At 42.9% G+C, this 144,179-nt stretch overlaps 1 pseudogene; it reads right to left on the bottom strand.

Moving 5' to 3' along the window:
- Positions 1 to 53,330: 53,330 nt before the first annotated feature.
- LOC145409679 (sialin-like) lies at positions 53,331 to 126,207 on the bottom strand (annotated as a pseudogene).
- Positions 126,208 to 144,179: the final 17,972 nt, after the last annotated feature.

Raw genomic sequence — 144,179 nt, 5'->3', positions numbered from 1 at the left:
ACATTCAGAACTCATAAGGATAATGTAATGGCAAATAAACAGGTTAAATATATGGTTAACTGCAATAGCCTCTATTAACACGAAATTAGCAAGAGTAAATTTATCTAAGTCAGCCCTGATAAAATGAGATACCAGATAATACTCAGTGAATGCCAGATAAATAATTACAGATACAAACTATTATCAAAAATGACTGACATAAAACTCCACGTCAATCACAAAGACCCCACCAGGCCTAAGAATCAACCATATGCTACACAATACAAGAAAAAATACAACAACAGTTATACTCAAATTACACACAGTTGCTAGATGTTTGGAGATTTCTTGAGCACTCACAATATTAATATCTGTACAGGGGAGGACAGAGATGTGAACAAAATGAGGAGCAGATCTAAGTGGCAATGATGCAGAGACTGAGCTCATTATATAGGGGCCAGCAGAGCCTGATACAACTTGTAAGCAGGACGCGCAAATGAAGCGATGGGGACAAACGGTCGACAATCCCGCACTGAATAACAGAAAGGACGACTTACTCTACTATAACGGTAGAAGGGGGGGACTGAGGCAGAACACGCTCGTGATCAAACATGCAGCATACTGAGCGTTAAAATTACACAAAGGATGATGAAATCATAGGCTATGTAACACCTCCCCACAAAGAAAAAGAAATTTACAAAGGAAATTTCTTATTACTCTAAAACAATCTGTCTAAAGTCTAGATAAGCAATCTGCAATAACATTTTCTTTCCCCTTGACATGTTGTATGTCTAATGAATACTCCTGAAGAAGTAGACTCCATCTTGTCAATCTCTGATTTTTATCTTTAAACTTACTAAGGAATTTCAGTGGGTTATGATCGGTATAAATGACTATAGGGTCAAAACCAGAACACAAATAAAATGAAAAATGCTGTAAAACCCAAAATCAAGGCCAAAAGCTCTTTCTCAATAGTGGAGTAGTTCTTTTGAGGTGGAGTGAACTTCTTACTGTAGTAAGATACAGGGTGTTCAATACCCTGATCATCCTCTTGCAGCAAAACAGCCCCAGCTCCTGTATCACTTGCATCAACAGCCATCTTAAAAGGCTTAGCAAAATTTGGAGTAGCGAGCACTGGCTGACTTAATAGAATAGCTTTAAGTTTGTTGAAAGAGGATTCACAGTTATCGGTCCAGACAAATTTAACTCCCTTTTTTCAGTAGGTCTGTAAGTGGTGATACAAGAATAGAAAAGTTAAGAACAAATCTCCTGTAATAACCTACCATTCCCAAAAATCTTTGTAGCTCTTTCCTACTTTTAGGTCTGGGAAGATCACTTATAACCTGAACCTTAGCTCCTGGTGGTGCAACATGTCCATCACCAATTACATACCCAAGGTACTGAACTTTAGCTTGACCAAACTCACACTTTGATAAATTAGCTACAAGATTAGCAAGAACTAAACGGTCAAGAAAATTACTGACATAGCATAGGTGATCTTTCCAGTTGTCACTGAAGATTAATACATCATCAATATAAACAACACACCCTGCCAAACCCTCTGTTACAACATTCATGAGCTTCTGAAATGTGGCTGGTGCATTCTTCATACCATACGGCATTACAGAACATGCAAAAACCTTTCCTAGTGTTACAAAACATGAAATCTCCCTAGCACGTTCAGTCATAGGTACTTGCCAGTATCCCTTTAACAAATCAAACTTACTTATGTACCTAGCCTTTCCGATCTTGTCTATGCAATCTTCCACACGAGGGAGAGGGTAAGTGTCTGTTTTAATTATCTGATTAACACGTCTGTAGTCAATGCAAAGCCTCTGTGACCCACCTGGCTTAGGGACCAGAGTGACAGGAGAACTCCACTCGCTCTGACAGGGCTCAATCATCTTGTGGTCCAACAGGTAGCCAAGCTCCTTCTGGATGAGAGGAACTTTCACTGGGTTCACACGGTAAGGAGGCAATTTAATTGGCTTTGCGTCTCCAACATCGACATCATGCATCAACACAGTGGTTCTTCCTGGAGTAGCACGGAACACTTGCGGGTACTCCTGCAGTAATGCCGAAAACTCCTGCCTTTCCTTAGGAGGTAGATGAGAAAGCTTAGTCTGGAGATCATTCATGATATCAGGATTCTTCCCCAAACTATCACTCAGGCACATGCTGCATGGGAGAACTTCACTTGCAGACTCGGGTGGAACAGCTACAGTGCAGACTGGATTATTTTCGTCCCGCCTGTGATATAACTTTAGCATGTTGATGTGACATAGTTGCTTGCTCTTTCTACGATCTGGCGTGGCGATGACATAGTTGACATCACTGAGTTTCTTCTCCACGAAATAGGGGCCACTAAACTTGGCTTGAAGAGGTTGCCCATGAACTGGTAGCAGAATCAAAACCTGATCTCCTGGCTGAAAGTGGCGTAACCTGGACTTCTTATCATACCAAGTCTTCATCTTCTCCTGAGCAGCTCCTAAATTCTCTCTCGCCAGCTGTAAAGCAGTGGACAGCCGTTCTTTGAACTTCATCACATACTCCAGCAGGTTGACGTCATCTTCCTCCGACAGCCAGCATTCCTTGAGTAGCTTAAGGGGTCCTCTTACTTCATGGCCAAACAGTAGTTCAAAAGGTGAGAAGCCCAGTGATTCATTTGGAGATTCTCTTGCAGCAAACACAACGAATGGAAGACCTTTATCCCAGTCTTTCTGATGTTCCAAACAGTATTTCTTGAGCATCGATTTGAGTGTTTGATGATATCTCTCCAACGCTCCTTGGGTCTGGGGATGGTAAGCTGAAGACGTGATCTGGGAGATGCCCAACTCTTTCAGAGACTGCTTGAAAACATTTGACATGAAATTACTTCCTCGGTCTGACTGTACCTCCTTGGGCAGACCAAACTTTGTGAAGAACCCTAGCATTTCCTTAACCACGTTCTTTGCTGAGATATTTCTAATGGAATGGCTTCAGGATAACGAGTAGCCATATCAATCATGGTCAACACATAAGAAAATCCTGAAGAAGTCTTAGGAAGAGGGCCCACAATATCCACCAACACACGGGTGAAAGGCGCCTCAAAAGGAGGAATGGGAACTAGAGGTGCAACCTTTTCAGTCTGATTACACTTCCCCACAACTTGACAGGTGTGACAAGACTTACAATACCAGGAAACATCCCTGAAGATACCTGGCCAGTAGAAGTGTTTCAAAATGCGTGCCACAGTCTTCCTCACTCCAAGGTGTCCTGCCAAACTGGAATCATGAGCCACTCTAATGATATCCTGCCTACAAACACGAGGGATGACAACTTGATGTACAACCTCCCATTCACAGTCGGCTGATGCTGTTGGGGGTCTCCACTTCCTCATAAGTACTCCTGACTTTACATAATAACAAGTAGAAGCACCGGCTGACTCTTCTTCACTGTAAGCAGAGTTAGCTAGACCTTTCAACTCAGGGTCAGCAACCTGCAACTCAACCAACTCTTGACGAGACAAATTATCAACACTACGGGGTACTGCCTCATCTGGTGAGTGGTCCAAATTAGCAAGAAAAGTGTCAGCTAGGATAACATCATCATCATCATTATCCTCTAAATCACCAGTAACTTTAGACTTAGCCCTAGTGACAGCACATGCAGGGAACACATCAGGGACATCACAATCCTGGGACGCAGCCACTGGCTCACTAGACAACTGAGGAGCTGGACACACTTGACTTCCACCAATATCATTTCCAAGTAAGAAAGTTACACCTGACATTGGGAGTGTCTCAACCAACCCAACCATAACAGAACCATTAACAAAACGAAACTCTAAATTCACTCTGCACAGAGGAACAGAGAAGTAATTATTTCCTACACCTTGTAAGATTACAGTTTCATCAGAGGAATTAACATTAGAGCCTAGAACACTGGTCAGCATAAGGGATTGGCAAGCACCTGTATCACGATATATTTGAACTGATTTCCTGTCATTACTGTCCAGAGGACTGACAAAACCATCAAACAGGAAATTAGCACATGAACTCTTGAGAGTGTCACCCACGTTACTGCTCAAAAGAGGAGCTCCATCATGAGAATTTAAGTTACCCCTCAAAGCAGGTTCAGTTAACTCAGTTAAAGAATTCTGGGAACTCTCAAGAGTGGACACTAGACCAATTGACTGAATATTTAAAGACTTCTTTTTGTTCACATCACGCTGTCTCCTGAAACATCTCTCCGTAGTATGACCAAGCTTACTACAATAAGTACATTTACTTTTCTGAAATCTAGAGGTGAAGCTGGTATTTACTTCCTGAGAAACATCATCCTTATTCTCTTTCCTGTTACCTGTACTCTGAGTAGAGGCAACGTACTTACTCTCAGCTTTCCCTTTTTCTCTAGAATATCTCTTGTGAGTGAGAACATACTCATCAGCTAAAACTGCAGCATCAGACAAATTATCTATTCTTTTCTCATCAAGATATAGGCTTACATCTTTATAAATACACCTTTTGAAATCCTCCAGCAAAATCATCTGCTTAAATTTACCAAAATCAGAATCCACATTCTTAGAATTTAACCACTGCTCCAACAAATCTTCTTTGATTTTTGCATACTCAACATGGGATTGCTTATCTTGCTTGTAAGTTGTCCTAAATTTTACTCTATAGGCTTCAGGAACAAGCTCATAGGCCTTAAGAATCAAGCTCTTAACTACATCATAATTATCAGATTGATCCTGAGGCAAAGATGCATAAGTTACTTGAGCTTTACTGAGAACAGTTTGAAGGAGTACTGGCCAATACTCCTTAGGCCAATTAAAACCTGTAGCTACCCTCTCAAACAACTGAAAATACTTTGTTAAATCAGATTCATTAAAAGGAGGGACAAGTTTAACATTTTTAGCCACATCAAAATCATCAGAGCAAGATGAACCAGTTCCACCTTGTTTCATGCGATACTCATGGTCTGCCTGAATCCTGGCAAGCTCAATTTGTGCCTGAGCCCGTACCTCTGCCTCTTGAATACGAGCATTTGCCTCCTTAACATCAGCCTCCTTAGCACGTGCTTGAAATTCAGCTTCCTTCACACGAGCCTCCTGCAGGGCTAGCTGTAACTTAGCTAATTCAATCTGCGTTTGCTCATTTGGAGGAGTTACATTAAACAAGCTTTTATTAATCATGCCAACAATTTGATCTTTAGAATGATGAGAGTGAACTGCAATTCCCAATTGTTGAGCAACAAGCTTAAGTTCATTCTTTGTTCTGTTTTCTATATCACACACTGTTTGCACATTTGACAAAAAATCTTTGGCTTCATCAAGTGTAGAAATAGTAGCCATCATGAATATATCACAGTCACAAAATATCAGACAATATCCTTATGATAATATCCTGAATATCCTGATATGAGGTCGCCAAATTTATGTTACGGAACAGAGAAAGATAACGTACACTTTAAGTGAGAATACGAAGAGTCACTACTGTCCCGTAAAGTTCCAGGTTCAAAACAAAAGAGTTAGGTAAAATTACAAGTTAAAGTTTAATGCACAAACTAACAACAAAACATTCAGAACTCATAAGGATAATGTAATGGCAAATAAACAGGTTAAATATATGGTTAACTGCAATAGCCTCTATTAACACGAAATTAGCAAGAGTAAATTTATCTAAGTCAGCCCTGATAAAATGAGATACCAGATAATACTCAGTGAATGCCAGATAAATAATTACAGATACAAACTATTATCAAAAATGACTGACATAAAACTCCACGTCAATCACAAAGACCCCACCAGGCCTAAGAATCAACCATATGCTACACAATACAAGAAAAAATACAACAACAGTTATACTCAAATTACACACAGCTGCTAGATGTTTGGAGATTTCTTGAGCACTCACAATAATAATATCTGTACAGGGGAGGACAGAGATGTGAACAAAATGAGGAGCAGATCTAAGTGGCAATGATGCAGAGACTGAGCTCATTATATAGGGGCCAGCAGAGCCTGATACAACTTGTAAGCAGGACGCGCAAATGAAGCGATGGGGACAAACGGTCGACAATCCCGCACTGAATAACAGAAAGGACGACTTACTCTACTATAACGGTAGAAGGGGGGGACTGAGGCAGAACACGCTCGTGATCAAACATGCAGCATACTGAGCGTTAAAATTACACAAAGGATGATGAAATCATAGGCTATGTAACAATATATATAAAAGACTCCGCTTTCCAAGCAACAAGGCTGTGGCTGATATATATATATATATATATATATATATATATATATATATATATCACACGGATATGTACGGATATTTTTTATAGTACTGTTTTGAATAGATTTTTTTTTTCTCTCTTGGAATGTATAGACCAGTTCAACAGCATGCTATTTTTGTATTATTATTTTAACTCACCAGTTTTGGGGGCGGGGGATTGGAAGACACTTCTTTAAGCAACCCCCCCCCCCTCCACCCACGGTATTGGTATTAGTGTGTAGTTAGGGAGACATCTGATATATTCAGAATTACTTAATCAAAGTTTTGGGGTAAAAGCAAAACACCATTTATCGTTAAAGTAGTATTGTTGTCAATGTACGTGGTCTTGGTTAGGAAAGTGATTTCATCTGCTTTGAGGGAATGGAGCTGGAAACATTCGACATACCCTGTGCCTGCACGATCTTGCCTGACGATAAATAGCATCAGTGAAGTGTAAAGGGACGACGGGTTACATCCATTGCAAGAGGTAGAATATCCTACAAAGACCTTTGCGAATCAGTACAGTGCAAGATGCTGTAAGTAGTGTTGGGGGGGGGGGGGAGTGGTATATAAAGTACCCAACAATGCAGGGACAGAAAGTCTGTGTATGATGTCAGGTATAAACCTTATGCAGCTCACAAATGTGATGGTAAGGCAGGAGACTAATAATTTTTTTAGAGCATTATAATACCATGCTTAGAGTAAGAAGTACTGATCTGAGGGTTCTGCATCAGATCTAATACCCTCAGCTGGAAAGTACTTGTGTTTGAGAATATTGATCATAAGTAAGCCTAGTCATATATCACTCACAGTTTTATTCCCACTAGTGCTATTACCAATCACACTGCTTAACCCGTCACGTCCCGAGCTATTTCGCACCTCCGACACCCCCCAATCCTGAGCTATTTTGGAAAAATTTGTTTTTGGCTAAAACTTCCGCTTTTGTTGAGAAACAAAGGAAAATTACCAAGAAAGGGCTTACCGTGGTCAATAAGTGGTCGGAACAAGTGAGGTCCCCTGCACCAGGTATCGTATTCTATCACTGACGTGTGAGTCGCTCACGGTTTCTATGGTAGGTAAATCTGGGAGAAACCACAAACAACACTTCTACATTTATTGAATTTAAACTAATAAACAATAAGAATAACAATATAATGGTTTTCAATGACATATGTATGAAAAATAAGCATTGTACCTTCGCGCAAGAATAGCGAGTTGGATCAGAGTGGTAACATGCTATGTGCTAAGTTTCTTGTTTCAGTCAACATATCAGTTTTTCTACTTGTATAGTACTGTTTCAATGCAATTTTACCATTTTGTCTATCTATCTATTGCCAGATGCCTCAATCCCGTTTGGGGTGGCCACAAACAAATCGCCTCCACGTCATCCTGTCCCCCACCATTTCACTGCCTTGCTCCCAACTCACACCCCCCTCTCTCATATACCATTTTGTACTGTATGTAAATGTTTTCAGCTGTTTTCATTCATTATGATGACATGTAGCATAACTATAACGCACATCTGCTTACTCAGCGCACTCGCTATGACTCGTATCACAACATACCATATTGTTTTATCACTTTCATAATATTATTTTCTTTACATACAACCTTTCCTCTACCACTGTAAATCTTTTCAATTATCTACATTCATTAAGAGGGCATTTAGTGAAATGATAGTCATATTCACGTAGCAAACACAATCTCTGCGACTCGTGTTTCAACATCTACTTTCTTTTTTCACTCCCAATATACTTTCCCACTTACATTACATCCGTTTAAACCCTATACTGCACTGTACATATTTACTGGCATTTATTCAACTGAGCGTCAGAATATCGCACCAAAATACCCTCGCGATGAATGTTTCGACTAAGATAATACTCACACACTTACATACTAATTTTTCACATGTATTATACCCGTTTCCACTTGTAGACTCCTATTTACGTATTTACAGGCCTTATTTATTCCACTGAGCTTCAGGAAATCGCATCTATAAACACTTGCTAGGAATATTTTGACTTAGAATAAATTGCAGCACTTACAAAACTTTCAACTTATATATATTACACCCGTTTGCATTTTCCATATAAATATTTACATACTTAAGGGCCTTCTTTATTCCACTGAGCGTCAGAATATCGCATCAAAATACCCTCGCTAGGTATGTTTCCGCTTAGATCATATTTATACACTTACATACTAATTTTCCACTTATATTACACCCGTTTCCACTTTATACAACTATTTATAGATCTACGGGCCTTATAATTACACTGAGCTTCTATTTGCCGCATTTATTTCTGAGTATCAGCGTCCTATCGCATTCACACCGTATCAAAAGTGCATCAAGGTGTGATGCTCGTTGAAACATGGGTGAATACAGAGACCCACGTCACACTCCACGCACTCATAGCGGGTCTTTCCTCTGAGTGGTGGGTCTCACCCGGGAATTGCTACACATGTGACACCTGTGTTGGGGCCTAGGTCTATTTGGCTGGGGAGGGATAGGAGTGGGGAAATGGCCGGCGGATATTCTCAGGGGAGTTTGGGTGACAGAGGCAGTGTGGGTGCGGTGTTGGGGCCTTTCAATTGCATACCGGGAAAAAATCTCTCTTGTTAGCTCCCTCACAAACCCTTCAAAGGTTTCCTGAACTCCTGTTGTCATGGCGTGCAGGTGGTGGCAATTCAGAGCAGTTATATCTAGCAAGTGAAAGAAAAGCTTCTTATACCACTTCATCGTGGTCCTGGCACACTCGACCGTGGATATCATGGATTCTGACTGGTCCACCAGGTGCATGTTGATGTTATAATCTAGGACACACTCAGGTTTCCATATGTGGCGCCTGTTCTCTCTCCGGTAATCCACGGAATCAGTACGGTGCATCAAGGGGCGGTGAACCATGGACAACAGGCTTACTTCTCTATTATGGTTCCACACAGTTGCAAGAATGTTGTTTGCCTGGAAGAAGATAACCTCATTTCTGTCAAGTTTCTGCCCCACCTTGACCATGTGACGCCAGTTCACCTTGACGGTACCACAGATTCCCGTGTCATGCCTGTGTAGATAATGAGCGAGAAGAGGGCTAGTGTACCAATTGTCCAGGTAAAGGACGTGACCATGATGAAGGTAGTCTTCTATCATTGTCTTTACCACTGATCCCGACAGTCCAATACTCTGATCTTCTATTATGTCTGTCTGTGCACCGGTGTACAAGACTATGTCTTGCACATAACCAGTCCTACAATCACACATAACAAAGATCTTGAACCCAAAACGGTGCCTTTTGCTGGGTATGTACTGCCGAAATGAAATATTGGCTCTCTGCAACATGAGACTCTCGTCTATGACGAGGTCTCTATAGGGATAAAATGAGTTTTCCTCAGGTGATCAAAGACCAACCTAATTCGCCTCATCTTACCTGTGTCATTCGCATTTGCAGGATCATCAGCATCGTAAAAGTGGAGGTGACTTAGAATTTGTTGAAAGCGATTACAGCTCATGACATGGCCAAATATTGATGTCAGCATAACAGGGTCCCTTGTCCAGTATGCCGGAATTCTGTTCTTTCATATAATACCCATCAAAAGGACCGGGGCAAAAAATAAAAACATTTCTGAAAGGGAGACAGGGTAATCATATATGATAGAATGCCTGCTCCTTGTGCCCAATCTTTCACTCTCACAGTGCTGGCTGCTAGCAAAACGGTTTGTTTGGTCAACTATCTGCTCCACATAACCCTCACTGAAAAAAAGGTGGAAAAAAATCCAACCTGATGGAATTAGGGTGAATTCCAGGAGTAATGCAACCAGCGTGCCCCTGCTCAGTGAAGGGGTGAATGATGGGAGAAAAATCACTCCCATTCTCCCAATTCCATGAAACAAATCCCTCGTCCCCATCGTCCCCATCATCGCCTTCGTCTGGGTGGGGAGGAGATGCTGGTGGGGGAGATTGGGGAGGAGGAGTGCGAAAGGCTTCCCCACTCGCACTCCTCTTCCCTCGGCCTTTACCCTTTCCCTTTCCCTTACCCTTACGGCCTTGTGGAACATTAGGGGGCTGTGGGGATGAAGTCTGGGAATATTGGGAAGCATAAGACGTTCTGGGGAGTGGTTCCTCCCCACCTTCCCCCTGCATCACAACACCATGTGATTCGTCACGCACCCTCAGTCGCCTACATGTTAGGGAATATTGGGGAGCATAAGACGTGCTGGGGAGTGGCTCCTCCCCACCTTCCCCCTCCATCACAGCCCCACGTCATTCAGGACGCACCCTCACTCACCCACGTGATACACCCCGCCGCCTCACACCACCAAGGGAGAGCGATGACTCACTCCTGCCACTCTCACTTTCAATACTCCTCCCTGCACTTTCCCTTTCACTCCCCACTCCCTCCACGGCACTTCCTACCTCCCCACACAAAAGACTAGGCCCATACCTGCTCGTATGACGTGGTGTGCGCTCGGGGCCACAATGAGTGATAACTTCTCGGCCGTACCACATGGCAGCACGTCCCACGGCTCTGTCCTCCTCCTTGTCATCAAAATCGGGCTCCACATCTTGTTGGGGCTGGCTAGAGGATGTTGTACATTGTTTTTGTGCCTGCTGCCCCTCTCTAGCAGCGCGATAAGTCACTTACTGCTGCTTCCTGGGGGACGGGACCTCCTCATCACTGCTGGTGGTTTCCTTCTCTCTGGCTGGACATTATCAACAACCTTGTCATCCACTGGGGAATCACTGTCGCCTGTAAAGGCGTCCAGGGCAGCTTGGATTTCCTCCTCAGAGAGACCTCCATGCACCATGTCTGAGCAGGACCATTGCTAACAGGTAACTGACTGAGCCACCGGTGAGCGTGGGTCACTCGGGGTCGCCGAGTGTCCCCACCTGGTGGCAGGTAGGGGAAGGTCGAGCTACCATACGTACCGAAAATCGAGCACGAAATTTGAAAATTGTGCAAATTATGCACCTTGCAATTGCGCGACGTACCAGTACGTCGTCGGGACTGGCAATTGCAAAATGTTGCAACGTATCCATACGTCGACGGGACGCCTCGGGTTAACCTTGGCAACATACCCAGACACCACCCAGCAACAGGGAAGGCAACATCCTTTACGGGGTGACTCAAAAACGGAACACCATCTCCGCAGATGTCATGCTTGCATTACACCCTCTTCCTAGCTTAAAGTTTGCAAAAGTAATCACAAATTGATCACAAGTTAGTAACAAATGAGTTAATACTTTAGACAAAACTCTTTTTTACAAGACCAACATGCTAATCAATTTACATAAAAGAGCCGCATTGTTTGTTTGTTTATCCTTCAATCACAACCAAGGGCCAGAGACCCCCAGACCCATATGTATTTTGAATCAGGGTGACACAAGGATGGTTTTGGGGGGTCAAAATTCAGATCTGGGTCATTTGAGATCATTGGTAGTATTCACCTTTTTGGTCCGGGCAACAACGGGTACCCTGCAGCCCAATTTTTGGCATGGAGACTCACATGACCTCCAGCTCGAACACAGGGTATATGAAGTTGATCTCCGAGGTCATTTGAGGTCACTGGTTGGAGGTAATTTGAGGTCACCAGTAATACAAGCTCGAACGACTGGACCCAGAAGTCCAATTTTTGGCATGGAGCCTCATATGACCTCAAGTTCGGACATAGGCTATATAAGGTTGACCTCCGAGGTCATTTGTGGTCACCACTCGGAGGTCATTTAATAATAAATGAGTGCGCACAAATACTGTGTGTTAGTCTGTGAAAGCTGAAATAGACAGTTCCTGGACCACTTATAATCACTCTTCAAAAGCATAAGAGGTACATGTGTCAGGACTCCATACTATAAATACAAATCATAATAGATAGCACGATGGATAGATAGATAGATAGAGCACCAGACAAGGTGTGGGAATGGGAAATGAATGCTGGACGTGCACCGGAACCTGTACATACACACAGATATACAGTGGTCTAGAAGCTTTACTACAGTATAGCCCATGTGACATGACCCCTGCTAAATGAGAATGTAGGAATCAGAACTCAGAAAGAGGCTGGCCATAGAACCGGCAGAGGGGTCCAACTAGACTTAGTATATTAAGTCCCTGTGTAATACACACGCTGCTCAACTTAGACTTTCCTTGAAGATAATAAATCAAGATCAACTCCCTGTATTCATCTTTAACTCCTGCTCTTCAATTACCAAAATAACTTTAACCAAAACTCAGGACTTAAATATTACAAGACTAAGAGTTACATATACATAAATGGTGGCAGTAACGATCGACTCTACGCCTACGAACCATCATTTCTACAAAAGCAAGCGAAACTGTAACCAAGATTAGCTCCAGTTCTGCAGCTGATTCTACATTATCAAGAAACTACAATTCTACGATCAAGTAACCACATGCGAGTATACAATAAAAAGAACGAGTCTACGAGCCTACGAGTCTAGGAACATACAGTAGCAACGACGAGTTACGAGTGAGGATCAACAAGCTCTAAAATTAACTACAAATAGCAAGTCTACAAGACAACTCTATAATATTCTTCAAGCAACTTTAAGCAGCAGCAAGAAGAATAAAAAACAAAACAAGTAAACAAAAAGCAAGAACAAAGCAACAAGCACTAGATCTCCAACGCGCTCTCCTACCACCCCCCTACCTCCACCGCTGACGCAGAGGTCAAGACGAAGTGGCAAAACATCAGAGCCACATTTATAACGCATCTTATTCACTTTTCCTCACTCAGGTTACTCATTGCTACTCAGTTACCCCTGCTACCAGTGTGGGAAGCCGACGTCACCATGTGTATCTGCTGAGACAAAGTCACCATGCGTGTTTGCTGAGACAACGCCACACCAATCAATGTGTGACTGACACCAGGCACTTCTCACCCACTGCTAGTTACTCATTCACACAGCTCCTACTCATACTCATTTATTTCTACAGTATTGAATGGGAATTTGACGTTCTATGGTGAGGTTCGCCTGTGAGTACAGCTGTTAACCACTACATTCATCAGGGCATGGAATTTCCTGAGTAATATCGTCCATCAACACAGCCCTAGAATTATCGAGAGGAGATCATTCAACTCTGCATTTATCTTCTGAGATGGACAGCTGCTTTCGACACGCCTCTTCAAGTGACCATCTGTATCAAGTGGGTGTAATTATACTTACTCATTTCTTCTCAGTGCTTTAAATTGGGTACTTATTTTTATATATACACTTATACACTCACTATCTATCATTCATTACAACTCATTTACTCATCTATTCAGTTAGGACATAAACAAAAGACGTATTTCATAACACCATACCTTAGCAACATGAATTCTTTTTAGCTGAGTGATATGACAGGAATATTATCACCTCCACCAGTGTTAGTACCAGATGATACACAATTAGTGCCCACTGCTGATACACAATTAGGAGCGCACCAGGGCAACACACCCACCCTACAAAATTCACTGCAAACTAAAGATAAAGAACCAAATACCTCAATTGAGGCGCCCCATGCTGAAGTGATGCAAGTGACACCTCGGTCGAAGTTTAGTTTTCACTTGCATCGAGTAGTACGATAATAGCTCTATGTGAGGTAAGTTTCCCAAAGTGATTCAGGGAAGTGGTGTGGTCATTAGGTCCATAATCCTACACAAAACCGCGAATTTTTGGAGGAAATTCTACACGACTTTACTTTCCGATTTGTAGTAAGGCAAGAGCCCGGGAGAGGCGCCCAACCAATTAGCACACTAACATCATGGTGCCCGCCAGCCAGTGGGAGCACAGCAGGGCCGCCAGTCATGGCTCCCGCCTTGTATCAACTGGTTTACGTTTTTTTTCTTTCTTTTTTGTGTGTGGTTTTCTGACCTGTACAATTCGTTGTGTTAAGCTAGTGTTAAGAAAAAAAAAAGCAAGTAATATTATTATGAAAGAAAAGTCATATTTTGGTAACAATCATGTTGTGTGTACTTGTCTACACAAAAGAAAAATATTATTTTGAGAAGTCCTTACGAGTGTTACATTACCTATTTTTTTTTTTTACAAGAAAATATTATTCAGCATTGACCCCTTGTGCCAAAGGGGGTTCTACAGCTGTAATTAAGTGAAGTACCCAAAAGAAAGCCTTAGTGTGAAGGTAGTGTTAAGAAAAAATAATAATGTTAAGAAAGAAAAGTTTTTTTTTTTTTTTTTTTTATAGTAAAAAGCAAGTTGTGTGTACAGTTGCGAGCAAATGACTCGAGGCCACCAACTACACCAGCATGGTCGTGTTGTATCTGGTGACAGTGGCAGCTATGAACTTATCAAATTTTAGTCGTCTGCTCGAGCGAAACAAACCAAGTGATGATTTGTCACTATTCAGTTCTAACTTTCCCCTAATCAATATCATGCATGTAAACGTATTATACTGATAATGATTAACGTGTCATACCCATTATAGATATATTAAAACCACATTATTATTACATAGATACCAAAATGATGATGCATTCATGCATGTGAGACACACAGGTAGCGGAAGTGATACAGCATTTTGTTCAGTTGTTCAGTTGTCGTCGTGAACCAAATATCCTTTACCAGTTTTCCAAAAATATGTCGTAGGGTTATCAGGTTCCCCGCAACGTAGCATTATTATTATTACAGATAACCGTTATGCCAGTCATTCCCCACCTTTCGTCGATATCTAAATCTGAAGCAGGTGGGAGTGATAAAGGCTCACTCACAGTAGGCGGTATAGGGGGAGGAGGTTGTGGGAGTTAAAAGGAGGCTGCCTACGTCACAACCGAGGTGTTGATGAAGGTGCACGCTCGAGAAGGAGGCAGTTCCACAAGCCGAGATCTTGCCAGGAGCAATCATGAACCACCAGCAACAACACTTAACCCTCAGAGGACGAATTATTGGTCACCTAGAGTCTGGATGTTCCTCGAGGGACATGGTGAATCGCCTTGGAATTTCAAGATCAACAGTTCAGCGATGGGTTCAGAGGTGGCACAAAAGTGGTGATTTGAGAGATCGTCCACGAGGAAGGCCACCACGTGTAACTACCCCGGAAGTCGATCAACGTATATGACAAGCTGCTGAGGACGATCCCATCAACAACAATGCTGTCCAAATTCGTGACATGTTGAATTTAGACGTGTCCGTGCACACTGTGAGACGGCGCCTTCATGCCCAAGGGATACATCACCGAACACCTGCCCAAAAGCAGGTGCTGACCGAGGAGCACCGCGCCAACCAGCTACTATTCGTGGAGGAGCATGTGGAGAAAGATCTGCAGTTCTGGGGACGCGGGATCTTTACGGACGAAAAAACCTTTTGCTCCACATCACATGGCAAGAATCATTGCTGGAGGAGGAATAACACAAGGTAAGACAACCTTACACAACTGTTGATAGTCGTGCATATACAGTAGACTGTAGCATCCATGTAGAAAGAAATTTTTTGACATTAATATAAGGGGTCAGGCAGAATAAAAATCTGATCCAAAATGAACCATCGCAAAAATCACCCTAAAAATAATTATGTAAAGTAAAACAGTCACTGTGCTTTTTGCATTGACTAATAGGGAACTGATTTGCAAAGTTGGACTGAATGTGATCATTGGGGTCTGCTCAATACCCCATTAGATTAGGTTTATAATATATAAAGAACAAAATTATTCTGCCTCTACCAAAATTTGGGGCATTTTGATCCTTGCATCAAGTCTGTATGATTTTCAGTATAATTTTCAAAAGTATGCCTTGGGTAGTTTGACTTCCAACCTTCTCAAATTCCTTGAACATAACCAATACTCTGTAAGTGAATGAATCAGGTGTTGTATTAAACCTCAGAAGTTTGAGCACATTGGTTCACCATTGACGTTTCATAATGTAATCGGTATGCAGTATGTTGACGCTGCATGTGTATATGGTAGAAAGCATGCCTCTTGTCTAGGTCAAAGGATCGAATTCCTCCCGGGCTGAGTTTTTACACACACACACACACACACACACACACACACACACACACACATATATATATATATATATATAAAATGCGTGGCTTGAAAGACAGTGCTCCCGAAGAACACCATAGTACCCCTGACGACAGGGCAAGCCAAGAACAACGTAGTGTGCCCACAGATAAGCCGACACCCCCACACGGACCCCACAGGGTGGCCGCCACCAGCCACCACCACTCCGGGCAACAGCGACACATGTCAGCCCGGGCCATGCGCCCCTGTGACATGCAGCCACCATGCTGCCGCCACCGTAGGAGAAGGACACTACCTTCGCGTAGTGGAATTGCTGAGCCAGCTAGCGGTGGAGTTAGAAACCATACTCCAGACGGCGCCCCTCTAGTAGAGACGATCTATGGTCGCTCCCAAAGTGTTCCGGTAGAGACGATCTATGGTCGCTCCCAAGGTGTTCAGGTAGAGATGATCTATGGTCGCTCCCAAGGTGTTCCGGTAGAGATGATCAATGGTCGCTCCCAAGGTGTTCAGGTAGAGACGATCAATGGTCACTCCCAGGGTGTTCAGGTAGACGATCTATGGTCGCTCCCAAGGTGTTCCAGTAGAGATCTATCTATGGTCGCTTCCAAGGTGTTCTGGTAGAGACGATCAATGGTGGCTCCCAAGGTGTTCAGGTAGAGACGATCTATGGTGGCTCCCAAGGTGTTCAGGTAGAGACGATCAATGGTCGCTCCCAAGGTGTTCCGGTAGAGACGATCTATGGTCGCTCCCAAGGTGTTCAGGTAGAGACGATCTATGGTCGCTCCCAAGGTGTTCCGGTAGAGACGATCAATGGTCGCTCCCAAGGTGTTCCGGTAGAGACGATCTATGGTCGCTCCCAAGGTGCTCCGGTAGAGATGATCAATGGTTGCTCCCATCCTCGTGAGACGATCTATGGTCGCTCCGAGAGTGTCATGGTAGAGACGACCTATTGTTGCTCCCTCCCTCGTGAGACGATCTACCGTCGCTCCAAGGGCGTGCAGAGTAGAGACACGTCCCCACGGCAGGAGACTGGAGCCCAGGCTTCCTGTCCCAGAGTGACCCAGACAGGCCTCGCAGCCTCCCCTGGTCTCTGTTCCCTACGCCTGGCTCTAGAGCAGACACACCTGACGGACCCCAGTGGAAGTCGCTGCCGCAGCTCTCCCCTGTCGGCGCCCCTAGACGCTGGAGACTGCAGCCCACAGTCTCTCTCAGCTCTCCCCAGGACACCCGGGCGTGATCTCTCTACGCCCCCACGACGCCAGGACCAATCACAGAGGTTCCTGGAGCTATTCGGCCCCAGTCCCGAGGGCCACACGCCGGAGCCAAGTCCGGAAGCCACGGGAAGTCCAGGACGAGAGAGGACGCCCTTACGAGTTATCCCGTGCCCTCTCGGCACGCCTCGCATTGACGGTGCCCCTAGCCCAGCATGATCACCGATGACATGTTCCTGCCTATCCCCCTGATGAATACATGTGATATTGTAACATGAGTGATTTAGGTTAAGTGTGATTTCCCCTAATGTAAGTATTGTGCAGTGATTTCATTTAGTGAATATCGGGGTAGATCAGATCACAGTGAGAATTTAAAGGATGAGAGTGTGAAACAAGATCTGATTGACTATACGTGTGAGTGACATCTCTGTTATACAATTAATAAGCCTGTGCCTATAAAGACATACCCCCATCACTGTGAAGGAATATTGTGAAAGGAAGTATTAATGGTATTCTCTCCTTCCCCCACGTTACCCATGAATCTTGTTTACCACCCGCTCTCACTCCCATATCTCAAGTAAGTGTAAATCAAGGATAAAATCAATTACCAAAGTATTTTGGCTAGTGGAAACCATATAAACTTCACGGCTAATATCTGCCGCCTTCCAGTATTACCATAACTTTCCCCTAGCCGTCACAAGTCACTCCCCGCACCTCCCCTATCTCCTCCTAGTGAGACTCAACCCCCTCCCGCGCTCTCACGGGCGCCTATATTTACTGCACTCCTGATACATTAGGATTGTTTGTGTTGGCATTAGTATCAGAGAAGCAAGTATCCTGCGAGATACTCATATCCTAGATAAGGTTTTATATTGCTATATATTGTGCTGTAATATCTGCTGATTTGTCCTGTGTCTGATTGTGGTAATATATGTGTAAGGGTTGTTGCCTAGAGTTTTTGTGTCCTGCCTCTCTTTATTGCACTAGCTCCGGTCTCAAAAGAGGACCCCGCTCCACGTTAGGCGAAATAGGAACGAGAAGTCGAGCCTAATTTCACCTAGCATTACACTGGTGGCCAGCGGTGGTTCTAGACCCAGGCCTAAGAGAGAGGTAATCAGGAAATATTTGGCAAAATGGCAACTAAACCGCACGTTCAGTTACCCAAGTTTGACCCCGACCAGTATGATATACACACATATCTGGCAATAATTAAACCCTTACTGGATATTGGCTTTGAAAATGACCAACAAAAAATTGCAGTCACACTACCACTATTGGGTAAAGCGGCGGCGAACATAGCGCCGAAAATCGTCCCAGAACTCACCTGGCAGAACTTTACCAAGTTCACTGTACAAGCCATCACCCCATCATTAGGGAAAGTAGTGGCTCTATCCAAATTGGATAGTTTTGCATTCGATGGGGATTTAGATAATACCCTGTTACAGGCAAGACGCCTGGTTACTGCTGCCTACCCGGAGGCAGATGAGGAAACCCGGGATCACCATACATTTAATACTCTGCTCAGAGTACTCCCAAGTGTTGTGAAGCAACACTTTACTATCCATGACCCAACAGGAGACATGGATAGAGATATACAGCTGATACGGCGCCTCCTGACCGCCTGCCCTTCTCCACAACAAATTAACGTTGTTAAGAAATTCCCCACCCGACCCCCGGCTCCCCCAGCCACACCGCGTCCACCTCTGCCTCACACCAGCCCAACCCTGAAGCCTAGCCTACCCAGGGCACACCCCTCCTGTTGGCGCCCCGCCCCACAAGAAAACCCGAACCTAGTTCTTATCAACCCATGGGAGTTCACAGCCTGCAGCTCCCGCTGCCCCCTTCATGACATACGGGACCAGCTGAAAGCTGCTCGCCGCAGAATCACAGCCCCGGGTTCGCGTAAAGTGTCCGCCTTAGAAGGCGAGGCCCTAGGGGACGAGCTGACACCTGTGGACAAACCCCCTCCAGGAGAACTAGAGCAGGAACAGGAGAATGAGAGCCCTAGTCAGCTGGATTTTTAGGCCCGCCCCCGCACCAACCCACGGTGGCGGGGGCCATCACCCCTAAGTATTGCCCCCCAGTATACCACAAGATGAAAATAAATGGCGTGAAGGCCAGACTACTAGTCGATACGGAAGCGGCCAGGTCCTGCCTTTACAGCCACTATTTCTCCCGCTACAAATCGCGGTTTGGCCCACTCCACCCTACTACCACTTACCTTGTGGACGCGGGGGATGGCCCCCTGCCCATCCGTGGGGAAACTCGGGCCCTATGGGTCGACACCCACCAGCCAGTGTCCGCCCAACACCCATTCATCATTTTTTATTCCTCCTGCCGGAGTTATGACTGGTATTTAGGGCTAGACTTACTTCAAAAACTCAGAGCCACGATCGACTGTCGCCACCGACAACTCTAGTTCCGCCCCCCACCCCGTTCCACCCCAGCCGTTTGCACATGCACGCCGCGGCCCCGGCTGGAGGATTCGCCCTCTTCCTCCCCCCAGTGCCCCCCTTCTTCCCTCCCTTTTCCACCTCCCTCCCCCCCCTCCCGTGCCTTTCCACCCCACTCCTGCCCCCTCTTTCCCTGCCACCATCTCTGCCGCTGTTACCATCCCCTCCCACCATGAGGCATGGGTGCCCCTTAACAGGCCCTCAGGTCCATCCGTTTTGTTCTCCCCCCTCCTCCCCTCCGGACCCCTTTCTGCCTGCCTTGTGTCCCCCACCTTCCTCCCACCCCACCACGCCGCCATCTGCATAGCGAATCTCGCCCCGTCCCCTCTCACCCTCCCCAAAGGTCTTATCATCGGAGAGATGGAAGAGGCCGAGCCCTGTGCCCCATCCTCCTCCCACCACCCCACCCTTCTACCCCCCATCCCTGACCATCTCTCCAACCAGCAGTCAGACACCTTACACCGCCTCCTCCTGGATTTCCAGGATTTGTTTGCGACAGGACCAGCAGATATAGGGCGTACTATGTACCTGTCGCACGAAATCCATACGACAGGCCCACCTATGCGATAACCTTCCCAACGTAAGAACCCCCGACAGAGAGAAGAGGAGGACCGCCAGGTGCGCAAAATGGAAGAGGCAGGTGTTATCTCCCCCTCCACCAGCCCGTGGTCCTCCCCCGTCGTTCTAGTAAAAAAGAAAGACGGCACGATGCGGTTTTGCATCGACTACCGCCGTGTGAACGACGTCACAATTAAAGATGCCACCCCCCTCCCCCGCATTGATGATTCCCTAGTCTCCCTCTATGGGGTGTCTTGGTTTTCTACCCTCGACCTCCAGTCTGGATACTGGCAGGTCCCCATCCACCCGGACCACTGAGGCAAGACGGCCTTTTCCACCAGTAATGGCAACATTACGAATTTAATGTCCTGCCATTCGGCCTCTGCAATGCCCCTGCCACTTTCTCCAGACTAATGGAATCTGTCTTGAGCGGCCTCACTTGGGAAATATGTTTAGCCTATCTTGACGACGTCATTGTTTTTAGCCAGACCTGGGCCGACCACTTGCATCGCCTCCGTCGAGTTTTCACCAGAATTCGCCAGGCAGGCCTCAAGCTACATCCTTCTAAATGTGTCCTGGCCGCAAAGACTGTCTCGTTCCTAGGACATACTATTTCCCAAGCAGGAATTTCCCCAGATCCCGACAAGCTCCGTGCCATAGCGGACACACCACCTCCGCAGGATGTCCACGGCGTCCGCGCTTTCCTGGGACTCATGTCCTACTACCGTCGCTCCGTGAAGGGATTCGCGCAGATCGCTAAGCCGCTTCACGACTTGACACGAAAAGGGGAACCTTTCCTCTGGACCGAGGATCGGCAAGCTGCTTTTCAACAGCTAAAAGACAAACTTGTCTCGGCCCCCATCATGGCCTTCCCTGACTATGCCCTCCCTTTTCGCCTCAACACGGATGTATCCCTTACCGTGATAGGCGTCGTCCTAGCCCAGGTACAGGCCGGCCGGGAGTACATCATCGCCTGCACCAGCCGCACTCTGAACCCAGCCAAAAAAAATTATGCCGCCACCAAGCGAGAATGCCTCGGCATAATCTGAGCCCTCCAATATTTTAGGGCTTATCTTTCTGGGACCCAAGTCACGATAATCACCGACCACCAATCACTCCAGTGGCTGCGCCAATCAGACTCCCATAACGCCCAACTCGTCCGGTGGCATGACACCCTAGAGGAGTTTCAGTACGAGATTTCATACAGACCTGGAAAGCTCCACACCAGTGCAGATGCCCTCTCCCGCCTTCCCATCCACGCGGTACAACCGACCCCGACCTACTACAACTCTGGCACCACAGGGAACGGCCCCCCTGGATCCCTGCTCACCTATTCCTCAAGCTGTGCCGACAGGGCGACCACCTTCTAACCCCGTCCGGACACATCCTCTTGACCCCCGATGTGGCACGTGACACCCTACGCCACCTACATGCTCACAACGGCATCCACTTAGGCACCAAAAAATTACTACAGGTGTTCAATGATATTTACTGGGCCCCGAATCCCCCCACCCTCGCCAAGGAAATTATCCAGACTTGCCGCGCCTGCACGCTTGGGAAAGATATCACCCGGACCACCGGGCCATCTGGCCATATCACCGCCCACAATCCCTGGCAACTCCTGGCAATCGACGTAGTAGGCCCTCTTCCCCCTAAATCTGGATATAAATATGTGATCACTTTTGTAGACACGTACTCCAAATTCGTAGTAGCCTGCCCAGCTAAGGAACATCATGCCGTTGCTGTCGCCGATGCCCTGCTCCAACACGTGTTCCCTTACTTTGGCATTCCCCAAGCCCCGTCTTCTCAGGGGCACGAATTCATGCCCCACTGGACAATTTTTACATATGCTGGCCAATCGTCATCTTTTGTAGCCTCGATTCTGGTGCGTAGCTGATTGATAAGGGTACGATGGCTACGTTCACATACCGCGTTCCCTTGTGGCCAGTATGGTGAGGAGTGGGAGATCTTGTACCCGAAAATCCTGACCAGTTCTTCCCAGACTTTTCCGGAGAACTCGGAAGTAGTTTCAGCATGGAAGTGAAAAATTTACTGCATGACAGTATTGTGATACCAACTCTAACATATGAAAGTGAAGCTTGGACGTTGTTGGAAGGGCACAAGTCAAGAGTGAGAGCAGTGGAAATGAGTTATTTAAGAGGAGCCTGTGGAGTCACATGGAGAGACAGGCTGACAAATGAGGATATAAAGGAGCTTTGTGGTGTGGATGTGGATGTGATAGGAAGCATTAGGAGGAATACACTGAGGTGGTTTGGCCATGTGGAGAGGATGGAGGGTGAAAAACTGACGAAGAGAGTGTATGTGAGTGAGGTGGAGGGGGGAATAGGGAGGGGGAGGCTGAGGATGAGATGGAGGGATGGGGTGGAGAGGTATATGAGAGAGGGGGGTGTGAGTTGGGAGCAGGGCAGTGAAATGGCGGGGGACAGGGCGACGTGGAGGCGATTTGTTTGTGGCCACCCCGAACTGGATTGAGGCGTCTAGCAATAGATAGATAGATAGATAGAGGATCGCAAATCCAACACCTGCAGAGGTTTTTGAACCATCAGTGTATATAGGCACTGCAAAGGAATGGTGGGAGAGATGGTCAGAAAACCAGGAACGGAAAACGAAGGAAGGAGAATTTGACTTGGAATAAGGGAAAATGGAAGGGGAAACATGGGGTCGCGGAAGTAGCCACGGAGGAAAAGAACATGTACGGAAAGAGAAGACATTACTAACAGTAAAGGAGGAGTGTGAGAGGGGAGTACGAGCTCGAACTGCAAAAGGTGGCTCGGTCCCAGTCAGGACTGGGAGGAAGTAGAGAAGGGGTAGGTATGAGGAAAACAGTGCAACTTAGCATAGGCACGAAGAGAAAGTAGAGCACGACGGCGGAAGAGTGATGGAACTCCTAATTCAGCATACAGACTCTCAACTGGGGAGGACTTAAAGGCGCCAAGAGCCAGACACAAACCGTTATGATGCTCAGAATCAAATTGTTGGAGGACGGTGTTTGAAGCGGAAGAATAAACTTGGCAAGCATAGTCAAGTCTGGAGAGAACGAGAACAATGTGGAGATGAAGGAGAGTAGTCCGATCAGCACCCCACGACACGTGAGACAAAGTCTATAAGAGATGGAGGCGTTGCAAGGCTGAGATTTTCAAGGAGGCAATATGATCCTTCCAAGAAAGATGGGAGTCGAAAAAAAAGGCCAAGAAAGGAAGTGAAGCTTTTGTATGGGAGAGGGGAGCCATAGAGAAAAAGAAGTGGTTGAGAAATAAGATGATACCGAGTAAAAGTAATAGCATGAGACTTAAGAGGAGAGAACCGAAAGCCATGAGAAGTAGCCCATTCTGAGGCAGCAGAAACTGCAAGTTGAATAAGATCAACAAGGGCAGAGATATCAGAATTTGAAGCATATATTGCAAAATCATCTACATATAAAGAAGAGCAAACACCTACTGGGAGACAAGAAACAATCCTATTAATTTCCGGTAAAAGAGTAGGGCTAAGAGCACTGCCTTGGGGAACACCTTCGTATTGTGGGAATGGATCTGAATAAGTATGCTGAACACAGACTCTAAAGAAACGAGCTGATAAAAAATTCTTTAGGAAAACACCAAGGTTACCATCAATACCACAAGAACGAACTGTGTGTAAAATATGGTAGCACCAGGCTTTGTCATAAGTCTTCTCAAGGTCAAAGAACACTGCGACAACAGATTTTCCAGCGGTGAAGACTGAACGAATATAAGTCTCTAGATTTAGGAGGGGAGTTAAGGTGCTGTGAGCTTTTCGAAAACCAAACTGTGAAGAGGACAAAAGCTGCTTGGATTCTAGGAGCCACATAAGACTATGATTTATCATGCGCTCGAACAATTTGCAGAGATAGCTAGTAAGAGCAATGGGGCGATAATCTTGAGGGGCATGGCCTTGCTTTCCCTGTTTAAGAAATAGGAGAATGACAGCATTATGAAAAAAGAGAGGAAAAACACCCTCTGTCCAGATACGATTATAAATAGATAATAATAAGGCCAGGGCCTGGGGGGAAAGGTGACGGAGCATATTATAGTGTATGCCATCAGGACCCTCGCAAGTGTTCTTACAAAGACGGAGGGCAGAGGTCAATTCATGGAGCGTGAATGGCGCATTATATGACTGACTAGACGACAGCTTGAAGACAACAGGTGTACATAAAGCAGCAGCTTTAAGGGCATGGAATTCAGTGAGAGATGAGAGCCGCTACTAACATAACTAAAATGAAGACCTAAACCATTAGCAATTAGATGAGCATGTGCAACTGACTCCCCATCTAAATGGAGGACAGGTGAAGACATGGGAAGATTCTTACCGGCTATTTTGCGTATACGTTTCCAGACGGAAGCGATGGGTATATTGGTAGTAATGGTGGAAACATATAATCTCCAGCTACGGCGTTTAGCCCATTAAACAATCCTACGAAGAAGAGCACGAGCCTTTTTAAACAGTAGAAATGCACTCTGTTCATCCAGGGTATTGCGTTTGGGTAGGCAACTCTTCCAACGTGCAAATTTAACACGGAGTGCCACAGTACAATCCGAATTCCACCAAGGCAAACACTTTGAAGTAAAAGGACGGGACGACCTAGGAATCGCAGTCATATCTGCACTCAGAACTAACACATTAAAATAAATGAACATATCTAAAACAGTAGAGAAGGAAGAAGGAGGTATAGAAGGAACACTTAAAGAAGTAAATGGTGTCCAGTCAGCTTTCGGAAAACTCCATCGAGGGGGTCTGAGTATGGAACAGTATGTAGTAAGAGTAAGTTTGACAGGAAAGTGATCACTATATACAACGTCTTGAAAAAACAGACAAATGGAAATCTAAAGAAAGAGAAGGGGAGCACAAAGAGAGATCCAGACAGGAGAAAGTACGAGTTTTAGCGTCAATATGCACTGAAGTTCTTGTATTCAATAGGGATAAATCATTATTAAAAATAAAAGACTCAAGGCTGTGGCCGCGGGAATTAGTAATGGCATCACCCCATAAAGCATGACGACAGTTAAAATCTCCCAACAATACAATTGGGGTGGGCAACTGGGATAATAAAAGAGATAAGGCAGAGAAATCAAATGGCAGGGAGGGAGAGAAATAAATAGAAACTACCTTAAGCCAACGGCCGAGAAAAACACAAAGAAAATGACATGGAACAGTAGTGTTAATTGACAGATGTTCAAGAGAAACTGTATGCTGGACTAGGATAGCTGAAACAGAAAGAGTAGCAGGACAGAACAAGAAACAATTGTCGGGGATAGGTACTGGAGGGGAAGACAAACGGGGTTCTTGTAAACAAACTAAGGACGGACATTGAACTGAAAGAAGATAGCGAAGGTCATTGCAATGGGCCATAAAACTACGCATGTTCCACTGTAAAATAGACATATTAAAACCTTAAAACACCAAATAAAAGTAACACCTAACAGAAAAATACAATCTGGGAATGATACAAGGAAATTAATACTAAAGATAAGACATAATACAGGAAGTAAAATATAATACACAAGAAGTAAAATATAATACACAGGAAGTAAAAATAATATAATACATAGGACGTAAAATATAGTACACAAGAAGTAAAATATAATATAGAATAGTAACATATATTACCAAGTCGTTACGATAGTAGGAATAGGGGCAGAAGGTGGGATTGGTGGACGAGCGGGACGGTCACCATAGCCTGGAGGCATGGGGAGATATAGAGGGGAAGGAGTACTGGAAGAAGTGGAAAAGGGGTGGGGCAAAGAGGAGAAGGGAGCAGAAGGTGAAGAAGGGGGAGATGAAGGAGGGAGAGGAGTGGGAGGAAGGTCAGGTGGCACAGGGTGAATTTCCACAGAGAGGGTGGAAGGAGAGGGTATAGCATAGTCTACTGAGTCTGGTGTGGAGGTTAATGTATAATCCATTATCTTGGGGATGGTTTCACTGTTGTCTTCGGCACAGGGTTTTGTGTCACAAGAAGCCAGCAGTAGGGTGGGGGGACGTGACTGAGGAGACTGCTTAGATGTGGGTTTCGATAAGGTAGAGTGTATCGATTTGGCGGGGCGTGTATTTATTGCACAGACTTTACAAGCCAGAGAAGCTGGAGGATGGGCAGAAGAGGTCTTAGAGTACGATGCGATGGGCAGTCTGCGCTTACCACTAGAGGAGGATGGGGATCGACTATTATGTTGGGCCAGAGGCGCAAAACGGCTGGTATGTAACACAGAAATGGAGGAGTGAGATGAAGGACGAGGTTGGAAATGGGGGGAAGGACGAGAAGAAGTAACGGATAAGGAGGGGGATGGAGAGGAGGTATGGGTAGAGGAGTCTAAAACAGAGAAAGAATTAGTGACAGGAACAAGAGCAGTCTGTAAGGAGAGGGCTGAACTAGAGGAGGGTTTAGGTAGAGAGGAGGGGGAGGTGGAAATAGGAGTATTGGGGAGAATGGAAGAGGGGACAACAGTCACTGGGGTAAGGACAGAGTTAGGGGTGGAAAGACGAGAAATGGGAAGAGAAGAGGGGATAACAGATACAGAGACAGGTGCAGAAGGGTTAGAAGAAATAATACTGGTGTTAGAAGCTGATGGAACAACAGGAACAGAAGGGGAGGTAGATACAGATGGAAGCGAGGAAGAAGGTTGTGAAAGAGAGGAACGAAGGCAGCTGGCATAAGAGGCGGTACTTTGAAAACCCCGACGAAGAGCACAAGTACGTGCCTCACAAAGAGACAGCTCCTTATAGTAATGAACTCGAGCAACTTCTAATTCAAATTTATAGGTCGGACAGTTGCTATGAGAGGCAGCATGGGCTTCTCCACAATCTGGGCAGCAATAGACAACAGAAGGGCATTCAGGTTGGGAGTGACCAGGTTGTACACAGAGGACAGCGTTGGGAGGAACAGCAATACTTTGCGGGATAGCCAATAATCCAACATGAAGTACACCGATGGGGGAAGGGAATAAACTCCGTCACTGGAAGTCGTGTACCTCCAATGATAACAGTGTCAGGGAGGGTGCGAGCATCATAGGTAATCTTGGCTATACTGGTAGAACATTGACGGTTACGTCGCGGAGGGACAGAATAACATGTCACAGTCTGGACTGGACAACCTTGTTCGGTGAGTATATCAAAGAATATTGGGGAACACTCTAGGAGAGACCTGTTTCCAAGTTTAACCCGTCACGCCCCGACCGATTTCGCACCTCTGACACACCCAATCCCAAGCTATTTTGGAAAAAAAATTTTTTGGCTAAAACCTCCGCTTATGTTGAGAAGCTAAGGAAAATCACCAAGAAAGGGCTTACCGGGGTCCATAAATGGTCGGAACAGGTGAGGTACCCTGTGCCAGGTATCATATTCTGTCAATGACGTGTGAGGCCTTTACGTTTTCTATGGTAGGTAATTTTGGGAGAAACAACAAAGAACACATCTACATTAATTGATTTTGAACTAATAAACAATCACAACAACAATATAATGGTTTTCAATGATATATATAAGAAAAATAAGCATTGTTCCATCGCATGAGCATAGCGAGTTTTGTCATATTGGTCACACGCTAGTTGCTAAGTTTCTTGTTTCAGTAAACATATCATTTTTTTCTACTTGCATAATACTGCTTCAGTGCCATTTTACTGTTTTTTACTGTATGTAAATGTTTCCAGCTGTTTTCAGTCATTACGATGACATTTAGCATAACTATTGCGCACGTCTGCTTACTCAGTGCACTCGCTATGACTCTTCTCTCAACATAAATTATCATTTTTCCACTTTCATAGTATTGTTTTTTTTACATTGAACGTTTTCTCAACCAATGTAAATGTTTTCAGTTATTTACATTCCTTACGAGGGTATTTAGCGAAATGCTGGCGCATATTCACGGAGCAATCACACTCGCTACCACTCGTGTTTCAACTTCTACTTTATTTCTTCACTCCCAGTATACTTCCCCACTTACATTACACCCGTTTCCACTATATACTATTATTTACATATTTACGGGTCTTATTTATTCCACTGAGCATCAGAATATTGCATCAAAATTCCCTCGCTAGGAATGATTTGACTTGGAAAATATTTATTCACTTACATAATAACTTTCCACTTATATTACACCCGTTTCCACTTCCCTACTATTATTTACATATCTACGGGCCTTATAATTACACTGAGCATTTGTATGTCGCATTTATTCCTGAGTATGAGCGTCATATCGCATTCACACCTGATCAGAACTGCATCAAGGTGTGATACTCACTAACACAAGGGTAAATGCAGAGACCCACGTCACACTCTACACACTCATAGCGTGTGTCTTTTCTCTGAGTGGTGGGTCTCACACGGGAATTACTACACACATGACACCTGCGTTTGGGGCCTAGGTCTATTTGGCTGGGGAGGTACAGGAGTGGGGAAATGGCGGGCGGATATTCTCAGGGGAGTTTGGGTGGCAGGGGCAGTGCATGTGCATTGCTGGGGCCTCTCGACTGCATACCTTGCAAAAATCTCGCGTGTAAGCTCCCTCACAAACCCTTCAAAGGTTTCCTGCACTCCTGTTGTCATGGCGTGCAGGTGGTGGCAATTGAGGGTAGTTATATCTAGCAGGTGAAAGAAGAGCTTCTTGTATCACTTCATCGTGGTCCTGGCACACTCGCCATTGGATATCATGGAGTCTGACTGGTTCACCAGGCGCATGTTGATGTTATAATCAAGGACACACTCAGGTTTCCAGATGAGGCGCCTCCCCTCACTGTGGTAATCCACAGACTCGTATGGTGCATCTAGGGGCGGTGAACCGTGGACAAGAAGCTGACTTCTCTGTTGTGGTTCCACACTGTAGCTAGGATATTGTTAGCCTGGAAGAAGACCACCTCATTTTTTCTAGTTTCTGCCCCACCTTGACCATGTGATGCCGGTTCACTTTGATGGTACCACAGATTCCCGTGTCATGCCTGTGTAGATAATGAGCGAGAAGAGGGCTAGTGAACCAGTTGTCCAGGTAAAGGACGTGACCACGATGAAGGTAGTCTTCTATCATTGTCTTTACCACTGCTCCAGACAGTCCAATACTCCGATCCTCTATTATGTCTGTCTGTGCACCGGTGCACAAGACTATGTCTTGCACATAACCAGTCCTACAGTCACACATAACAAAGATCTTGAACTCAAAACGGTGCCTTTTGCTGGGTATGCACTGCTGAAAGAAAATATTGCCCCTCCACAACACGAGACTCTCGTCTATGACAAGGTCTCTATAGGGATAAAGTGAGGAACGTAATGTTTGCCATAGGTGATCAAAAACCAACCTAATTCGCCTCATCTTATCTTCGTCATTTGTATTTGCAGGATCATCGACATAGTAAAAGTGGAGGCAGCTTAGAATTTGCTGAATCCGATTACGGCTCATAATTTTGCCCAAAATTGGTGTCTGCATGATAGTATGTAAGCACATAACACACAGGAAGTGGATGAAATAGTGAAGTTAGCGAAATGGAAGATAGAATAGGCGAAGTGAACTATGCTCATCATGATCCAAGATATCCCATCTTATAAAACGGAGGTATTGAGCAACACGAACGACATTACACGTACTCGCCAAAAGCGCGGTTTGTTTGACCTGGGTGGTGCAGTTCTTGGGAACATCTTTGGATTGGCTACAGAGGAAGACCTTCAAGAAATAAACTATCTATCTATCTATTGCCAGGCGCCTCAATCCCGTTCGGGGTGGCCACAAACAAATTGCCTCCACGTCGCCCTGTCCCCCGCCATATCACTGCCCCGCTTCCAACTCACACCCCCCTCTCTCATATACCTCTCCACCCCATCCCTCCATCTCATCCTCGGGCTCCCCCTCCCCCTTCCCCCCTCCATCTCATCCTCGGGCTCCCCCTCCCCCTTCCCCCCTCCATCTCATCCTCGGGCTCCCCCTCCCCCTTCCCCCCTCCATCTCATCCTCGGGCTCCCCCTCCCCCTTCCCCCCTCCATCTCATCCTCGGGCTCCCCCTCCCCCTTCCCCCCTCCATCTCATCCTCGGGCTCCCCCTCCCCCTTCCCCCCTCCATCTCATCCTTGGGCTCCCCTTCCCCCTTCCCCCCTCCATCTCATCCTCGGGCTCCCCCTCCCCCTTCCCCCCTCCATCTCATCCTCGGGCTCCCCCTCCCCCTTCCCCCCTCCATCTCATCCTCAGGCTCCCCTTCCCCCTTCCCCCCTCCATCTCATCCTCGGGCTCCTCCTCCCCCTTCCCCCCTCTATCTCATCCTCGGGCTCCCCCTCCCCCTTCCCCCCTCCACCTCACTCACATACACTCTCATCGTCAGTCTTTCACCCTCCATCCTCTCCACATGGCCAAACCACCTCAGTGTATTCCTCCTAACGCTTCCTATCACATCCACATCCACACCACAACAAATAAACAACAAATTTAATAAAAAAGCTCAGGTACTAACATATCAAGATAAATTCATCACAGGACATAACTCAGCAATGAAGACAATACTGAGAAATCTGAAAAAGGTGGAAACATAGCTCTCGAAAGTGTAGATAAAACAAATGACATGGAAGGTAACATAACACTTTTCCAACACTTCTCCATCAACACGGAACACGTTGACACAATTCTACTCCAATTAGACAACACTAGAGTTCGTTACAGGGCACTTATGCAAGGAATTTCGAATGCCGGTAATGGCAGGATCACAATTGACTTATTTCCAGTTCATGAGCTACGTCAGATAATTAGTCAAGGCATACATAAACATAAATTGAAGAATTTGTTCCGAAGTAGGGATTTCATGCAATATTATCCATATTTAGAAGCAACACTAACACCAACATCAGTAGTAGTTCACGTACCATTCATAACTGAAGACCTGTTCACAGTATACGAAATACACCCCTTCCCTTCTAAGAATAATAACACTTTGGTCATCATCAACATCAACACAGACACCGAACTCATCATGGTCTCCAAGAGACGGAACATTGTCACTTTCGCAAGTGAATCAACGATTGAACGAAAGTGCCGCACATCCTTACATGCTGTTCACCTTTGTCCTGCGTACATTTTCACGTTTCAGCCTACTGATACAGTCCCTTGTGAAATGGCTATTATCAGAAATAACAATATTCATAATCACTGCAACTTCACTTTTGCTCCAGATAAGCTTGTACACCATCAACGCATTGGACACTCACAGTTTTTTATATTTCACTCATAGCACATCAGTTTACATAGTCTGTCCAGATATACCACCATCTCATACTTCAGCATCAGGATTATCCATAGCACCAGACTACTGTGCGGTATTTACACCATCCATGTCCACTTTATCCACCATCAATCACTACGCCATCCTCAATCATACACACAAACATTTCCTCCCACTACCTAATATGGACGTAAACATGAACACATGTATTAAGTTGACTTCACCTAAATTTGAAACTATGCAACTGATCAATGAAACAATGAAACCCTGGGAAGATTTCAGTTTATGTTCAGCCCATATTATGTGTATAGCCCAGCACCTACTGTCTTTATAATCTTCTGCATTGTATTTGCAGTACTGCTGTTCGCAATGCACGGAATGCATGCAAGAATTGCAAATTTGGAGTCAGTATTTAGTGGGGGTAGAGTAAGTATTCAAGTTAACCCCCCTTGAACGAAGTGTACATATTTTGTGTATAGTATTAATTATATATATTGTTACGGAACAGAGAAAGATAATGTACACTTTAAGTGAGAATGCTAAAAATCACTACTGTCCCGTAAAGTTCCAGGTTCAAAACAAAAGAGTTAGGTAAAATTACAAGTTAAAGTTTAATGCACAAACTAACAACAAAACATTCAGAACTCATAAGGATAATGTAATGGCAAAAACAGGTTAAATATATGGTTAACTGCAATAGCCTCTATTAACACGAAATTAGCAAGAGTAAATTTTATCTAAGTCAGCCCTGATAAAATGAGATACCAGATAATACTCAGTGAATGCCAGATAAATAATTACAGATACAAACTATTATCAAAAATGACTGACATAAAGAACCCCACACGAATTACAAAAACTTCACTAGGCCTACAAATTAAACTTATGCTATACAGTACAAGAAAAAATGCAACAACAGTTATACTCAAATTACACACAGCTGCTAGATGGTTGGAGACTTCTTGAGCACTCACAATAATAATATCTGTACAGGGGAGGACAGAGATGTGAACAAAATGAGGAGCAGATCTAAGTGGCAATGATGCAGAGACTGAGCTCATTATATAGGGGCCAGGAGAGCCCGATACAACTTGTAATAAGGACGCGCAAATGAAGCCATGGGGACATAGAGTTGACAATCCCGCTCTGGACAACAGAGAGAACGACTTACTCTACTATAACGGTAGAAGGGGGGGACTGAGGCAGAACACGCTCGTGATCAAACATGCAGCATACTGTGCGTTAAAAATTACACAAAGGATGATGAAATCATAGGCTATGTAACACCTCCCCACAAAGAAAAAAGAAATTTACAAAGGAAATTTCTTATTACTCTAAAACAATCTGTCTAAAGTCTGGATAAGCAATCTGCAATAACATTTTCTTTCCCCTTGACATGTTGTATGTCTAATGAATACTCCTGAAGAAGTAGACTCCATCTTGTCAATCTCTGATTTTTATCTTTAAACTTACTAAGGAATTTCAGTGGGTTATGATCGGTATAAATGACTATGGGGTCAAAACCAGAACACAAATAAAATGAAAAATGCTGTAAACCCAAAATCAAGGCCAAAAGCTCTTTCTCAATAGTTGAGTAGTTCTTTTGAGGTGGAGTGAACTTCTTACTGTAGTAAGATACAGGGTGTTCAATACCCTGATCATCCTCTTGCAGCAAAACAGCCCCAGCTCCTGTATCACTTGCATCAACAGCCATCTTAAAAGGCTTAGCAAAATTTGGAGTAGCGAGCACTGGCTGACTTAATAGAATAGCTTTAAGTTTGTTGAAAGAGGATTCACAGTTATCGGTCCAGACAAATTCAACTCCCTTTTTCAGTAGGTCTGTAAGTGGTGATACAAGAATAGAAAAGTTAAGAACAAATCTCCTGTAATAACCTACCATTCCCAAAAATCTTTGTAGCTCTTTCCTACTTTTAGGTCTGGGAAGATCACTTATAACCTGAACCTTAGCTCCTGGTGGTGCAACATGTCCATCACCAATTACATACCCAAGGTACTGAACTTTAGCTTGACCAAACTCACACTTTGATAAATTAGCTACAAGATTAGCATGAACTAAACGGTCAAGAAATTTACTGACATGGCATAGGTGATCTTTCCAGTTGTCACTGAAGATTAATACATCATCAATATAAACAACACACCCTGCCAAACCCTCTGTTACAACATTCATGAGCTTCTGAAATGTGGCTGGTGCATTCTTCATACCATACGGCATTACTGAACATGCAAAAGCCTTTCCTAATGTTACAAAACATGAGATCTCCCTAGCACGTTCAGTCATAGGTACTTGCCAGTATCCCTTTAACAAATCAAACTTACTTATGTACCTAGCCTTTCCGATCTTGTCTATGCAATCTTCCACACGAGGGAGAGGGTAAGTGTCTGTTTTGGTTATCTGATTAACACGTCTGTAGTCGATGCAAAGCCTCTGTGACCCACCTGGCTTAGGGACTGGAGTGACAGGAGAACTCCACTCGCTCTGACAGGGCTCAATCATCTTGTGGTCCAACAGGTAGCCAAGCTCCTTCTGGATGAGAGGAACTTTCACTGGGTTCACACGGTAAGGAGGCAATTTAATTGGCTTTGCGTCTCCAACATCGACATCATGCATCAACACAGTGGTTCTTCCTGGAGTGGCACGGAACACTTGCAGGTACTCCTGCAGTAATGCCGAAAACTCTTGCCTTTCCTTGGGTGGTAGATGAGAAAGCTTAGTCTGGAGATCATTCATGATATCAGGATTCTTCCCCAAACTATCACTCAGGCTCATACTGCATGGGAGAGCTTCACTTGCAGACTTGGGTGGAACAGCTACAGTGCAGACTGGATTATTTTCGTCCCGCCTGTGATATAACTTTAGCATGTTGATGTGACATAGTTGCTTGCTCTTTCTACGATCTGGTGTGGCGATGACATAGTTGACATCACTGAGTTTCTTCTCCACGAAATAAGGGCCACTAAACTTGGCTTGAAGAGGTTGCCCATGAACTGGTAGCAGAATCAAAACCTGATCTCCTGGCTGAAAGTGGCGTAACCTGGACTTCTTATCATACCAAGTCTTCATCTTCTCCTGAGCAGCTCCTAAATTCTCTCTCGCCAGCTGTAAAGCAGTGGACAGCCGTTCTTTGAAATTCATCACATACTCCAGCAGGTTGACGTCATCTTCCTCCGACAGCCAGCATTCCTTGAGTAGCTTAAGGGGTCCTCTTACTTCATGGCCAAACAGTAGTTCAAAAGGTGAGAAGCCCAGTGATTCATTTGGAGATTCTCTTGCAGCAAACACAACGAATGGAAGACCTTTATCCCAGTCTTTCTGATGTTCCAAACAGTATTTCTTGAGCATCGATTTGAGTGTTTGATGGTATCTCTCCAACGCTCCTTGGGTCTGGGGATGGTAAGCTGAAGACGTGATCTGGGAGATGCCCAACTCTTTCAGAGACTGCTTGAAAACATTTGACATGAAATTACTTCCCAGGTCGGACTGTACCTCCTTGGGCAGACCAAACTTTTTGAAGAACCCTAGCATTTCCTTAACCACGTTCTTTGCTGAGATGTTTCTAAGTGGAATGGCTTCAGGATAACGAGTAGCCATATCAATCATGGTCAACACATAAGAAAATCCTGAAGAAGTCTTAGGAAGAGGGCCCACAATATCCACCAACACACGGGTGAAAGGCGCCTCAAAAAGGAGGAATGGGAACTAGAGGTGCAACCTTTTCGGTCTGATTACACTTTCCCACAACTTGACAGGTGTGACAAGACTTACAATACCAGGAAACATCCCTGAAGATACCTGGCCAGTAGAAGTGTTTCAAAATGCGTGCCACAGTCTTCCTCACTCCAAGGTGTCCTGCCAAACTGGAATCATGAGCCACTCGAATGATATCCTGCCTACAAACACGAGGGATGACAACTTGATGTACAACCTCCCATTCACAGTCGGCTGATGCTGTTGGGGGTCTCCACTTCCTCATAAGTACTCCTGACTTTACATAATAACAAGTAGAAGCACCGGCTGACTCTTCTTCACTGTAAGCAGAGTTAGCTAGACCTTTCAACTCAGGGTCAGCAACCTGCAACTCAACCAACTCTTGACGAGACAAATTATCAACACTACGGGGTACTGCCTCATCTGGTGAGTGGTCCAAATTAGCAAGAAAAGTGTCAGCTAGGATAACATCATCATCATCATTATCCTCTAAATCACCAGTAACTTTAGACTTAGCCCTAGTGACAGCACATGCAGGGAACACATCAGGGACATCACAATCCTGGGACGCAGCCACTGGCTCACTAGACAACTGAGGAGCTGGACACACTTGACTTCCACCAATATCATTTCCAAGTAAGAAAGTTACACCTGACATTGGGAGTGTCTCAACCAACCCAACCATAACAGAACCATTAACAAAACCAGACTCTAAATTCACTCTGCACAGAGGAACAGAGAAGTAATTATTCCCTACACCTTGTAAGATTACAGTTTCATCAGAGGAATTAAAATTAGAGCCTAGAACACTGGTCAGCATAAGGGATTGGCAAGCACCTGTATCACGATATATTTGAACTGATTTCCTGTCATTACTGTCCAGAGGACTGACAAAACCATCAGACAGGAAATTAGCACATGAACTCTTGAGAGTGTCACCCACGTTACTGCTCAAAGAGGAGCTCCATCATGAGAATTTAAGTTACCCCTCAAAGCAGGTTCAGTTAACTCAGTTAAAGAATTCTGGGAACTCTCAAGAGTGGACACTAGACCAATTGACTGAATATTTAAAAACTCCTTTTTGTTCACATCACGCTGTCTCCTGAAACATCTCTCCGTAGTATGACCAAGCTTACTACAATAAGTACATTTACTTTTCTGAAATCTAGAGGTGAAGCTGGTATTTACTTCCTGAGAAACATCATCTTTATTTTCTTTCCTGTTACCTGTACTCTGAGTAGAGGCAACGTACTGACTCTCAGCTTTCCTTTTTCCTCTAAAATATCTCTTGTGAGTGAGAACATACTCATCAGCTAAAACTGCAGCATCAGACAAATTATCTGTTCTTTTCTCATCAAGATATAGGCTTACATCTTTATAAATACACCTTTTGAAATCCTCCAGCAAAATCATCTGCTTAAATTTACCAAAATCAGAATCCACATTCTTAGAATTTAACCACTGCTCTAACAAATCTTCTTTGATTTTTGCATACTCAACATGGGATTGCTTATCTTGCTTGTAAGTTGTCCTAAATTTTACTCTATAGGCTTCAGGAACAAGCTCATAGGCCTTAAGAATCAAGCTCTTAACTACATCATAATTATCAGACTGATCCTGAGGCAAAGATGCATAAGTTACTTGAGCTTTACCGGTGAGAACAGTTTGAAGGAGTACTGGCCAATACTCCTTAGGCCAATTAAAACCTGTAGCTACCCTCTCAAACAACTGAAAATACTTTGTTAAATCAGATTCATTAAAAGGAGGGACAAGTTTAACATTTTTAGCCACATCAAAATCATCAGAGCTAGATGATCCAGTTCCACCTTGTTTCATGCGATACTCATGGTCTGCCTGAATCCTGGCAAGTTCAATTTGTGCCTGAGCCTGTACCTGTGCCTCTTCAATACGAGCATTTGCTTCCTTAACACGAGACTCCGCCTCCTTAGCCTTAGCCTCCTGCAGAGCTAGCTGTAACTTAGCTAATTCAATCTGCTTTTGCTCATTTGGAGGAGTTACATTAAACAAGCTTTTATTAATCATGCCAACAATTTGATCTTTAGAATGATGAGAGTGAACTGCAATTCCCAATTGTTGAGCAACAAGCTTAAGTTCATTCTTTGTTCTGTTTTCTATATCACACACTGTTTGCACATTTGACAAAAAATCTTTGGCTTCATCAAGTGTAGAAATAGTAGCCATCATGAATATATCACAGTCACAAAATATCAAACAATATCCTTATGATAATATCCTGAATATCCTGATATGAGGTCGCCAAATTTATGTTACGGAACAGAGAAAGATAATGTACACTTTAAGTGAGAATGCTAAAAATCACTACTGTCCCGTAAAGTTCCAGGTTCAAAACAAAAGAGTTAGGTAAAATTACAAGTTAAAGTTTAACCCGTGCCGTCCCGAGGACGTACTTCCACGTCCTCACGTTTTGTCACAGCTAATCCCGAGGACGTACTTCAACGTCCTGCAATTGCAAGGTTCATAATTTCCACAATTTTCAAAATTCGCGGGAGATTTTCGTTTCGCCCAGGTACCCAAGCCTCCCCTACCTGCCACCAGGCGGGCAGCGTCCTAGACCCCACGTGACCCGCGCTCGCCCTTGTCTCGGTCACTCACCTGCCAGCAGTGACCCAGATCAGACATGGCGAGGAAAGGTCTCTCAGACGAGGAAATCGCATCCGTCCTGGAAGCCTTCACTGGAGACAGTGATTCTCCACTCGATGATGATGTGGTGGATCGCGATTACGTCCAGCCAGAGGGAGAAATAAGTAGCAGTGATGAGGAGGTCCCTTCGCCCCGAAAAACGCGGTATGTGACATACCGTAAGGCAAGGGAAGGCCAGCCTGCTCCCCAGCCACGTGCACAGCTATCTCTCCATCACGATTCTGATCAGGACGAGGATGAGGACGATGAGGATGACGGAGGCCTAGGACGTGATATCGCCGCGTGGTTGGGAAAGGAGAAAATATCACCACGTGGATCAGAAGGTGGGGCGAGACGACACCTAAGGTATGGTCAAAGTACTTTGTCTGGGGAAGTGGCAAGTGGTGTGGTGGGATTGCTGGGAGAAAGGGAAAGTGTTGTGGCAGCAGCGCGGGGTGAAAGTGAGAGTGGTGTGGGGGTAGTGCGGGGTGAAGGGGCCAGTGGTGTGAGGGAGGCAGCACGAGCACGTGGTGCTCGTAGGCCTAGGGGAGAGGAGGTTGAGTCACTCCCCAGCACTTCTTTTGCCCCTGAATATTCACAAACTTCCTCCCCACAGCCCCAGGATGTGGGGAAAGGAAAGAAAGGGAAGGGAAAGGGTAAAGGAAAAGGGAGAGGGAAGAGAAGTGCGAGTGATGAGAGGCGCCGCTCTCCACCTCCCCAACCTCCCGCACCACCCTCACCTCCCCACCCTGACGAAGGGGATGATGGTGACGTGGCTGGAGACGGTGGTGTCACGTGGAACTGGGAGGATGGGAGTAATTTTACTCCCATCATTCACCCTTTCACTGAGGAGTGGCGGTCAGGTTGCACGGCTCCAGGTGTAAATGCTGGGTCGTCACGGTTAGATTTTTTTCAACTTGTTCTTTGGTGAGGCGTTTGTTGGGCGCATAGTAGAACAAACCAATATTTTTTCACAATCCCAGCACCTTGAAAGTGAACGCTTAGGAACCACAAGCAAGCATGCAGAACAGTATGACTATCCCGTGACTATTTCAGAGATGTTCCTATTTTTGCCCTGGTAATCTTGATGGGTGTGGTGAGGAAAAATCAAATTCCTGCCTACTGGACAACGGACCCAATCATCCTCACACCTTTCTTTGGAAAGGTGATGGGTCGTAACAGATTTCAGTTTATTCTCGGCCGCCTCCACTTTTTTGATGCAGATGATCCAGCCAATGCAAATAACACCAATAAAATGAGGAGAATTAGGCTGGTATATGATCATTTACGGGAAATGTTCCGCTCCTCATTTTATCCCTACAGAGACCTCGTCATAGACGAGAGTCTTGTGTTGTGGAGAGGCAATATTTCCTTTAGGCAGTACATACCCAGCAAGAGACACCGTTTCAGGTTCAAGATCTTTGTTATGTGTGACTGTAAGACTGGTTATGTGCAAGACATAGTCTTGTACACGGGCGCACAGGCAGATATAATAGAAGATCGGAGTATAGGACTCTCTGGGGCCGTGGGGAAGACAATGATAGAAGAGTACCTTCATCGTGGTCATGTGTTGTACCTGGACAACTGGTACACTAGCCCTCTTCTCGCTAGGTTCCTCCACCAACACGACACCGGAGTCTGTGGTACAGTCAAGAGAAACCATCGCCATATGGTCAAGATAGGGAGGAAACTTGACAAGAATGAGGTGGTTTTCTTCCAGGCCAGTAACATCCTTGCAACCCTGTGGAACCACAACAGGGAAGTTTGCCTCCTATCAACTGTTCACAGCCCCCTGATGCACTGCACAGACTCCGTGGATCACCGTAGCGAGAGGAGGCGCAACGTATGGAAACCAGAGTCTGTACTTGCCTATAATCTGAACATGAGGCAAGTTGATCAGTCAGACTCGATGATTTCAAGTGTTGACTGTGCCAGGACCACGATGAAGTGGTACAAGAAACTCTTTTTCCACTTGCTCGACATCACGGTCCTGAACGCCCACTACCTGCACGCAATGACCACCGGAGTATCCGAGACCTTTGAGGGGTTTGTGAGGGAGCTGGCACGTGAAATAATCGCCAAGCATGCCCAGGACAGACCCCCACACCGCCCCCGCGCCCCCCATGCTGCTCAGACTCCCCTACGTCTTGCAGGCCGCCACTACCCCAGCGCAATCCCTTCCGAACCAAACCGTCGTAAACCCCAGCGTCGCTGCCATGTATGTAAGCACTCGACAGTCAGACCATCCACGCAGAGAAAAGACACAAGATACGAGTGTGTCGAGTGCAATGTTGCGTTGTGCCTTCAGCCTTGTTTCAAGGAATATCATAATTTCCTACACTTCTGAAACTGTGTGGGAAGGCGAAATGACGCTCATGATAATGGTAAGACCAGTCAGTAGGTGCTAAGTCAAATATAAAGTTGAAACGGGTGTTATTTTTTCAGAAAAGTAATGTATAAGATGAGAATTAGTGTAAGTGGAAAGAATTGTTACCAAAACTACACCCACTGTGTAAATCTGGTCAGTAAATATGTGATAGCAAGGAAATAAAGTGGAAACGGGTGTAATGTTAGCATGAATAAAACGTATAAGTTGAACATTACTGTAAGTTGTCATAATTGATGCCACGAGTACACCCACATTATGGTCAGTAAGTATGTGATAGGAATTATATACAGTGGAAGATGTTGTAATGTTAGTAGTAAGGTATTTTATAAGTTGATTACTAGTGTAAGATGAAACAAATGATATCGCGATAACACTCCCTGTGTAAGTACGCGCAAATATGACGCTAAGTTCCATCGTACGTTCAGAAATGATGTGATATCAATTATATCAAGTGTTTACATGTGCAATGTTAGTGTAGAATTATTATATAGGGACAAAAATAGGTTGTAAGTTGAATTAGTTGTCATAGCGACTTCACCGTGTGTGTTATTATGCGCTATTATTACGCTATATATTTACGTAAGGCCTGAAATAATCTCAAAACAGTTCTATAAAGTTGAAAAGTGTATAATAATATTAGAAAAGTATTATGTAAGTAGAAAAAGCACAATACGAGTTGAAACAACAGTCACAGCGAGTTCACTCACTATGTAAATAAGCGCTAACATTACGCTAAATGTTATCAAAAGGCCTGTGAATACGTAAAAACAGTTCAATAAAATGTAAAATGGTATAATGTTATTGTAGAAGTATTATGTAAGTAAAAAAAATTATATGTATCATGATTTTAGAATGTTAGCAATTCATTGTGACCAAGTTGGCCGATTTTGCTCATTTCTCACGATGGTACAATACTTATTTCTGCTCTATTTTCTTATAAAATCCAATATACTCTTTTATCACATGTTTTTATGTTTGTAATAAATTCATTTCTACTTACTTTCATTGGTTTCCCAAACTTATAATACCATAGAAAACGTTTGAGGCTCACACCGCCTAGGGAGAACACGGGGCCAGGTGGGACCAAGGCATACCTGGTTAAGCTAATTAGGGACCCCGGGGACCACTTTCTTTGCCACCGGCCATTGTTTCTGACCAAAAGCGAAAGTTTAAGCAAAAAAAAAAAAGGTCGAAAAATGCCCGGGATTGGGAGGTACCAGTGGTCGAAAAGTGGCCGGGACGGGGCGGGTTAATGCACAAACTAACAACAAAACATTCAGAACTCATAAGGATAATGTAATGGCAAAAACAGGTTAAATATATGGTTAACTGCAATAGCCTCTATTAACACGAAATTAGCAAGAGTAAATTTTATCTAAGTCAGCCCTGATAAAATGAGATACCAGATAATACTCAGTGAATGCCAGATAAATAATTACAGATACAAACTATTATCAAAAATGACTGACATAAAGAACCCCACACGAATTACAAAAACTTCACTAGGCCTACAAATTAAACTTATGCTATACAGTACAAGAAAAAATGCAACAACAGTTATACTCAAATTACACACAGCTGCTAGATGGTTGGAGACTTCTTGAGCACTCACAATAATAATATCTGTACAGGGGAGGACAGAGATGTGAACAAAATGAGGAGCAGATCTAAGTGGCAATGATGCAGAGACTGAGCTCATTATATAGGAGCCAGGAGAGCCCGATACAACTTGTAATAAGGACGCGCAAATGAAGCCATGGGGACACAGAGTTGACAATCCCGCTCTGGACAACAGAGAGAACGACTTACTCCACTCTAACGGTAGAAGGGGGGACCTGAGGCAGAACACGCTCGTGATCAAACATGCAGCATACTGTGCGTTAAAATTACACAAAGGATGATGAAATCATAGGCTATGTAACAATATATATATATATATATATATATATATATATATATATATATATATATATATATCAATCAATCAATCAATCATTTCCTGTGGCACCCTCGGGGATGCATAGGGCCTCGATGAACTCACACCACCCCATCCTATCTTGTGCTAACTCCTCAAGATCTCCCCAACACTCATCTCCAGCTTCCCGTCTCATTGTCCTCACCCACGTCTCTTTTGGCCTTCCTCTACCTCTCCTACCAGGTGCCACCCACCCTGGTGTACCTCGTACTATTCCCTGTCTCCTATACACATGTCCTAGCCACTTCCATCGTGAGAATCTAACATATTCATCGATCGGCTGCACTCCCGTTATTTCTCTAATTCTACTATTTGGTATCCTTTCCCACCACTTAACTCCTAATATTCTTCTAAGTGCTTTATTTTCAAACACCAAGAATTTATTTTCCATAGTCACTGTGCTGTACCAAGACTCGTGTCCATAAATTAAGATACTCCTAACCATTACCTTATAAAGTTTGATTTTTGTATGCACAGAGAAATTGTTATTATTCCAAATATTTTTAAGCATTCCCATTGCCTGATTAGCCTTCTTTAACCTTTCCTCGAATTCAAAGTTCAAAGAACCATCCTTGGCTAAATAAGTACCTAAATATTTAAACTTATCAACTTGCTTTACAACCATACCTCCAATTACACATTCCTGCGCATTTTCCATATTCATATTGATTATTTCAGTTTTTCCACAATTATTAACCAAACCCACCTTGCGACCTTCACTCACCAAACAGTCCAACACTCTCTGCATCTCTTCTGGCCCATCACAAATCAAAACTATATCATCTGCATAATCTAAATCCAAAAGTTTCCTGTTCTCTCCCCAAAGTATACCTGCACCGGTTTCTGTTCCAACACGTTTCATAATGTAATCAATGACCAATATAAATAGTAAAGGCGATAGAACACCACCTTGAATTACTCCGGACTTGACTTCAAACGAATCACTCAGACAACCATCAACCATCACTTTACAAAATGTGTCCTCATGCATGTTCATAATGACCCTCACAAACTCCTCTGGTATTCCATAATGTCTCATGATCTTCCCCATAGACTCTCTCGAAACACTATCAAAAGCCTTTTCAAAATCAACAAAACAAAGCCTTAACGGTACTCTCATTTCATTAACTTGCTGCATCAAATGCCTAACTATAAAGATCTGATCATTGCAACCACGTCCCTTTCTAAAACCAGCCTGTTCATCCCTCAGAATACCCTCAACCACCGGCTCCAACCTATTTAACAACACTCTACTGAAAACTTTCAAAGCTATCGGTGACAAAGAGATTCCCCTCCAATTACCACATTCACTCAGGTCTCCTTTCTTCGGAACTTTAACAATTACACCATTCTTCCAAACTGATGGTAGTAACCCCGTCACCCATATCTTATTGAATAGCTTGGTCAAAATCATTATTAATCTATCCCCCTCCACTTTAAACATTTCCGGAAATAAACCATCCTCCCCTGGTGCCTTATTATTCTTTAACTGTTTTACTGCTTTCTCCACTTCTGCAAGCCTCAACTCTCCTGTTTCTATATTTAAATCTTCCTGAGCAGACGGTATATCCTCTTCTGGTGGTATTGGTCTATTAAGAACTGTCTCAAAATGCTCTTTCCATCTATTTTTAATATCTCCATCTTTGGTCAATAAATTTCCTTCCCTGTCTCTAATTGGTATTTCCTTGCGTTTACCTGCATTACCACTCAGTTCTCTAATCGATTCATATGCTATTCTTTGACTCTGTCCATCATTTTTGTTTATTAGGATTTCAGTCTCTGCAACCTTTTCATCCACACATCTTCTTTTATCTCTCCTAGCTAACCTTCTTACTTCTGAATTCAAACTCCAGTACGCAGCTCTTGCTAATTCAATCTCTCGTTCATCAACGCATTGCATCTCACTCCTCAATTTAGCCTCACCTCTCTTTTTTTTTATCATATCCCACGTTTCCTCTGATATCCATTTCTTTCTCCTGAATCTATGTCTCCTTCCAATCATACATTCAGCAGTCTCATGCAAAACTTTGTTCACATCCTCCCACATCTCATCTACACTTCTCTCCCCCTCTTCCAACGTTTCCAACACCAAAAACCTATTTCTGCATTCTAATCTGAATTCCTCCTTTTCTTCTCCTTCTCTTCTAAGCTTAACAATATCGTATCTACCAACACCAGATTTTTCCTTCTTCTGATTTTTAAGTTTAAACCTTATTTTTTCCAATGCTGAGTTGATGGTCACTACCAATATCCGCTCCCCGTTTAACATGAACATCTAGCAGAGAACTTCTATGCCTCCTACTGATAGCAATGTGATCAATCTGATTTTTATATTTTCCACACGGCGACACCCAAGTTGTCTTGTGTATATTGCAATGCTGAAAGAGTGTGCCCCCGATGACTAAGTCATTTGCTAGACAGAAGCTTCCAAACCTCACTCCGTTTTCACTCATCCTACTACCAACTCCCATCTTACCCATACATGCCTCAAATCCCTCATTTGAACAGCCCATTACTGCATTAAAGTCTCCAACGCAGATCAAAACATCATGTCTAGGTACCCTTCCTACTCCTTCTTGCAACTTTTCATAAAATGTGTCTTTCCTTTCATCGAGTGCATCATTAGTAGGTGCATAACACACAAACAGACTGATGTTGCCATGATTTGATTTAAACCGTGCGTATAGCAATCGCTCATCTATAGGATCCCACTCACATAAAGCCTTATTTGCTTTACAACCCAGCAACAATCCTACTCCCTGATAATGCATTCCGTCCTGTCGGCCAGATATCAATAAACCTATACCATCCTCCAAATCCAACTTATCGACTCCAGTTAATCTAGTTTCTGTCAGAGCACAAATATCAAGTCCGTAATTTTGAAAAACCTTTACTAACTCATCGATTTTACCGTCATGATTTAGCGTTCTCACATTCCAGTTACCAATTTTAATTGTATTTTTTGCATTGACAAAGGAATTAGATTGTAACTGAGGCAACCGTGAGATTCTTAGCACCCCCTGCCCATTTAAGGGCTGCACGGGACTGGGGGCCATTATTGTTCTTTCAGAGTCCATCAAGGTTTCTTTGGCTAACTTCCTGAACACCTCGCCATTGTGTTGCAGTCGCAGTAGGCAGCTAACTTGCCTGATTGCCCACACCCGAAAGACCCAGCTATGCTGTAGCCAGTCACGTGCCGGCATGCTTCCCAGCCATTTCACTCTCAAGGAGTTCCTCTGCCTGAGAAAGCAACCACACATGATATGGAAGTATACCAGTAACATTATCTCAATATAAAGTATTAATAGCTCTTACCATAATCTTAACTTTGAACTATTTTTTTTTTTTTTTGCAAAAATGCATTTTACTGTTATACATACACATCTTACAAAATGTCATACAATAACCAATTTAACCATATTGGATTTGTTCAATTATGTTTACAACTGTTTTAAAATGTAATATTACTGGATCATTGCAATATTAACACGATTATTATATCTATACAGTATTATAATCAGTGTTATGTATTAATAGATTAGCATATGTCAATGATGATTGCTGTCGGAGGACCGCCGCGTGACCGAGCGATGTCAGGACTCCACATTATAAATACATATCATAATAAATAGCATGATGGAGAGATAGATAGATAGATAGATAGAGCACCAGACAAGGTGTGGGAACGGGAAATGAGCTTGCAACTCTTAAGTGAAGGAATGCTGGACGTGCACCGGAAGCTGTACATATGCACAGACATACAGTGTTCTGGAAGCTTCACAACAGAATAGCCCTTGTGACACGACCCCTGCTAAACGAGAATGTAGGAATCAGAGCTCAGAAAGAGGCTGGCCATAGAACTGGCAGGTAGTGGAGAGATCAAATAAGAAGAGGGGTCCAACTAGACTCAGTATATTAATTCCTTGTGTAATACATACGCAGCTCAACTTAGACTTTCTTTGAAAATAATAAATCAGGATCAACTCCCTGTATGCATCTTTAACTCCTCCTGCTCTTCGATTACCAAGATAACTTTAACCAAAACTCAAGACTTAAATATTACAAGACTAAAGGGTTACATATATAAAAATGGTGGCTACGAAGTTTCTACACATGGTCTTTGCGGGGTAGTATGAAAGATTGAACTAAAACAAATAAGACTTGGGTGTTTGCCTTTTTGGCCCGGGTAATGCCGTATAACCCTCCTAGTTGTAAATATAAATCTACCCTTTCTCATCACTGACACAAAGAGTAATTCCCTTCCCCAGTAATGTGATTACTGTCCTGTACCCAGCACGTGAGGATATATGCCTATCCTTGCATTTTTTATGATGGATTATTTTTCCATTCTCTCGCAGTTGTGGACATTTTACCTGATTCCACACACAGAGGAAAAAACACTCATGTGCAGGAAAATGCGTGATTTATGAATATTTAGCTTCTCTCTCAGTAGGAATAATATAAATATTCACAGCATTCTAGAGTGTCCATGCTCACAAGGCTTACATTTTTTAAGAGTTTATATATATATATATATATATATATATATATATATATATATATATATATATATATATATATATATATATATATATATATATATATATATATATATATATATATATATATATATATATATATATATATATATATATATATATATATATATATTTTTGAGGTGCTACCCCAAAGTTACAGTAATTTGAATATTGCAGGAAAATAAGTTACCTTACCTCCTAGTTCTCACTGTCGCCATCGAAGTAGTCCCCTTGGGCATGTATACAGTGGTCCCAGCCTTTTTTCCACGAGTCCATGCATCCCTGGAAGGCTTCAGTTGTGATGGTCTTGAGCATCTCCTGCTATTCTGTCTGGATCTCCTCAATCGAGTCATATTGGCTCCCTTTCAGTCGTAATTTTAGCTTGGGACACAGGAAAGTCATAGGGGGAAAGGTCAGGCAAAAAGAATGGGTAGGGAATGACTACCGTGTTAGTGGAAGCCAGGAACTGCCGGACAGCAATTGATGTATGGGCAAGGGCATTGTCATGATGCAGGACCCAGTCCTTGTTCTTCCATTGTTCTGGATGTTTATGGCAGCTGTTCTCCCTCAAATGCTGCAAAACTTCACAGTAAAACTTTCCGCTGACAGATTGACCAGGAGGGACTAATTCCTTGTGAATAATCCCTTGGATATCGAAGAAAATGATCAACATTGCTTTGACATTGCTGATCCATTGCAAAACCGCCAAACTGCCTACACACCACATTACAGTAGTAAGTTTAGCTCAACAACACGTCCGCTCACAGACACGGCCGGGACCACACTGACACAGAAAGGGTGCTGCTGACTCCTACTAGCGGCAAAAGGCATAACTCTAAACGGTTGGCTCCCTATGTTCAAATTACTGAAAGTTTTGGGTAGCACCTCGTGTATATCTATTTATCTATATACCTAGGCTGCTTCCCCCAAGGAAAGGGAGGTAGCCGAGACAGGATGACACACTCCCAATTTACTCATCCACTCGAACACATTCATTCGCATCTTAGCTCCAAAGGGGAGAAGGGACAGATCCTCACCACACCACACTGCACAAGGGTCAACTGCGCAGTGCAATCAGTGACATCCGCAGCAGGGCCCGACAACAGAGCTGGTTTACCCCTGCCACATCATAATATACACATCCCCTTACCCGCACCTGATCTGATCAGCTGATCAGACCAAATGCGGGAGAGTATCCCCTCAGGGCTGCATCATCATTTAATCATTCACAATTTCTCTCCATGTATTTCTGTCATGCACAGCCACTCTTCCTTGCTCAACATCCATCCATCTTGCATCCAACGCTCTCTTCACACTGTCCATCCATCCTATTCGTGGTCTCCCTCTCAGCCTTACACCTCTCACATCAGATCTAGTTATCATTTTCACCAATCGCTCATTATCCATTCTCTCCATATGCCCAAACCATCGCAACACCCTCTGCTCAACTCGAACAGCCATCTCCCGAACAATTCCAGTTCTCCATCGCACTTCATCATTCCTCACTCGATCCACACGCGTCACTCCACACATACTCCTCAGACACCTCATCTCCATTACATTCAAACTTTTCCTCTCTACTACACCCGTCTTCCATGTTTCAGCCCCATATAATGCACTCAGTACCACGACACCCTCATACAGACCTCTCTTTACATCCATTCTAAGCAAACGACATCTAAACACTTTTTTCATTCCTCCCAGCACCTTTCCTACTTTATACATTCTAAACTTTACTTCTGCATCTATTCTTCCATCCACAGCAACATGTGACCCTAAATACTTAAAACACTCTACTTTCTCAAGTAACTCACCATTCAAAACTATATTCATCCTTCTCCCATCTAACAACTTCGTACACGTCATCACTTTACTCTTATTCTCGTTTACTTTCAGTTTCCTCCTTTCACACACCCTTCCAAACTCTTCTACCAACTGTCTCAATCTCTCTGAATCTGCCACCAGTGCAGTATCATCTGCAAACAGCAGCTGCTTCATATTCCACTCTACCATCAACATTCACAAGACTCAGACCTCCACCTAAAACTCTTGCATTCACCTCTCTTACAACAGCATCCATATAAATATTAAACAATCAAGGTGACAACACACATCCCTGCCGCAGCCCCACTCTCACGGGAAACCAATCACTCATAGTATTTCTCATTCTTACACATGCTCTACTACTTACATAAAAACTTTTCACCCCTTTTAGTAACCTACCATCAAGTCCATACAGTCTTAAAACAGTCCACAAAGCCTCTCTATCAATTCTGTCATACACTTTCTCTAAATTCATGAACGCCCAAAACACATCCTTGCCTTTCGCTAAAAACTTTTCACACACTTGTCTCACAGCAAACACCTGGTCCACACATCCCCTCCCGCTCCTAAAGCCACACTGCTCATCACCAATCACTCCCTCTGTACCCTGTCTAACTCTCCTAATTAACACTCTACCATACACCTTACCTACAACACTCAACGGACTTATACCCCTAAAACTAGTACATTCATTCTTATCACCCTTGCCTTAATACAACGGGACCACACAAGCACTTGCCCAGTCAATTGTCACCATACCTTCCACAAAGCACACATTCAACAATCTTACTAACCAGTTAATAGTAGTTGTTCCACCACCCTTCAGGCATTCCACGGCACACCCATCCATACCTGTAGCTTTCCGTGTTTTTATCTCCTTTACTGCCTCCTGCACTTCCTCCTTCGTGATCAAAGGATCATTCAACTCCCCAAGCACATTTATTCCTTGCACCCTTCCATCCGCCACAATCTCAGCCTCCCTTTCCTCCTCTACATTTAACAATCTTTCAAAATACTCTGCCCATCTCTTCCTTACTGCATCCATCTCAGTTAACATCCTTCCATCCTCTGCTTTTACGTGCTTTTCCTTCCCAGCCCCTCACTTTCGCACTCTTTTCACCTCCTTCCAAAACATTTTCTTATTCTGTTGAAGATTCTCAGTCAATCACCTACCCCACCTCTCATCTGCTGCCACTTTAGCATCACGCACAGCCCTTCTGGCCCTATTCCTCTTTTCCTTATACCTCTCATATGATACCTTATCCTTCCTCTGCAGCCACACTTCATATGCATGTCTCCTGTCAGCCACAGCCATACTTCCTCGCACCACCATTCACTTCCTTTCCTTATACCACCACCAATATGAATATACATACATACATACATACATACATATATATATATATATATATATATATATATATATATATATATATATATATATATATATATATACATATATATATATATATATATATATATATATATATATATATATACATATATATATATATATATATATATATATATATATATATATATATATATATATATATATATATATATATATATATATATATATATATATATATATATATATATATATATATATATATATATATATATATATATATATATATATATATATATATATATATATTTTTCCTTCAGAGACTCCCCCCTTGATCAGACCCCCTCCACAACTTCTTCCCCACATACATTACAAAATACTCCAACAGACACCCCACCTCTAAGACCCAGTTATATTCACGCCTCCACTTTAACCCCCACCCACACAGTGATTCTTCATGCTGCCATTAGTACTAGCAAAGGATCCACCCAACTCAGATTTAGTGGGTACATCCCACCAGTGCATTCGTTCCCTGACACACGCAAAAGCAATTTCCCTCCGACCGGGACGACCGGGACTGAATGTATACATTCCCCCGTCACACAGATTATGTACAGAACAGCCTGCTGCAACTAGGGGAGTTTATTACCCCACCTCAGGACTGGGGGAAAATACTAGAGAGGAAAATAGAAGAAGAGGAGGTTGTACAGGATGAAGATAATAATACTGTGAGTCCACATATTCTTGACATAGTAAAAGCATAATAACAGAAGTTAAATAGCCATATTGTTTTCTGTTCCTAAACATGAGAATCCAAACCCTGTCGTGTACATATGCCATCATTTTGATGATTTTTCGAAATTCTGACTAACCTGTATGAGCTGCAATTGGGAAAGTATAGTCTTTGATTGTGGGGAGCCATGGCTCCGATTCTAGTAAAACAGAATGATGATCAGAATTTCCAAACAGAATGCTTCTACCTCATCATTCTGAGCATCAATGTGACTGTAGTTGAACGAGAAGTAGTACATACCACTTCACCACCTCCTTGATTATCTCAACGAAAGACTCAAATTCGAGTTACAATTTCTGAAGGGGGAGGATGTATCCTAGACAGCACTGAATATTTTAGTCATTATATGCATTATTGGAAAAGCGAGGGCTTGAGTCCTATCTGTCTTAACCCCCTGAGGGTGCATAGAAAAGAGTGGATCTTCAGCCCCTCAGATGAAGACAACTGCTGCGTACTACAGTGCCTCGCTGCCTATCAGTGTCATAAAATCAGTCCCAATGAATGATGAAGTCATACCAAGAGGATGGTGAACAACATAGCATCTTCCAGAATACAGCATTGCTTGGGGACTTGAGCTTTCCCATAACATTTGAGAAGATCCATATTTTGGAGAGGTTAAATCACCTCTCCAATTGCGAGATGGAATCTAACAGACATCACAGACTGTACTTGGCACTCAGAGGGACCATCAAATATGAGAAATCGGTTTATCTGCTTTTAATTGGGATACCCATCTCATGCTTACCAAAGATTTCCACCAGTGGGTTAGATGCTTCAAATGAAACCGACATCCCTCTACTGCTGGTCTGCTTATATGGATGTGATAGTTTGGAAGATCTTGCAGGACATGAGCAGGGATGCACAGCTGATAAACACTCATCTTCCAGGAAGAGGGAGCGAAGAAGAGGTTCTTCAACTACGCACACACCTACCCCCCCCCCCCCTTACCTGGCTTTCTTCGATTTCGAGTCTCAAATGCCTGCAAACACTGATGATGAGTGTGATCCATTGGATCTGTCCCCCACTGTACCTTCCCTACTCAAGATGGTCACATATGCCTATCTCATTATTGATAACAAAGGGAATGCAGTGGACAGTCACACCTACTGTGGGGAAGATGCAACCACCCATTTCATCAACACAATATCTGCTTCCTGGGATAATATTTAGATGAGGACACCCAACTGGCCAATGCACTGTAATGAAGAGGACTCGTTTCACGAACCAAGATAGGTGTGGCTTGTTCAATGTGGAGTTTGACAATGGACCTGATAAACATGCCCATCACGATCATCGCAAAGCTGCAAACAACTTTATCATGACATATTGCCACCGATGCAACCTTGCCTGTTGAAACTCTCACAAATATCTTTTAACTTGGACTTACAATATGAATTATGATTCAGGTTTGATTCTTAAGGAAATGGGGTGTGAAACAGATGACATCAAGGTCATGTGTAAAACAGAGTTAAAATTCCTGTGCATGGATATCGGAAACATCTGCATGATGGACTCCCTGTCATTTTTACACACGGGCTTGGGTATAATAGTGGAATCACATCTAGCAGAAAGTCTCCATCTCATATACACTCAGCACATGATAGAGCATCTGCCAGCTGAAGGACAGGAGCTGTTGATAACGGGCTAGGGAGTATTCCCATAGGAGGCAGTGAGGAGGTCTGCAACACCGAATGAGATGAAGCTACGAGTACAACCATCTTCTGTGACCTGGTTTCGGCTGTGGGGGCGGATCTTGCCTTGGTAATACTGACGCATCTGGTTCCCCGTGGGTGTAATGGGCCAGGCTGGATTCGCCCAGGCCATGGTCAGACCCAACCCGGACTTGTTAGTCGGGGTACAAAAAGTCACGTGACTTTTGATTTGTATACAATCAACCCGTCACAAGATAAAGCATGTTCAAACATGCAAACACACGTCCCGACCCAACGTATGTTAACAAACATGATATAATATCTTAACATTGTCCCTCTTTTATTAAATCTCATCATTACCCCACCTCAATAGATGAACTAAGGAACTGATGATTACAGCGCCATTCAAACTTCTGGGCGGTACCTCATCATGAACCTCTATACCACACACGCAAAACTTTCTTATGTCTGGGAGTATAAGTTACATATTGTATCCTAACATTGCCCGTGCTTTACTGCATGGGTGTGTGATATAAACTACGTATTGTACCACATTCGAACATTTGGTTTGGAAGATGCATTGACAAACGTAATAAAATATCTCTCACACGACAATGACCCACTATCCCATTTTCAAACTTCTTGGTGGCATTACAACCTCACTAATTCAACACATTCCTGCACGAAAGCACACTTCCGGGTACGAATGGGTTGGGTATGGGGAGGGGGAGGGAGACACTGTACATGATTGGGGCTTGGGTAACTCAAACTTTGGGTACATTTCGACTGTCGTCATTAGCACAAAGGTCAACGGTCATTGGGACAAAGGTCACTGGGTACAAAGGGTGCGAATCACAAAGGTCATTGCACTCAAGGTCATCGCCTGTGAAGCAAAAAATACTCTACTTCTCTCAATACCTTTTTGTCTTTTCTGTGGCATAACAAGAGAATAGGCTTTAATGTACGTCACACTTTGCTATTTTCTCTCTCTCTCTCTCTCTCTCTCTCTCTCTCTTGCAGACTGTCTCGCTATGACTAATGGGGGACGTAACACTCAGTCAGATGTCCAAAACATACCGGGATAAGACACTGAATCCAACGGGGAAAAGTATTGCCTCCACATCTTGTCAGACCACAAACCCAGACTAATGGATCTAATTCAGCCCTAAAGTGAAGTAACTGTAGACTGTATTCTGACTAACGTGAGAAGCTTCATCACATCTCTTCCTTAGCTACTCATTGCATATCAGATATTGGCTTTAACGTTACGCCAATTAAATCACTTTGATATTGATGTACTTGGCACCCATAGCATACCAGATGATCTTAGCAAGTAATGTGCTGAAAAAAATGGCTAAGGAAGAGGTGCCACGAAATCTCCAAAGCTTTTTGGAGAATGACCCCCTGGCTTAATTCATATAACGATTTCTTAGACCAGACACACGGCTGTATGAAGCTGTATGTGGCAGCCCCCGCAGTAATGGAAGAATGTGTTTTCCAGGGCAACAGCTGATACTTAAGAGCGAAACCTTGTGATGGTGTAGCAGTACCTTTAAAGGAATATTGATTACAATGATTCAAATCGTTGCTTTATTAAGAAAGTATTCTTTGTGATGTGAAAAAGTAAACTGATTTGTTTTTGGCTTGTCTTATTACATATACATTATATATTGTCAGAGTTCATGTGAATAAAAATTTAAACATATTTTATGCTTTATTTATTTATGCCTGTATATTCGTGTACTTTGCATATGTTGTAGTAATTATTATGAGATCAGAACAACTTTGCGTGGTTTTCAGGACATACTTCTTCCGCCCCACAGTAAAATACCTTCCCATAAGCTGATGCACAGATAACTCTAGTATGCTATTCCAGCCAACTCCAGCAAACTTTTATATAGTTTACGGTATCATACGAGCCCGATTGAATTAATGTATTATTATTAACCTTCTCAAGGTCGCGTTTTCTCTTTTATTTGATTCTGATAAACAGCAGATGATGTAATTCAGGTTATTCCTATAATCCTGAAATGGGAGAAATGGCGTTCCCCCGAGCTAGACCCTGTATTGGATCATATAGCCCCGCTAGGTTACAGGAGCGCGCTACCACTCCCGGCACGGCAGTCCCGGGCTAGGCTCGAACTCGCAATCCCCCGATTACGAGCTTGATGCTCTACCACTCAGCCATCGTGCCCCCTTATAATCCTGAAAGCGTCCGCGGACCATACGTAACTGTGATGTAATCCTGCAACTGCCAGGCTCATTTGACATAGATTAGTAAGTCGTTTGAGATTAGTTGCAATCGGATTGAAGAAGTACTCTAATTATGAGAGAGTCAAAACAGGCACTTCCTCCTATTTCATCATTTTTCTCATTGTAAGAAAGGTCTTGAAGGGAGCAGTAGAGATTTCCGTTTACAATGAAACATTCACCCTCAACCAAATGGGCCTAAACTGACCGTGAACTGAGGTAACTATGAGGTAACCATGCTGAGGCAGATATTCCCCCCATAGTTAGTTTCTTACTTTGTGAAGGAAACCTGACTTTACTGACCTAACTTCCCCGTGAAACCATTTTACTGTAGCCGTACCTTACTGAGGCAGGTACTTGTCCTCATGTGTTATACCCTTACGTTTAGAAAGAACCCTTTAACCAACTTAACCTGGCTGTCAAGTTATGTGGCTGTCCTAACGCTTCTGGAACAGATAATTCAGCCAAGTCTGTTATATTCTCATGCTATGATAGATGGTAGGGGGATGAATATAGTTTTGAATGGTGAGTTGCTTGAGGAGGTAGATTGTTTTAAATATCTAGGGTCACATGTTGCTGTGGATGGAAGAATAGATGCAGAAGTGAAGTTTAGAATAAATGAAGTAGGAAAGGTGCTGGAAGGAATGAAAAAAGTGTTTAAATGTCGTTCGCTTAGATTGGATGTAAAGAGAAGGCTGTATGAGGATGTTGTGATACCGACTGCGTTATATGGGGCTGAAACATGGAATTTGGGTGTAGCAGAAAGGAAAAGCTTGAATGTAATGGAGATGAGGTGTCTGAGGAGTATGTGTGGAGTGACGCCTATGGATCGGGTGCGAAATGATGAAGTGCGAAGAACTGGAGTTGTTCGGGAGATGGCTGGTAGAGTTGAGCAGAGGGTGTTGCGATGGTTTGGGCATATGGAGAGAATGGATAATGAGCGATTGGTGAAAAAGATAACTAGATCTGATGTGAGGTGTAAGGCTGAGAGGAAGACCACGAATAGGATGGATGGACAGTGTGAAGAAAGCGTTGGATGCGAGAGGGATGTCTGTTGAGCAAAGAAGAGTGGCTGTGCGTGACAGAAATAAATGGAGAGAAATTGTGAATGAATAAGTGATGACGCAGCCCTGAGGGGATATTCTCCCGCATTTGGTCTGATCAGCTAGTCAGGTCAGGTGCGGGTAAGGGGATGGGTCTGTTATGATGTGGCAGGGGTAAACCAGTTCTGCTGTTGTGCCCTGCTGCGGATGTCAGTGATTGCATTGCTCAGTTGACCCTTGTGCGGTGTGGTGTGGTGAGGATCTGTCCGTACTCCCCTTTGGGGCTAAGATGCGAATGAATGTGTTTGAATGGATGAGTAAATGGGGAGTGTGTCGTCCTGTCTCGGCTACCTCCCTTTCCTTGGGGGAAGCAGCCTAGGTATGTAGATAGATAGATAGATAAGTCTACTGCAGAGAGATAGTGGCGATATTCTTCCACAATGAACCTCTCAAATCCGACTTAATGGCCAAAATGACCGTGTATACTGACATAAACTATGACCTAGACCTTTTTGAACTAATGTTACTCGCCATATCGTTTATTTCCTCATATACTGTAAGGTTCGTATATTCCTTCGGAGATTACGTCATGCTTATATCACCTCATGGTCAGGTTAGGTGTGTTAGGTTACCCTTGAATGGTTTATCATTACATTTAGGAAATATGTAGGTTTAGCGCTACGGGTACTGTATAGCTTATCATGCAACATTTCACTAAGGAGGAGCATAAAGACCAGAGTGTAGGTTACACAGTTCGATTATATAAGGCAAACGACCATTCACCTGAATGACATAAAGTTTGTGAACAACAAACGACAACCACCACTGGGTTCCACAGTTTATCAGAGCAAGAAGGGATATGCCATGCAGACCGAACTTAATGAACCAAGCCTAACCAAACCTAAAATAACTGACATCTTCCACAGGCGTTCACTGACCTTGATGTGACTGGTGCTGGGTCATGTCAATGATATTCCAAGGCTGCACATCAGCCGTCATGAACACCAGGTACCCGATATTAGTCACCAGGTACACTGCCGCAGAGATGAACACCGTGTGCCAGGCACTTAGTGTTTGCTGCAGGGATCATTGTGAACTTGTGCTCAGTGATCCCTTTATATGTCTGGGGTTTAAATTTCATCCATTTCTTTTTTTTTTTTACGTGGTGGAACAGGGCCATGCTCAGAACTAGAAAGCTATTTCGTGGTTACATGAAATTCGACAAGTTTTGTTGTAGTGCCAAGCGAGGAATGAGTATACATGGTTACTAGTCAAGCTAACCTTCTAATCCAGCTATGCTTGCCCATACACTAAGCTGAAATAGATTAGAGATCTTTGACAGGTAAGAACAAAACCCTTATAATCATCCCTATCTGTCTTCATTAAACCGTCTTATCCTGTATAAAGTGGTGTGGTAGCAGCAGGAGTACTCTCATTGTCTTTGATGATAGCGCCGGTAATAGCCGGTGCCAACATGCCCGAAATAGTGGCTGCAGTATTGGTCACTCCCATAAGCGACCAGGCGAAGTTAGGCACCAGGTCCTGATGAGAACACATGTACCCAGAGTAGGCAGCGCCATTGAGACCCACAGCTATGCACAACACCATCATGGCTAGAATTGTGTCACAGTCAACAAAGCATATAGCGATCAGTCCAACCATCGGCCCATACAGTCCTGAATAAATAGTGTAGCTTTACAGTTCAGTCCCTCTCGTAACTAGGCTTTGCTTTAGCACAGCCTAGTTACGAGATATCCAGTTATAGGGAGCTATCCAGCAAGGACAAGAGACATGGAAAGACTCTGGACTCATCTCTCCGTGTTCTTGCTATCTATCTATCTATCTATAGCCCGACGCCCTAATCCCGCAAAGGGTGGCCGTAGACAAAACGCCTCCAAGTCACTCTGTCACCCACCATTCGACTACCCTCCCCCCAACTCACCCCCCCCTCCCTCATATACCTCTCAACTCCATCCCTCCACCTCATCCTCGGTCTACCCCTCCCTCTCCCTCCCTCCACCTCACCTACATACACCCTCTTAGTCAGTCTTTCATTCTCCATTCTCTCCACATGTCCAAACCACCTCAGTGTATTTCTCCAAATCTTTTCAACCACATCCACATCTACCCCACAACGTTCCTTCACTTCTTCATTCGTCAACCTGTCCCTCCACGTCACTCCACATGCTCCTCTCAAGTAACTCATTTCCACTGCTCTCACTCTTGACTTGTTCCCCTCTTGCAAGGTCCACGCCTCGCTTCCATACGTCAGGGTAGGGATCACAATACCATCATGCAGTGACTTCTTAACTTCCATACTCACCTCCCTATTTCTCATCACTGCTTTCAGTGTACCAACAACCTTTCTTCCCTGCTGTACCCTTTCACGTACTTCATCCCCCAAAGTTCCATCCTTACTCATCACACTACCCAAGTACTTGAATGCACTCACATTCTCCATATCCTCACCATCCAACCTCACTGCACACTCTGTGACTTCATTCCTCTCAAACACCATAACTTTACTTTTGTTTACATTAACTTTCAGCTTCCTCCTCCTACACACTGTCCCAAATTCATTCACCAAACCTTGCAACTCCCATTCATCTTCACTCAACAATACTGTATCATCAGCAAACAGCAGGGCAATCATCATCATCATCATCATCATCATCATAATCATCATCATCATCATCCGGACCTCCTTTCCCACCCTACGACAGGGTGAAGAGTGGCAACGTCCAGACAGCCTAAGTTTGCCCAATTCAAAGGGCCACGCTTCTGTTCTCTCATCATTCAAGCCCACGGAATCCTGGCTCCATCAGATAGACGAAGAAAAAATTTCACCACGTTCCGTAGCTCACACATACCTGTCTGATAGAATCAATCCGAAAGTGTCACGTTAAAAAGGGGTGCCAAATCTCTGATTATGCGCTTCTCCGCACAAAATTCATCCAGTCAGCACGGTCTCTTGTCTGTCCCTGAGCCTCAACAACTTTCATACCTCTTTTGCACACACACTCATCCACAATATACCTCCACCGTTTTTTTGGCGTACCTCGCCCCCTTCCTTTTTCAAATTCATTCAGATATACCTTTTTCACGCCTCTATTGTCATCCATTCTCTCCACATAACCAAATCATCTCAGTACACTCTGTTCGATTCTGGTGTCCACAGACTTCCTCACTCAGCATCTTTCACTCATCACATTATTCTGTATTCCACATAAATTTCTCAGTAATCCCATCTCCACTGCTCTTACTCTTGACTTTTCATTTCCATACCACACCATAATCTTACATCCGTATGCTAGAGATGGCACTAACATTTCTTCATGTAATCCTCGTGCAGCTGCAACAATCAAGTCTCTGTTTTAGTCAAGGCTTTCATAGGACCAGCTACTCTCTTTCCTTGTGTTACTCTACTTTCCACAGCTTTTGCACATTTTCCTCTCTTTTCTATCACTGTACCCAGTATTTGAACTCTCTTACCAATTCCAGTCTCTCCATTCCCTGCAGCATCACACTGGGAGTCACCTTCTCTCTCAATAACCATCACTATCCTCTTTTTTACATTAACTCTTAAGGCACGACGCTCACAGACATCTATAAAATTCTGCACCAGTCCACCGAGCTCTTGTCTGGTATTTGCAAGTAGCACTGCATCATCAGCATACAACAAATTTGAAATATTCCACCCAACACCATCCATTACCAACGCCATCCCTCTCTCCATTTTTCGTGTTTTTACTTCTCTTATCACCCCATACATATATATATTGAACAACCACTGGAACATCACACAACCTTGTCGTATGTCCACATTGGCCACGAACCAATCACATAGATGCCCATTTACCCCCCTTACACATGCTTCGCTACTATCATAAGAACTCTTGACGGCACCTAGCAGCTTACCATGTACACCATACATGCGCAAAACCTTCCACAGTCCTTCTCTGCTTACTTTGTCATATGCATTTCCCAAATCTATAAATGCCATAAACACCTTATGGTCCTTCTCACAAGCCTTCTCTGCCATTTGTATTTGATCCACACATCCTCTGCCACTCCTAAAGCCACCCTGTTCATCACTCAAAAGAACTTCTGATATCTCTCTTACTTTGTAATAATTCTTCCATATACCTTCCCTACAACACTAAGTAGACTTATGCCACGATAATTCCTGTACTCACTTCGCTCACCTTTACTTTTGTACGGGGGTACAATCACAGCCTTTTTCCACTCTGCTAGCACAGTTTCACTCATCCAAACCTTCTTACATATCTCCAACAAGCAGTTTATTCCTGTCTTTCTCTGGATACACCTTGTCAACCCCAGCTGCTTTCCCATTTTTCAGCCGCTTCACAGCGTTCACCACCTCTTCGAGTGTCACGTTACCTGGCACTGCATTCCTTCTCTGAACACCACCAAAACCAATCATGTTAATAATAATAATAATAATAATAATAATAATAACCAATCATGTTAATAATAATAACAATAATAATAATAATAATAATATAATAATAATAATAATAATAATAATAATAATAATAATAATATTATTATTATTATTATTATTATTATCATCATCATCATAATAGGAAAAGTGTATGGTAGGATACTTATTGACAGAGTTAGAGAAAGAACAGAGAAATTAGTTGGACAAGAACAGGGAGGCTTTAGGAAGGGAAGAGGTTGTGTAGATCAGATATTAATTCTTAGATCTTTAGTGGAGAAGTTTCTAGAGAAGGGAAAGAAGTTGTATGCGGCTTTCATGGATTTGGAGAAAGCATATGACAGGGTGGATAGACAAGGATTGTGGAAAGTGTAAAGAATATATGGAGTAGATGGGAAGTTGTTGAATGCTGTGAAGAGTATGTACGATGGTGCGAAGGCTGCAGTGCGTGTGGATGGTGAACTAAGTGAATTTTTCTCTTTGAAAGTTGGGTTGAAACAGGGATGTGTCATGTCTCCATGGTTGTTCAATCTGTACATGGATGGGGTAATAAAAGAGGTACACGGTAGGGTAGTGGATGTTGGAGTGGCCCTGGTGAGAGAGGATAGTGTTTGGAAACTCCCTGTACTGTTGTTTGCAGATGATACTGTGTTGTTGAGTGAAGACGAAGGGGAGCTGCAAGGCTTGGTGGATGAGTTTGGAAGAGTGTGTAAGAAACGGAATCTAAAGGTGAATTGAGGAAAGAGTAACGTGATGGTCTTTGAGAGGGGTGAAGTCAGTGAATGTACAGCGAGGTTGGATGGTGAGGAACTGAAAAATGTGAGTACGTTTAAGTACTTGGGTAGTGTGATGAGTAAGGATGGAGGTTTGGAGGGTGAAGTGCTTGAAAGGGTACAGCAGGGAAGAAAGGTTGCTGGTTCCTTGAAAGCAGTGATAAGAAACAGGGAAGTGTGCATGGAAGTGAAAAAGTTACTACATAACAGTATTGTGATACCAACTCTAACGTATGGAAGTGAAGCTTGGACGTTGTTGGAAGGACACAAGTCAAGAGTGAGAGCAGTGGAAATGAGTTATTTAAGAGGAGCCTGTGGAGTCACATGGAGAGACAGGCTGACGAATAAGGATATAAAGGAGCGTTGTGGTGTGGATGTGGATGTGATAGGAAGCGTTATGAGGAACACACTGAGGTGGTTTGGCCATGTGGAGAGGATGGAGGGTGAAAGACTGACGAAGAGAGTGTATGTGAGTGAGATGGAGGAGGGAAGAGGGAGCCGGAGGCCGAGGATGAGATGGAGGGATGGGGTGGAGAGGTATATGAGAGAGGGGGGTGTGAGTTGGGAGCAGGGCAGTGAAATGGCGAGGGACAGGGCGACTTGGAGGCGATTTGTTTGTGGCCACCCCAAACGGGATTGAGGCGTCTGGCAATAGATAGATAGATAGATCATTATCATCATCATAAAGCTCCTGATACTTTACACCTCGTAACGATAATTTGGTATTGCATAAAGAACAGGATATACGAAAATATTCAGGGATCTCATATTTGCTCCATCCCTCAAGACCATGTCACACAACAGGAAATGATCGTGCAAGTATGAAACAGAGCCAAGAGCAAGTAGCATACGAAGGTAAAGGAGGTCCTAAGTGTGTGATAAGGTTGGGTTAGGTCTCATGATGTCTCTCCTAAGATGAATAAAACTGTCCTTTGGTTACATAAATAAAAGAACGAGGCAAGTTGCATTGACCTATGACCATGGACAGCTTGCGTGCGAAGATGATGAAGGTGGTGGTTGTGGCCAGGAGTCGATCCACCACCTGACAGTAGACGACGCTGATTATCCACATCACCAAATACTGAACAGCTGACATGAACCCGCTCTGTGGGGTAAACAAAACGTTTAGTGGAGACTCATGCTTTGACCTACGGAGTACAGAAAGATACGATACTCATGAATAGATATAGGAAATATGGGAAGACAGGAGACCCGTGAGTGGGTTCAAAATGTATGCATGAGATGGAAGGACAGAAATGGTAAAGGTGAAAATGAAGTTGTGAGGTGAGATTTTCATTTACCCACAATGGTAAAGGTGAAAGATGGAGCTGTGAGGTGAGAAATTCATTTACCCACAATGGTATGGGTGGAGGGGGGAAGAGGGAGGGGGAGGCCGAGGATGAGATGGAGGGATGGGGTGGAGAGGTATATGAGAGAGGGGGGGGGTGAGTTGGGAGCAGGGCAGTGAAATGGCGGGGGACAGGACGACGTGGAGGCGATTTGTTTGTGGCCACCCCAAACGGGATTGAGGCGTCTGGCAATAGATAGATAGATAGATAGTATGGGTCAAAGATGGAGCTGTGAGGTGAGAAATTCATTTACCCACAATGGTATGGGTCAAAGATGAAGCTGTGAGGTGAGAAATTCCTTTATCTCCCCCCCCCCCCCGGCCAGGCTGCGGTAACTCATGGTAATTCACATTTGGTAACAATGTAGAACGGAAGTGTCAAATCGCTTCGTGGTCATTCCTCACATCTGCCAGAAAATTTTGGATGATTCCTTTACCCTTATAACTGTCAAAGGAGGGAATTTCCTTCCTCCTCCATCTGGAATTATTTTAAAATACTCTAGATTCTAGATTTATTCGCCTTGACTTAGAGGAATCTTTCAGTGTGTAATGGCAAGAAAGCCAGCAGTATTAAGAAATTTCTTACAAAGAGTTGGGATTTATAAAAAGAGATTTTGTACGACAGTTTTACGTTGCATGATAACCACCTGATGATGAAAATCCTGACCGCATTCTTAAAAATAAACAAAACAAAAAAGCCAAGAAGCATTTGGCCATGGAATACATAAACTCAAAAACCAACAACACAACAAAGAAGCAACTGTGGGATTATGGCCTTATCTGTTTATACAACCCTGCCAGGTTCACATTGCCCCTCGCCCTATTACCCCTAATTTACGAACCCTTGGTACAGAAAAACGGAAAGAAGGAAAAAAGAAAGAAAAAAATGAGAAGGAGGAGGAAGAGGAGGAGTAGGAGGAAGAAGAAGAAGAAGAAGAAGAAGAAGAAGAAGAAGAAGAGGAGGAGGAGGAGGAGGAGGAGGAAGAGAAGGAGGAAGAAGAGGAAGATGAGGAAGAGGAGGAGGAATAAGAGGATGAGGAGGAGGAAGAGAGGAGGAGGAGGAGGAAGAAGAATAAAAGAAGAGAAAAAAAGAACATGGTGAAGAAGAAGAAGAAAGGACGAAGAAAATGAAGAACAGGAAGATGAGAATGAAGAAGAGGAAGAAGAAGAAAAGGAGGAGGAGGAGGAGGAGGAGGAGGAGGAGGAGGAGGAGGAGGAGGAGGAGGAGGAGGAGGAAGAAGAAGAAGAAGAAGAAGAAGAAAGAAGAGGAGGAGGAAATGGAGGAGAAAAAAGGAGAGGAGGAAGAAGAAGATGAAGAGAAAAAAGAAAAAGAAAAGGAATAAGGAAGAAGAGGAAAAGGATGAAAGAGAATAATAATAATAATAACAATAATAATAATAATAAAAAGAAGAAGAAGAAGAAGAAGAAGAAGAAGAAGAAGAGTGAGTGAGTGGAAGAAGAGAAAGAAGAGAAATATAAAAAAAACGAAGAGGAGGAAGAAGAAGAGGAAACAGAAGAGCAAGAAGAAAAGGAAAAGGAAGAGCAAGAAGAGGAATAAGAAGAGGAAGAATAAGAATAAGAAGAGGAAGAAGAGGAAGAGGAAGAATAAGAATAAGAAGAGGAAGAAGAGGAAGAGGAAGAATAAGAATAAGAAGAGGAAGAAGAGGAAGAGGAAGAATAAGAATAAGAAGAGGAAGAAGAGGAAGAGGAAGAAGAGGAAGAAAATAGGAAGAGGGAGAACAATAGGAAGAGAAAGAAAAATAGGAGGAGGAAGGAGAGGAAGAGGAAGAAGAAAAGAGGGAAAAGATGACAAAGAGGGAGAAGACAACAAGGGAGAAGAAGTGGGATAAGAAGAGGGAGAAGAAGATGAAGAGGGAAAAGAAGAGGAAGACGAACAAGAAGAGGAAAACTGGCAGAAAGCACAGGTTTCATATCTGTCTCTTACACAGGGTGCTTTAGGTAATCATTTCTTAGCATGTCTCGAAAGTCTCCAATACCACAAAAAATACAGTCGAATTTACATGCAATTTCCTATTTTGACCTCTGAGTGAACAGGAACATAGGAGAAACAAACTATATCCAAGAGTCTAACCTGCTTGGGTATCGTACTCGGGTTATACTGAATGAGCCGATTATTTACACCACCAGTACATAAAAATATGGTCTATAACCTCTCATCTTCCTGCGTCACCACCCTGACTTACTAGCCTATCACCCTCTTCGTCATATACACTGTTAGATCTGAAGGTTTATTCAGATACAAACTCACCATCAACTCCCTGTTGTAACTTTTTTTTTTTTTTTTGTCATTTTTGTACATCGGGAGTGCAGATCCTTTCCTTGTCACCTGTTCTTCTTTGGGGAAAAAAATAAGAGATAAACAGAAAACTGAACATATGGTTATGTTCTGGAGCCCTTACTGCCTCTAGTAACCACAGTTCCAGTCTTGGTGGTCCATTTCCTTTATGCGTGACAGTATGCTTAAAAGGCAAATGAGTAGCAGAAGCATTTGTGCCATTATGGCAATATGCAATACGGTAGTCTAATACTCTAGTATCTGTTTTATGAGGAGTGTACTGGGATACTAAAGAAACATATAGAAGAAAGGAATACTGATAATGGACAGAAGTGGAGTTCACAATTTCCAAGACATAAAGTAATTACTAACCCCTTTGATGGGGCAGTGTGTGTTGTAGCAGTGTATGATGTAGTAATGTGCGGTATAAGAGTGCATGGTGTTCCAGTGTTGTTGTTGTTGAACTCTGGTTCCTCTGATGGAACAGATCTACCCACTGCAAGCAAGCAATTCTCAATATTGGGTTGTCTCATAGGTTCCTTACACCGATGATGCGTATGCTTCTTTTTGTGGCATTTTTGTTTTAATGCAAGGAAGAAGGAACCAAAGGCCAGGAGTCCATAAATTGTTCCCTCCAAGAAAAAAAATAAAATTACAAAGAGCCAAATTGAAAATCCGTTCATTTCAAGATACCTGGACACACTGCGTTTCAAAGATTGGAGATTAAAGGCGGCAGGAAATACAGACAGAGGGAAACAGTTCCAGAGTTGATCTGTTGCATACATGAAAAACTGGGAGTAACGGTTAACTCTTGCATTAGAGAACTGGACAGAAAAAAGATGTGAGTTTGTTGCTAGACGAGTGCCACGTTCCTGCCATAGTGGTGGAGGGATGCAAGCAAATAGCTCAGAGAAGCATTGTCCATTGACGTAGCGATAGAAAAGAAATGCAGATGCAGCAGTGTAGCGAAGAGGGGAGGTTGAAAGGAGCCAGTAAGGGGAGGAGAGTTAATAAAATATAAAGCCTTTGACTCCACCTTGTTGAGAGGAGCTGTATGTGGGGAGCCTCCCCACACATGAGAGTTGTACTTTACACAGGGACAAATAAAACCCGAGTATAAAGTCAATAACTGTGCCGGGTTAAAGAAGGCACAGAGTCCACTTAGCAAATCTAATCTTTGGGAAGCAGACTGTACAGGAGAGGCAATATGATCTTTCCAAGATAAATCCCGAGAGAATGAAACCCCAAGTATGTTTAAAGATGATGCAAGATTGAATTGCATAGTGTTAAATATTAGAGGGTACTCCTACAGAAGATTTTGTCAGGCTGAGAGATGTAAGAATTGAGTTTTGGAGGCATTAAAACCAACAAGATTACTTCTATCCCAATGAGAGATAATGCCGCGTGCCAATACCTACCTACATACCACAAGTATAATTCACCGAAAAACACAGTCAGAGTTTACCAAGTTTCCGCAGCCTACCCAATGTTGTTGCAACCATAACTTGTTTTTCTGTTTGTGCCAGACTGTTCTTATTTTGGTACTGTTATGTTTGTAATCTGTAGATAACGATATAGATGTGTTTTTGACCATATTTTTTGTATGTTTGCCTGTTTTGTTTGTTATGGTTATTAATAGTAATTTTTGATGAACTTTGCATGGGTTTTGTGGAACAAACTTAAAAGCGTTTAATAACGTAAAAATAAGACTGTAAACACACAGCATACACAATAAATGTAATGATAGTAATAATAATAATAATAATAATAATAATAATATTATTATTATTATTATTATTATTATTATTATTATTATTAACCTTTTTACTATCTATCTACCCAAATGAACTTTGCCTGCGTTTCGTGGCACAGAATGCTTTATGAAAACATAAAAGCAACATTGTAGACACACAGCATAAATAATAATGTAATCCTAATAACAATAAAACAGAATAATATCATTATTATCCTGATAACCCCTGTGTCTACCCAAATGAACATGCCTGTGTCTCGTGGCACAAAATGAAAATAAAAGTAACATTGTATCACACAGCATAAACAATAATGTAGTAATGACAATAATAATAATAATAATAATAATAATAATAATAGTAATAACAAAATAATAGTATTACTGTATTTCTCCAATAGGCCTCTACTTACAATGAACTTTGCCAGCTTCCTGTGGTACAAAATGCTTTTTAAAATATAAAAGTAACATTGTAATATACACAACATAAGAAACAATGATGAAAATAACACAGAATAATAGTATTCTTACCCACAATAACCCTCATTGTCAGGGGCATTGGCTAGCACAGCGGCAGCTGAGGAGTGGGGAACTTTTCTGAGGGTCGCGTTTTCTATTATTCTCGTCGTTCTCACCACACACCACCATGGGCAACCAATCAGAATGCGTGTTTTATCTCCTCTCACGTTCCCATTGGCTGACGCTCCGGCCACCTGGCCCTGACCAGCAACACGCGGATTAGAATGTCCTCCCCCCTCCCCCAAACAATCCCCCACTGAGCAACGGACCGTACGGGATGTTGGTATGTGCTGACTTCAGCTGAGCTACCAGACCTGGTGTCAATAAGACTGATGCGATGGTTTCTTTTCATAGGAATTTTTACCATACATACAGTACTATAATCAACTTTCATCCAAGCCTACATGATAAAGGAAGGGTTACTTTAGACGTATACCACAAAATCCGGGTTTCGCCAAGGGTAGTGCAATGGCAGGTTTTGACGTGCATCGCCGTGGAGAGCTAATCAGATAAAAAGTCTTTGACTCCACCTTGTTGGGAAGAGCTGTATGTGGGGAGCCTCCCCACACTTGAAAGTTGTACTCTACACAGGGGCAAATGGGCAAATAAAACCCATGTATTAAGTCAACAGCTGTACCGCGGTAAAGAAGGCACAGGGTCGACCTAGCACACCTAACCTCTGGGAAGCGGATCTTACAAGAGAGGTGATGTAATCTTTCCAAAATAAACAAAACCTCAAGTATGTTTGAAGATGATGCAGGATTGCGTTGCATATTGTTAAAAATTAGAGGGCTCTCCAGAAGCTTTTGTGAGGTTGAGAAATGTAGGAACTGGGTTTTTGAGGCATTAAAAACAACAATATTACTTTTACCCCAATCAGAGATATGACCCAAGTCGGACGTTAGGTCTTATCCCTTGTTTGTTGAAGTAACTGCCGAGATGGACACTGCAGATCGCGAATGGAAGGGTGCAGGGTTGAGTCATCAATGTATTCGTGGATAGGGTTAGATGTACAGCTTAAAACGTCATTGATGAACAAAATGAAACGAGTTGGTGATAGGACAGGGCCGTGAGGAACACACCACTATTGATAACTCTAGAAGAACGGTGGCTATCTACAACAGCAGCTATAGAAAGACCAGAATGGAAACTAGAGATGATAGCACGGATAGAAGGATAGAAACCATAAGACGGGAGTTTGGAAAATGCATAGATGTGCCAAACTCACTCGAAAGCCTTTGAGATGTTAACTGAAAAGGCAAAGTTTTCGCCAAAGTCCCGAAAGGAGGATGAGCAGGAGTCTGAAAGGTAGGTGAGAAGTTCGTTAGTGGAAAGTCCCTGGCGGAACCCATGCTGACGATCAGAAAGAAGGTTGTGACAGGAAAAGTGCTTCAATATATATATATATATATATATATATATATATATATATATATATATATATATATATATATATATATATATATATATATATATATATATATGGTAGCCCATACTGTTTGTAGAGTAAGAAGAGTGTTTCTTTTTGCTGCCCAAGGTCTTGCCCTGTAGCTGCCCTGAGTGCACAGAGTTAGGGGGTGCACGATGTTTTGACATCTTGAACAGTACATGGTCCTTGAAAGTGAGTCCGGTGTCATATGTCACTCCAAAGACCTTAGTGAAGGGTCGTGTGGCATATGTACAGTATATCATTATAATGATGTGAGGGGAGTACCTGTGTTCACACTTGCTTTTGGTGACGAATGTGGTGGTGGATATGGCTGGGGCATTTGTCAGCCATTTTTCTTTGAGTCAAGCCTGCAGTGTGTTAAGATAACACTGCTGCAATATATAGGTTGTCTGCACAGGTGTGTGATTGTAACGGTAATGTCCTCTGCATACAAGGCAATGTTTGCACGTGCTTAGCGTGTGGAAATACCATGCATGTACAGTTTGAGAGTGAATAAGAGAATGGAGCATTGTGGAGCTCCGTTAGGGAAATTTCGTGTTCTTGGTGACTTCTCCCGGAATGTAATATGTACTTATCTATCAGGTAAATTGTTAGCAAGCCATCATTTGGTGTTGTTCTCCATGTATGTGTTGTATATCTTCGTGATTAGCTTTCGTCGGGCGATGGCATCGAAGGCTTTACTAACATCTCTTCTTGTGAGACTGTGTTGTGCGGGTGTCACGGAGTTGATGCATCCAGTTCTTGTGTGAAATTAATCATAAAGTTTTTTGTGGTGTGTAATGCTCTTAGCCCGTGTAAAGATGCAAGAGGTAGTTCATTTACTTTGGACGCTGTTCTAAGCAGTGTTATGGCTCTGTATGAAGAAGGGTGTATTGGGTCCTTGTTTGGTTTAGGCAGTGATAATTGTTCCAAGTTTTCAGATGTGAGTGTGAGTAGTTGCTGATGTTTGTAAGGGCCTGGATACCCTGTTGTACTAAATGATTCAGCTTCAGGTTGTTGATTCCTTCCTTCTCTATGCCTGTTCATTCTTTGCCTTTTTGAAAACATTATATGTCTGTCCTGGGATGAAGGGTTTGCATTGTGATCGAGTAGAAAGGATTCCCTATGCTGAGAGGATTGTTTTGCAGAATCAGTGCATGTTGGTGTTAGGTGACATGTTTGCGCGGTGGTTCACGAATTTGCTTGCTTGTGCTTTATAGAATCGCATGTGTTGGGAGTTGGAGGTAATGATGGTTTGGGTCTTGGAGGTGCATGTTTGTGATTCAGTGATACTGTTAAGTATTTTACAGAGCAGAGTCAGGTGTGGTAGTGTGTGGAGGTGGCTGTATTTTATATGTCAGTATTATGTGTGGCAGTGTGTGGTATGATACGGTAATGTTTAGTGAGGCAGTGTGTGGTGTAGCAGTGTATGGTGAGGTAGTATATGGTGTGGAAGTGTATGGTGTGGTATTGTATGGTGTGGTAGTTTGTGGTATGGCTATGTGTGCTGTCGTTTATGTGTGGTTTGGTAGTGTGTGGTATGCTAATGTTTGTTGTAATAGGTACATTTAAGGTTCAAGTCCATGTTTTGAGTACCTAATACGTCCATACTGAAAGACTGATGGCACGTTAATGATATGTGTTTATTTCTCCAGCATGTAAACTTATAATAATAAAATCAAGTTAGTTTCACTGTGAGATTTAAAAGAAAATAACATTTGCTGGTGGGCCATTTTGTACAACGGGTTCGGTAAAATGGCCCTCACCTTTGGAGTATAATGACTTCCCATGGTTAGGAGATGATAGAACATCTAGAGACATATTTTTAAGACATAAAATTACATTTCCTTTGTTCCATGAAAAGAACTAAGTGACATGATTTTGATTCCGCCACACAAAACAACATAATCATAAAATTCAATGAATACTCATTAGAGTTTATAATACAAATTCCTGATCATTCTTATTTGTATAATTAAATGCAAAATAGTTATGCCTGTATCATACCTGGTGAATATTAGTAATTTTTCTTATTTTATGTAGAAAACTAATATGAATAGTCATGCTCAAAACTTGCTTCTTATTCCATGGTGAAAACTAAAATGAAAGATCATAAACAAAGGGCGCATTTAAGTAGGCCTACAAATTTCACACACAAATGCAACATCATCTTCATCAACTGCACAATCATCATGTACCCAAAATAGACAGATAGAACACTGAATACACCCTGTTGATGTTTTGCTGTATTTTTCGGTGCAGTAAAAGCAGTGTGTCGTCTTCATTATCGGACTCACTTGACTCATCTTGAGGTGTTGTCGAGACTCGTTTTCCATGTACTTTCTTCAGTGTAATTCTTGAACATTCTGCTTTCTTTGCCTTCTGATGCTGTTTTCTCATACTTGTAACTTGCAATACTTTGGTGATAGAAACTCCGTGTACAAACAGCTAGATAAGGAATTTATTACAAGCTCACAGTAAAATAGTCTGCCCTTCTCGGCTGCCTGATATCAACTGATGCAATAACGCCGTCTTCAGGCGTGGGAAAGCATGCTGACCTAGCAAATTTAGTGGGGGCATGTATGCATTGGGGGGGAACATATATACATCGGGGGTAGACATATTGTGGAGGGGGTACACTACTAATATTTACAATAACCAATCTGTAGAGAAAATCGAGGATAATCTCTATAGAAAGGAAAGATATACTATAGTTACACAGTAGAGATGGGAGTGTTGAGATGTATGACGTGCAGGGGTGGCTGGGCGTAGCTGGGCTGGGGCGGGGCTGGGCGGGGCGGGGCGGGGCGACGGGGCGGGGCGGGGCAGGGCGGGGCGGCGGTGGAGAGACAGCTGGGCGGAGAGGAGAAGAGACACTGCGATGAATCACCGGCAGGGAGTGGCGGTCTTAGGAGGCTCCGTAATGCAGACCAGATGCGGGCGACGGCGGAGGCCGGTGGTGGGTGGTGAGGGCAAATGTCGGCGCAAGGCAGGTGTAGAGCTGGTGAGTTGCAAATGCAGAGAATGGTGGTGGGCAGGCAGCGGGCAGACAGTGATAAGTGGCACCGTGGGGGCAGGAGCTATGATGAGTCCGGAACAGGTGCCGGGAACAGGTGCAACAGGTGCATAGGTTGGCGACGGTGACACGTGCGGTCAGGAACAAGGCGTATGGGTGCGGTTGTTTGAGAGGTGAGCACTGGTGAGAAAAATGGTACACTCGAAAAGCACAGCCAAGGTATGACACCACTAGAGGCATGGAGGAGGGGCGAGGCTGGCAGATGCGAGACGTCGTGTATCTTGTATCACTAAAAATCCAAGGAGGCGGTCAGAATGTGATGGTCCGAAACACCGCTGCTACCAAATGTAACTTGCTATACTTTGGTGATAGAAACTCCGTGTACAAACAGCTAGATAAGGAGTTTATTACAAGCTCACAGTAAAATAGTCTTCCCTTCTCGGCTGCCTGATATCAACTGATGCAATAACGCCGTCTTCAGGCGTGGGAAAGCATGCTGACCTAGCAAATTTAGTGGGGGCATGTATGCATTGGGGGGGGACATATACACATCGGGGGTAGACATATTGTGGAGAGGGTACATACTTAACCTTCCTCTTTGTCCCCTTTATTGCTTCAGCTCTTGTATTTCCATTTTGAGATTCAAGCAGTCATTGTTTGTGAGGGGAATATGTTGTGTATTCTGATACTGCCCTCAATGATATTCGTTTTGAATCGAGTGTTCGATTTGCCTTAGATGGGGGACTTATTTCAAAGGAAGAAATGTTGCCGGAAGTACTAGCAGTGGCAGGTGTTTTGTCAAAACCTGGTTGTGCTGTAGGCCTATTAGCACAGCATGTTGTGGCCTCAGCAGGTCTTTGGACATCATTTTGTTTCTTGGATATTACCATCTAACCTTTGAAGTTCATCTGGAAGTTCCTGTGTAGTTCTAACATTGACAGGGGGTGGTTATCTTTAGAACTAGGTTTACCTTGGCATGATACATCTGAAAGGAAAAAAATATTGATCTTCGAATATGTTCCAGTTGAGTAGGTAGATCCTCATTTTCCTAAAGCCATTTGCTGCATTTTAGACCGTTGCTGATTTGAGAGAGGCGTTTCCAAACGAAATGGATAGTTGAAACACTGTGACACACCTTCCAGGACGCTGTTTTAACCAACGCTCAACCTCTTGAATATAGTATGTAGAAGCATCTTCATGACTGCAACATCTAGAAGTTGCAGCTTGTGTGTGCACTGAGAGGAAGGACTCAATATATGTACACCATTATCTCTTGCAACATCCCTCGCAGCCAGGTTGTGAGTGTGAGTATAAGAACTTCTGGAAGCACCAGAAAACCTGATAAAATGTTGCATCCAATTTGTGAAGATATCGGTTTCATTCCATCCTGACTGGTGACATGCATACACTGAATCTACTGGAGCTCCAACCATTAGCTCAGCCTTTATCCTGATCTAGGCTACACGAAAAAGGGTAGTACAAACGCTCCTGTTGCTGACATACACATCTGTCGCCACAGAAACCCCACGCTCTGCTGATGTGCGGGAACCAACTTGCCTCCTACCTCGTAGAGCTATGATCTCTGACGGTCGAGGCTGAAGAGTCATTATACCAGTCTCATCAACACTGTATATTTTGTCAGATGAAAATTTATGTTCTTCCATAAGAGCCTCTAAGTTCCCGAAAAACCTGCTGACAGCTGTGCAATTGAAACCAAGTGCTCGTGCTACAGAGGTTGCTTCAGGCTGGCGAATGGAGAGATTTTTATGGCGTAAAAGAAACCCATACAACCAGTCTTTTCCAGCAATTTCATTTTTGAATGGATGCTAGATATGATTTTGCTCAACAAGCGAATTTCTGCTGGGGTCAAACCAAACATCATCTATTCAACAGCTAAGATATACTGCTCAAGGTCCCTCTCCATTTCCTTGAAAAAGCTGTCTTGTATCTACCATGAGATTTTGATGATCCCTTATAGACCTTATTCCCTTTCTCATGTCTCAGTTTTAGCGTTGTCTTAGGAACACCGAAGTGATCAGCTGATTCTTTGTATCCAATTTCACCGTTTGCAAGGGCTTGGAGGGCAGGCTCCATGGCTTTGGTGGTCCACGACTGCCTGGTTGTTTTCCTACGTAATTACGAGGCATGGTCGCTGGAAGGAATTTGTAGTTCTAGAAACCTGAAGAGTAATATAATGCAGTTCTCTAGGTAGGTATAACAGGTTATAATTTAAAAGCAAACTGTAAATAATAAAATTAATTGGTATTATCACACAATATGGATGGGTAATATGGACCACCTAGAGGTAAAATGGCACAGTGTTCCATTTTACCCCATATGCACGTAGGCTGTTTTGTCTCATAGGTGCTCTGAATGTAAACAAACCTCACTGCCAACCATTTGCAAGAAAATAATTACTTCTTTTGTCAAGCCGAATCACACACTACAGCGAGTAATCGTGCAAAATTACTTAAAATTATACGCACTATATCCCTACAAAACAGTTTTTAAAAATGTTTATCATTAGATCAGACGGTGTTGAAAAAAAAAAAAAATTCTCACGAACAGAGTGTGGTGTTCATGCTTGGTAACTTTCTCATGCTGATGGCGGGAAGATTAGTTACATGATGCTACCAACAGATGGCAGCAGCTACCAGCATAGCTACTAAGGGTGGTCCATATTACCCACCTGGGCCATTTGGCACCACTTTCCCCTGATGTGTGGTATGGTAGTGCTTGGTGCATCGTGTGTTAGTTTTATGTGGCAATTTGTAGAGTGGTAGTGTGTGGTGTGGTAGTGTGGTGTGGTAGTGTGCACTGGGGTAGTGTATGGTATGACACTGTCAGATATGATACTGTGAGATATGTTAGTCTGTGGTGTGTAGTGTGTGATGTGATGGCGCTAGCTCGAGTCCTGCACACAGGCGGCATTGACCCAGTGGTCGCTGGCATGATGGCATAGGAGCATGTCATGCCTTCAGCAGCATCCACTGTGACTAAGCAGCCAGAAACGGGAGGCCCACCTGCTTATCCCTGATGGGAAGGGATTTAGAAAAGGTAACCTAGACACCTTCTGCTCTGCACCATCTGAGCAGATAAACACGTCTGTCAAGGCATCCCACAATCCGGGTGCAAAATCAAAAGCATCCCTCTGGCTCTTGCTACCTGGAATATACGAACCTTGACAGATACCGACCACGACACAACCACACCGTAGAACTGCCCTTATGGCCCATGACTTAAAAAGATATAAAACTGACATTGCAGCCCTGTCTGAGATCGCCTCTCAGGAGAGGGCAACCTAATAGAAGCAGGAGAAGAGTATACCTGTTTCTGGAGGGGATACCTAGACAATCTAAGAAGAAACCATGGCATTGGCTTTGAAATCCGATGCAACCTTCTACAGATCCAAGAAGCACCTGTGGGTATATCAGAGAGGCCGATACCCTGGCTCATACCAATCTCTGAAGGCCAGTATGCAACACTCATCAGTGCCTATGCCCTGATGCTTGACTCTGAGGACACCGTCAAAGATTCCTTTCATGACTCTTTGGATGCTACCATTCGTTCACTACCACCCAATGACAAACTGATTCTGCTTTGAGATATTAATGCAGGAGTAGAAAAAGATAATCACTTCTGGCAAGACATTATAGGCTGCCATGGTGTTGGTAATATGAGCAAAAGTGGCCTTAGACTGCTTTCTTTATGCTCAGAACAAAGTCTGGTCATCGCCAACACCATCTTTCAACTCAAGAATTAACTCAAGTCCACGTGGATTCACCCACGATCTAGATTGGCGTCAGTTGAGTATGTCATTTTAGGGCAGTGAGATCGAAGAGAAGTTCTTGTAACCCGAGCTATGGGAAGTGCTGAGTGCTCCACATATCATAACCTTATAGTCACCAAACCGCAGTTAGTCATACGCCCACAAATGCGCTGCAGACCATCGATCAACAAACTGAACTGTAGTAAATTAAAGGATGTGGCAACGTGTAATACATTCCGCAGCACTATTACAGAGAAACTCTCTCAATGCCCACCACTAGATCCAAACAACAGTGCAACAAACCTAAATGCAGAATGGCTAAACACTAAGACACTGCTCCAAAGCACTGCAGAAGATATACCAGGTTTCTCCACTCGCCGCCATAAAGACAGGTTTGATGAAAGTGGGAGGGCATATATGCCCTTCTTGCAATAAGGAATAGAGCACATAACAACTGGTTGGCTCATCCTAGCTCCTTTACAGAATCTCAGAAGTGAAACCCAGAGATAACGCCGTGACACAGAGAACAAACGGTAGACTGAGCAAAGAAAAGAGCTGCAAAGACTGGCTGATATTAAAGACCATTATGGGTTCTACAAGTCCATTAAAACCAACCAAGCAGAAAGAACGTGAAGAGTGGGAAAAGAGTAGGTCAGCAAACAGGAGAAGACGGAGTTAGAGAGACGTAGATGAAAATGAAGTGCAGGAAAAGCAGATGCAGAAAAGGAAGGAGGAGTATTTAGAAGAGGGATATAGGGCAGTAAGAAGAAAAATCAAGCCACTATAATTGGTCAAAATGGTCCTCATACGTGAGTATGTGTCCCTGACTAATTTGATATCACTGATTTCACTTCTGATATTCATTTTGCGTTATCGGATCAGGTTTCTTGAACATCAGACTGAAAACATATTCAATGTGGCGTAACTCGTCTCAACCTTGTTACATTTACTGAGGCACACACAGATAATATTGTGATGATTTATGGTACAAAAATATGGAAATCCAATGTAGACAAGCAATGAAGTTCTAAGAATACTTCTGCACTTTGCTTTTCTGCTTGTTCAGCTGACTCTCTTCACGTTGTAGCATCCAGCAGTAGTCACCCAGCATGTTGGAACGGAATCGCTCTTGATACCTGCTCTCCATTATATCAATGTCTTGGTGAAACCTTTCACCGTGCTCGTCACTGATGTCTCCGAGGTTATCTGGGAAGAAATCGAGGTGGAAGTGAAAGAAATGAATCTTCAAGGACGTCCGTGAGCCCAGAGCTCGATACCTCCGTAATATGCCTGCTACAATTTATTCAAATTTGTCTGCTTGATAGTTTCCAAGGTAGTTCTGTGAGACATTCACGAGTGATTCCCATGCGTTCCTCTCCAGCGGCTTTAATGTCTTGTTGAAGTCACCATCATTAACCAGCATGCAGATGTAAGGACCATTCAAGATCCCTGCTTTCAACTTGGCTTTGGATACCACGCCACCGAGCTTCATAGACAAATACTGAAACCCAGCACCTGTTTGATCCATGGCTTTTACAAAATTTTTTGCCAAGCCCAGCTTGAGATGCGGTGGAGGCAGGAATATGTTTCCTGGATCCACAAGGGGTTTGTGAAGACAATTAAACCTTCTGGGTGCATCTTTTGGTCTTGCCAGTCATTCTTTTCTTATATAGTGCTCGGCATTAGCTCTGCTGTTCCACAAGCAGAGAAAGCACATGTGCTTTGTGAAACCGCTCTGAAGGCCCAGAAGTAGAATGATCACTTTGAGGTCCATGCATATTTTCCACTGATGCTTCTCATACTCAATAGCGGAAAGCACATCCTTCATACTTTCATAGCTCTTGGTCATCTTCTCCGTGTGTACTATTGGCACGGATGGAAGCTGATTCCCGTTGTGTAGGAGGACTGCTTTCAGAGTGTCTTTTCCTGAATCTGTAAACAGTCTCCAATCATCTGACTTTTATGGATCAGACTTGCAGACTTGTTGCATGAGAGACACCACGTAATCGCAGTACCAAAGGTTGGTTGCCATTTTGAAAAACACAAACAGTAATATCAAAGGTTGTTTGCCATTTTGAAAAACCCAGACAGTAATATCAGAGGCTGTTTGCCATTTTGAAAAACACAGACAGTTGTTTACGCCGATGATGCGCCATAGTGATGTGCACCCCATCTTCCAGCAGGTTCTGCTGCTTCAGTTGTGATCCCAGGAGCTCTGCCTTTTCTTTAGACAAACCAAGGTCCCTTATGAGCCATGAAGGGCTTCCTGGTTGGATGGTTGGGGCCCACTGTTTCCTGAGACGTCCTGGTAGTCATCATCCATGGGGCTATGATTGGAATCAGATTCGCTGCTTAGCTCGTGCTCAGCAGGTGGGTTTGGAACTAGTAGTTCTGCACCATGTGGCACTGGTCGGATTGCAGAAGCGATAATGGGGTACTGTACTGTGGCTCGTGTCTTGACAGTTATTCCTTTGATGTTCGTGAGACAGAAGTAGCAGTCGTTGCTGTGGTTTTTGGGCTCTCGCCACACCATTGGTACAGCGAATGGCAAACCCAAACTTCGTTTTCCATGCACCCATTCATTCAGGTGATTGACACAGGACCTACACGCTATGTGAGTTACACACTTCTTGTCTTGGTCGCCTAATGGACATTTGAATTAGCTTTTGTAGTTCACTCGAACAGTCTTCGTGAAGATTTCCTTGAAGCTTTCCGGGGTGAACGCTCCACAAATGTAACAAAAACGGTCAGGATCGTTTACATATTTGCGGCGTTCCATCTTTCACCACTGTCAGAGTGATTAAGAATTTCTGCAAGAATAGAACTGGAAACAATATATGTAACCTGGAACAAAATACAAATTTAATTGATGGAACTAAACAAACAAGTGTATGTCACATCCTGTGGGCAAGATACGCCGATAGACTGGTTTTCAAGAACCGGACCAGATACATCCTTACTGATGTCATATTCGAGTTCAGCACCTTCGATTACCCTAGAATTAGACCATTTCAATTCAGAACCATGAAGTAATTTAATTTTTGTTGACCAGTGTTATAATCTGTATGTTTTTCCAGTACATAATTGGGCCACTCCCAAAGGCGGAGCGATATGCTGAAGTAGCATAAAATTTTTGTTAACCTTAGCTATTCGATAAGAAATACTTTTCATGGTTACAAGATAAATCGACCATCCAGTCTGAATGCACTGGGTCATCAATGATGACGGAAAGAGTTAGAGAACCGTCATAAAAGAACGAACGTGCAATGGTAGGCTGGTATGTATTTTACTAACCCCCTTGATATCGAAGTGCTGTATGTTGCTGAGGTAGGTGGGCAGCTCGGTGAGTAGAGTGTAGAATCCCCAGCTCTGTCCAAAGTGAACCACGATGAGGGAGAACACGGGCAGAGAAGTGAAAACTGACCGCCAAGGTACAGGCAGAGTCTGTAGGAGTGGACAACTGGTTAGGTAAGTGGCCTGCTTATTTTTCTTGAAGTAATTAACGAAGTCATCTGCTTATTTGTTTTTGAAGTGGTTAGGAAATTGACCTACTTATTTTAGTCAAGTCGTTACAAACCTGACTCTCCTATTTGTAGCCTACACATGTAAAGAAGGACATGAGATATAGAGACCTGACGGACGAGGATGCAGAAGACAAGAGGGTCGTATTGTAAGTACCTCTGGATATTTCGCAGCACTTTTTCCACAGTCATTAATTTACCTTGTATAAAATTGATGCACACTATGGCAATGTTAGCATTATAGAAACAACATACACAAGAATCAAGGTGCCATATACAATACCCCTATGGAAACGGTACTACAAAGATCCCCATGCCATGAAGCACATGGTCCAATGGTAGCTAGAACAAGCCACGGCCCGAAAACTGTGGAGAAGTTTAGGAAAGTTGATAGCTGTTCAAAGGGACATGGGTTTGATCCCCCAAATCTGAATTTTACAAGGAGATGGTATTCAAGTGTTTAGAGTAGTGGTGTACAATCTTTTAGTCAAGTGGTTAAAAAAGCGGTCTGCTATCCGTAGGGCTATGAGTTCCATCACTTCCTGGTGCAGAGAAGAGTCTGATTTTATACAAATTAAGGAAAGTCTTTTCATACTGAAAGACTTAAATTCTTCGTTCATCCGTTCATTTACACACGTGTCCCCTTTTGCTGAAGAACACCGTTCGGTGGTAGCACACACACACACACACACACACACACACACACACACACACACAGTTTTATATATATATATATATATATATATATATATATATATATATATATATATATATATATATATATATAACTCGAATATATTTATTTGTATATTCATTTATTTATATTTACAACAGCCACAGCTAAACTGCATTGCCCAGCTCCACGGCTGGAGATTGTATGAAATTTAGATGGTTTTAAAAAAGCAGATAATACCATACTTAACCCTAACAACACAAAGGGCATCTCTGTTAGCAGCATCCGCCACTGAACTAGTGTTAGGAATAAACAGAAAGCTGATTACGGGGGACGGCCCACGAGATCCTGTTATCATCATCATCATCATCATCATCATCCTTACCGCTTCTCCCGCCCAAGGATAAAGTGAAGTAGGGTCCAGAGAACGTTAAAAAATTATTGGACTAACCTTGAGCCTGTCCCACTGAATGGGTCACACTCTCACTCACACACCATTCTAAGTCCTGGAATCGTGACTCCACCCCACAGCCATATCATTTTCGCTTACACGTTTCACACACCTGTCAGCTACAGACAGTCCGATACACTCCTACAAAATTCTTCCAATCAACTTGATCCTTAGTCAGTTCCCAATCCTCATCACCCTACAAACACACACCCATTTACCACAATTATCCACCCTCTTTATGGCCTACCACGCGTCTTCCTACCTCCATACTCGCTCCGAAATACCCTTAGCACCATTCTATTTACAGTCATTCTCTCCACTTAACCATACCATCAAAATACATTTTACATTGTCTTGGACTCGAGTGTCCAGAGACATCTTCACCAAACATCTTTCACGAACCACATTGCACTCCACAGTCCTTTCCCAGCACTCGCACTTCCGTTGCTCTCTTTATTAACTCTTGTTCATACCACACCGTTGTCTCCCACACATTCATTAATGTAAACATGAAAACTTCCTCAAGCTAGATTTCCGTTTTCGTCATACTCAGATCTCTGTTTAATATCAAGGTTTTCATAGCACGAAACTCTTTCCCTACAAGTCATCTATCCATTTTTAAGCACATTTATCTCTTTTTCTATCACTGTACCAATGTCCTTAATCTCTAAGGCCCAAATTTAAGTCTAGGTTATGAACCCGATCGCCTGTTAAAAACCTGAATTACAGCGTAATCCCAGATTACAGATATTCGGATTGAGGTTTTAAGCCGCTGAAACGCTTAATTCAGGTTAAATCCACCTGCGGTTGAAACCACCTCGAGGGAGTGAACTGAGGTTGGCAAGTGTCAACATAAATACTCGATTTTTCTGTCCAAAGATTTCTACAGACTGAAGACCTCCAAAGATTTCTTCAGATGGAAGACTGTGAACAGGCGATAATTGGTTGACATGCGTGATAATGTAAAAATCATCTGACTTCCTTACTCAGTCTAGGTTGAGAAAGCTGTGCAAGCAGTAGCCTATTATTACCCTACATCACTATTAAAGTTTGTCAGGTGTGCAAACAATGACTTGTTTTATATATCAGAGTAAGAAATTATCTGTGCAAACAGTAGCCTATTATTACTGCACTTCTATAATATAAACGCATCCACCAATGAATGCGTCTTCTTCTAGCGCCCACAGTACATATGAGGGACTTACTGTGGAAGGGCCGTATCAACAAACATTGTGGTTTTGAGTCAGGAACCAGCAAATTCCCCTGGCTTAAAGCTATTATCCTGACTCCACATGTACGAACTTGCCCTACTGCAAATATTTCTTTAGTCAACTAAAAATACCCACGTAATCTCCTCCCACCATCACCACAGTCAGTCAGCAGCCCAACAAGAGGATGAGCCCCCAGTGAGGAAGTAGTTTTGGATGTCCTTCTTTTGCTTCCAAAGAACACAACCGGCTAAATCGTAAGGATGATACCATTAGGGTTCCTTATGGCCCATCCATCTTGGCAGCCTATGGGAGTGCTGTCAGGGTGTATGTATCGTCATCCTCCCCCGTGCATCCTTCATATCTTTCAGTTGAGAACATTACCTTTTTATCTTCCAGAGCCAAGATGTTTCACATCGACATGGATGATGATTCTCTTGTTTACTCACACCCTCTTCCCTCTCCCCTTCTACTCATGTTCAGCACGGCTTCAAAGGGTAATGATTTTTATATCATACTGCACTGATTTATAAGATTCTAATGAACTTTAATTATCATTTTTAGATATATAAACTATTAGGGCGATGGGTATCCAAAATGTATTTTTTTCTCAATTATTGGTAACATCTTTTACTGAAAACAACATTTTGTGGGTTTTGTAAATATGGAAAAAGACTGACTATAATGATAAAAAAAAAAAAATGAAACGAAAATAATTACAGAAATTAGCTTTTGGTGCCACTGAACACAAAAGGAGGTAACACTCCTTCCACCTTCCTTCATGGTAAGAATATTCTCCCTCTCTCTCTCTCTGTATATATATACAATAGGCTATATATATATATATATATATATATATATATATATATATATATATATATATATATATATATATATATATATATATATATATATATATATATATATATATATATATATATGTAGCCTCGGTGGTAAAGTGTGAGTTTTCGTACACTGAAGAACGAGGATTCGTGCCGTGCCAGGGTAATAAACTTTGGGAGCGTTCTTCTGGCCACGTACTGCATTGATGGACATCAGGGGTGCTGTGGTTGAGCCAGTGTCGCATACTATAAAGTATGCTTGCACCCAGTCGGCTTGCGCGGGCCGATTACACGTGGATCACACACTATACACACATCCAAAGCCACTCCAACCCTACAATACACTTACAAGAATTCTCACCCAACATACAAACTTTACCAGACAGCTAAGCCACTTGGTAGAGATACATTGGCTGTATCATCCCTGCTTCGGCTGGGATAGGCCGGTCCAGCAGTGGACACTCAAACGGCTGATGAGATTATATATATATATATATATATATATATATATATATATATATACCTAGGCTGCTTCCCCCAAGGAAAGGGAGGTAGCCGAGACAGGACGACACACTCCCCATTTACTCATCCATTCAAACACATTCATTCGCATCTTAGTCCCAAAGGGGAGAAGGGACAGATCCTCACAGCACCACACCGCACAAGGGTCAACTGCGCAGTGCAATCAGTGACATCCACAGCAGGGCCCGACAACAGAGCTGGTTTACCCCTGCCATATCATAATAGACCCATCCCCTTACCCACACCTGACCTGACTACCTGATCAGACCAAATGTGGAAGAATATCTCCCTAGGGCTGCGTCATCATTTATTCATTCACAATATCTCTCCATTTATTTCTGTCACTCACAGCCACTCTTCCATGCTCAACAGACATGCCTCTCACATCCAGCGCTCTCTTCACACTGTCCATCCATCCTATTTGTGGTCTCCCTCTCAGCCTGACACCTCTCACATCAGATCTAGTTATCTTTTTCACCAATCGCTCATTATCCATTCTCTCCATATGCCCAAACCATCGAAACACCCTCTGCTCAACTCTACCAGCCATCTCCCGAGCAACTCCAATTCTCCTTCGCACTTCATCATTTCGCACTCGATCCATACGCGTCACTCCACACATACTCCTCAGACACCTCATCTCCATTACATTCAAATTTTTCCTCTCTGCTACACCCATATTCCATGTCTGAGCCCCATATAATGCAGTCGGTACCACAACACCCTCATACAGCCTTCTCTTTACATCCATTCTAAGTGAACGACATCTAAAGACTTTTTCATTCCTCCCAGCACCTTACTTACTTCATTCATTCTAAACTTCACTTCTGCATCTGTTCTTCCATCCACAGCAACATGTGACCCTGAATATTTGAAACACTCTACCTCCTCAAGCAACTCACCATTCAAAACTATATTCATCCCCCTACCATCTACCAACCTCGTACACTTCATTACTTTACTCCTATTCTCATTAACTTTCAATTTCCTCCAGACTCAGACCTCCACCTAAAACTCTTGCATTCACCTTTCTTACAACACCATCCATATAAATATTAAACAACCAAGGTGACATCACACATCCCTGTCGCAGCCCCACTCTCATGGGAAACCAATCACTCACAGCATTTCCCACTCTTACACACGCTCTACTATTTACATAAAAACTTTTCATCCCTTTTAGTAACCTACCATCAAGTCCATACAATCTTAAAACATTCCACAAAGCCTCCCTATTAATTCTATCATACGCTTTCGCTAAATCCATGAATGCCCAAAACACATCCTTGTGTTTCGTTAAATACTTTTCACACACTTGTCTCACAGCGAACACCTGATTGACGCATCCCCTCCCTCTCCTAAAGCCACACTGCTCTTCACCAATCACTCCCTCTGTACCCTCTCTAAATCTCATAATTAACACTCTACCGTACACCTTACCTACAACACTCAACAGACTTATACCCCTAAAGCTAGTACATTCATTCTTATCACCCTTGCCTTTATACAACAGGACCACACAAGCATTTGCCCTGTCAATTGGCACCGTATCTTTCACAAAGCACCCATTCAACAATCTTACTAACCAGTCAACAATAGTCACTCCACCACCCTTCAGGCATTCCACAGCACACCCATCCATACCTGCAGCTTTCCCTGTTTTCATCTCCTTTACTGCCTTCTCCACTTCCTCCTGCGTGATCAAAGGATCATTCAACTCTCCCAACACATTTATTCTGTGCACCCTTCCATCCGCCACAATCTCAGCCACCCTCTCCTCCTCTACATTTAACAATCTTTCAAAATACTCTGCCCATCTCTTCCTTACTGCATCCATCTCAATTAACATCCTTCCATCCTCTGCTTTTACTCGCTCTTCCATCCCAGACTCTCCCTGTCGCACCCTTTTCACCTCCTTCCAGAACATTTTCTTATTTTGTTGAAAATTCTCAGTCAGTCACCTACCCCACCTTTCATCTGCTGCCACTTTAGCATCACGCACAGTCCTTCTTGCCCTATTCCTCTTTTCCTTATACCTCTCATATGACACCTCATCCTTCCTCTGCAGCCACACTTCATATGCACGTCTCTTCTCAGCCACAGCCATACTTACTTCCTCGCACCACCATTCACTTCCTTTTCTTACACCACCACCCACACGTCTCACACCACACACCTCTTCTGCGTGCCCCACCACGACACTCTTAAATAACTGCCATTCCTTCTCCATACTGCCGTTTTCCTGATCTTTCACTGCGTTCCACTCGTCGTTCAATTTCTCCTGATACTCTATCATTTTCTCTCTTTTATCCAACTCACTCACTTTCAAAACCTCCCTGCCACACCTAACCCTCCTAGCTCTCACCCATCTCTTACCTGCTCTTAACTTTCCCTCCACCAGGTAGTGGTCAGACATTCCTCCACCCTCCCCTCTCAGAACTCTCACATCCAACAATCTTCCTATTACATTCCTAGACACAACCACATAGTCCATCAATGCTTTATCCACAACCATTCCACCCTCCTGTCTCACACATGTATACTTATAAATATCTTTCTTCTCAAACAGCGTATTTCCAATCACCATCTCTCGCTCAACACACATCGCTATCATTCGTTCCCCATTTTAATTTCTTCCAGGCACACTATGCATACCAACTAAACCTTCAACTTCCACATTTCCCACTCTAGCATTCAGAACTCCCATCATTACCACATTCACATTCTCTCCAAAACTCTGCAGACACTCATCAACATCATTCCAGAAAGACTCTCTTCTTCATCCCTTTCACTAGCAGGCCCATATGCATTCACAAACACCCACAACTCACGTTGAAATTTCTCTTTCACCCATATTTATCTCGATGACACCTCCTTTCATTCAATCACACATTGCTGTACTTCCGGACTCACTAACAAGGCCACACTTTCTCTTGCCCTTCCTGTATCAACACTTGACAATCTTCCATTCACACTTCCAAACATAGACTCACCCTTCCCTTTCATCTTTGTTTCACTCAAAGCTAACACATCCAACTTTCTTCTCACAAACATTCTCCCAATCTCCTCCCTTTTAGCCTCAGTCGTACTACATCCACACACATTCATAGACCCAATCTTCAGGGTACGGGGATAACTCAATCCCCCATCCCTTTCTCTGGCCTGTCTCTTTTTAGGAACTAAAAAAACAGAGGAGGGTGTCCCTAGTCCCCTCACCCCGCCCCTTTTAGTCGCCTTTTACGACACGCAGGGAAGACTGTGGCAGTCTTCTTCCTAAACCAACCTGGCTGCAGAGTAGTAGTACCACCCCATAGTACGGCCAGACTGTGTCCCACCTGCCACAAACAAAGTTTAATCAAACAGGACATTGGTACTCTTAAAGCCTATTATATTTCCTATCTCTTGATGGCTAAATGAGCAAAATTTCAGCAACCAATGCCCAGATATAAATATCGATTTTTTTTCCCCTCAGAACTGTGTTTGTACATATGCCCTTTCATCATTAAGGCACTTATATGCTTTAGCAGAAATTTATGTTTCTTTCATAGAAATATGAATAATGGTAGGCGACTTATTTTAAAGAGGCTATGTACTGTATAACCTCACCCCTTCCCTCGTAATACAGGAAGAAGGAAGTGGTTTGCCATAATTTGCATCCATTTGTGATACATTTACATCGTATCATCAATGAACAACAAATATTGGCTGTTAAAGTCACATTTGACAGAATGATATAGTGATAGCTGTGGATATACAAAAATAATGAGCTGCAAATATAATGTGTTTATGCACCCCACGGCAGCCTACTGCTTACTGTCTTACAGGTACAGCATTATTCATGGTTAGTCACCAGTTTTTTCTTTATTCACTTTTGTTATATCGCTATTTTGTTCTATATTTATTTATTTCCTATTAATGCAACAACTAATAAGGGAGCAAGTTTTTTTTCTTCATCAGTTTCGTTTTTTTTTTCTTTTTTTTCTGCTGGTACATTCAAATTCAAATTAGCCTTAAAGCTCGTGCAGACTGGCTGTTATGACCATGTTCGCATGCGTGCTTCATTCTGAGGTTTAAATCCTGGATTACTCAATCTCGGATTATCCGTTATATAATCCAGCGACTTGAATATGGGCTAACCCTCGGCTATGATCTTGGATCGGATAATTCCTAATCCCTGGTTTGAACCAGCCTCCAACCCGAGGTGTACACCGTCGTCTTGAATTAAGGCCTAACTAATTCGTCTCTCTAAATTCTCCATAACGTCACACTGCAAGTAGTCTTCTTTATCAAAGGCCATCACTTTACTCTTATCTTCATTTCCATTCATGGCACAGCGCTCCCAGATTTCCTCCAAAGTCTTCACCAATCTATCAAGCTCTTGTGAATTATAATCATCAGCACATCATCATCTGCATACATGATATTTGAGATGCGCAACTCTTCATCATTCACTATCAATACAGCCCCTCTTTCCATGAATCGATTCTTAAACTCTCTCATAACTCCATCCCCAGGGATCCTACCCGGGCTAAAGCTTGCTTCTGTTGGGATCCGCCACTGAATACTTTTGTCTTAAAGAAAATGGACACTGTTGTTGTCCTCTTGGGGTCGCCCTGCCTTAGAAGACGTGGGTCTTCCACTCTTTTACAACCTGGTCAAGGTAGAAGTCTGCCTCTGTGCAAAATTTCTTTTTTTGAGGTAAAAAAAAAATGGATATGCATAGTAGCAATACCTGGGATCCCCGGGGGTTATTCCCTCCTGGGGGTGACCTTTGGGAGTTCTATCTTGCCTAAGACTTGGTACTGATGGATGTTGATCGCTGTGCAAAGTTTTGTTTTCGTAGGTAATAGACCGGTGTTGCTCCCTGGGGACTAAAAGGTAGTCCCTTCTTGCCCAGTGCCTGGCTCGGGTGCAGGTCTACCACCGTCAACGTGTTGACTGGGATCCCTGGCCTCCATGAGAGTAGCCCTAGGGGGTACCACCCCGCCTGAAAATTGGTGCAGTTAGATTATCACTGAAAAAAAAAAAAAAAAAAAATGGAGTCTCCTAGACGCTCCTGTTTGCCAGGTAATGCGTTCTCTAGGAACCCTTTCCTTCACTTCCCACTCCTCCATCCAGGAGAAATATCTGCCTCGTGAACTATGTGGAGTGAGAAAAGGACGTCATCTCAGTGTAGAGGACATCTTCCTCCATTTATATTTCTTATCTGTAGGTGTCTGTATTTTGCCCAAGAGGGACTTTCTAAAATGGAAAGGTAAACAGACCTACCATTAACTCCTTCACTGTCAGTATGCTCTTCCATGGTGAGCAGAATCAACTGGTAGTAGCACAGGCGTCGATTGCAGGGAGAAAGAGGAAGACATGTAAAGTCACACATAAAAGTTCTTTACTTATTTCTCTGCATCTACTTCACACTTTATGATGTCCACCTCCTTCTTTTGCAGCGCATCACATCACTCACACTGCAATAGGTCGGGGTGTTTGGGCCCGAGAGGAAAAACGTCATAATTACAAACGGCCACATACCTCTTAGACCTTCAGTGGCAATGTGGGGTCGAGGCCCACACAGATGAGGGTGCTTTACAGTACAGCTTTATTACAGCATATCAGAAAGAAACATTTACAGTCAGAGGAACCTCCCAGGCATCTCTGAGTTCAGGTATATTAACTGTGTGACCAAAGTGAAATGTAAGAATATTTCCAAAATCAAGTAAATTTTTGTCCCTAATGTACCTTTTACTTTTTATATATTGGGGAACAATAAAATTTTTGTCCATTTCACCTTTTCATCCTTATGTAAATTGTTCTTTAATTCTTTATATTACTGCCATAATGTTAAACCTGATCGAGAACATTTAATCACTGGTATAGTGTCTTCAGTGTTGCTCATGAGGCTTAGAGTAATGAATTTTCATTCTAAAGCCGTCCTTGACACATGATACGAGTTAACTGTAGGAAAGAAACCAAGACTCCACACCACCCCTTGAGCCACGAACTCGTAGAAAGCTCGCATGAAACATAGCAAAATATAACACAGTAAAACGAAATGAGTAGACAAAAGCTATCTAGACTCTCCTACCTCTAATGGTCCAGGTGTGTGGCAAGGTTGTTGCAGACAAATAGAAATCAAGCCAGACTCAATAAATCGCCCATGACCCCGAAATCGAAGAAAATTTCCAATAAAATTATAGAGAGCATTGCTCTCTCTCTCTCTCGCTCTCTCTCTCTCTCTCTCTCTCTCTCTAATCATCAACCGTTTGAGTGTCCACTGTGGGACCAGCCTATCCCGACAGAAGTGGGGATGATACAGCCTACTGTATGCATCTCTACCTAGTGGCTTGGGCTGTCTGGTAGAGATTGAGTGTAGGGTGGGAAGTGCTTGTAATTGTAACTGTAGTGTTGGAGTGGTTTTGGATGTGTGTGTAGTCTGCGAACCAAGTGTAATCGGCCCGCGGAAGCCGACTGGGTTCAAGCATACATTATATGCCACACTGGTTCAACCACAGCACCCCTTATGTCCGCCAAAGCAGGACGTGGACGGACGAACATTCCCAAAGTTTATTACCCTGGCGGGGCTCGAACCCTCGTTCTTCCATGTATGAAAATGCACACTTTACCACTGTACCACAATGGCTCCATATATATATATATATATATATATATATATATATATATATATATATATAATATATATATATATATATATATATATATATTGTAACTTGCAATACTTTGGTGATAGAAACTCCATGTACAAACAGCTAGATAAGGAGTTTATTACAAGCTCACAGTAAAATAGTCTGCCCTTCTCGGCTGCCTGCTATCAACTGATGCAATAACGCCGTCTTCAGGCGTGGGAAAGCGTGCTGACCTAGCAAATTTAGTGGGGGCATGTATGCACTGGGAGGGGACATATATACATCGGGGGTAGACATATTGTGGAGGAGGTACACTACTCCCCCGGGTAGCTGAGATGGTGGAGTATGTCCCGGGGCCTTGGTCGGCTCGGACAGAACGGAGAGCTGAGACAGGTACTAAGTCGGCAGTGACACGTCCATTGATAGCATCGACCAGGATACGAACCAAGGTAGAGACTTGAGACAGGAGAGAGTCAACGGCCAGTTGGAGATTATCCGTGTTGAGTTTGAGGTAGAAGAACTGAGAGATAACGTTGAGATCTGAGAGGTGGCGTTGTAAGATATCGGTGAAATTGTTTAGAGTGGACGTGACTTCATTGAGTTGGGTTGTGAGCTTCTGTAACATAGTGTGTTGGATTTTAATGACTCGGCGTTGTGATTCTAGGGCTGAAGCTAAATGAGTGAGATCAGATTTGAAGCCAGAAATGTCACGGGCTGTAGCAACGCTAAACAAGCCACTCAGAATCTCACCGCCGAAGTCGAAGAGACCTCGTTTCACACGAGAACGACCCACGGGTGTCTGAATGTAAAATGTGTCATTGAGCTCAGTGAATCTGTTACTTATGTATTGGAATTGCCAGGAGAGTGGGAGGAAAAGGTTATAGAGATACTCATTCGGGTTGTGTGTCCCCATGAGGGCCGTGAGATGGGTCCTGATTCCGCGGAGCTGGTGCGTGTAGGCAGGTAGGGCAATGGCTACGTCGGCCAGGGGCGCAAGATCGTAGCACAAAAAGGCTATGTCTTCGATAAGCATTGCTTCTCCTCCCGAGCCGACCAAGGCCCCGGGACGTACTCCACCATCGTCCTGACCTGACCCAGACCCCAGGAGGGTCAGCACTGCCAGCAGGGAGATCGCTAACATCGTACCTAGAAAATCAGGGTAGAGTTAATGGGGGAGGTCGTGAAGAGGTTGATGGGCAGAGCGCAGTTTGGACCGATATTCACTGATTGATGAATGAGCAGGTGGAGGTGGAGAGGAAGGAGACTGAGGGATAGGTGGAGACAAGGTAGACTGAGGGATGGGAGGAGGGGAAGAGGGGGCAGGAGGTTGTGTAAGTGACTCTTCCAACACGAGCCCACGGGGTGCTCGCTTTAAGTCATTGACGTGGACCCATCTGGTGTCCTTAGTGGACAGGTCCTGGAGGTGAAATTTGTTGCCTTGTTGAGTGAGGACGCGATGGGGCCCTGTAAATTTGTCATCCAACTTAGAGGAACGCATATGGGAATGAGCAAAGACAAGATCGCCTACATTGATAGTGATAGGAGAGGCGGACTTATGTTGGCGCTGCAGCATGTCCTCCTGAGAGGAAGCCAAAGTGGATTGGACATACTGGTGGATTGTCTGGAAGTTGGCCAATTTTAGTTTAACATATATAATCATCCATGTTGTAGATGGGTTCCAGCTTTGAGGATAAGAGAGAGTATGGGAGGTCCTTGTCAAAGCCAAAGAGGATGAAGAAGGGAGATTCAGCAATGGATGCATTGATGGAACTATTGATGGAGGATGCCACTTGGGGAATCCAGTCATCCCAGGACGAACTATGGGAGCCTAGATGTCTGAGGCACTCTAAGATTTTACAGTTGTGGCGTTATACAAGGCCATTGGAAGCCGGATGGTTAGGCACGACATTGCACTTACTGATATGGAAGCGGCGACAGATCTCATCTAGAAGGCTATTGTTGAATTCTGTACTGTTGTCAGTAAGAATGGTATGTGGGGTACTGAACGGGCAAATTACGTGATCCACAAGAGCACGTGCAACGCTCTTCGCGGTCTTGTCGGAGAGGGGTACGAGGACACAGTAGCGGGAGAAGTGGTCGACCGCTATGAACAAGTGCCCAGCACCAGATTCTGTGAGAGGTAGTTTTAAGAGATCGATTGAGACAGTTTCCCATGGTCGTGATGGGATTGGGTATTGTAAGAGAGGTGCTGGTAAGCCAGTGGATCCTTTGTGGTGGTGACAGGAGAGGCAAGAGTCACAGTGGGCATTGATATCGCGGCGCATGGTTGGCCAATAGTATTTGAGACATGCTTGGCGCAAGCATCGGTCTTTACCTGGATGGGAAGCTTGAGGAGTATTATGAACAATATGAAGAACCTTTGGTATCAGGGCAGTGGGGACAAGAAGTTGGCATACTTCGCGATTGGGGATACCTTTGCCTGTTAGCAGTGATTTCCTGTACAAGAGATCATCATCTAGCATGAACTCATCTAGTGATACTGGCAGAGAAGGTAAGGTCAAGGCATCGCCAGATTCTAGGAAATAAATGACTTTGGACCACATGGGGTCTTGGCGCTTAAAGTTTCAAACAACTTCTGACGTTAGTGTAGTATTTTCAGTTACTTCAGGCTGCAGTGATGTTATAGCTGCTGCTACGTGACGTGAGAGTGCGTCTGCAACTACATTCAACTTGCCTGGTACATATTGAAAAGTGGGATTAAAGTCCTGGATGATGACAGACCATCTAGCTAACCTACCTGTTAGGTTGCGATTCTTGAACAAATCACATAGTGGAAGGTGGTCTGTTTGGATATGCACTGGATAACCATAGACTATATCTCTGAAATGTTTCAAGGACCAGACTACCGCTTGCGCTTCGAGATCTGTGACACTGTAGTTACGTTCAGCGGTTGTAAGGGTGCGACTAGCATACGCTATTACGCGCTTTCTTGATGCTTCATCGAGTTGCATCAAAACGGCATCAAGTCCAGTGCCTAAGGCGTCTGTGCAGAGAAGGAAGGGTGTGGTATAATCAGGGAACGCTAGAACAGAGGCATTAACAAGAGCTGTCTTTAGCTTTTGGAAAGCCTGTGACTGGTCGTTAGTCCAAACAAAGGGCACATTCTGCTTGGGTAAGTGGGTCAGAGGAGCGGAGATCTTTGCATAATCCCGGATGAAGCGACGATAATAGCCACTGAGGCCCAGGAAACTTCGTACAGCTTCGGTAGTGGTAGGTTCTGGGAAGTTAATAATCGCCTTAGTTTTATCCTCATTAGTATGAATGCCTTGTGCATCTACGACATGGCCTAGGAATTTGATTTTCTTTCGCAGGAAGTCACATTTACTGAGATTGATTTTCAGGCCTGCGAGCTGGAGACGTTCAAAGACTTGCTGGAGTTTGGTAAAATGATCAGGGATGGATTTACTCACAACAATGATATCATCTAGGTAAGCAAAAAGAAAGTGTCCCATCATACCGCTGAAGACTGAATGGGTAAGTCGCATGAACACAGCAGGAGCATTCTCAGACCAAAAGGGAGTCTCTTAAACTGAAAATGTCCGGAAGGGGTGCTAAAGGCTGTAACTGGGCGAGAGGACTCTTCCATTTCGACCTGCCAGTACCCGCTGAGGAGGTCTAAAGATGAAAAGACTACGTTATTGTCACCAAGGGATTCTAGCAAATCAGTGAGGACGGGTAACAGGAAACGGTCTGGAACGGTGACAGAATTGACCTTACGATAGTCGACTACTGGTCTAAAGTTGCCGTCCTTCTTTGGTAATAAGAAAAGTGGGCTATTCCATGGACTGACGGAGGGTTCAATAATCTCCTGGTCTAACATGTTCTGTACCATTTGATCTGTCTGCTTTCCCTGGCTGTGAGGAAATCGATACGCTGGTATGTAAATCGGCTGAGTTCCTGGTAGGAGTTCAATCGTATATTTGACAAGGTCTGTTCTACCCATTGGTTCACTGGGTAAGGCAACCACGTTTCTGTACGAGGTCAGAAGGTCGAGGAGTTGAGGTGTATGTTCTGGGAAATCTGTGCAAGTGAGATGTGAGAGCATATCGGGTGAATATGTCGGCGCAGATCCCGTAGAGTTAATAGTACTTACACCGATTGGCATATCATCAGTCTGAATAGTAGGAATTGAGGAATCCTGGCACACCTTTACGGCCGCTGGGTATACTAGGAAGTCTCCAATCTTTACACCACTTTTAAGTTTAAGTGGAGCATTTGTGACATTGAGCAAGTACAGGTAGCATAAACTGTCCTCTAAGACTGTACACCACGCTGACTCATAAGTCAAGCCATTCACACAACACGTCTCAGGTAGGGTTAGTACATCCACTCCTTCGTTCGCACCGGCAACACAAACAGAGACTTTGGTGAACTGATGCGGTAACAAAATTGTGCACATATTCGTTACTGCACGTTTAGTCTCTGCGTGTTGGAGAAGATCATTCAGACTGTGTGAGGTAGGTAACTGAGACATGTCTGAGTCAGCGATAGTGTTGTCGGGAGAGGATGTAAGAGCCATGTTCGAGGGCTGAGATGATGTATCAGGAGCCATTGAGGAATTTATGTCCTTGCTCGCAGTCAGCAAAGGAATGATCTCTGTATTCTCAGATGATGATAGTGGTGGTTTGGGCTGGGTTGGACTGTTTGGTAGTGACAGGGACAGAGGTAATTGAAGGACTGATTTGATCGTAAGAACAGGACGGGGACATACCATAGTGTAAACCGGGAATCCAGAAATGTCTATACTACCACAAGCAGGTAATAATGCAATGGAGTGTTGTGCCATGGTGGAGAAACCAATAAGGGCATCTGCGGGATACTGCAAGTCATTAGTGACATGAAATTCAATGGGGATAGGGGGCAAATCTCTGTGGAGTTTGACTTCAAGGGTGACTCTTCCCTTAACCTTAAACTCTGAGCCGTTGACACCACATAGGCGAATGTCTGGTGGTTCTAGGAAACTGACGTGGTTGTGATGTTGATGAATAATTTGTAAGGAATTGTCGGAGATGAGATTTACTATAGGTCCTGTGTGGTGTGATGGGAGCGAGATTGGTCTGGGGTAGTGGAGGTGTGACAGACTGAGGAGGCCAAGGGTTGGGTGGTGCCCTGACGCATGTAGTTCGAACCTGTTCTTTCGTGAATGGCTTTAGTGACCTGAATAATTTTATCCCCTAGATTGAAACCGATTTCCAAGGCTAGCTCTCGCTGTTTAGGAGCAAGCCAGTGAAGGAATCTGAGGTAACCAATTAAATCAGCAAAGTTGGTGAGTGAAAGCATTGGAATGCCATTCTTGTCTTCTAACCATTTCGTGCCTACCAGTAATTGGAGCATCTCGCTAGTAGTTGCTTTCATGGCAGCGGCAGCTTCACGGAGCTTGGCATATTGCGCTGGGACGTGCAAGTCCTCATCTAGTTGGTTTAGGAGATTAATGAATCCCATGAGAGATGCGGTATTTGAATGCTGGCAACAAAGGCTGATGAGTTCCGTACGAAAATCAGCAAAGGTACGAATGCTATCGAAATGTCCTGCACGGATTGCGGATCCGATGTCCGATTTGCCATGGTGCAAGTGACCGAGGAGGTAGGCTACTTTGAGCGATTCATCGGTTATTTGCCTATTGTGTATTTCTGTTTCGACTTCTCTGAGGAAATCATAGACAGACCAAGTTGGGTCCTGGCCGGTAAATTTGGGACGATTGGCATCGTCGAGATAGATAGACTGTGGAGGGTTGGCCATGGCTGGAAGTGCAGAAGTGACGGCAGGAGAGGTGTGGGAGAGAGAGAAGGTAGTGGCAGTTAAGGGCGAGCAAGACGGGGTATGGAGGGAGGCAGGAGAGGGAACGACAGGGGAAGGAGTAGAGGAAGAAGGGAGTGTAGAGGCAGGAGTAGAGGAGGAGGTATCTGGATTTACGAGTGTAGGACAGGTAGTAAGTGATTCTGCGGGAAGTGAAACGGGAGTCTCAGGTACAGGGTGGTGGTACTCTTTGCCACTTCGTAAATGAGTGATTGTGTTAGAGTTGGCAGACGGGGTATGATCAGGTGATGTTTCCGAGTCGAGAGGGCTGGTGGTAAGCGGTTAACGTGGAAAGTATGACATTTAATGTGGAAGATGAAAGGATGAAGATGGATATGTAGGTGGAAATGTATAATATAACAATGAGAGAATGGAATACACGAGTAGGTGTGAAAATGAATGAAGGTGCGGGGATGGATGGCTTAAATAAAAGGCGAAGGATGAGATGGAGTATAAATAACGTAGGTGAAGATGAAAAAGGGGTAATGGAAATGAGATGGAATATTTACAATAACCATCCTGTAGAGAAAATCGAGGATAATCTCTATAGAAAGGAAAGATATACTATAGTTACACAGTAGAGAGTCGAGATGTATGACGTGCAGGGGTGGCTGGGCGTAGCTGGGCTGGGGTGGGGAGGGGCGGGGCGGGGCGGGGCGGCGGTGGAGAGACAGCTGGGTGGAGAGGAGAAGAGACGCAGCAATGAATCACCAGCAGGGAGTGGCGGTCTTAGGAGGCTCCGTAATGCAGACAAGATGCGGGCAACGGCGGAGGCCGGTGGTGGGTGGTGAGGGCAGATGTTGGTGCAAGGCAGGTGTAGAGCTGTTGAGTTGCAAATGCAGAGAATGGTGGTGGGCAGGCAGTGGGCAGACAGTGATAAGTGGCACCGTGGGGACAGGAGTTATGATGAGTTTGGAACAGGTGCTGGGAACAGGTGCAACAGGTGCGTAGGTCAGCAACGGTGACACGTGTGGTCAGGAACAAGGCGTATGGGTGCGGTTGTTTGAGAGGTGAGCACTGGTGAGAAAAATTGGACACTCAGAAAGCACAGCCAGGTATTACACCACTAGAGGCATGGAGGAGGAGCGAGGCTGGCAGATGCGAGACGTCATGTATCTTGTGATGTCACAAAAAGACGGTGGAGGCGGTCAGAATCTGATGGTTTGAAACACCGCTGCTACCAAATGTAACTTGCAATACTTTGGTGATAGAAACTCCGTGTACAAACAGCTAGATAAGGAGTTTATTACAAGCTCACAGTAAAATAGTCTGCCCTTCTCGGCTGCCTGCTATCAATTGATGCAATAACGCCGTCTTAAGGCGTGGGAAAGCGTGCTGACCTAGCAAGTTTAGTGGGGGCATGTATGCACTGGGGGGGGACATATATACATTGGGGGTAGACATATTGTGGAGGGGGTACATATATATATATATATATATATATATATATATATATATATATATATATATATATATATATATATATATATATTGTTACGGAACAGAGAAAGATAATGTACACTTTAAGTGAGACTACTAAAAATCACTACTGTTCTGTAAAGTTCCAGGTTCAAAACAAAAGAGTTAGGTAAAATTACAAGTTAAAGTTTAATGCTCAAACTAACAACAAAACATTCAGGACTCATAAGGATACTGTAATGGCAAAAACAGGTTAAATATATGGTTAACTGCAATAGCCTCTATTAACATGAAATTAGCATGAGTAAATTTATCTAAGTCAGCTCTGATAAAATGAAAATACACTGGGTAATGCTCAGTTAATGCAGGATAAATTATTACAGATACAAAATATTATTAAAACAGGCTGACAAAATGAATCCTACATAAATTACAAAAAAAAACTCACTAGGCCTACAAATCAACACCTTATGCTATACAGTACAAGGAAAAAATGCAATAACAGTTATACTCAAATTACACAGCTGCTAGATGGTTGGAGACTTCCTGAGCACTCACAACAATAACTGTACAGGGGAGGACAGAGATGTGAACAAAATGAGGAGTAGATCTAAGTGGCAATGATACAGAGACTGAGCTCATTATATAGGGGCCAGCAGAGCTTGATACAACTTGTAAGAAGGACGCGCAAATGAAGCCATGGGGACAAAGAGTTGACAATCCCGCTCTGAACAACAGAAAGGACGACTTACTCTACTATAACGGTAGAAGGGGGGGACTGAGGCAGAACACGCTCGTGATCAAACAGGCAGCACAATGTACGTTAGAATTACACAAAGGATGATGAAATCATAGGCTATGTAACACCTCCCCTCAAAGAAAAAGAAATTTACAAAGGAAATTTCTTATTACTCTAAAACAATCTGTCTAAAGTTTAGATAAGCAATCTGCAATAACATTTTCTTTCCTAGTGTTACAAAACATGAGATCTCCCTAGCACGTTCAGTTATAGGTACTTGCCAGTATCCCTTTAACAAATCAAACTTACTTATGTACCTAGCCTTTCCGATCTTCTCTATGCAATCTTCCACGCGAGGGAGAGGGTAAGTGTCTGTTTTGGTTATCTGATTAACACGTCTGTAGTCAATGCAAAGCTGCTGTGACCCACCTGGCTTAGGGACTAGAGTGACAGGAGAACTCCACTCCCTCTGACAGGGTTCAATCATCTTGTGGTCCAACAGGTAGCCAAGCTCCTTCTGGATGAGAGGAACTTTCACTGGGTTCACACGGTAAGGAGGCAGTTTAATTGGCTTTGCGTCTCCAACATCGACATCATGCATCAACACAGTAGTTCTTCCTGGAGTGGCACGGAACACTTGCGGGTACTCCTGCAGTAATGCCGAAAACTCCTGCCTTTCCTCGGGAGGTAGATGAGAAAGCTTAGTCTGGAGATCATTCATGATATCAGGATTCTTCCCCAAACTATCACTTAGGCTCATACTGCATTGGAGAGCTTCACTTGCAGACTCGGGTGGAACAGGTACAGTGCAGACTGGATTATTTTCGTCCCACCTGTGATATAACATTAGCATGTTGATGTGACATAGTTGCTTGTTCTTTCTACGATCTGGTGTGGCGATGACATAGTTGACATCACTGAGTTTCTTCTCCACGAAATAAGGACCACTAAACTTGGCTTGAAGAGGTTGCCCATGTACTGGTAGCATAATCAAAACCTGATCTCCTGGCTGAAAGTGGCGTAACCTGGACTTCTTATCATATCAAGTCTTCATCTTCTCCTGAGCAGCTCCTAAATTCTCTCTCGCCAACTGTAAAGCAGTGGACAGCCGTTCTTTGAACTTCATCACATACTCCAGCAGGTTGACGTCATCTTCCTCCGACAGCCAGCATTCCTTGAGTAGCTTAAGGGGTCCTCTTACTTCATGGCCAAACAGTAGTTCAAAAGGTGAGAAGCCCAGTGATTCATTTGGAGATTCTCTTGCAGCAAACACAACGAATGGAAGACCTTTATCCCAGTCTTTCTGATGTTCCAAACAGTATTTCTTGAGCATCGATTTGAGTGTTTGATGATATCTCTCCAACACTCCTTGGGTCTGGGGATGGTAAGCTGAAGACGTGATCTGGGTGATGCCCAACTCTTTCAGAGACTGCTTGAAAACATTGGACATGAAATTACTTCCCCGGTCTGACTGTACCTCCTTGGGCAGACCAAACTTTGTGAAGAACCCTAGCATTTCCTTAACCACGTTCTTTGCTGAGATATTTCTAAGTGGAATGGCTTCAGGATAACGAGTAGCCATATCAATCAGGGTCAACACATAAGAAAATCCTGAAGAAGTCTTAGGAAGAGGGCCCACAATATCCACCAACACACGGGTGAATGGCGCCTCAAAAGGAGGAATGGGAACTAGAGGTGCAACCTTCTCGGTCTGATTACACTTCCCCACAACTTGACAGGTGTGACAAGACTTACAATACCAGGAAACATCCCTGAAGATACCTGGCCAGTAGAAGTGTTTCAAAATGCGTGCCACAGTCTTCCTCACTCCAAGGTGTCCTGCCAAACTGGAATCATGAGCCACTCTAATGATATCCTGCCTAGAAACACGAGGGATGACAACTTGATGTACAACCTCCCATTCACAGTCGGCTGATGCTGTTGGGGGTCTCCATTTCCTCATAAGTACTCCTGACTTTACATAATAACAAGTAGAAGCACCGGCTGACTCTTCTTCACTGTAAGCAGAGTTAGCTAGACCTTTCAACTCAGGGTCAGCAACCTGCAACTCAACCAACTCTTGACGAGACAAATTATCAACACTACGGGGTACTGCCTCATCTGGTGAGTGGTCCAAATTAGCAAGGAAATTGTCAGCTAGGATAACATCATCATCATCATTATCCTCTAAGTCACCAGTAACTTTAGACTTAGCCCTAGTGACAGCACATGCAGGGAACACATCAGGGACATCACAATCCTGGGACGCAGCCACTGGCTCACTAGACAACTGAGGAGCTGGACACACTTGACTTCCACCAATATCATTTCCAAATAAGAAAGTTACACCTGACATTGGGAGTGTCTCAACCAACCCAACCATAACGGAACCATTAGCAAAACCAGACTCTAAATTCACTCTGCACAGAGGGACAGAGAAGTAATTATTCCCTACACCTTGCAAGATTACAGTTTCATCAGAGGAATTAACATTAGAGCCTAGAACACTGGTCAGCATAAGTGATTGGCAAGCACCTGTATCACGATATATTTGAACTGATTTCCTGTCATTACTGTCCAGAGGACTGACAAAACCATCAGATAGGAAATTAGCACATGAACTCTTGAGAGTGTCACCCACGTCACTGCTCAAAAGAGGAGCTCCATCATGAGAATTTAAGTTACCCCTCAAAGTAGGTTCAGTTAACTCAGTTAAAGAATTCTGGGAACTCTCAAGAGTGGACACTAGACCAATTGACTGAATATTTAAAGACTCCTTTTTGTTCACATCACGCTGTCTCCTGAAACATATCTCCGTAGTATGACCAAGCTTACTACAATAAGTACATTTACTTTTCTGAAATCTAGAGGTGAAGCTGGTATTTACTTCCTGAGAAACATCATCCTTATTCTCTTTCCTGTTACCTGTACTCTGAGTAGAGGCAACGTACTTACTCTCAGCTATCCCTTTTCCTCTAGAATATCTCTTGTGAGTGAGAACATATTCATCAGCTAAAACTGCAGCATCAGACAAATTATCTATTCTTTTCTCATCAAGATATAGGCTTACATCTTTATAAATACACCTCTTGAAGTCCTCCAGCAAAATCATCTGCTTAAATTTACCAAAATCAGAATCCACATTCTTAGAATTTAACCACTGCTCTAACAGATCTTCTTTGATTTTTGCATACTCAACATGGGATTGCTTATCTTGCTTATAAGTTGTCCTAAATTTTACTCTATAGGGTTCAGGAACAAGCTCATAGGCCTTAAGAATCAAGCTCTTAACTACATCATAATTATCAGATTGATCCTGAGGCAAAGATGCATAAGTTACTTGAGCTTTACCGGTGAGAACAGTTTGAAGGAGTACTGGCCAATACTCCTTGGGCCAATTAAAACCTATAGCTACCCTCTCAAACAACTGAAAATACTTTGTTAAATCAGATTCATTAAAAGAAGGGACAAGTTTAACATTTTTAGCCACATCAATATCATCAGAGCTAGATGATCCAGTTCCACCTTGTTTCATGCGATACTCATGGTCTGCCTGAATCCTAGCTAGTTCAATTTGTGCCTGAGCCTGTATCTGTGCCTCCTGAATCCGAGCCTGAGATTCAGCCTCCTTAGCATTTGCTTGAAATTCAGCCTCCTGAATACGAGCCTGAGACTCCGCCTCTTAGCCTGAGACTCCGCCTCCTTAGCCTTAGACTCAGCCTCCTTAGCACGAGACTCCGCCTCCTTAGCCTGGGCTAGCTGTAACTTAGCTAATTCAATCTGCTTTTGCTCATTTGGAGGAGTTACATTAAACAAGTTTTCATTAATCATGTCAACAATTTGATCTTTATAATGATGAGAGCGAACAGCAATTCCCAATTGTTGAGCAAGAAGCTTAAGTTCATTCTTTGTTCTGTTTTCTACATCACACACTGTTTGCACATTTGACAAAAAATCTTTGGCTTCATTAAGTGTAGTAATAGTAGACATCATGAATAAATCACAGTCACAAAATATCAAGCAATATCCTTATGATAATATCCTGAATATCCTGATATGAGGTCGCCAAATTTATGTTACGGAACAGAGAAAGATAATGTACACTTTAAGTGAGACTACTAAAAATCACTACTATCCCGTAAAGTTCCAGGTTCAAAACAAAAGAGTTAGGTAAAATTACAAGTTAAAGTTTAATGCTCAAACTAACAACAAAACATTCAGGACTCATAAGGATAATGTAATGGCAAAAACAGGTTAAATATATGGTTAACTGCAATAGCCTCTATTAACACGAAATTAGCATGAGTAAATTTATCTAAGTCAGCTCTGATAAAATGAAAATACACTGGGTAATGCTCAGTTAATGCAAGATAAATTATTACAGATACAAAATATTATTAAAACTGGCTGACAAAATGAATCCTACATAAATTACAAAAAAACCTCACTAGGCCTACAAATCAACACCTTATGCTATACAGTACAAGGAAAAAATGCAATAACAGTTATACTCAAATTACACAGCTGCTAGATGGTTGGAGACTTCCTGAGCACTTACAACAATAACTGTACAGGGGAGGACAGAGATGTGAACAAAATGAGGAGTAGATCTAAGTGGCAATGATGCAGAGACTGAGCTCATTATATAGGGGCCAGCAGAGCTTGATACAACTTGTAAGAAGGACGCGCAAATGAAGCCATGGGGACAAAGAGTTGACAATCCCGCTCTGAACAACAGAAAGGACGACTTACTCTACTATAACGGTAGAAGGGGGGGACTGAGGCAGAACACGCTCGTGATCAAACAGGCAGCACAATATACGTCAGAATTACACAAAGGATGATGAAATCATAGGCTATGTAACACCTCCCCTCAAAGAAAAAGAAATTTACAAAGGAAATTTCTTATTACTCTAAAACAATCTGTCTAAAGTTTAGATAAGCAATCTGCAATAACATTTTCTTTCCTAGTGTTACAAAACATGAGATCTCCCTAGCACGTTCAGTTATAGGTACTTGCCAGTATCCCTTTAACAAATCAAACTTACTTATGTACCTAGCCTTTCCGATCTTCTCTATGCAATCTTCCACGCGAGGGAGAGGGTAAGTGTCTGTTTTGGTTATCTGATTAACACGTCTGTAGTCAATGCAAAGCCGCTGTGACCCACCTGGCTTAGGGACTAGAGTGACAGGAGAACTCCACTCGCTCTGACAGGGTTCAATCATCTTGTGGTCCAACAGGTAGCCAAGCTCCTTCTGGATGAGAGGAACTTTCACTGGGTTCACACGGTAAGGAGGCAGTTTAATTGGCTTTGCGTCTCCAACATCGACATCATGCATCAACACAGTAGTTCTTCCTGGAGTGGCACGGAACACTTGCGGGTACTCCTGCAGTAATGCCGAAAACTCCTGCCTTTCCTCGGGAGGTAGATGAGAAAGCTTAGTCTGGAGATCATTCATGATATCAGGATTCTTCCCCAAACTATCACTTAGGCTCATACTGCATTGGAGAGCTTCACTTGCAGACTCGGGTGGAACAGCTACAGTGCTGACTGGATTATTTTCGTCCCACCTGTGATATAACATTAGCATGTTGATGTGACATAGTTGCTTGTTCTTTCTACTATCTGGTGTGGCGATGACATAGTTGACATCACTGAGTTTCTTCTCCACGAAATAAGGACCACTAAACTTGGCTTGAAGAGGTTGCCCATGTACTGGTAGCAGAATCAAAACCTGATCTCCTGGCTGAAAGTGGCGTAACCTGGACTTCTTATCATACCAAGTCTTCATCTTCTCCTGAGCAGCTCCTAAATTCTCTCTCGCCAACTGTAAAGCAGTGGACAGCCGTTCTTTGAACTTCATCACATACTCCAGCAGGTTGACATCATCTTCCTCCGACAGCCAGCATTCCTTGAGTAGCTTAAGGGGTCCTCTTACTTCATGGCCAAACAGTAGTTCAAAAGGTGAGAAGCCCAGTGATTCATTTGGAGATTCTCTTGCAGCAAACACAACGAATGGAAGACCTTTATCCCAGTCTTTCTGATGTTCCAAACAGTATTTCTTGAGCATCGATTTGAGTGTTTGATGATATCTCTCCAACACTCCTTGGGTCTGGGGATGGTAAGCTGAAGACGTGATCTGGGTGATGCCCAACTCTTTCAGAGACTGCTTGAAAACATTGGACATGAAATTACTTCCCCGGTCTGACTGTACCTCCTTGGGCAGACCAAACTTTGTGAAGAACCCTAGCATTTCCTTAACCACGTTCTTTGCTGAGATATTTCTAAGTGGAATGGCTTCAGGATAACGAGTAGCCATATCAATCAGGGTCAACACATAAGAAAATCCTGAAGAAGTCTTAGGAAGAGGGCCCACAATATCCACCAACACACGGGTGAATGGCGCCTCAAAAGGAGGAATGGGAACTAGAGGTGCAACCTTCTCGGTCTGATTACACTTCCCCACAACTTGACAGGTGTGACAAGACTTACAATACCAGGAAACATCCCTGAAGATACCTGGCCAGTAGAAGTGTTTCAAAATGCGTGCCACAGTCTTCCTCACTCCAAGGTGTCCTGCCAAACTGGAATCATGAGCCACTCTAATAATATCCTGCCTAGAAACACGAGGGATGACAACTTGATGTACAACCTCCCATTCACAGTCGGCTGATGCTGTTGGGGGTCTCCATTTCCTCATAAGTACTCCTGACTTTACATAATAACAAGTAGAAGCACCGGCTGACTCTTCTTCACTGTAAGCAGAGTTAGCTAGACCTTTCAACTCAGGGTCAGCAACCTGCAACTCAACCAACTCTTGACGAGACAAATTATCAACACTACGGGGTACTGCCTCATCTGGTGAGTGGTCCAAATTAGCAAGGAAAGTGTCAGCTAGGATAACATCATCATCATCATTATCCTCTAAATCACCAGTAACTTTAGACTTAGCCCTAGTGACAGCACATGCAGGGAACACATCAGGGACATCACAATCCTGGGACGCAGCCACTGGTTCACTAGACAACTGAGGAGCTGGACACACTTGACTTCCACCAATATCATTCCCAAATAAGAAAGTTATACCTGACATTGGGAGTGTCTCAACCAACCCAACGATAACGGAACCATTAGCAAAACACAGACTCTAAATTCACTCTGCACAGAGGGACAGAGAAGTAATTATTCCCCACACCTTGCAAGATTACAGTTTCATCAGAGGAATTAACATTAGAGCCTAGAACACTGGTCAGCATAAGTGATTGGCAAGCACCTGTATCACGATATATTTGAACTGATTTCCTGTCATTACTGTCCAGAGGACTGACAAAACCATCAGATAGGAAATTAGCACATGAACTCTTGAGAGTGTCACCCACGTCACTGCTCAAAAGAGGAGCTCCATCATGAGAATTTAAGTTACCCCTCAAAGTAGGTTCAGTTAACTCAGTTAAAGAATTCTGGGAACTCTCAAGAGTGGACACTAGACCAATTGACTGAATATTTAAAGACTCCTTTTTGTTCACATCACGCTGTCTCCTGAAACATATCTCCGTAGTATGACCAAGCTTACTACAATAAGTACATTTACTTTTCTGAAATCTAGAGGTGAAGCTGGTATTTACTTCCTGAGAAACATCATCCTTATTCTCTTTCCTGTTACCTGTACTCTGAGTAGAGGCAACGTACTTACTCTCAGCTATCCCTTTTCCTCTAGAATATCTTTTGTGAGTGAGAACATATTCATCAGCTAAAACTGCAGCATCAGACAAATTATCTATTTTTTTCTCATCAAGATATAGGCTTACATCTTTATAAATACACCTCTTGAAGTCCTCCAGCAAAATCATCTGCTTAAATTTACCAAAATCAGAATCCACATTCTTAGAATTTAACCACTGCTCTAACAGATCTTCTTTGATTTTTGCATACTCAACATGGGATTGCTTATCTTGCTTATAAGTTGCCCTAAATTTTACTCTATATGGTTCAGGAACAAGCTCATAGGCCTTAAGAATCAAGCTCTTAACTACATCATAATTATCAGATTGATCCTGAGGCAAAGATGCATAAGTTACTTGAGCTTTACCGGTGAGAACAGTTTGAAGGAGTACTGGCCAATACTCCTTGGGCCAATTAAAACCTGTAGCTACCCTCTCAAACAACTGAAAATACTTTGTTAAATCAGATTAATTAAAATTAGGGACAAGTTTAACATTTTTAGCCACATCAATATCATCAGAGCTAGATGATCCAGTTCCACCTTGTTTCATGCGATACTCATGGTCTGCCTGAATCCTAGCTAGTTCAATTTGTGCCTGAGCCTGTATCTGTGCCTCCTGAATCCGAGCCTGAGATTCAGCCTCCTTAGCATTTGCTTGAAATTCAGCCTCCTGAATACAAGCCTGAGACTCCGCCTCTTAGCCTGAGACTCCGCCTCCTTAGCCTTAGACTCAGCCTCCTTAGCACGAGACTCCGCCTCCTTAGCCTGGGCTAGCTGTAACTTAGCTAATTCAATCTGCTTTTGCTCATTTGGAGGAGTTACATTAAACAAGCTTTCATTAATCATGTCAACAATTTGATCTTTAGAATGATGAGAGCGAACAGCAATTCCCAATTGTTGAGCAAGAAGCTTAAGTTCATTCTTTGTTCTGCTTTCTACATCACACACTGTTTGCACATTTGACAAAAAATCTTTGGCTTCATCAAGTGTAGTAATAGTAGACATCATGAATAAATCACAGTCACAAAATATCAAGCAATATCCTTATGATAATATCCTGAATATCCTGATATGAGGTCGCCAAATTTATGTTACGGAACAGAGAAAGATAATGTACACTTTAAGTGAGACTACTAAAAATCACTACTATCCCGTAAAGTTCCAGGTTCAAAACAAAAGAGTTAGGTAAAATTACAAGTTAAAGTTTAATGCTCAAACTAACAACAAAACATTCAGGACTCATAAGGATAATGTAATGGCAAAAACAGGTTAAATATATGGTTAACTGCAATAGCCTCTATTAACACGAAATTAGCATGAGTATATTTATCTAAGTCAGCCCTGATAAAATGAAAATACACTGGGTAATGCTCAGCTAATGCAAGATAAATTATTACAGATACAAAATATTATTAAAACTGGCTGACAAAATGAATCCTACATAAATAACAAAAAAACCTCACTAGGCCTACAAATCAACACCTTATGCTATACAGTACAAAGAAAAAATGCAATAACAGTTATACTCAAATTACACAGCTTCTAGATGGTTGGAGACTTCCTGAGCACTCACAACAAAAACTGTACAGGGGAGGACAGAGATGTGAACAAAATGAGGAGTAGATCTAAGTGGCAATGATGCAGAGACTGAGCTCATTATATAGGGGCCAGCAGAGCTTGATACAACTTGTAAGAAGGACGCGCAAATGAAGCCATGGGGACAAAGAGTTGACAATCCCGCTCTGAACAACAGAAAGGACGACTTACTCTACTATAACGGTAGAAGGGGAGGACTGAGGCAGAACACGCTCGTGATCAAACAGGCAGCACAATGTACGTTAGAATTACACAATGGATGATGAAATCATAGGCTATGTAACAATATATATATATATATATATATATATATATATATATATATATATATATATATATATATATATATATATAAATACTATCTCTCTATCTATCTATTGCCAGACGCCTCTATCCCGTTTGGGGTGGCCACAAACAAATCGCCTCCAAGTCGCCCTGTCCCCCGCCATTTCACTGCCCTGCTCCCAATTCACACCCCCCGCTCTCATATACCTCTCCACCCCATCCCTCCATCTCATCCTCGGCCTCCCCCTCCTTCTTCCCCCCTCCACCTCACTCACATACACTCTCTTCGTCAGTCTTTCACCCTCCATCCTCTCCACATGGCCAAACCACCTCAGTGTGTTCCTCATAACGCTTCCTATCACATCCACATCCACACCACAACGCTCCTTTATATCCTCATTCGTCAGCCTGTCTCTCCATGTGACTCCACAGGCTCCTCTTAAATAACTCATTTCCACTGCTCTCACGCTTGACTTGCGTCCTTCCAACAATGTCCAAGCTTAACTTCCATACGTTAGAGTTGGTATCACAATACTGTCATGTAGTAACTTTTTCACTTCCATGCTCACTTCCCTGTTTCTTATCACTGCTTTCAAGGAACCAGCAACCTTTCTTCCCTGCTGTACCCTTTCAAGCACTTCACCCTCCAAACCTCCATCCTTACTCATCACACTACCTAAGTACTTAAACGTACTCACATTTTCCAATTCCTCACCATCCAACCTCGCTGTACATTCACTGACTTCATCTCTCTCAAAGACCATCACTTTACTCTTTCCTACATTCACCTTTAGGATCCGTTTCTTACAAACTCTCCCAAACTCATCCACCAATCCTTGCAGCTCCCCTTCGTCTTCACTCAACAACACAGTATCATCTGCAAACAACAGTACAGGGAGTTTCCAAACACTATCCTCTCTCACCAGGGCCACTCCAACATCCACTACCCTACCTTGTACCTCTTTTATTACCCCATCCATGTACAGATTGAACAACCATGGAGACATGACACATCCCTGTTTCAACCCAACTTTCAAAGAGAAAAATTCACTTATTTCACAATCCACATGCACTGCAGCCTTCGCACACACACACACACAGGCACACACACATATATATATATATATATATATATATATATATATATATATATATATATATATATATATATATATATACACACACACGCACATACTTTGCTTCTCTTGACGCCACAGTTTTGTAGAATATAACTCTTCTCACATGAAATCCTCGGGTGGGTGATGGGGTTGTCGTAAGCCAACAGTAACTAGGGGAGACTCCACAAAAGTCCCAGGGCAAGGCACCGAACACGTAGAAAACCAAAGGCCACCTGCCAAGGAAGTCAGAGTCGCTCAGCCACCCGCTCGCCGTCAGGGTGATCACTGTGCCAAACTGACAGCCTGGCCAGTTAAGAGGATGGCATATAGAACACTTAAAACAAATCAGAAATCAACTGAGATACTGAACACACACACACACACACACACATATATATATATATATATATATATATATATATATATATATATTGCCAGACGCCTCAATCCCGTTCGGGGTGGCCACAAAAAAATAGCCTCCACGTCGCCCTGTCCCCCGCCATTTCACTGCACCGCTCCCACCTCACACCCCCTCTCTCATATACCTCTCCACCCTATCCCTCCATCTCATCCTCGGCCTCCCCCTCCCTCTTCCCCCCTCCACCTTACTCACATACACTTTCCTCGTCAGTCTTTCACCCTCCATCCTCTCCACATGGCCAAACCACCTCAGTGTATTCCTCCTAACGCTTCTTATCACATCCACATCCACACCACAACGCTCCTTTATATCCTCATTTGTCAACCTGTATCTCCATGTGACTCCACAGGCTCCTCTTAAATAACTCATTTCCACTACTGTCACTCTTGACTTGTGTCCTTCCAGCAACGTCCAAGCTTCACTTCCATACGTTAGAGTTGGTATCACAATATTGTCATGTAGTAACTTTTTCACTTCCATGCTCACTTCCCTGTTTCTTATCACTGCTTTCAAGGAACAAGCAACCTTTCTTCCCTGCTGTACCCTTTCAAGCACTTCACCCTCCAAACCTCCATCCTTACTCATCACGCTACCCAAGTGCTTAAACATACTCACAATTTCCAATTCCTCACCATCCAACCTCGCTGTACATTCACTGACTTCATCTCTCTCAAAGACCATCACTTTACCCTTTCCTACATTCACCTTTAGATTCCGTTTCGTACATACTCTTCCAAACTCATCCACCAATTCTTGCAGCTCTCCTTCGTCTTCATTCAACAACACAGTATCATCTGCAAACAACAGTACAGGGAGTTTCCAAACACTACCCTCTCTCACCAGGGCCACTCCAACATCCACTACCCTACCTTGTACCTCTTTTATTACCTCATCCATGTACAGATTGAACAACCATGGAGACAAGACACATCCATGTTTCAACCCAACCTTCAAAGAGAAAAATTCGCTCAGTTCACCATCCACACGCACTGCAGCCTTAGCACCATCATACATACTCTTCACGTCATTCAACAACTTCCCATCTACTTCATATATTGTTAATACTTTCCACAATCCATGTCTATCCACCTGTCATATGCTTTCTCCAAATCCATGAAAATCGCATACAACTTCTTTCTTTTCTCTAGAAACTTTTCCACTAAAGATCTAAGAATGAATGTCTGATTTACACAACTTCTTCCCTTCCTGAAGCCTCCCTGTTCTTCTCCAACTAATTCCTCTGTTCTTTCTCTAACTCTATCAATAAGTATTCTACCATACACTTTTCCTTTTAAACTAAGAAGACAAATGCCCCTGTGATTACCACACACTTCTTTTTCCCCTTTTCCTTTGTACAAGGGAATAATTATACCTGACTTCCAATCCCCCGGAACTCTACCTTCCTCGCAGGCCAATCTGCACATTTTCCACATCCATTCTACTACTATCTCTCCCCCATGCTTCAGCATTTCACCACATACTCCATCAATTCCTGGGGCCTTCCTCAATTTAACTTTCTTCATTGCTTCCACAACTTCTATCCTACTGATTTTTTCCTGTCTTCTCACCTCCCTCCTTCTCCCAGCCATTCCCCAGCTACTTATACTAGCATTACTTCCATCCTCTATGTTCAACAATTCCTTAAAGTGTTCTCTCCATCTGCTCCCTTTTTCTCCCTTCTCCACTAGTAATCTAACATTTTTATCTTTCACTCCCCTGCTAACTTCACTTCCACCCTGTCTTACTCTTTTCACGTCTTTCCAGAACATTTTCTTACAGTCCCTCCACTTTACACTCAAGTTCCTTCCAAATTCCTCATCCACTCTCTTCTTACTCTCTCTTACTAATCTTTTCATCTCTCTCTTTCTTTCTACATATAACTCTCTCTTCCGCATCTCAACTTCTTCCACGCCCCTATTTCTCATCCATTCATTGTATGCTTTCTTCTTTTGTGCCACAGCTTTTCTCACCTCTTCATTCCATCACGCTGTTCCTTGCAGACCTCTCCGTCTTCTCTTCATCACCCACACCACATCACATGCTGCACACACACACACACACACACACACACACACACACACACACACACACACACATATATATATATATATATATATATATATATGCAAAAAGATTTTAAAATGTTAAAAATCCAAATGTATCATTGAGGCAGAAACCTCAGAAAACCTCCAAAGCCAACAAGAGCAGGGCCTACGAGTATTGTACTTTAGAAGGACTTACCGGGATAGACAAGATTAGAAAACTTGGCTCGCCCCAGGGCTGGAATCCAAAAATTCAACAGCACGTTCATGGAGGGGACGGAGACACCCTGAAACCATCAGTGATCCAACACACACACACACACACACACACACACACACACACACACACACACACACACACACACACACACACCAGGCCTGTCACTCTTGTAATAAATAAATAAATAGGGAAAGGCTGGGTTGATCATCTCGAGAGACCTGAACTATTGTCAAAAAAGCAATTATCTTCAGGAACAGGAAATCCCATGTTAACAATCTTTAAAGCTTGTATGGTAGACTGACAGAAACTAAGTCGGGAGAGGCGGGTGTGCTGACTTTGTTTAGCCGCACTTATAGGTAGCTCTTGATTGGGATCACCATCGAAACTTATTTTGAAAACTGGAAAACGCAGGATTTATAGAACCTATACTAAAAAGTATGGAAGAATATGTAAGTGAAAGAAAAATAATGAGAAGAGCAGTAAAGGGAAATCATTTCAGGCAGAAAGAGGCAGCGTATGGTGTTTCACGGGAATAATAAAAACACTGATGAGTTAAATACATCTAAATTATATAATGGATGTCGTCGAACCAGTTATCTGAATAACATGAGACATCGTATCACGAGTACTTACAGTATGTTGTTCTAATTCTGTGAACTTGACTTGTGAACTACTATTTTCTAAATATAAGTACTTCAGCCTGCATTGGCCCCAAACACTTCCTCCCTGTTTAATTAGGTCAATAATATTTTAACGAAAGAATCGAAATTCGACCCTAAACTGTTACCTTTACTTCTGACTGATTATTTCTAACGTTCTCCCTACGTGTCAAGTGGGGTTGGTGGAGGATTAGTGCCCCTCCTTGTAAAACAATTAACTCTAAGCCCTTGGCCACCCCGTTTGGGATAAATGGCGTCTGGCAATGAATGAATGAATGAAAAAATCATTGCATCATTTCGTCACATTGAGCCTTTCCACTAAGTTTTATGTAAATTGGGTGAAAAATATTTTAGTTGATTTATGACCATTGTTTATCAAGAATGTTACAGACTAAAGACTGATACTCCTTAAAAAAAAAACTGGGAGAAAGATAATGATTAGCCATTTTAGAAGCAGGCCACTTGCGACAGAAGAATATAAAGAAACCGGGTGTTCGCAATTTTCTGGTGGTGATTTCACAAGTCTGTTTTACCTATTTATGGGATGTTATGGGCATAGCAATGCTGAAAGATCCAGATTAGGTACTAACGACTGCTTAGACCTCCGTGCTTAGGAGTTAAAAAAAATAATAATGTTTGGTAGGACTACGGACCACGAGAATGCCATCCTTATAATATTTTTTACATTGTCTACCAGTATTTTGATATGGAATATCTTGCAGTAACTGCCAGCTGTAATATATTACCCATAGACCATAAGAGAAAAGTATTATCAGTAAAGTGCGCTTTGTGAGCACATGACAAGATACCGAGCGCCATGTTATCACAATTTCCCTCTCATATAAGATTATAGCAGGAATCTCCGATGTTTAATTGCTAGAGCTGATGCAAAAAAAAAAAAAAAAAAAAATAGTACAATGACTTTTTTTTTATTTGATTTCGTAACTGAGGCATTCACTGGTTAGAGCTCAACACTCCCATGGAAAACTCGAGATCCCAAGGGGTCCAACGCCCTTATTTATTGAATGAATGTATCACAGAAAGAATTTAAACTCTACTTCACATACAATTAAAGGTATTGTAGTTTCTGCTTAGCATGACGGTCAGGTGGGGCCGGGCTGCTATTTCCCAAGCTTAACTGAGAGTAAACTTAGCTCGCTCACTCGTAACAATACACACATGCTTGGACAGGTCCATTCTGGATAACATAGGATGCTTGTGGTAACACTAGAAGTCGAAAATCCTTCACTAATAATTATCATTCATGAAGAGGAGCGTTCGCGCGCCTGGAGAAATGCCAGATATCACCAATATTTTAATTTTTCGGATAAAAACAAAATTCGCATGTCGGACAACAATTGAATGTCCTTTTTCATGCACCTTACATATTGCAAAAATATATAATTATTCTATTTCTTCTCTTTATAACAGTATTGTGTCAATGCAATATGAAAATGATAATAAAAAATATATATATTCCAAGTGGTTGCAGCCTGGTTTATGCATGCATAGAAATATATATCATCAACCAATAGCAGAAGCTAGTTACAATAGATACTAACAAATTAAACTCTCGGTGAGTAAGAATGAAAATTCACTTCAAGAAAGCATGTCGGTATTTAGATGCTGCCTGCGGTACAAGTTTTCCGAACAAACCAAAACAGCCTTCTGTCTTTACTCATACTGATGTACTCTATCAGGTGATCTGTGTATGCTTGTTTCGTACTTCTGGCAGCGCTAGGCTTCGATACGCCATAACATTTTATAGTCTAATAAATATTAAACTATGGATAGACCATATGTGCCATATTTTGTACCTCAGATTATATACAAATGTCAATATTCATATGCCTTTTTTTCTTCTTATAGTACAAAAACCGTCACTTTGACAGATATTTTCCTAACCTTCTTAGGGAAGAGTATATAAATATACTATTGTTTTTCGGCGATATTTTGGGTGAAATAAGTTACGTAAGAGTTATTTTCACTTTTTTAAAGCTATTTGCTTAACCACTATCGTAATTATCGATCAGAAAAATAACAGTGAAGTTTAACTAAGACCCCCTCAGCCCGTAGAAACGAAAACGAGACATACAGCCATATTCTTAAAAATAATTCCTTCCAAAAGCTTTTCCTTCCCTTTGAAGGATTTTTCTTTCCCTTCGGTATGATTAAAGATTTCTTTGGAAGGGAAAGAAAAATGTTCAGGTTGGTAGCCCTGTTAAACTAAAATGACCCATTCCACTGATATTTGATATGGTGGAGCATTAAATTTATAAACTAATACATCAAAACAGGCATATCTTGTGCTGGATAATAAAACCACAACACACTGGAGATGTGGGTGGTTGCCACCACATCCATACTGTTGGTTTGTATTCAGCCATAAATGCCATTCTGGCCAACACGGCAGTGGTGTTCACTCCTCAGGACAATATTTTGATAATAAATTATATTCGAAGAATAATATTATGCTTAATGTTGTTATTCGTAAGTGTAAGAATCACTTGTTAACGTCTGTCTAATGTACTCGCTTGACGGCGCTCACTTGTTTTTTCTAGCTGGAAGACATGAGCCGAGATACTCGTGTGACCTTGACTGCAGATTTCCTTTTCGGGCAAATTAACAACCAAAACGTTCCTTGAAAAGAATCCTCGTGTGATCCTGGCCATAATGTATAAGATTTGTCAGCATCAGATCATATAAGACTGGATGAATATCGTAGGTAGTACACCGTCTGCTCTGTTTATGTCTGGCTAATTATTTCAGCCAACATGGGTAACACTTTTAAAGAGATACAAATAACACTTAAACATTAGTATTGCGTTGTAAATTGCATCAATAAAACTATACAGTAACTTCCGTCAACATTTTAAATATTTATAAGACAATGAACCACTAGAGAAAGCACAAAACTTATAAAGGAATTTTTGAAGAGATGGGTCAAGGAATTCCTTTAACCCGCGGCGTCCCGGGGACGTACTTCCACGTCCTCACGTTTTGTCACAGCTAATCCCGGGGACGTACTTCAACGTCCTGTAATTGCAAGGTTCATAATTTCCACAATTTTCAATTTTCGCGAGTCATTTTTGGTACGTATACACGTGACACCTTCCTCAACAAGATGCCAGGCAGAGACAATGCCTTACCCAGCATGACCTCCTCCCCCCCCCTGCATGCCATTGTCTCAGCAATTCACCTGTTATCAGTGACCTGGCCAGTATAGCCATGTCATGCCACGGTACGAAATTCAGGGCCAGAGTGATTCCCCAATCAATGACAATGTGGAGGACAAACTTTACATAGCACTAGAGGAAGAAACAGTTAGAAATGATGATCAGGTAATGTGGCAAAAAAAGGTCGGGTATTAGTGAGTGAAACAATGCTTATAATGCCTATATTACTGCTTGAAAACCGATATACTCTTGTACTACATATCAATTCGTAACAGTAAATAAATAAATACCGTTTATGAGTGGTGTGAAATAGTTATCCTCCCATAGAACTCGTTTTCTTTGGTGCCAGCCTGATAGAAAACCCAGTAAGGTAAGGAGGCTCTCCTACCTGTAATGAGTATTTTAAACCTCAGGTGAGCGATTTCTCTATGAATTTTCGATGTTTCTCACCAAAAGCGAAAGTTTTAGCAAAAAAAAAAAAGGGTCGAAAAATGGTCGGGATTGGGGGGTACCAGTGGTCAAAAAGTGGTCGGGACGGGGCGGGTTAAGTTCCAATAATTTTTGCTGCCCAGAGGAAAAATCTTTCCCTTCAAGAGGCTCAGGAAGGGAAGGAAATTTTTAAGAATACCAATTCAGCTAAAGATATCCTTCCCATGCCTCTACAAGGAAAGGAAAAATGTAAGAATACAGCCGATAGTTTCTGGTGGTGCTTGACAGATTTTCCACTCCGTGCGAGTGCTCCTGTTATAAAAGTGTATATTAATAATCATCATCATCATCATCATCATACAGACCTCCTTTCCAACCCAAGGGCAAGGTGAGGAGTAGCAATGTCCAGACAGCCCAAAATTGCCCAATCCAACGGGCCACGCTTCCATTCACTCATCATTCAAGCCCCCAGAATCCTGGCTCCATTGGATATGCCAAAAACATTCACCATGTTCTGTAGCTTCACATATCGTATCCGACAGAGTCAATCCAGACGTTGCCACGTTAAAAAGGGGTGCCAAAAATCCCTGATCATGCACATCTCACAAAATTCATCCAGCCAGCTCGATCTCCGGTCAGTTCCCTAGCCTCACCGACTTCCAAATCTCTCTTCCACACACATTCATCCACCATATCTCTCCACCTTCTCCTTGGCCTACCTCGCCTCTTCCCTCCTTCTAATTCGCTCAGATATACCTTCTTCACGACTCTATTGTTATCCATTCTCTCCACGTGACCATATCATCTCAGTACACTTTCTTCAATTCTGGTGTCCACCGACTTCCTCACTCTGCATCTTTCACGAAACACATTATTTCGTATCCTATCCACCCACTGTACTCCACATACATTCCTCAGCAGTCCCATCTCCACTGCTCTTACTCTTGACTTTTCATTTTCATGCCACACCATAGTCTCACATCCATATGTTAAAGTTGGTATTAACACTCCATGTAAGCCTCGTGCAGCTGCAACACTCAAGCCTCTGTTTTTTATCAAGGCCTTCATTGCACCAGCTACTTTTCTTCCTTGTATCACTTTACTTTCAACTTCTGTTTCACATTTTCCTCTCTTTTCTATCACTGTACCCAGGTATTTGAACTCTCTCACCAGTTCCAGTCTCTCTCCATTCACTGTTACATTGCACTGAGAGTCACCTTCTCTCTCAATAACCATCACTTTACTCTTATCTACATTTACTCTCAAGGAACGACGCTTACAGACATCAACAAAACTCTGCACTAGCTTACCAAGTTCTTGTCCGGTACTTGCAAGCAGTACTGCATCATCAGCATACAACAAATTTGAGATATTCCGTCCATCACCATTCATTACCAGTGCCATCCCTTTCTCCATTACTCGTGTTTTCACTTCTCTCATCACCCCATCCATATATACATTGAACAACCATGGGGACATCACACAACTTTGTCGCACGCCCACACTGATTGTGAACCATTCACTTAGATGCCCATTAACCCTTACACATGCTTCACTACCATCATAAAAACTCTTGACGGCACCTAACAGCTTACCCTCTACACCGTACATGCGCAAAACTTTCCACAATCCTTCTCTGTCCACTTTGTCATATGCTTTTTCGAGATCCATGAATGCCATAAACACCTTATGGTCCTTCTCACAAGCCTTCTCTACTATCTGTCTCACTGCAAATATTTGGTCCACACATCCCCTGCCACTCCTAAAGCCATCATGTTCATCACTCAATAGGACTTCAGATATCTCTCTTACTTTCTCTATAATAATTCTTCCATATACCTTCCCTACCACACTCAGTAAGCTTATGCCACGATAATTCTTGCACTCACTTCGTTCACCTTTATTTTTGTACAAGGGTACAATCACAGCCTTTTTCCACTCTGCAGGCACAGTTTCACTCATCCATGCCTTCTTACATATCTCCAACAAGCACTTCATTCTATTCTCAACAATACATTTAAGCATCTCTGCATACACCTCATCAACCCCAGCTGCTTTCCCATTTTTCAGCCGCTTCACACCACTCTTCACCTGTATGAGTGTCACGTCTCCTGGCACTGCATTCCTTCTCTGCACACCCCCCAAACCAATCATGTTTACAGCTGCTCTGTTCTTACTATCCCCATTCGTCAGGCTTTCAAAATATTCTTTCCATTTGGTTCTTGCTTCATCTCCATGGGTTAATAATCTTTTTTTTTTTTTTTAATACGAGGAAGAAGGAACGAAAGGCCATGAGCCCGCAGTAACAGTTCCCTCCAAGAGAAAAACAAAATAGAGAGCCAAATTCAAGATCCGATCATTTTGAGATGCCTAGACACACTGCGTTTGAAAGACTGGAGATCATAGGAAGCAGGAAATACAGACAGGGGGAGACAGTTCCAGAGTTGACCTGTTGCATAAATGAAAGACTGGGAGTAACGGTTAACTCTTGCATTAGAGAGTTGGACAGAAAAGGGATGAGAGTTTGCTGCCAGACGGGTGCTACGCGCCCGTCGTAGAGGTGGAGGAATGCAAGCAGACAGTTCAGAGGAGCAGTGACCATTAAAGTAGCGATAGAAAAGAGATAAAGATGCAACAGTGCGGCGAAGAGACAGAGGTTGAAGGGAGTCAGTAAGAGGAGGAGAGTTAATGAGATGAAAAGCCTTTGACTCCACCCTATTGAGAAGAGCTGTATGTGGGGAGCCTCCCCACACATGAGAGTTGTACTCCACACAGGGGCGGATAAAACCCCTGTATAGAGTCAACAATTGTGCAGGGGTGAAGAAAGAGCGGAGTTGGCTTAGCACACCCAATCTCTTGGAAGCATATTTTACAAGAGATGTAATATGATCTTTCCAAGATATGTCCCGAGTAAATGAAACCCCAAGCATGTTCAAAGATGATGCAGGATTAAGCTGAATATTATTACACATTAGTGGGTATACCTGTGGAAGATTTTGTCTGGTTGATAGGTGTAAGAACTGAGTCTTAAATGCATTAAAAACAACCATATTATTTTTACCCCAGTCAGAGATATGAGCCAAGTCAGACATTAGGTGTGCCATAGCCTCATCCCTTGTCTGTTAAACTAATTGTTGAGATGGGCGTTGCGGGAACTGAATGGAAAGGTGAAGGGTGGAGTCATTAGCGTATGAGTGGATAAGGTTAGATGTACAGCTTAGAAGATCATTGATGAATTAAAGGAAGAGAGTTGGTGATAGGACAGAGCCCTGAGGAACACCACTGTTGATAGATCTAGGAGAAGAACGATGGCCGTTGTTACATAGCCTATGATTTCATCATCCTTTGTGTAATTTTAACGCACAGTATGCTGCATGTTTGATCACGAGCGTGTTCTGCCTCAGTCCCCCCCTTCTACCGTTATAGTAGAGTAAGTCGACATCTCTGTTATACTTTGCGGGATTGTCATCTCTTTGTCCCCATGGCTTTCATTTGCGCGTCCTCTTACAAGTTGTATCAGGCTCTGCCGGCCCCTATATAATGAGCTCAGTCTCTGCATCATTGCCACTTAGATCTGCTCCTCATTTTGTTCACATCTCTGTCCTCCCCTGTACAGATATTATTATTGTGAGTGTTCAAGAAATCTCCAACCATCTAGCAGCTGTGTGTAATTTGAGTATAACTGTTGTTGCATTTTTTCTTGTACTGTATCGCATAAGTTTAATTTGTAGGCCTAGTGAAGCTTTTGTGATTCGTGTGGGGTTCTTTATGTCAGTCATTTTTGATAAGAGTTTGTATCTGTAATAATTTATCTGGCATTCACTGAGTATTATCTGGTATCTCATTTTATCAGGGCTGACTTAGATAAATTTATTCTTGCTAATTTCGTGTTAATAGAGGCTATTGCAGTTAACCATATATTTAACCTGTTTTTGCCATTACATTATCCTCATGAGTCCTGAATGTTTTGTTGTTAATTTAAGCATTAAACTTTAACTTGTAATTTTACCTAACTCTTTTGTTTTGAACCTGGAACTTTACGGGACAGTAGTGACTCTTCGTATTCTCACTTAAAGTGTACATTATCTTTCTCTGTTCCGTAACATAAATTTGGCGACCTCATATCAGGATATTCAGGATATTATCATAAGGATATTGTTTGATATTTTGTGACTGTGATATATTCATGATGGCTACTATTTCTACACTTGATGAAGCCAAAGATTTTTTGTCAAATGTGCAAACAGTGTGTGATATAGAAAACAGAACAAAGAATGAACTTAAGATTGTTGCTCAACAATTGGGATTTGTTGTTCGCTCTCATCAGTCTAAAGATCAGATTGTTGCCATGATTAATGAAAGCTTGTTCAATGTAACTCCTCCAAATGAGCAAACGCAGATTGAATTAGCTAAGTTACAGCTAGCCCTGCAGGAGGCCCGTGCTAAGGAGGCCGAGGCACAAGTTGAAATTGCTAGGATTCAGGCAGACCATGAGTATCGCATGAAACAAGGTGGAACTGGATCATCTAGCTCTGATGATTTTGATGTGGCTAAAAATGTTAAACTTGTCCCTCCTTTTAATGAATCTGATTTAACAAAAGTATTTTCAGTTGTTTGAGAGGGTAGCTACAGGTTTTAATTGGCCTAAGGAGTATTGGCCAGTACTCCTTCAAACTGTTCTCACCGGTAAAGCTCAAGTAACTTATGCATCTTTGCCTCAGGATCAGTCTGATAATTATGATGTAGTTAAGAGCTTGATTCTTAAGGCCTATGAGCTTGTTCCTGAAGCTTATAGAGTAAAATTTAGGACAACTTATAAGCAAGATAAGCAATCCCATGTTGAGTATGCAAAAATCAAAGAAGATCTGTTAGAGCAGTGGTTAAATTCTAAGAATGTGGATTCTGATTTTGGTAAATTTAAGCAGATGATTTTGCTGGAGGACTTCAAAAAGTGTATTTATAAAGATGTAAGCCTATATCTTGATGAGAAAAGAATAGATAATTTGTCTGATGCTGCAGTTTTAGCTGATGAGTATGTTCTCACTCACAAGAGATATTCTAGAGAAAAAGGGAAAGCTGAGAGTAAGTACGTTGCCTCTACTCAGAGTACAGGTAACAGGAAAGAGAATAAGGATGATGTTTCTCAGGAAGTAAATACCAGCTTCACCTCTAGATTTCAGAAAAGTAAATGTACTTATTGTAGTAAGCTTGGTCATACTACGGAGAGATGTTTCAGGAGACAGCGTGATGTGAACAAAAAGGAGTCTTTAAATATTCAGTCAATTGGTCTAGTGTCCACTCTTGAGAGTTCCCAGAATTCTTTAACTGAGTTAATTGAACCTGCTTTGAGGGGTAACTTAAATTCTCATGATGGAGCTCCTCTTATGAGCAGTAACGTGGGTGACACTTTCAAGAGTTCATGTGCTAATTTCCTGTCTGATGGTTTTGTCAGTCCTCTGGACAGTAATGACAGGAAATCAGTTAAAATATATCGTGATACAGGTGCTTGCCAATCCCTTATGCTGACCAGTGTTCTAGGCTCTAATGTTAATTCCTCTGATGAAACTGTAATCTTACAAGGTGTAGGGAATAATTACTTCTCTGTCCCTCTGTGCAGAGTGAATTTAGAGTCTGGTTTTGTTAATGGTTCCGTTATGGTTGGGTTGGTTGAGACACTCCCAATGTCAGGTGTAACTTTCTTACTTGGAAATGATATTGGTGGAAGTCAAGTGTGTCCAGCTCCTCAGTTGTCTAGTGAGCCAGTGGCTGCGTCCCAGGATTGTGATGTCCCTGATGTGTTCCCTGCATGTGCTGTCACTAGGGCTAAGGCTAAAGTTACTGGTGATTTAGAGGATAATGATGATGATGATGTTATCCTAGCTGACACTTTTCTTGCTAATTTGGACCACTCACCAGATGAGGCAGTACCCCGTAGTGTTGATAATTTGTCTCGTCAAGAGTTGGTTGAGTTGCAGGTTGCTGACCCTGAGTTGAAAGGTCTAGCTAACTCTGCTTGCAGTGAGGAAGAATCAGCTGGTGCTTCTACTTGTTATTATGTAAAGTCAGGAGTACTTATGAGGAAGTGGAGACCCCCAACAGCATCAGCCGACTGTGAATGGGAGGTTGTACATCAAGTTGTCATCCCTCGTGTTTGTAGGCAGGATATCATTAGAGTGGCTCATGATTCCAGTTTGGCAGGACACCTTGGAGTGAGGAAGACTGCGGCACGCATTTTGAAACACTTCTACTGGCCAGGTATCTTCAGGGATGTTTCCTGGTATTGTAAGTCTTGTCACACCTGTCAAGTTGTGGGGAAGTGTAATCAGACCGAAAAGGTTGCACCTCTAGTTCCCATTCCTCCTTTTGAGGCGCCATTCACCCGTGTGTTGGTGGATATTGTGGGCCCTCTTCCTAAGACTTCTTCAGGATTTTCTTATGTGTTGACCATGATTGATATGGCTACTCGTTATCCTGAAGCCATTCCACTTAGAAATATCTCAGCAAAGAACGTGGTTAAGGAAATGCTAGGGTTCTTCACAAAAGTTTGGTCTGCCCAAGGAGGTACAGTCAGACCGAGGAAGTAATTTCATGTCAAACGTTTTCAAGCAGTCTCTGAAAGAGTTGGGCATCACCCAGATCACGTCTTCAGCTTACCATCCCCAGACCCAAGGAGCGTTGGAGAGATATCATCAAACACTCAAATCGATGCTCAAGAAATACTGTTTGGAACATCAGAAAGACTGGGATAAAGGTCTTCCATTCGTTGTGTTTGCTGCAAGAGAATCTCCAAATGAATCACTGGGCTTCTCACCTTTTGAACTACTGTTTGGCCATGAAGTAAGAGGACCCCTTAAGCTACTCAAGGAATGCTGGCTGTCGGAGGAAGATGACGTCAACCTGCTGGAGTATGTGATGAATTTCAAAGAACGGCTGTCCACTGCTTTACAGCTGGCGAGAGAGAATTTAGGAGCTGCTCAGGAGAAGATGAAGACTTGGTATGATAAGAAGTCCAGGTTACGCCACTTTCAGCCAGGAGATCAGGTTTTGATTCTGTTACCAGTTCATGGGCAACCTCTTCAAGCCAAGTTTAGTGGCCCTTATTTCGTGGAGAAGAAACTCAGTGATGTCAGCTATGTCATCGCCACACCAGATCGTAGAAAGAGCAAGCAACTATGTCACATCAACATGCTAAAGTTATATCACAGGCGGGACGAAAATAATCCAGTCTGCACTGTAGCTGTTCCACCCGAGTCTGCAAGTGAAGCTCTCCCATGCAGTATGAGCCTGAGTGATAGTTTGGGGAAGAATCCTGATATCATGAATGATCTCCAGACTAAGCTTTCTCATCTACCACCCAAGGAAAGGCAGGAGTTTTCGGCATTACTGCAGGAGTACCCGCAAGTGTTCCGTGCTACTCCAGGAAGAACCACTGTGTTGATGCATGATGTCGATGTTGAAGACGCAAAGCCAATTAAATTGCCTCCTTACCGTGTGAACCCAGTGAAAGTTCCTCTCATCCAGGAGCTTGGCTACCTGTTGGACCACAAGATGATTGAGCCCTGTCAGAGCGAGTGGAGTTCTCCTGTCACTCTAGTCCCTAAGCCAGGTGGGTCACAGAGGCTTTGCATCGACTACAGACGTGTTAATCAGATAACTAAAACAGACACTTACCCTCTCCCTCGTGTAGAAGATTGCATAGACAAGATCGGAAAGGCTAGGTACATAAGTAAGTTTGATTTGTTAAAGGGATACTGGCAAGTACCTATGACTGAACGTGCTAGGGAGATCTCATGTTTTGTAACACTAGGAAAGGCTTTTGCATGTTCTGTAATGCCGTATGGTATGAAGAATGCACCAGCCACATTTCAGAAGCTCATGAATGTTGTAACAGAGGGTTTGGCAGGGTGTGTTGTTTATATTGATGATGTATTAATCTTTAGTGACAACTGGAAAGATCACCTATGCCATGTCAGTAAATTTCTTGACCGTTTAGTTCATGCTAATCTTGTAGCTAATTTATCAAAGTGTGAGTTTGGTCAAGCTAAAGTTCAGTACCTTGGGTATGTAATTGGTGATGGACATGTTGCACCACCAGGAGCTAAGGTTCAGGTTATAAGTGATCTTCCCAGACCTAAAAGTAGGAAAGAGCTACAAAGATTTTTGGGAATGGTAGGTTATTACAGGAGATTTGTTCTTAACTTTTCTATTCTTGTATCACCACTTACAGACCTACTGAAAAGGGAGTTGAATTTGTCTGGACCGATAACTGTGAATCCTCTTTCAACAAACTTAAAGCTATTCTCTTAAGTCAGCCAGTGCTCGCTACTCCAAATTTTGCTAAGCCTTTTAAGATGGCTGTTGATGCAAGTGATTCAGGAGCTGGGGCTGTTTTGCTGCAAGAGGATGATCAGGGTATTGAACATCCTGTATCTTATTACAGTAAGAAGTTCACTCCACCTCAAAAGAACTACTCAACTATTGAGAAAGAGCTTTTGGCCTTGATTTTGGGTTTACAGCATTTTTCATTTTATTTGTGTTCTGGTTTTGACCCCATAGTCATTTATACCGATCATAACCCACTGAAATTCCTTAGTAAGTTTAAAGATAAAAATCAGAGATTGGCAAGATGGAGTCTACTTCTTCAGGAGTATTCATTAGACATACAACATGTCAAGGGGAAAGAAAATGTTATTGCAGATTGCTTATCTAGACTTTAGACAGATTGTTTAGAGTAATAAGAAATTTCCTTTGTAAATTTCTTTTTCTTTGTGGGGAGGTGTTACATAGCCTATGATTTCATCATCCTTTGTGTAATTTTAACGCACAGTATGCTGCATGTTTGATCACGAGCGTGTTCTGCCTCAGTCCCCCCCTTCTACCGTTATAGTAGAGTAAGTCGACATCTCTGTTATACTTTGCGGGATTGTCATCTCTTTGTCCCCATGGCTTTCATTTGCGCGTCCTCTTACAAGTTGTATCAGGCTCTGCCGGCCCCTATATAATGAGCTCAGTCTCTGCATCATTGCCACTTAGATCTGCTCCTCATTTTGTTCACATCTCTGTCCTCCCCTGTACAGATATTATTATTGTGAGTGTTCAAGAAATCTCCAACCATCTAGCAGCTGTGTGTAATTTGAGTATAACTGTTGTTGCATATTTTCTTGTACTGTATCGCATAAGTTTAATTTGTAGGCCTAGTGAAGCTTTTGTGATTCGTGTGGGGTTCTTTATGTCAGTCATTTTTGATAAGAGTTTGTATCTGTAATAATTTATCTGGCATTCACTGAGTATTATCTGGTATCTCATTTTATCAGGGCTGACTTAGATAAATTTATTCTTGCTAATTTCGTGTTAATAGAGGCTATTGCAGTTAACCATATATTTAACCTGTTTTTGCCATTACATTATCCTCATGAGTCCTGAATGTTTTGTTGTTAATTTAAGCATTAAACTTTAACTTGTAATTTTACCTAACTCTTTTGTTTTGAACCTGGAACTTTACGGGACAGTAGTGACTCTTCGTATTCTCACTTAAAGTGTACATTATCTTTCTCTGTTCCGTAACACCGTCTAGAACAGCGGCTATAGAACGACCAGAAAGGAAGCTAGCGATAAAGGCACAGATAGAAGGATAGAAAGCGTAGGAGGGCAGTTTGGAAATTAAAGATTTATGCCAGACTCGATCGAAAGCCACGTGCATCCTTCACACCATCTACCACGTGCATCCTTCACACCATCCCATTTCTTACCACTTTCACTTCTACATTTCCGCACCTCTTTCCAGAATAACTTTCTATTTTCAGAGCAGTTCGCATTCATTTTTCTTACTAGTCCTCATTTACTTCCTTCTTTTTCCTCTTCACTAGTCTCTTTATGTGCTTCTTGCTCTCAACATACTCATTTCTTATTTCAACTGAACCCCTATTAATAATAATAAAAATAATATATAATAAGTGGTAGTGGCATGGATATAGTATCATTTGTGTAGCAAAGGAAGATTAAGTTCTCTTGGCACTTTATTTACGCCAACTTAGAAACGTCAGAAACAGCTTTCCCTTGGTAGTTGATTTCTATGCTTGGTGTGCTAATAATTTCTTATTTTCCATCAATGTAATCCATGTCTTAATAAGGCATGAATGGCATGCATGAGAATTTCAGGTGTACCCTACTTTGCTATTGTATCTATGAGGATGAAATGCTGTAGAGCCTCTTTGCTTATGAGAATGCGTCCTTTGGTCTGTGTTTGGTTCCCCGTAGTGCAGAATGTTATAAAATTTTGTACACATATCTCTTTACCTCAGTGAGACCTTCAAGTATCTGCACAGCAATGCATAGCTCAGTAGAAGCTCTAGCGCATGCTGGTGAGAGGATGGTCAGGATGGCAGTGAGAAGGACACCGAGACCAAACACAATCTTCCCACCGAAATATTCTGCTGCACGACACCCTGCATTGTTTGTCAGGAGGTATCCGATGAAGAAGCACCCCAGTTTCTTACCTTGCAGACTTTCATCCCGGTCGAACTCTCCATCCTGGCAAAATTCATGGTGGGATAAATGGTTACAATGATGTCAGTGATACTAAGTTAGTCCCTACGGTACGATAACGAATAGTATCAATTTTGCTGTTGATCAGACGGCATTATTAAGGTTACTGAGCACCCTAGTAATAATGAGGTTAATGATGGCTTCACCATATCCCTCTAGTTCGAAGTCTTTCCCGAGGTGAATAAAATAATTTGGAAACAGCATGAACAGACTACAAAATATGTCATCATGGTGAAGGGAATACCACCCCACATCCCTTACAAAGCTTACATGTTAGAAATACTGTACCTCTAGCCACCTCTTGGATCTGAATAATACAGAATTAATGCACAGCTATACTCGACTCGACTACCAAGGCAGAGATACACACCAAAAAGTATAAGGACAACTGGTGACATGGAAGGAGTTTACAAACGGTTATGCTGCATACAAAGATGAGATTCACAATAATACTAAACTTCACACGCTTACCTGTAAAGTGTAATGCTTTGGGGAAAATACTCAACCCGGACCCCTAGCTGAAAAGAAGTCGTAGTTAGGGCTTTGCATCAAACGGAGATAGCAGTTTGTAGTTTGGATCTTTTCTAGACTGAACAAACAACAGTGCCATCAAGAAACATAGGAAAGAAGGTTGTGATAGGAAAGGTTCTTTTTTTTAAAAGAATAGATTTAAGAAAATTAGAAATACAGGATGATAAATCTATTGGGAGATATCTAGAGTGCTGGGAATGGTCATCTTTCTTTAGGAAGGTTGAATGAGAGCAAACTTCCAGCAGAAATGAAAGGTAGAAGTTGACAGGCATAGGTGAAAGAATTTACCTAGGCAGGCACAGTTCTTGCGGACAACAGGAGGGGCCCCATCAGAGTCACATGGCTTGTTAGTGTTGAGGCTAGTAATTGCAGAAAATACCCCGGTTGAAGAATTTTTAATGTCAACCATGAGGAAGTCAGAGGAGGGAAGTCATGGAGAAAAAGCACCGGAATTGTCTAACGTGGAATTTGAGGAGAAAGTCTGTCCACAGAGTTCTGCTATATCAGTAGAAGAAACAGGTACAGAACCATCAGAGTGGAAAAGATGAGGTAAAGATGGTGCTAGAAAGTTGTTAGAAAGGATTTTGGCAAGGTGCCAGAAGGAGCAGGAAGAATTTGCGTAGGAGAGTTCAGAGCATTTTAGTATAAATGAAGTTAATTTTATCAAGGCGAAGAACAGTTTTAAAATGATTCAGGACAGAAATATAAAAGCGATGAGATTCAGGGGTTCTTTCTTTATTTATTTTTATGTGCTTGACTCTGGGCATAGGCTGCACAGCCTGCTCCCAAGGCCCAGTATTCTTACATATCATACACCTCTACATGTCACCACTTCGGCGCTAACACACACCGTCCATATTGAATACATGCTAGGGTTGTCTCATACAGGACTGATGTATTGGTATCAGTTAACTCCAGTACCTTTTGCAGGCACTTTCTCTGTTGTGGACAGCATTAGAACAAGCAAGATTAAACTATTTTTTTTTTTTTTACCATTCACAGGATAAGAAAAAGGAATGAATGCATCCATGCCCGAGAGGATAACCTCCATAATGCGTATGGCACACTCACATAACTCTCGGACATGGAAGTATAAAGCATTCCAGGGAAAATCAATGAAGTACAGTACTGCCTGAGGGCTTCCCAATCAGCAGCTCCGAACTGCCACGGCTGCCACTTCTTGGGAGGGTCCCCATGCCTCACTGAAGCAATAGGACAGGTAATGGTGTTATGGCTGTAATAGGGGGAACCCAACATAGAGAAAATATTTACATTTAAGCAGAAAGATTAGTTGCACATAAGAGGTCAAGTATGTTGTAACTCTCTCCAAGGGAGTCAAGGGTAAGGGTAGGGTGCTGTACAAGCTGCTCTAGGTCAGTAATGATAGAAAGATGTATGTTTGTTCACCAAATGGATCAGTAAAGTTAGATGAGAGCCAAAGGTGGTGGTGAACATAGAAATCACATATAATGGGGATTTTAGAGAATGAAGATATTGATTAGCTGTATTCCACCTTGGAAGTATGGTAGTCGAAGAATTTTTCATAGTCAGTAGAATTAGGGGATAAGTAAACAGCACAGATATTTTTAGGCAGAATGACAGGATAGCCAAAGCCAGAGAGTAGAGAATTCAGAAGATTCAAGTTCAGGAACACGAGAGCAAGATATGTTGTTGCATACATATACACAACAGCCACTTTTGGTTTTGAAGTGAGTAAACAAAAAGTAGAAGGATACAGAGAATTGATTGCCATCAGTCGCCTCAGACAGCTGAGCCTCTATGAGAAGGATAAGATGAGGTTTAATGGAGGAGAGACTGTGTTCAACAGAAAGTTAGAGGAAAGGAGGCAAATGTCAGAGAAATGAAGAAGTGAGTCAGCCAGTGGTTCCAGGCAATGCTCTTGGTCATTACCGGGAGAGGGGAAGATGGTGGGGGCTTTTATGGTTCTCCCTACCCACTGGGGACTCCGAGACTTCCTGTTAAGATGCCACTGTTCTTAAATTTTGAATGGGAAGTGAAGAGTGTAAGTGCATGTAGTATGGTGCTGATAGAGGAACTTATATCGAAGTGCATGCTGCCCTACTTTTTGTGATACTGAAACACTGAAAAAGTTAAGCAGAGGGGGATGGTCAGAGGCTAATCCCGAAGTTCAGCTCTCCCTGTCGTAAGCTTTCCATCCACCTTGGGAATACTGCACTATTTAACTGGTGCTACAGTCTACTCCCTGTATGTATTGTTATGCCATAGGTTTAGGCTAATGCTTACATCTGTTGATGTTAGGAACATTCTGGATAAATTTTTAGCATGTCTGTTTTATTTACTGTCTTACCTAAGGAATTAGTTCTTGTCATTATTATTATTGTGTACTGTTAATTAAAATGCATTACTGTGTGAGAAAAAGTGAGTTATCTTCTAGGCTCTGGGATATTCTGGGTCGCTCTAGTAGGTGAAATCAGGGGGGTAGGGTTTCAAGTCAGTTTGAGTTTAGTCATCTGAGCCAGAGTAACAGAGGGTGTGAGTCGTGTGTGCAAACCGGTAGTTGGCGTGCAGCAGCGAGTCAGGCAATTAGCTAGTCAGACAGTGAGATTCAGAGTCAGTAACGGCCAATCAGTGAACAGTCCGTGAGTCAATGAGTCAGTGGCAGATGGTCAGTGGTAGAGAGAGTCAGTGACGGAGTTAGTGAGTCAGAGTGAGTAGCGGACAATCAGTGAACAGTCTATGAATCAGTCAGTGGGCAGACAGACAGTGACAGAGTCAGTGACAGTTAATCAGTCAGAGCGTGATAGCTAATCACTGAAGGGTGGAGTAGCCAGTCAGAGTCAGTAAGTGAGAGTCAGTCAGTGAACGGACAGTGAGCGAGTGTAGTGGGAGAGGACGGAGGCAACATGAAGGAGAATGACAGTTAATCAGTCAGAGAGTGAGAGCTAATCACTGAACGTGGAGTAGCCAGTCAGAGAGTCGGTGAGAGTCAGTCAGTGAACGGACAATGAGCGAGTGTAGTGGGAGAGGACGGAGGTAGTATAAGAGAGAAAAATCAGTGTATTCCAAGTGTTCCTCATTTGTGCCTAGAAGGAATAAAACCCAGAAACATTCAATGGCCTTTGATTAAATGTTCTGGCCTTCTACAGCGGGATTCTCGACGTACCAACAAACTGTGTGGAGTAACAATAATACTGATTATGTGCTGAAATGGAGTGATAGCTCGGAGTAATAGATACAAATGCAGTAATTTTACATTTTCACTTGCATTAGTATCACCTGAATCTATTAGTGAAGTTATTCTTTGGCCTTACTGGGTTATTATGTGTCATGGGGGGAAGGTGAATTTGGGAATTAAAAATGCTTTATAATACTGGAAAGTAGAGACAAGGAATTGACTTGTGAAAATCAAGTAGTAAGTTTTACTTCATGCCGGCTTACTTCGCCGATTCTCTAAGGACGAGAATTTTATAAACTTTCTCAACAGTACACAGCAGAGACTAATCGCTCACGAATGCTGATTGTTAGTACTGTTAGCCTCTTGAGAAAGTGACTCCACCTCTGACAATCAGTAACTAATACTAATAATAATGGACAGGTTCTTGCCAGTGCTTAACCTTGGCTGGCACAACGGATTTAAGTTCAAATATGGAAGAACTGGCTTAAATACCAGTTATGAATAATGTACAGAGTCTGTGCAAACTAGGAGTGGCAAACTAAAGGAAGCTTAATGTGGAGAAATAAAACATGATTCTCTTTACATTAAGCTCAGAGAAAAGAACTGTAAAGTTATTGATTACAATAAAATAAATTTACGTTTTATGAGTCTCAAAATTCATTCAAAAGGAGAATTCACGGTCACAGAGGGACTCATGAATTCAAATAACAAAGGAAATACACTCACTCGCTCATTCAAAAGCTAATCAGACTTAAGCCTAGAAAAACGAACGGAAATACTGGTCAGTGGAGGGAATGGAGCTGTAGCTACGAAAGACTGGGCATCTGCATGATGAACATCATGTGCTGCTATTCGCTGCAAGCCCACTTCGCCAATCACCATGTGGAGATCCAGGAAATCCCTGCACAACGGAGACGCTGCTCTCAACTCTGGGCACAAATGATCCTACCCTCGAGGCAGTTCAAAACTGACTAAGTTCAAACTGGGAAGGGGGGTAAGAGATGGCCGTGTTCGCCAGAAGTAGGCGTGACCTACCTTCAACGATCAACGGAGAGAGGGCGAATGATATACACATGCAATAAAATCACTCAGTGAAAGCACTAATGTCGTGCATAAGAATGGTCACTTATGAAACATGGACAAATGTTCTGAAAACCATCCCGATCAAAGTGCATACAAGGACGGTTGAACTGAGTGATGCCCAGTGGGAATTCCCCGAGAGTTCGTGGTTTTCTCACCAAAGTATAACGTCACGAATTTGTATAAACACACTCATGCGAATTTGTGACATTTATGCCCCATCAACATCAAATTTTCCTTGGGAAAAATTGTTCGATATATACATACATATAAATCCTAACTCAGTCACACAAGATTCACACTGTGGTGTGTGTACTATCCTGCTACAGGAGAAAATCACAGTCGCCAATGAGCGAAAAAAAAAAAACTCGTATTTACGTTAATAGAAGCAAGCTTGAGGAAGAACTCCGTGATGACAGTGAAAAATCCTGTACTCAGGTCAAACTGAGCGAAAAGTTCGCTACATTTACATTAACAACTAATTGTTATGTAGCGTGATGTATGTAATATACGGTGTAGTTGTGACAGTTGTAGTGTAACTGTACCTATGTGTAAAATGATATGATACAAATTAATAGCAAATGGAGACGACAAGGCAGAAGAGAAGAGGAGGTAGCATGCAGTAGAAATGATCAGCTGATCTGCATGACAAAGCTGCTACACCCGCCAGCGGCACCAGCAAAATCAATCAAGGTGGGGCATCAAAAGTGTCAGTGCGACAAACAATTTTGATTAAATTACAGCTTCTTTCTCTGCTTAGTAGTCAGTACATATGGTATAAAAAGTACGCCCTAGCCAAAAATTTTAGGTGACAGCCAAAGCTTTGTACATTAGAGGTCGCCATTATTTTCTTATTGGATACATTATTAACCAGGAAACATGGTCCCAGGACAGAATCTCAAAGGACCCTTAAAGTTTACTGGTTAAACCTAACTCTACACTTAAGATTAATATCAGCAAGCTGAGAATCCCTATGCAATCTTGGGCAGGTAACAGTTTAACACCCAACGTGGGTGGGAACACTCATGTGGATAATGTGCATTCTCCGAGAATCCTCAGAGAGGCCCACAGCTCAAGACACCACAAGGTAATTCAGACACAGCCTCAGACTGTCCTTACAGGGGTCTCAAACTTCCCCCTTAACCTATGGTATACATGTATATACAGGTCCTGGACGTAATGTCCTGTGGGACCAACGGGCAAGACTTCAGGTCTTATTGGTACTAATAAATGGGAACCAAGCTAGTCCTTGGACTGCATAAATCTCTGAGGATGCCTGTCTTATGGAACCCAGCATACAACAGTTGCCCATGTTAGTCATCAGTTAGCAGGTGAGACATTAGGTCTGCACCTACATTATCACTTCCTTGATGTATCTCACAACAAAGTTAAACTGCTGCAAATACAGTGTCCAGCGTGTCAATCTTACATTAGCCGTCTTAGTCGTGCTGAGACTAGTGAATGGCATATGATCAGTGTCCAGTGTGAATGGTGCTCCATATAAATAATAGTAATATTTCTTAACACCATCAACCACAGCCAAGAGTTCCTTCTCAACAGTACTGTAATTCCTCTCGGCGGGTTTTAGCTTATGGCTGTGGTATTCTACTGGGAAAATTCCACCTTCTATTTCTTGCATTAATACGGCGCCTACTCCATCTTGTGAAGCATCAGTGCGCAGTATGAAAGGTTTGTTGGAATCAGGCAACTGCAAGATAAACTCCTTACACAGCATATTCTTGAGGGAGGCAAAAGATCTCTCTTGCACTTCTCGTCATTCAGTGGTGTTTGGAGCATGTTTCTGAAGCGCCTCGTGCAATGGTTGGGCAATGAGAGCAAATTTGGGGATAAAACTCCTATAATACCACACTAGGCCGAGGAATGCCCTAACCTGTTTCTTGGTCACAGGTCTCGGGGCTTCCCTAACCTTTCTAATCTTGTTGCCCTGACACCTCCAGCAGTTGTTGCCAACAATATGTCCAAGGAACTCCACCTCACTGTGAACAATTTTACACTTGCTAGGCTTCACAGTCATGTTGAAACTCTGGAGTCTACTGAAGACAATTTCCAAGAGTCTGAGGTGCTCCTCCAATGTGGCAGAATGAATGAGGACATCGTCAACAAACATTTCTACTCCTACAATACCATGGAGCACTTGTCTCATGGCACGATTGAATACCTCTGGGGAATTGGTAAGTCCAAATGGGAGGACCTTATACTGATCCAATCCCCTAGGAGTAGCAAACGCAGTGAACTGACGGCTCTTGGGGTGAAGGGGAATCTGAAAGAATCCCTTTGTCAGATCAAGCTTCATGAAATATCGTGACCCTGCCAGCTTGGAAAAGATGGCAATATGGTCACCCATTGGCTCAGCATCCACTTTGGTGATTGTATTTAGCCTCCTATAGTCACCACAAATTCTGACTCCACCATCCTTCTTGCAGACTACTACCATTGGACTACAGTAAGGAGATGAGGATTTTTCAATAATACCCGCAGTCTCCATGTCGGCAATTTCATTGTCTACTGCGTCCAGTAGTCACTTGGGAATCGGATATGGCTTAACCTTTACAGGACTATTGTTGGTCAACTCAATTTTGTGACAATCAACCTTTGCAAGTCTAGGTTGGTCAGAGAAGACATCAGCATACCGATAGAGCAGTGATCTTATGGCATTCTGGTCACTTAATGCTAAGTCAGTTTTAAGTAAGACATCTCTGACAGTCTTCTGCTGACGGGAATGATTGGTTAAGGGCTCGTCATCATGGTCATCAGCTGGGATCACCTCAGCTGCCCCAGTTTCTTCCAGTGGCTGGCCACTGTCATCGGCTACTCGTGGGCCAGTCTCCACGGGGTTTGACTTATGATCAGCCTTCAGCATGTTAATGTGGAGCCTTTTACGAAGATTCCCCATCTGAATCATGTAGTTGAAGTCTGAAATGCACTCTACTACATCATGTAGACCCTTCCACTGTGCCAACAACTTGTTCTGAGTAGTGGGGAGTAACACCAAGCATTTATCGTCTGGAGTGAGCTTCCGAAGCTTTGCCTTCTTATCATAATAAGCTTTCTGAACTTCGCGCACCTTGATCAATTCTTCCTTAGCTAACTCACACGTCGACTGGAGGCAGTCAGCTAAATCAAGGATGTAGGTGTAGGTGGTCTTGACTTCAGGGTCGGGTTCTTCATCGTCCCATAACTCACAAAGGCCTTGAAGTGGCCCAAGGACTGACTTTTCATACACCAGTTCAGATGATGAGAACTTCAAATGAATGAAGTGGGGCTTCTCGATAGGCAAATAGAAAAGGAGCAATGAACCGCAGCCATTCCTTTTGGCTGTTCAGCAGCCATGCACTTTAACATCTTCAGAGTCCTATTTGACCTCTCACACAACCCATTACACATGGGATGACAGGGTGTAGTTCGCAAGCCTCAGATGGACAACAACCTGAATGCATTGTTCATCATTGCAGAGGTGAACTGCGAACCCCAGTCGCTTAAGACCTCCTTGGGGATACCTATGCAACAGAACACTTCAATCAATGCCTCAGCAACAATGACGACCTCTATATTCTTAACCCACCCCGTCCCGACCAATTATTATCCACCACTGACTCCCCCCAATCCCAACCAATTTTGGAAAAAAAAATTTTTTGTCTCAAACCTCTACTTTTGGTGAGACACATCGAAAATTCATAGAGAAATCGCTAACTTGAGGTTTAAAATACTCGATACAAGTACGTGTACCCTTTACCTTACTGGGTTTTCTATCAGGCTGGCTCCAAAGAAAACGAGTTCTATGGAAGGGTAACTATTCCACACCACTCATCAACAGTATTTATTTATTTATTTGGTGCGAATTTATATGCAGTACGAGAGTATATTGGTTTTGACACAGTAATATAGGCAATATAAGCATTGTTTCACTCACTAATTGCATCAACATATCTGACCTTTTTTGGCGACATTACCTGATCATCATTTCTGACTGTTTCTTCCTCTAATGCTACATAAACAATGTCCTCCACATTGTCATTGATTGGGGAATCACTATGACCCTGAATTTTGTACCGTGGCACGACAAGTCTTTACTGGCCAGGTCACTGGTAACAGGTGAATTGCCGAGAAAATGGCGTGCGGGGGGGGAGGTCATGCAGAGTAAGGCATTGTCCCTTCTAACATTTTGTAGAGGAAGGTGTCCTGTGTATACATACCAATAATCACGCGCAAAAAATGAAAATTGTGCAAATTAGGGACCTTGCAATTGGTGCACTTTTATATACGTCAATGGGACTGACAGTGACAAAACGTGGGGATGTATATATATGTCAATGGGACAAGGTGGGTTAAGGGCCACGGCTTCAGGCCACTGTGTGCTGAAATCAACGATAATGAGGATATACCTTGATCCATCACTAGCCTTAGGAGAAATTGGCCCAACAATGTCAACTGCTACTCTCTTGAACAGTTCAGAGAATATAGGCATTGGTTTCAATGGCGTAGGACGGACGCATCCCCAGTCAGTGGTACACTGACATACATCACAGGAACGCACAAGCCTAGTTATTTCCTGTCTCATTCCTACCCAGGAAAAGTCAGCATGGATGTGATCAGAGTTTTTCTTTTGGCCCATGTGACCTCCCATCACTGAACAATGACCTAATTCAAACACTGCTCGGCAATAATTAGCGGTAATGACAAACTGCAGTTGAACCTCACCATGGGGTGTTTGTGGCTCACGGTACAGCCATCCTTGTTTACGAAGGAACCTGGCTTGGCCTCCCCATGAACACTTAATCACTTCACTCTTTTGTTTCTTCCGCATGGCAGCAAGTGTCGGGTCAGGATGTTGTTCTTGAATGTCTTGGCTACAAATCAGATCTTGCGGTGATGCAATGGTCACTGGGGTGACACAGTTTGGAACCTTAGCCATGGCTCTTGTTACTGTAGCTGAAGTCTGAGTAGAGTCATCTACGGTGCAACTATACTTGACACCTGGTTTTTGCCTATTTTAGGCCAAACAAAGGTTCTGAGATGACAACTGCAACTGTCGTACCAGTGTAAAATGGAGATGCCACCTGGATATGTGCCTCAGGAAACAATCTCACTGATCCATCAATAAGCTGAGCTTGGATCTGTCGACCTGTGTACTCCTTGGGCCGAACTACAGTCTGGTTGATAGAGCAACCTGAGGAACCATTATCTCTCAGGACCTTTATAGGAATGCCTCCCACAAACCCTGGCTAAACAAGGAAGGCACTGTCACCTGTGGGAGGGCCTGTGGAGGAAGCAGCCAGCCTTTGATAAGGCTGCATGATGCACAACTCTGCGAATGTGGTGCCCTGAGAATTAGATACCAGAGGGGTCGTACTCACCATCTGGGGAGATGAAGCATTGACCACCTGTGGAGGAGGGTTCACTGTTGCAGGGGGACTGGTGAACTGTGGGAAAGTACCTGTGCTGCTAGGGACGACACCACCGTACTGCTGTTGAGGAATGAAGGCTGCATTTGCCTCCTGCCTCTGATACACTGGGGCTGGTGCTGAAAAGGATTGTCCCAGCTGTCGATCGTGTGGCCAATACTGCTGCTGGTTAGGGTACTAGTTGTACCCTTTCCAATCGGGTTTCTGGGTATTTTGCGCCTGGTCCTTTTTCTGTGGTTTGTTTGGACCTTGGCCATTATTCTGAAAACGACCTTAATGCTGGGGTTCAGTCTGAGATGGTTTCCCAGACTTGTCAGCTTTCCTGGTCCAGGTCTGTTGTTTACGAATTTGGTACCTGTACGCAGTGAAGAATGCATCAGCCTTCTCCACCATTTGCCTGGCATCCCTTACCTGGCAGATCTTATGCTGAGCCATAAGCTCAGCAGGCCACGACTTTTCCAGCTCCGTGCACAGCATAAGGTCAATTATCCCCTCTCGTGTGCGAGGGGTTTCATCTTTCTCCATCCACTCATCTAAGTAAGCAGTAAGTCGATTGAGGATCTGAACAGCAGTCTCCTTTTCTTGTAGACGCGCCCTCATAAACTGACTCCTGGTGTCATCAACTGCGAGACTATACACTTTGATGAGTGCGGCCCTCATCATCTCATACGTGAGATTGTCTCCACTAATTCTGTGGAGAATATCGAGGGCAGGGCCCGCAAACAAGCTAAGAAACTGGAGCCGCTTAGCTGCCTTATCCAGCTGGTACAGCTGTGCTATGTCTTCAAAACTAGCTATGAACGGCTCGATTCGCTCACCTTCCTTGTACGAAGGAAACTTGAGGTGCGGGGTTGCCAGGGGTTGCCAGACCATATGCAGGGAGAGCGCTCATGGAGGCTGGGTTAGCTGCACCAGATGCCTGAAGCCAAGGAGTCTCACTTGAGATTCAGTATCTTGAGTTCATGTTTCTCACGTGCCTCACGCCCGGCACGCTCATGTTAACGTTCTCTCTCTCGTTGTTGTCGCTCATATTCACGTTCTCTCTCTCGTTGTTCTCACTCGTATTCACATTCTCTTTCGCGTTGTTCACATTGTTTTCGCTCGTGCTCTTTCACGTTCCTCGCGCTTTTCTTGCTCATGTTCGTGTTGAATTCTATGCTCTTCATAGGCATCATTTTCACACTACTGTTCATAACTAAACCGTGAGAGCACATATTCTTTTATTTCCTGGGGATCAGAAAGCCTCATATCTTTGGCTTCCTGTATATATATATTGGTAGCCATGATGCTAACTCAATTAAGGCTGAGTAGACTAGAGACTGAGTGCTGACTGCTGTTCCGTAGAGAAATACTAATAATCAGAAGTAAAGAATATTGCCATAGGTTGGTGGTGACCAGTTTTATCTAGTTAAACTGATCAAGAAAATAAGAAAAAAAAAATGCAACTGACTGGGAAAACTTTTACTTAAAATTAACTCGTTAGAAAATGTACAGAGAAGAATGAAAAAAATGACACATGATGTTCGCAACCTGTCATATGAAGACACACTAGAAAGACTAAGTCTGCACTCACTAGAAAGGTGTAGAGTAAGGGGAGACTTAACTGAGGTCTTCAAGTGAATGAAGGGAATAAATAAGGGAGACATTAGCAAGGTACTTAAAGTGACCATACAGGATAGAACTACAAGTAATGGTTTCCACCTAGAATTCCGTTTCGGTAGGGAAATAGGAAGAAAATGGTTTGGAAATAGAGTAGTAGACGAATGGAATTAGCTACATAGTAAAGTAGTTGCTGCCTCTTCCTCTGAGAGTTTAAAGCACAGACTAGATAAACACACGACAAATAAGAAGTGAGTATAGAAAAAAAAAATCTAAACCAATACTAATTCATTCTTTTCCCTTTTCAGGTTACACACTTTGATATAAAATGCCCATGCCAGTTTTTCTATACTGCGTGCTGTTTTTGCTGCCTTTTCCTTCCGGCTTTGGCTGCAGGGTTTGGAGGGAGTGGGAGAGCCCTCTCTGCTATCCTTACCTCATTCAAATAATATAGTTAATCTTCTGGGAGCTGCCTAGCATGGGACACACACACACACACACACACACACACACACACACACACACACACACACACACACACACACACACACACACACACACACACATATATAACCAGAGAGAGACAGACAGACAGAAAGAGAGCCTCTGAGATACAGTGGTAAAGTGTGCGTTTTTGTACAGTGAAGAATGAGGGTTCGTGCCCCGTCAGGGTAATAAACTTTGAGAGCGTTCTTCTGGCCACGTACTGCTTGGCGGACATCTGGGGTGCCGTGGTTGAACCAGTGTCACATGCTATAAAGTAATGTATGCTTGCACCCAGTTGGCTTGCACGTGCCGAGTACACTTAGTTCACAGACTACACACACATCCAAACCATTATAACACTACAATTACACTTAAAAGCACATCTCACCCTACATACAATCTCTACCAAACAGCCTAAGTCACTTGGTTGAGATACATTGGCTGTATCGTCCCCACTTCGGTAGGGATAGGCTGGTCCTGCAGTGGACATTCAAACGGCTGATGAGTTGATATATATATATATATATATATATATATATATATATATATATTTTCATCCATTTATAGATAGACAGATAGATAGATAGATATATCTATATCTATCTATATGTATATAAAAAATAAATTAAATAAATAAACATATACATTCATTTATATACATTACATTTATCTCTCTCTCTCTATCTGTCTATCTGTATCTATCTATCTATATCTATCTATCTATCTATAGGTTATATTTCGCTCAGTCGGGAACAGGGTCATGGATAAATGATCCTTTGCTGGAACTGGCCTCAGAAGTAATTGGTTCTTGGGGAAATTAGGCCCAAATTCTCTTGGGCATGGAAGCATACATTCCTTTCTCATATCCTTGGACTAATGCATGAAAGCCTTGGTTTAATCATGCTTGTTGTAATGCTGTCAGCAACAAGGAGAGGGATTATAAAAGGTACTGAAGCCAACTGACCCCTGAATAACATCTTTTTTTATGTTTCTGCCCGGAATCCTGCTAAGTCTGTTCTTTTCTCTGCTAAAAATAATTTCATCCGTACTAAATGCTCTCAACTTTCCAACTCGAATTCTTCTCGCTCCTTCTGGCACCTTGCCAAAAACCTTTCTAACAACTTTACCTCATCATCCTTCCCTCCTCTTTTCTACTCTGATGGCTCTATAGCTATTTCTTCTGCTGATAAAGCAAATCTCTTTGCTCAGGCCTTCTCCACCTTAGATGATTCCAGCGCTGTTCCTTCATTAATTTCCCCCCTCTGACTTCCTCATAGCTGACATTAAAATTTCTTCAGCTGATGAATTTTCGGCCATCACAGGCCTCATCCGCGGGGTTGTTTTTGCCTGACTTGCGTGTCTGGCGGGCATATTCGCGCTCCGACAGACTCACTAAAAATATTTGCCAAAAATCAGCTATTAGTCCTAGAATATTATAATTACATATGCTTATGGCACATACATTCAGCTTTCTCCTGGGATGTTTGTTGAGCCTTCATCGAGTACCGTAGGACTTGTGGAGACCTCTGAAATTGGGTAACGAAGTCTCCACTTTACACTTCCCGGCAACCCTTAATATGAGTACCACAGCCTGATATTATCACTAGAAACACTATTCTATGATTCTCAATTAGTTTGGAATCCATACTCCAAAAAAAAATCACTGTGAAAGCAATGAAAATTACGAGCGCGTATGACCTTCCCACTTGTGATCGTTTGCCGCTGGTGTTCTGTCATTTATTATTCATAAAAACACTCACGCTTTATATTTCTATTTACTATATAACACTTATATATATCTACAGTGTTTATCCATAAGTTTCCTTCAGTAATAGTAGTTTATTGTCACTGTAAGCATTCAATTTCTCTTTCAGTAAAATACGTAGCATTCACTTTCTTGTCCTGTATACGAGCGTTGAGAGTGAATCTGTCACTTTCATTTTCACTTTCATAGCTCATAGCATTCAAACATGCTAGAGTGAAACTTTCACTTTCATTACTCCTAGTATATATACTCATATTCTTATATTACTACTCATTTACATTTCTATTTACATTCCCTATTTTATTTACATTTTTTACATTTCTATTCTATTTACACTGTGTTATGCAGTCACTTCCAGTAACTTATAAAACTATTATCCACTGTTCACTTACATTTACATTCATTGTTTTCATTTTCTGTTTACACATTATTTACACATTATTTACATTTCCACTTGCACTGTTTTACTCACCATAAAGATCGTAGTCACTGTCTATCAATTTCATTGACAACACTTTACCTCTTTCCACACGAGGTTTAGTAGTGGGTAGAGGTCACAGGGCCCTTGCATGGGACTAAAAAGCTGCGGAATTGGGCAGGCGCAAATCCGACGCACACTGACCTTGAAAGACGACAGTAAACTGAATACAGTGTGGTTGTCTGCCTATGGGGAAGTGCAATGCTGCCAATGTCAGCAGGGTGAAAGCTGCTAATATATAAGCTATGAAATGATTGGCAGGAAATATAGACAATACATAATAAACTAGATAGTTCCAGGTGAATGTAAATATCATTTAGGCTTTTCCCTTCCTTTCTTATATATATTTTTATTACAAGAATAGATTATACGGCTTATTTCAAGGGGAAATAAACAGCGAAAATTAGCGAACGAGTGCACGTGAGGTGTTGTCAGGTGATAATTAGCCAATTCCAGGTGTATGGTACTATCACTTACCTTATTTCTTTCTTGTATATATTATTTGGTATTAAAAATACGGCATACAGCTTATTTCAATGGATGAAATCAGTGGAAAATTCCAGGGAAGATTTACTTAGCATAGCACGGCCAGGCAGGCGAGGGGAGATGGTAATGGAGGGGAGGTAGGAAGGGGAATCAATAATGGGGAGAAATGGCTAAATTGTCAACAATGGATGGGAGAACAGATGAGATTAGGAGTGCTGACTAGTGTTGGACATTGGCAGTACTGATAGATGATACAAGCCACCACTTGAAAGCCCAGGCGAATTCAAAATAATACAGAATCACAAAAGTGACACCCCTCGGTATGGTCCCTTGCTCCAAGTGTCACGAAAGTGATGCCCCGCGGTTAAGGAGTAAATAGCAATCTCACGTCAGACTGTTTCCTTTATGGTGGGCTGATGACTTTTGAGCCCGCTTCCAATGGGCTACAAAGTTGGTGTATTCCAGGAGACTGTCCAAGTTGTCAGCTATTAACAGGGTGTCACACCACGGATAGCAGGTGCCACATCAATGGAAAATGAAGACATAGCCCTCCATACATCAGGTGTGAGACTTACAAAGCATATGGCCATCCCTACCTAGCCTCTCAGAGCATTTTCCAAAGGAGCAGGCCGACCTTGGATGGGGAATGTCGGCATGAGAATGAGGGATACAGAGAATCACAGATGTTAGAAACAAAGGGCTGCTACCTCCTCCCCTTTCTCCTGTCGCTCTCCACGTGGGGCTAAGGGAAGTTCTGCTCAAGGCAACCTCCCTAGCCACATGCCCAAAAAATGAAACAAAATCCCAGGGACAAATAGGAATGGGAGATTGGCAGGTAGAGGGGGGAAGAGGATTAAGCAGGAAAATTCCTCTTAGGAAGGTAAACAGATGTTGCCCAAGCCTATTGCTAGAGGAGCGGCAGGGTGGGGTCGGCAATCACATGGTCGAGAACAAAGAAAATATGAACACTGAATTACCCAGGAAAAAAATCACGGCAGGAACTTTGGGCCAGAGACCTGGGTGAACATGACCTAGGGCAAACAAATTGGGAAGGAAGTAGCCTGCCAGGCACATGTGGATTGCAAGCTCCACACCATGTGGAGAAGGCAATCTCCAAACTAAGTTTTAAATAATAAAACCAAGGCCTCAGCCCTGGGCTAAGGCAGTGACGGCAATTCACAGTACTGGCTTAGTGTAAACACTGTGTGCCATATGGGCCAGAAGGACCAAATTAACTTGGAACTAATGCTCAATTATCTGTCAGGAGAAAACAATGAGTGGAGCCTTGGGAAAACAAGGGAGAGCGTGGCATGATGGAAATAGCTCGTCGTGCCCATTTGGACTGAAAACTGTGCACAGTGGTGTATGCAACACATTTCATACAATACTAGACCAATTTTATCCTCAGTAAACATAGCATGGCAGAAGAATTCTGTCTAGCTAGAATACAGTGAAGAGATTGTGAACCATATGTTCAAACAGCATACTAAAAACTACCCTATATTGACATTATGAGAAGTAAAAAACTAAAATCTGTCCTGAGAGGAAAATTATAGCATGATGAAATTTGCTCATCATGCTTGGACAGACAGACCACTGTATGGGCCTTGGAGCTTAAGGTAATTAAGCCAAAAAGCTTTTAACTAAGAATAATAACAAAAATGGAACAAAACATGTCGTAGCTCCATGGAAGCTGCCTTGGACGAGCACTGTGCGGTAGAGGAAGCCTGCCGTACTTGATGAAATCTGTGCTCCATGAGGAGCCAGCAGCTACGCTAAAAAAAACGTATTTTCAGACGTCGTATAGTAAAACGGCAGTCGAAACTCTGACAACCTTGCATGTCGGAGCAAACCACTGCAGTCATACCGACTGAAAAACTGTGTGAACTGTGCACAATGTGGGGCTGCAATCCAGAAATTAACATACTTGAAACAAGGGAAAAAAAAGAAAAAAAGAAACAAGGGCACATGCTGCAAGATGCAGGCTTACCATGCAACTTGGAAACTAGTAGCACAGAGTTGAGAAGATGCTAGTGCACAGCTCGTAGAGGTCAGATGCTGTCTCCAGGTGTTGCTCATGCATTGTGTGTAGAGAGAATGACTTGCCTTGCTGACACCAGTGTTGAGCAAAGGAAGGAGATAGAAGGAGTAATGGGGTAAGGATATGGGAGGATTGTACACGTGTTTGCCAGCTCTGCCAATGTTTTGGCTGAATTTATTTCAACGAGTTTGAGGGTGTAGTTCCCTGCTGCATCCAGCAGAAGAGGAGCCAACTCTGCAGGTTAGTAAATGCAGTTGCCACCTGGTCATTAATATTATTTTATCAAAAGAACATGGAGACGGGCACAGTCACACACTGGCACTGACAGTCCATAATCTTTTTATACAATATCTTGCAACTTATTCTTCTTCTCCAGGAAGGATGATTGTATACTACAAGAGAAGGGAACCTTCTGTCCTGCAGTCCATTCGACAACAAAAACAACATTAAGCCTCCCTCTGATTGTAATGTTAAGGCAAAATGTGTTTACATGCAACTAGCAGTGCTACCCATTTTTGCTACAGTTATCCATATTACAGAAAACTGATGATGGTATTTTAGAAATCCTTAAAGGTAAACAAATTCGTGGTTGGTCACTATTTACATATAGTGGTCCCCATGACCTATTTTAGTCCATATTAACCCTTATCTGCCAGGGGTTTCTCCCCATTGCCCACTCTTCCTTATGGGGAATTTCTGAGATTTTGGGAAAAATATACTTACTTCAGACCCTAATATCTGCCAAACTCTTATACTGTAGCTAGAGAAAAAATGAAGTATACATAAGACTCACCAATTCGTCGTTCAAACGAAATTATCTTATTGTGAAGTCTCCAGGTGGTCCCATCAATGAGTAAGGATAAGTTAAAGATGACTGTTTTTCCGTGTTTTGGCGGGCTAATTAGGGTGCACACCACTGCCAGTGAAGTTGCACTCGCTGGCTAGCGTGGCAGCACTGACTGGAGTGGTGTTTGTAACACTGCCCAGCCTCTCGGAATATTCTACTCATTCTTTTGACTTTTCCTTACTCACCGTCGTAAGGATGAGTCATGTTCTGGTTCTGGCTCACTTCCGCAATGAAGTATGTCTTACGCTACATATACATATTATATACATAAGTGTGTTTATTCATGTTTAATGAATATGTATTGTAGTGTTGAGATAAATGACCCAGTCAACCTCACTGTGAGTGTGGTGTGGGAGAAAGATGGCGGGCCAGACATGCTAAGACCAGCACGTTTAGACGCACACAAAGAGAGTGAAGGAGGGTGAGAGAAGGATATTAATTCTGTATATATTTCAGTCTTGGGGAAATATATATGTGTCAATGCTATATATACAGTTAATACTGCCTTATTGAGACGTATGATGTGCATGGTAGAGTTGTAACTCACACCTACCCATGTACAGTTGGAGAAATTTCCGCACGGGACACCATGTAGAAGGCAGCGGGAGCGGCAAAGAATTTGATCTTGTAACAGTGTTGGGGTAAAGGAAAGGTGGAACGTGCGGGGTAGGTGATGGATTGGGGGGATAGTGGGATTAACTGTGTGGTGGGAGGGGTGAGACGTGAGGGATGGGGGGGTAGTGGAGTAGCTGTGTGTTGGAAGGGATGGGAGTGGGGGTAGTGGAGTGTTGAGGAGAGGCTTAATAGTCATTTAATGTAACATAATTTGCTTTGATTTTAAATGTGTTTTTTATGATAGGGGAACACACGAAGTAGCAAGAAGTTGTAAAGTGATGGTTGATAACATGATGAAAAATGGTTGGTTCAGTGATCATGCAAGGCTGATATAAACACAAAGACATCAGCAACAAGTAACCATATATAATGACTCGCCCCCCTTCGGTATCTATAACATCCCT

Source organism: Coenobita brevimanus, chromosome 82, assembly GCF_032717465.1.
Source record: "Coenobita brevimanus isolate Jiangsu-jjx chromosome 82, ASM3271746v2, whole genome shotgun sequence".
NCBI lineage: Eukaryota > Metazoa > Arthropoda > Malacostraca > Decapoda > Coenobitidae > Coenobita > Coenobita brevimanus.
This window is presented reverse-complemented; position numbering and strand designations above follow the sequence as displayed.